General features: G+C 50.9%; 1 protein-coding gene across 1 annotated transcript; it reads right to left on the bottom strand.

Annotated features, from left to right (window-relative positions):
* Positions 1 to 22,765: 22,765 nt before the first annotated feature.
* LOC142474485 (alanine aminotransferase 2-like) lies at positions 22,766 to 111,985 on the bottom strand. Its single transcript, XM_075580870.1, has 9 exons — positions 111,888 to 111,985; positions 103,501 to 103,634; positions 101,950 to 102,039; positions 90,155 to 90,263; positions 71,842 to 71,975; positions 59,285 to 59,528; positions 56,419 to 56,498; positions 46,094 to 46,230; positions 22,766 to 23,033 (listed from the first exon to the last, which is right to left on the bottom strand). Exons 2-9 carry the CDS (start codon positions 103,621 to 103,623, stop codon positions 22,766 to 22,768), a joined length of 1,185 nt encoding a protein of 394 aa, XP_075436985.1. The 5' UTR covers positions 103,624 to 103,634; positions 111,888 to 111,985.
* Between the last annotated feature and the right edge of the window lie 31,753 nt (positions 111,986 to 143,738).

The raw sequence follows: 143,738 nt of genomic DNA, 5'->3' as shown, positions 1-143,738 counted from the left end.
GGATAGGGGCGCGGGAAGGCGAGATCTGCTAACGGTTAATATAGCGGGCGTGACAAGGCGTGTTATACACAGGGATAGGGGCGCGGGAAGGCGAGATCTGCTAACGGTTAATATAGCGGGCGTCACAAGGCGTGTTATACACAGGGATAGGGGCGCGGGAAGGCGAGATCTGCTAACGGTTAATATAGCGGGCGTCACAAGGCGTGTTATACACAGGGATAGGGGCGCGGGAAGGCGAGATCTGCTAACGGTTAATATAGCGGGCGTGACAAGGCGTGTTATACACAGGGATAGGGGCGCGGGAAGGCGAGATCTGCTAACGGTTAATATAGCGGGCGTGACAAGGCGTGTTATACACAGGGATAGGGGCGCGGGAAGGCGAGATCTGCTAACGGTTAATATAGCGGGCGTGACAAGGCGTGTTATACACAGGGATAGGGGCGCGGGAAGGCGAGATCTGCTAACGGTTAATATAGCGGGCGTCACAAGGCGTGTTATACACAGGGATAGGGGCGCGGGAAGGCGAGATCTGCTAACGGTTAATATAGCGGGCGTGACAAGGCGTGTTATACACAGGGATAGGGGCGCGGGAAGGCGAGATCTGCTAACGGTTAATATAGCGGGCGTGACAAGGCGTGTTATACACAGGGATAGGGGCGCGGGAAGGCGAGATCTGCTAACGGTTAATATAGCGGGCGTGACAAGGCGTGTTATACACAGGGATAGGGGCGCGGGAAGGCGAGATCTGCTAACGGTTAATATAGCGGGCGTCACAAGGCGTGTTATACACAGGGATAGGGGCGCGGGAAGGCGAGATCTGCTAACGGTTAATATAGCGGGCGTCACAAGGCGTGTTATACACAGGGATAGGGGCGCGGGAAGGCGAGATCTGCTAACGGTTAATATAGCGGGCGTCACAAGGCGTGTTATACACAGGGATAGGGGCGCGGGAAGGCGAGATCTGCTAACGGTTAATATAGCGGGCGTGACAAGGCGTGTTATACACAGGGATAGGGGCGCGGGAAGGCGAGATCTGCTAACGGTTAATATAGCGGGCGTGACAAGGCGTGTTATACACAGGGATAGGGGCGCGGGAAGGCGAGATCTGCTAACGGTTAATATAGCGGGCGTCACAAGGCGTGTTATACACAGGGATAGGGGCGCGGGAAGGCGAGATCTGCTAACGGTTAATATAGCGGGCGTCACAAGGCGTGTTATACACAGGGATAGGGGCGCGGGAAGGCGAGATCTGCTAACGGTTAATATAGCGGGCGTCACAAGGCGTGTTATACACAGGGATAGGGGCGCGGGAAGGCGAGATCTGCTAACGGTTAATATAGCGGGCGTGACAAGGCGTGTTATACACAGGGATAGGGGCGCGGGAAGGCGAGATCTGCTAACGGTTAATATAGCGGGCGTCACAAGGCGTGTTATACACAGGGATAGGGGCGCGGGAAGGCGAGATCTGCTAACGGTTAATATAGCGGGCGTCACAAGGCGTGTTATACACAGGGATAGGGGCGCGGGAAGGCGAGATCTGCTAACGGTTAATATAGCGGGCGTCACAAGGCGTGTTATACACAGGGATAGGGGCGCGGGAAGGCGAGATCTGCTAACGGTTAATATAGCGGGCGTGACAAGGCGTGTTATACACAGGGATAGGGGCGCGGGAAGGCGAGATCTGCTAACGGTTAATATAGCGGGCGTCACAAGGCGTGTTATACACAGGGATAGGGGCGCGGGAAGGCGAGATCTGCTAACGGTTAATATAGCGGGCGTGACAAGGCGTGTTATACACAGGGATAGGGGCGCGGGAAGGCGAGATCTGCTAACGGTTAATATAGCGGGCGTCACAAGGCGTGTTATACACAGGGATAGGGGCGCGGGAAGGCGAGATCTGCTAACGGTTAATATAGCGGGCGTCACAAGGCGTGTTATACACAGGGATAGGGGCGCGGGAAGGCGAGATCTGCTAACGGTTAATATAGCGGGCGTGACAAGGCGTGTTATACACAGGGATAGGGGCGCGGGAAGGCGAGATCTGCTAACGGTTAATATAGCGGGCGTCACAAGGCGTGTTATACACAGGGATAGGGGCGCGGGAAGGCGAGATCTGCTAACGGTTAATATAGCGGGCGTCACAAGGCGTGTTATACACAGGGATAGGGGCGCGGGAAGGCGAGATCTGCTAACGGTTAATATAGCGGGCGTGACAAGGCGTGTTATACACAGGGATAGGGGCGCGGGAAGGCGAGATCTGCTAACGGTTAATATAGCGGGCGTCACAAGGCGTGTTATACACAGGGATAGGGGCGCGGGAAGGCGAGATCTGCTAACGGTTAATATAGCGGGCGTCACAAGGCGTGTTATACACAGGGATAGGGGCGCGGGAAGGCGAGATCTGCTAACGGTTAATATAGCGGGCGTGACAAGGCGTGTTATACACAGGGATAGGGGCGCGGGAAGGCGAGATCTGCTAACGGTTAATATAGCGGGCGTCACAAGGCGTGTTATACACAGGGATAGGGGCGCGGAAGGCGAGATCTGCTAACGGTTAATATAGCGGGCGTCACAAGGCGTGTTATACACAGGGATAGGGGCGCGGGAAGGCGAGATCTGCTAACGGTTAATATAGCGGGCGTCACAAGGCGTGTTATACACAGGGATAGGGGCGCGGGAAGGCGAGATCTGCTAACGGTTAATATAGCGGGCGTCACAAGGCGTGTTATACACAGGGATAGGGGCGCGGGAAGGCGAGATCTGCTAACGGTTAATATAGCGGGCGTGACAAGGCGTGTTATACACAGGGATAGGGGCGCGGGAAGGCGAGATCTGCTAACGGTTAATATAGCGGGCGTGACAAGGCGTGTTATACACAGGGATAGGGGCGCGGGAAGGCGAGATCTGCTAACGGTTAATATAGCGGGCGTCACAAGGCGTGTTATACACAGGGATAGGGGCGCGGGAAGGCGAGATCTGCTAACGGTTAATATAGCGGGCGTCACAAGGCGTGTTATACACAGGGATAGGGGCGCGGGAAGGCGAGATCTGCTAACGGTTAATATAGCGGGCGTCACAAGGCGTGTTATACACAGGGATAGGGGCGCGGGAAGGCGAGATCTGCTAACGGTTAATATAGCGGGCGTGACAAGGCGTGTTATACACAGGGATAGGGGCGCGGGAAGGCGAGATCTGCTAACGGTTAATATAGCGGGCGTGACAAGGCGTGTTATACACAGGGATAGGGGCGCGGGAAGGCGAGATCTGCTAACGGTTAATATAGCGGGCGTGACAAGGCGTGTTATACACAGGGATAGGGGCGCGGGAAGGCGAGATCTGCTAACGGTTAATATAGCGGGCGTGACAAGGCGTGTTATACACAGGGATAGGGGCGCGGGAAGGCGAGATCTGCTAACGGTTAATATAGCGGGCGTGACAAGGCGTGTTATACACAGGGATAGGGGCGCGGGAAGGCGAGATCTGCTAACGGTTAATACAGCGGGCGTGACAAGGCGTGTTATACACAGGGATAGGGGCGCGGGAAGGCGAGATCTGCTAACGGTTAATATAGCGGGCGTCACAAGGCGTGTTATACACAGGGATAGGGGCGCGGGAAGGCGAGATCTGCTAACGGTTAATATAGCGGGCGTCACAAGGCGTGTTATACACAGGGATAGGGGCGCGGGAAGGCGAGATCTGCTAACGGTTAATATAGCGGGCGTGACAAGGCGTGTTATACACAGGGATAGGGGCGCGGGAAGGCGAGATCTGCTAACGGTTAATATAGCGGGCGTCACAAGGCGTGTTATACACAGGGATAGGGGCGCGGGAAGGCGAGATCTGCTAACGGTTAATATAGCGGGCGTGACAAGGCGTGTTATACACAGGGATAGGGGCGCGGGAAGGCGAGATCTGCTAACGGTTAATATAGCGGGCGTCACAAGGCGTGTTATACACAGGGATAGGGGCGCGGGAAGGCGAGATCTGCTAACGGTTAATATAGCGGGCGTCACAAGGCGTGTTATACACAGGGATAGGGGCGCGGGAAGGCGAGATCTGCTAACGGTTAATATAGCGGGCGTCACAAGGCGTGTTATACACAGGGATAGGGGCGCGGGAAGGCGAGATCTGCTAACGGTTAATATAGCGGGCGTCACAAGGCGTGTTATACACAGGGATAGGGGCGCGGGAAGGCGAGATCTGCTAACGGTTAATATAGCGGGCGTCACAAGGCGTGTTATACACAGGGATAGGGGCGCGGGAAGGCGAGATCTGCTAACGGTTAATATAGCGGGCGTCACAAGGCGTGTTATACACAGGGATAGGGGCGCGGGAAGGCGAGATCTGCTAACGGTTAATATAGCGGGCGTGACAAGGCGTGTTATACACAGGGATAGGGGCGCGGGAAGGCGAGATCTGCTAACGGTTAATATAGCGGGCGTCACAAGGCGTGTTATACACAGGGATAGGGGCGCGGGAAGGCGAGATCTGCTAACGGTTAATATAGCGGGCGTGACAAGGCGTGTTATACACAGGGATAGGGGCGCGGGAAGGCGAGATCTGCTAACGGTTAATATAGCGGGCGTCACAAGGCGTGTTATACACAGGGATAGGGGCGCGGGAAGGCGAGATCTGCTAACGGTTAATATAGCGGGCGTCACAAGGCGTGTTATACACAGGGATAGGGGCGCGGGAAGGCGAGATCTGCTAACGGTTAATATAGCGGGCGTGACAAGGCGTGTTATACACAGGGATAGGGGCGCGGGAAGGCGAGATCTGCTAACAGGTTAATATAGCGGGCGTGACAAGGCGTGTTATACACAGGGATAGGGGCGCGGGAAGGCGAGATCTGCTAACGGTTAATATAGCGGGCGTGACAAGGCGTGTTATACACAGGGATAGGGGCGCGGGAAGGCGAGATCTGCTAACGGTTAATATAGCGGGCGTCACAAGGCGTGTTATACACAGGGATAGGGGCGCGGGAAGGCGAGATCTGCTAACGGTTAATATAGCGGGCGTGACAAGGCGTGTTATACACAGGGATAGGGGCGCGGGAAGGCGAGATCTGCTAACGGTTAATATAGCGGGCGTGACAAGGCGTGTTATACACAGGGATAGGGGCGCGGGAAGGCGAGATCTGCTAACGGTTAATATAGCGGGCGTCACAAGGCGTGTTATACACAGGGATAGGGGCGCGGGAAGGCGAGATCTGCTAACGGTTAATATAGCGGGCGTGACAAGGCGTGTTATACACAGGGATAGGGGCGCGGGAAGGCGAGATCTGCTAACGGTTAATATAGCGGGCGTGACAAGGCGTGTTATACACAGGGATAGGGGCGCGGGAAGGCGAGATCTGCTAACGGTTAATATAGCGGGCGTGACAAGGCGTGTTATACACAGGGATAGGGGCGCGGGAAGGCGAGATCTGCTAACGGTTAATATAGCGGGCGTCACAAGGCGTGTTATACACAGGGATAGGGGCGCGGGAAGGCGAGATCTGCTAACGGTTAATATAGCGGGCGTCACAAGGCGTGTTATACACAGGGATAGGGGCGCGGGAAGGCGAGATCTGCTAACGGTTAATATAGCGGGCGTGACAAGGCGTGTTATACACAGGGATAGGGGCGCGGGAAGGCGAGATCTGCTAACGGTTAATATAGCGGGCGTCACAAGGCGTGTTATACACAGGGATAGGGGCGCGGGAAGGCGAGATCTGCTAACAGTTAATATAGCGGGCGTGACAAGGCGTGTTATACACAGGGATAGGGGCGCGGGAAGGCGAGATCTGCTAACGGTTAATATAGCGGGCGTGACAAGGCGTGTTATACACAGGGATAGGGGCGCGGGAAGGCGAGATCTGCTAACGGTTAATATAGCGGGCGTCACAAGGCGTGTTATACACAGGGATAGGGGCGCGGGAAGGCGAGATCTGCTAACGGTTAATATAGCGGGCGTGACAAGGCGTGTTATACACAGGGATAGGGGCGCGGGAAGGCGAGATCTGCTAACGGTTAATATAGCGGGCGTGACAAGGCGTGTTATACACAGGGATAGGGGCGCGGGAAGGCGAGATCTGCTAACGGTTAATATAGCGGGCGTGACAAGGCGTGTTATACACAGGGATAGGGGCGCGGGAAGGCGAGATCTGCTAACGGTTAATATAGCGGGCGTCACAAGGCGTGTTATACACAGGGATAGGGGCGCGGGAAGGCGAGATCTGCTAACGGTTAATATAGCGGGCGTCACAAGGCGTGTTATACACAGGGATAGGGGCGCGGGAAGGCGAGATCTGCTAACGGTTAATATAGCGGGCGTCACAAGGCGTGTTATACACAGGATAGGGGCGCGGGAAGGCGAGATCTGCTAACGGTTAATATAGCGGGCGTGACAAGGCGTGTTATACACAGGGATAGGGGCGCGGGAAGGCGAGATCTGCTAACGGTTAATATAGCGGGCGTGACAAGGCGTGTTATACACAGGGATAGGGGCGCGGGAAGGCGAGATCTGCTAACGGTTAATATAGCGGGCGTGACAAGGCGTGTTATACACAGGGATAGGGGCGCGGGAAGGCGAGATCTGCTAACGGTTAATATAGCGGGCGTCACACGGCGTGTTATACACAGGGATAGGGGCGCGGGAAGGCGAGATCTGCTAACGGTTAATATAGCGGGCGTCACAAGGCGTGTTATACACAGGGATAGGGGCGCGGGAAGGCGAGATCTGCTAACGGTTAATATAGCGGGCGTGACAAGGCGTGTTATACACAGGGATAGGGGCGCGGGAAGGCGAGATCTGCTAACGGTTAATATAGCGGGCGTCACAAGGCGTGTTATACACAGGGATAGGGGCGCGGGAAGGCGAGATCTGCTAACGGTTAATATAGCGGGCGTCACAAGGCGTGTTATACACAGGGATAGGGGCGCGGGAAGGCGAGATCTGCTAACGGTTAATATAGCGGGCGTGACAAGGCGTGTTATACACAGGGATAGGGGCGCGGGAAGGCGAGATCTGCTAACGGTTAATATAGCGGGCGTCACAAGGCGTGTTATACACAGGGATAGGGGCGCGGGAAGGCGAGGTCTGCTAACGGTTAATATAGCGGGCATTACAAGGCGTGTTATACACAGGGATAGGGGCGCGGGAAGGCGAGATCTGCTAACGGTTAATATAGCGGGCGTGACAAGGCGTGTTATACACAGGGATAGGGGCGCGGGAAGGCGAGATCTGCTAACGGTTAATATAGCGGGCGTGACAAGGCGTGTTATACACAGGGATAGGGGCGCGGGAAGGCGAGATCTGCTAACGGTTAATATAGCGGGCGTGACAAGGCGTGTTATACACAGGGATAGGGGCGCGGGAAGGCGAGATCTGCTAACGGTTAATATAGCGGGCGTCACAGGCGTGTTATACACAGGGATAGGGGCGCGGGAAGGCGAGATCTGCTAACGGTTAATATAGCGGGCGTCACAAGGCGTGTTATACACAGGGATAGGGGCGCGGGAAGGCGAGATCTGCTAACGGTTAATATAGCGGGCGTGACAAGGCGTGTTATACACAGGGATAGGGGCGCGGGAAGGCGAGATCTGCTAACGGTTAATATAGCGGGCGTCACAAGGCGTGTTATACACAGGGATAGGGGCGCGGGAAGGCGAGATCTGCTAACGGTTAATATAGCGGGCGTCACAAGGCGTGTTATACACAGGGATAGGGGCGCGGGAAGGCGAGATCTGCTAACGGTTAATATAGCGGGCGTCACAAGGCGTGTTATACACAGGGATAGGGGCGCGGGAAGGCGAGATCTGCTAACGGTTAATATAGCGGGCGTGACAAGGCGTGTTATACACAGGGATAGGGGCGCGGGAAGGCGAGATCTGCTAACGGTTAATATAGCGGGCGTGACAAGGCGTGTTATACACAGGGATAGGGGCGCGGGAAGGCGAGATCTGCTAACGGTTAATATAGCGGGCGTCACAAGGCGTGTTATACACAGGGATAGGGGCGCGGGAAGGCGAGATCTGCTAACGGTTAATATAGCGGGCGTCACAAGGCGTGTTATACACAGGGATAGGGGCGCGGGAAGGCGAGATCTGCTAACGGTTAATATAGCGGGCGTGACAAGGCGTGTTATACACAGGGATAGGGGCGCGGGAAGGCGAGATCTGCTAACGGTTAATATAGCGGGCGTGACAAGGCGTGTTATACACAGGGATAGGGGCGCGGGAAGGCGAGATCTGCTAACGGTTAATATAGCGGGCGTGACAAGGCGTGTTATACACAGGGATAGGGGCGCGGGAAGGCGAGATCTGCTAACGGTTAATATAGCGGGCGTCACAAGGCGTGTTATACACAGGGATAGGGGCGCGGGAAGGCGAGATCTGCTAACGGTTAATATAGCGGGCGTCACAAGGCGTGTTATACACAGGGATAGGGGCGCGGGAAGGCGAGATCTGCTAACGGTTAATATAGCGGGCGTCACAAGGCGTGTTATACACAGGGATAGGGGCGCGGGAAGGCGAGATCTGCTAACGGTTAATATAGCGGGCGTGACAAGGCGTGTTATACACAGGGATAGGGGCGCGGGAAGGCGAGATCTGCTAACGGTTAATATAGCGGGCGTCACAAGGCGTGTTATACACAGGGATAGGGGCGCGGGAAGGCGAGATCTGCTAACGGTTAATATAGCGGGCGTCACAAGGCGTGTTATACACAGGGATAGGGGCGCGGGAAGGCGAGATCTGCTAACGGTTAATATAGCGGGCGTCACAAGGCGTGTTATACACAGGGATAGGGGCGCGGGAAGGCGAGATCTGCTAACGGTTAATATAGCGGGCGTCACAAGGCGTGTTATACACAGGGATAGGGGCGCGGGAAGGCGAGATCTGCTAACGGTTAATATAGCGGGCGTGACAAGGCGTGTTATACACAGGGATAGGGGCGCGGGAAGGCGAGATCTGCTAACGGTTAATATAGCGGGCGTGACAAGGCGTGTTATACACAGGGATAGGGGCGCGGGAAGGCGAGATCTGCTAACGGTTAATATAGCGGGCGTGACAAGGCGTGTTATACACAGGGATAGGGGCGCGGGAAGGCGAGATCTGCTAACGGTTAATATAGCGGGCGTGACAAGGCGTGTTATACACAGGGATAGGGGCGCGGGAAGGCGAGATCTGCTAACGGTTAATATAGCGGGCGTGACAAGGCGTGTTATACACAGGGATAGGGGCGCGGGAAGGCGAGATCTGCTAACGGTTAATATAGCGGGCGTGACAAGGCGTGTTATACACAGGGATAGGGGCGCGGGAAGGCGAGATCTGCTAACGGTTAATATAGCGGGCGTGACAAGGCGTGTTATACACAGGGATAGGGGCGCGGGAAGGCGAGATCTGCTAACGGTTAATATAGCGGGCGTCACAAGGCGTGTTATACACAGGGATAGGGGCGCGGGAAGGCGAGATCTGCTAACGGTTAATATAGCGGGCGTCACAAGGCGTGTTATACACAGGGATAGGGGCGCGGGAAGGCGAGATCTGCTAACGGTTAATATAGCGGGCGTGACAAGGCTTGTTATACACAGGGATAGGGGCGCGGGAAGGCGAGATCTGCTAACGGTTAATATAGCGGGCGTGACAAGGCGTGTTATACACAGGGATAGGGGCGCGGGAAGGCGAGATCTGCTAACGGTTAATATAGCGGGCGTCACAAGGCGTGTTATACACAGGGATAGGGGCGCGGGAAGGCGAGATCTGCTAACGGTTAATATAGCGGGCGTGACAAGGCGTGTTATACACAGGGATAGGGGCGCGGGAAGGCGAGATCTGCTAACGGTTAATATAGCGGGCGTCACAAGGCGTGTTATACACAGGGATAGGGGCGCGGGAAGGCGAGATCTGCTAACGGTTAATATAGCGGGCGTCACAAGGCGTGTTATACACAGGGATAGGGGCGCGGGAAGGCGAGATCTGCTAACGGTTAATATAGCGGGCGTCACAAGGCGTGTTATACACAGGGATAGGGGCGCGGGAAGGCGAGATCTGCTAACGGTTAATATAGCGGGCGTCACAAGGCGTGTTATACACAGGGATAGGGGCGCGGGAAGGCGAGATCTGCTAACGGTTAATATAGCGGGCGTGACAAGGCGTGTTATACACAGGGATAGGGGCGCGGGAAGGCGAGATCTGCTAACGGTTAATATAGCGGGCGTGACAAGGCGTGTTATACACAGGGATAGGGGCGCGGAAGGCGAGATCTGCTAACGGTTAATATAGCGGGCGTGACAAGGCGTGTTATACACAGGGATAGGGGCGCGGGAAGGCGAGATCTGCTAACGGTTAATATAGCGGGCGTGACAAGGCGTGTTATACACAGGGATAGGGGCGCGGGAAGGCGAGATCTGCTAACGGTTAATATAGCGGGCGTGACAAGGCGTGTTATACACAGGGATAGGGGCGCGGGAAGGCGAGATCTGCTAACGGTTAATATAGCGGGCGTGACAAGGCGTGTTATACACAGGGATAGGGGCGCGGGAAGGCGAGATCTGCTAACGGTTAATATAGCGGGCGTCACAAGGCGTGTTATACACAGGGATAGGGGCGCGGGAAGGCGAGATCTGCTAACGGTTAATATAGCGGGCGTCACAAGGCGTGTTATACACAGGGATAGGGGCGCGGGAAGGCGAGATCTGCTAACGGTTAATATAGCGGGCGTGACAAGGCGTGTTATACACAGGGATAGGGGCGCGGGAAGGCGAGATCTGCTAACGGTTAATATAGCGGGCGTGACAAGGCGTGTTATACACAGGGATAGGGGCGCGGGAAGGCGAGATCTGCTAACGGTTAATATAGCGGGCGTCGACAAGGCGTGTTATACACAGGGATAGGGGCGCGGGAAGGCGAGATCTGCTAACGGTTAATATAGCGGGCGTCACAAGGCGTGTTATACACAGGGATAGGGGCGCGGGAAGGCGAGATCTGCTAACGGTTAATATAGCGGGCGTGACAAGGCGTGTTATACACAGGGATAGGGGCGCGGGAAGGCGAGATCTGCTAACGGTTAATATAGCGGGCGTGACAAGGCGTGTTATACACAGGGATAGGGGCGCGGGAAGGCGAGATCTGCTAACGGTTAATATAGCGGGCGTCACAAGGCGTGTTATACACAGGGATAGGGGCGCGGGAAGGCGAGATCTGCTAACGGTTAATATAGCGGGCGTGACAAGGCGTGTTATACACAGGGATAGGGGCGCGGGAAGGCGAGATCTGCTAACGGTTAATATAGCGGGCGTGACAAGGCGTGTTATACACAGGGATAGGGGCGCGGGAAGGCGAGATCTGCTAACGGTTAATATAGCGGGCGTGACAAGGCGTGTTATACACAGGGATAGGGGCGCGGGAAGGCGAGATCTGCTAACGGTTAATATAGCGGGCGTGACAAGGCGTGTTATACACAGGGATAGGGGCGCGGGAAGGCGAGATCTGCTAACGGTTAATATAGCGGGCGTGACAAGGCGTGTTATACACAGGGATAGGGGCGCGGGAAGGCGAGATCTGCTAACGGTTAATATAGCGGGCGTCACAAGGCGTGTTATACACAGGGATAGGGGCGCGGGAAGGCGAGATCTGCTAACGGTTAATATAGCGGGCGTGACAAGGCGTGTTATACACAGGGATAGGGGCGCGGGAAGGCGAGATCTGCTAACGGTTAATATAGCGGGCGTCACAAGGCGTGTTATACACAGGGATAGGGGCGCGGGAAGGCGAGATCTGCTAACGGTTAATATAGCGGGCGTGACAAGGCGTGTTATACACAGGGATAGGGGCGCGGGAAGGCGAGATCTGCTAACGGTTAATATAGCGGGCGTCACAAGGCGTGTTATACACAGGGATAGGGGCGCGGGAAGGCGAGATCTGCTAACGGTTAATATAGCGGGCGTCACAAGGCGTGTTATACACAGGGATAGGGGCGCGGGAAGGCGAGATCTGCTAACGGTTAATATAGCGGGCGTGACAAGGCGTGTTATACACAGGGATAGGGGCGCGGGAAGGCGAGATCTGCTAACGGTTAATATAGCGGGCGTGACAAGGCGTGTTATACACAGGGATAGGGGCGCGGGAAGGCGAGATCTGCTAACGGTTAATATAGCGGGCGTCACAAGGCGTGTTATACACAGGGATAGGGGCGCGGGAAGGCGAGATCTGCTAACGGTTAATATAGCGGGCGTGACAAGGCGTGTTATACACAGGGATAGGGGCGCGGGAAGGCGAGATCTGCTAACGGTTAATATAGCGGGCGTGACAAGGCGTGTTATACACAGGGATAGGGGCGCGGGAAGGCGAGATCTGCTAACGGTTAATATAGCGGGCGTGACAAGGCGTGTTATACACAGGGATAGGGGCGCGGGAAGGCGAGATCTGCTAACGGTTAATATAGCGGGCGTCACAAGGCGTGTTATACACAGGGATAGGGGCGCGGGAAGGCGAGATCTGCTAACGGTTAATATAGCGGGCGTCACAAGGCGTGTTATACACAGGGATAGGGGCGCGGGAAGGCGAGATCTGCTAACGGTTAATATAGCGGGCGTGACAAGGCGTGTTATACACAGGGATAGGGGCGCGGGAAGGCGAGATCTGCTAACGGTTAATATAGCGGGCGTCACAAGGCGTGTTATACACAGGGATAGGGGCGCGGGAAGGCGAGATCTGCTAACGGTTAATATAGCGGGCGTCACAAGGCGTGTTATACACAGGGATAGGGGCGCGGGAAGGCGAGATCTGCTAACGGTTAATATAGCGGGCGTCACAAGGCGTGTTATACACAGGGATAGGGGCGCGGGAAGGCGAGATCTGCTAACGGTTAATATAGCGGGCGTGACAAGGCGTGTTATACACAGGGATAGGGGCGCGGGAAGGCGAGATCTGCTAACGGTTAATATAGCGGGCGTGACAAGGCGTGTTATACACAGGGATAGGGGCGCGGAAGGCGAGATCTGCTAACGGTTAATATAGCGGGCGTCACAAGGCGTGTTATACACAGGGATAGGGGCGCGGGAAGGCGAGATCTGCTAACGGTTAATATAGCGGGCGTCACAAGGCGTGTTATACACAGGGATAGGGGCGCGGGAAGGCGAGATCTGCTAACGGTTAATATAGCGGGCGTCACAAGGCGTGTTATACACAGGGATAGGGGCGCGGGAAGGCGAGATCTGCTAACGGTTAATATAGCGGGCGTGACAAGGCGTGTTATACACAGGGATAGGGGCGCGGGAAGGCGAGATCTGCTAACGGTTAATATAGCGGGCGTCACAAGGCGTGTTATACACAGGGATAGGGGCGCGGGAAGGCGAGATCTGCTAACGGTTAATATAGCGGGCGTCACAAGGCGTGTTATACACAGGGATAGGGGCGCGGGAAGGCGAGATCTGCTAACGGTTAATATAGCGGGCGTCACAAGGCGTGTTATACACAGGGATAGGGGCGCGGGAAGGCGAGATCTGCTAACGGTTAATATAGCGGGCGTGACAAGGCGTGTTATACACAGGGATAGGGGCGCGGGAAGGCGAGATCTGCTAACGGTTAATATAGCGGGCGTGACAAGGCGTGTTATACACAGGGATAGGGGCGCGGGAAGGCGAGATCTGCTAACGGTTAATATAGCGGGCGTGACAAGGCGTGTTATACACAGGGATAGGGGCGCGGGAAGGCGAGATCTGCTAACGGTTAATATAGCGGGCGTCACAAGGCGTGTTATACACAGGGATAGGGGCGCGGGAAGGCGAGATCTGCTAACGGTTAATATAGCGGGCGTGACAAGGCGTGTTATACACAGGGATAGGGGCGCGGGAAGGCGAGATCTGCTAACGGTTAATATAGCGGGCGTCACAAGGCGTGTTATACACAGGGATAGGGGCGCGGGAAGGCGAGATCTGCTAACGGTTAATATAGCGGGCGTGACAAGGCGAGTTATACACAGGGATAGGGGCGCGGGAAGGCGAGATCTGCTAACGGTTAATATAGCGGGCGTCACAAGGCGTGTTATACACAGGTATAGGGGCGCGGGAAGGCGAGATCTGCTAACGGTTAATATAGCGGGCGTGACAAGGCGTGTTATACACAGGGATAGGGGCGCGGGAAGGCGAGATCTGCTAACGGTTAATATAGCGGGCGTCACAAGGCGTGTTATACACAGGGATAGGGGCGCGGGAAGGCGAGATCTGCTAACGGTTAATATAGCGGGCGTGACAAGGCGTGTTATACACAGGGATAGGGGCGCGGGAAGGCGAGATCTGCTAACGGTTAATATAGCGGGCGTCACAAGGCGTGTTATACACAGGGATAGGGGCGCGGGAAGGCGAGATCTGCTAACGGTTAATATAGCGGGCGTCACAAGGCGTGTTATACACAGGGATAGGGGCGCGGGAAGGCGAGATCTGCTAACGGTTAATACAGCGGGCGTGACAAGGCGTGTTATACACAGGGATAGGGGCGCGGGAAGGCGAGATCTGCTAACGGTTAATATAGCGGGCGTCACAAGGCGTGTTATACACAGGGATAGGGGCGTGGGAAGGCGAGATCTGCTAACGGTTAATATAGCGGGCGTCACAAGGCGTGTTATACACAGGGATAGGGGCGCGGGAAGGCGAGATCTGCTAACGGTTAATATAGCGGGCGTGACAAGGCGTGTTATACACAGGGATAGGGGCGCGGGAAGGCGAGATCTGCTAACGGTTAATATAGCGGGCGTCACAAGGCGTGTTATACACAGGGATAGGGGCGCGGGAAGGCGAGATCTGCTAACGGTTAATATAGCGGGCATCACAAGGCGTGTTATACACAGGGATAGGGGCGCGGGAAGGCGAGATCTGCTAACGGTTAATATAGCGGGCGTGACAAGGCGTGTTATACACAGGGATAGGGGCGCGGGAAGGCGAGATCTGCTAACGGTTAATATAGCGGGCGTGACAAGGCGTGTTATACACAGGGATAGGGGCGCGGGAAGGCGAGGTCTGCTAACGGTTAATATAGCGGGCGTGACAAGGCGTGTTATACACAGGGATAGGGGCGCGGGAAGGCGAGATCTGCTAACGGTTAATATAGCGGGCGTGACAAGGCGTGTTATACACAGGGATAGGGGCGTGGGAAGGCGAGATCTGCTAACGGTTAATATAGCGGGCGTCACAAGGCGTGTTATACACAGGGATAGGGGCGCAGGAAGGCGAGATCTGCTAACGGTTAATATAGCGGGCGTCACAAGGCGTGTTATACACAGGGATAGGGGCGCGGGAAGGCGAGATCTGCTAACGGTTAATATAGCGGGCGTGACAAGGCGTGTTATACACAGGGATAGGGGCGCGGGAAGGCGAGATCTGCTAACGGTTAATATAGCGGGCATCACAAGGCGTGTTATACACAGGGATAGGGGCGCGGGAAGGCGAGATCTGCTAACGGTTAATATAGCGGGCGTGACAAGGCGTGTTATACACAGGGATAGGGGCGCGGGAAGGCGAGATCTGCTAACGGTTAATATAGCGGGCGTGACAAGGCGTGTTATACACAGGGATAGGGGCGCGGGAAGGCGAGGTCTGCTAACGGTTAATATAGCGGGCGTGACAAGGCGTGTTATACACAGGGATAGGGGCGCGGGAAGGCGAGATCTGCTAACGGTTAATATAGCGGGCGTCACAAGGCGTGTTATACACAGGGATAGGGGCGCGGGAAGGCGAGATCTGCTAACGGTTAATATAGCGGGCGTGACAAGGCGTGTTATACACAGGGATAGGGGCGCGGGAAGGCGAGATCTGCTAACGGTTAATACAGCGGGCATCACAAGGCGTGTTATACACAGGGATAGGGGCGCGGGAAGGCGAGATCTGCTAACGGTTAATATAGCGGGCGTGACAAGGCGTGTTATACACAGGGATAGGGGCGCGGGAAGGCGAGATCTGCTAACGGTTAATATAGCGGGCGTGACAAGGCGTGTTATACACAGGGATAGGGGCGCGGGAAGGCGAGATCTGCTAACGGTTAATATAGCGGGCGTGACAAGGCGTGTTATACACAGGGATAGGGGCGCGGGAAGGCGAGATCTGCTAACGGTTAATATAGCGGGCGTCACAAGGCGTGTTATACACAGGGATAGGGGCGCGGGAAGGCGAGATCTGCTAACGGTTAATATAGCGGGCGTCACAAGGCGTGTTATACACAGGGATAGGGGCGCGGGAAGGCGAGATCTGCTAACGGTTAATATAACGGGCGTCACAAGGCGTGTTATACACAGGGATAGGGGCGCGGGAAGGCGAGATCTGCTAACGGTTAATATAGCGGGCGTCACAAGGCGTGTTATACACAGGGATAGGGGCGCGGGAAGGCGAGATCTGGTAACGGTTAATATAGCGGGCGTGACAAGGCGTGTTATACACAGGGATAGGGGCGCGGGAAGGCGAGATCTGCTAACGGTTAATATAGCGGGCGTGACAAGGCGTGTTATACACAGGGATAGGGGCGCGGGAAGGCGAGATCTGCTAACGGTTAATATAACGGGCGTCACAAGGCGTGTTATACACAGGGATAGGGCGCGGGAAGGCGAGATCTGCTAACGGTTAATATAGCGGGCGTGACAAGGCGTGTTATACACAGGGATAGGGGCGCGGGAAGGCGAGATCTGCTAACGGTTAATACAGCGGGCGTGACAAGGCGTGTTATACACAGGGATAGGGGCGCGGGAAGGCGAGATCTGCTAACGGATAATATAGCGGGCGTCACAAGGCGTGTTATACACAGGGATAGGGGCGCAGGAAGGCGAGATCTGCTAACGGTTAATATAGCGGGCGTGACAAGGCGTGTTATACACAGGGATAGGGGCGCGGGAAGGCGAGATCTGCTAACGGTTAATATAGCGGGCGTGACAAGGCGTGTTATACACAGGGATAGGGGCGCGGGAAGGCGAGATCTGCTAACGGTTAATACAGCGGGCGTGACAAGGCGTGTTATACACAGGGATAGGGGCGCGGGAAGGCGAGATCTGCTAACGGTTAATATAACGGGCGTCACAAGGCGTGTTATACACAGGGATAGGGGCGCGGGAAGGCGAGATCTGCTAACGGTTAATATAGCGGGCGTGACAAGGCGTGTTATACACAGGGATAGGGGCGCGGGAAGGCGAGATCTGCTAACGGTTAATACAGCGGGCGTGACAAGGCGTGTTATACACAGGGATAGGGGCGCGGGAAGGCGAGATCTGCTAACGGTTAATATAGCGGGCGTCACAAGGCGTGTTATACACAGGGATAGGGGCGCGGGAAGGCGAGATCTGCTAACGGTTAATATAGCGGGCGTCACAAGGTGTGTTATACACAGGGATACGGGCGCGGGAAGGCGAGATCTGCTAACGGTTAATATAGCGGGCGTGACAAGGCGTGTTATACACAGGGATACGGGCGCGGGAAGGCGAGATCTGCTAACGGTTAATATAGCGGGCGTGACAAGGCGTGTTATACACAGGGATAGGGGCGCGGGAAGGCGAGATCTGCTAACGGTTAATATAGCGGGCGTCACAAGGCGTGTTATACACAGGGAGAGCAGTGATGCGTTTACGAGAACGACGGATTTATAAATGAGTTGCGATATTGAAGCTCACACGTGTCCGCTCAAAAAAGCGTCAGCGCAGCTTTAAATAATCCTTAACTCGCACAAATCTGTGAATGTGGGGGGCAGCCAGTCTGCATAATAAAGGTGAACCCCGACGGGTTACCCCCTGAACACCGCGGGCCCCTGGCAGCTAAACGGCACCATAAGCCGGGGGCCCGGTACTGTAACCTGTAAAAGTTAAAGGGTCCCCCGCTTTTCCACTTCACATGTTCCCCTTGTCCCAGATCCATGAAACTTCAGGAGGGAAAGTCTTAGGGGGATATTTGGGTAGAAATGCAGTTATTTTGTTTGCAGGAATTCGGGGGGCAATGATACCGGTGGTCCCCTAATTCTCCCTGCCGGCGAGCACGCATTATTTGCCGGTACGCGGGGTGAATTACACCGGGGCTGCCCAGTGTCCCCCAGACCCCTGGTTTTTGAGCCCAGATATCCCCGTCCCATTTCCCTGACAGATGTGGGTCTCCCCCAGACATATTCTGTAATAAAACATATTTTATTGTGTTTGGTGCATTTTCTATAGATGTCTGTGCAGTCAGCCCGGGCATCCATACTGTATAGGTGCCGGGAGTCTGGATCGACATCGTAGTTCAAAGAGGAGACAGATGTTGAGGTGTCGGGGTGCTAGGTGGCCGGGGCAGGGCGGAGTACTGGGTCCGGAGGACAGAGACCCCCTGCGGGGAGGACACCCTGGTCTGGCAGACTCAGTGGCGCCTGCCCAGTAGGTGGCAATGGGTTGACTGGGGAAAGGGGCCGAATGTCGGCGTGTTTCCTGCCGGTCAATTCATATGTCCCACGGGGCATCCCCAGCTGATTTGGCGCGCGCCCTCCTCTGACGTCAGCCAAAGGACGAGCCCTATAGGCTGGCGGGGAGGAATTCCCACGCTCTGATTGGTCACTCTGTGGAGCGTGCCCAATAGGAGCCAATGGGTAGGTGCATTTCCCATTGGTCAATCCGTATGTCCCGCCCATGGGGCATCCCGAGCCGGCTTGGCACACCCCCTCCTCTGACATCAGCCAAGAGACGAGCCCCCGTTTCTATTGATTAGTGGCAGGGAATTCCCACGCTCTGATTGGTCGCTCCCCCTTCCTCCATGCTGAAGATAGAACAGCGGAGGGTATGTAAGGAAGACGCCGAATCAGAGAACCAGACCATCCTGTGGTTTGAGTCGGTTAAAACACGGGCGGCTTTTCAAAGTTGCTCTGTCGCGAATAGCAGAGCAGCCGGCTCCGTTTGGAAGCGAGGAAAGTCTGCCCGGCAGAGACTAAGTCAGGCGTCAGGGCCACGCTCTGCAAATCGAACGTAGAGGTCGCGGCTACGCGGTTTAGCCGAAAAGAGGACCAGGAAGCCCGGGTGTATATCCCGGTCAGGGTAAGCCTTCCCAAGCAGTCTAGTTGTCACCCCCAGTAAGAGTGTATTTCATCTGTATTTTGCATATTCATTGTGTGTCTGCGGATAAACGTCATTTTGTGCCACTACCTTGTTTTGCCTGGTGAATGACCCCGGTTAAAAGGTGTTAAAAGTCTGTGTCTCCCGTGGCATTGACGTGGGGTGCTACGGTACCTCTGGGTTGCCCCCTGAAGATACGGCCATCGTCATGGGAACATGTATATAGATGTATTATTGCTGTGAATGTAAGTCCCTGCCCTTTGTAGGGGTTTGTAGTGTATTGTTTGTGGGATTGGACCCATTCCCTAAGTGACCTGTTTGGGGTCATAACTACAGAACCGTTGGGGCTAGCAACTAGCTTCTGGTACCGCCACGCTTTGCTAGAAGGGGGGAAACTTTGTGGGGAAAACCCCAGAGTCTCGGGGAACTCCTTCCTGGTAACCGAAAAATGATTCTTCTGCTGGAACGAATCAGTGTGATGCCCCTTCCTCTGAAATGCCCCAATCTGCTAAGTGGCCCTAACTTTGGTCCTGGAGGTCCTAAAAACTCCCCACAAGGGTCCCTTGATACTTGACCCTGGGAGCCAGTAGGACAGCCAACCCCCACTAATTCTAATCCTTTAGGGGGTTCGGGGTTCACCCCAGTAACAAAGTGGACATTGGAAGTCTGATTCCTGCATTCCTAATGAGGGACCAAGTGGCCAGGTGACGACCCTTCCTTGCACCCTAATGCCTCTGCGTGCATACCCAATGAAGCCGGGGGGCGGGGGCTACTTCTCACACCTCCCAGCTTGTCAGCCCGGAAACGTATTGGGTGAATATAACACTTCAAGGGAATAGAGTGTCAGCAGTGCGCGCCTAACTCAGCCAGATCAAAAGAGGCCAGAGCAAACCCTTTGTTGCGGGCAGACATTCTGGCCTCTCTCTGAAGGTTGGGATATAACTGAAGGTCCAACAGTACTGTATGTATGTGTGTATGTGTGTCTTAGAACAGCTGAGGCTGTGTCAGTCTGTATCTGCACCCAGTTCCTGAGGGGACTGGATCTGTATACCACGGGGTAAGTACAGAGAACAATAGCGATAGACAGCACTCTAAAAAAAGGGTAATCAAAGACTTTGCAGGGTGCAAAAGAAACAAGGAGGACCCCAATTCCTCCTCAGACAATAACAAAACACAATATGATGTTCCAGCACTCGCTGATTCATAGAAAAATGTCAAACAAGGAATATGCCAAAATGACGAGAGATCTATAAACTTGGAACAATGTCGGACAAGCAGGTAATACAGAAATTGATCCTAAATATTGTGGTGTAGGGGAAACACAAGGGAAGGGGAAAAAACAACAAGGAAAACCACAATAGGAGTAGAGTGGGTGTGGGTGGGGAAAAAAAGGAGAGGAGGGTAATTAGGGGGGCAACGTTTCGAGGTGAAGACCCCTTCCTCAGGCCCATTCCCTCAGGTCCAGTTGGACCAAAGGTACTTCCCTAGACCCTGCGTCCCCAGCAAACTTTGCAAAACCCACAAAACAAGGTAATATAGAGATAAATGAAAAAGCTTAGGCTCAATCAATATAGTCCAGATCCAGCAAGAGGTAGTATGCTGCTTTGCAAAAAATAGGTCATCAAACCGTAAAGTCCTTCAGACTGTGCAGAAATAAACGACTTCCCCCCTCACCCTCTCCCAATCCAAGCTTATAGATATCTTGCCATTTTGGCATATTCCTTGTTTGACATTGTTCTATGAGAAGGGAGAAGGAGCGGCTCAGTGAGTAAAGACACTGACTGACACTGAGATTACTGCAGGGGAGCCTGGGAGAAGGAGCGGCTCAGTGAGTACAGACACTGACTGACACTGAGATTGCTGCAGGGGAGCCTGGGAGAAGGAGCGGCTCAGTGAGTAAAGACACTGACTGACACTGAGATTGTTGCAGGGGAGCCTGGGAGAAGGAGCGGCTCAGTGAGTACAGACACTGACTGACACTGAGATTGTTGCAGGGGAGCCTGGGAGAAGGAGCGGCTCAGTGAGTACAGACACTGACTGACACTGAGTGTGAGGCAGGGGAGCCTGGGAGAAGGAGCGGCTCAGTGAGTAAAGACCCTGACTGACACTGAGTGTGAGGCAGGGGAGCCTGGGAGAAGGAGCGGCTCAGTGAGTACAGACACTGACTGACACTGAGATTGTTGCAGGGGAACCTGGGAGAAGGAGCGGCTCAGTGAGTACAGACACTGACTGACACTGAGTGTGAGGCAGGGGAGCCTGGGAGAAGGAGCGGCTCAGTGAGTACAGACACTGACTGACACTGAGATTACTGCAGGGGAGCCTGGGAGAAGGAGCGGCTCAGTGAGTACAGACACTGACTGACACTGAGATTGTTGCAGGGGAGCCTGGGAGAAGGAGCGGCTCAGTGAGTACAGACACTGACTGACACTGAGATTGTTGGAGGGGAGTCTGGTTCAATTCCTGGAGTCGGCTCCTTGTGACCGGGCAAGTCACTTTATCTCCCTGTGCCTCAGGCACCAAAACAGATTGTAAGCTCCACGGGGCAGGGACCTGTGCCTGCAAAATGTCTCTGTAACACGCTACGTAAACTAGCAGCGCTATACAAGAACATGCTATTATTATTATGAGTCAGTGCGTGCTGGAACATTATACTGTGCTTTGTATACCATGGGGGGTGTACTGAGAGTCTTACGGGATACAACGTTCCTGTGTTCTGCTTTTAGCAGGACTCCGAGTGGACTCGCGGAACCAAACCCGTCTGTGTGAGGGGCCCGGTTCCATACACTCTAGTGCACCAAGAAACCAAGCAACCAAAGTCTTCTTGAAGAATATCTCCAGCTTCTGCCTGCCGCAGAGAGCTGAGACCTTTATCCTTCCACAGCTTGAGTGGAGGTCGGTCCCAGGACTAGTGGGGCAGCCTCTACCGGTAATTGCACCAAGTAAAAGAACTGTTTTTATCCGTTGTGCGCCCGCTCTCCAAGCGGCCCCCAGGACATTGCTGGCCCCATAACGGACTGTTTCCCCAACCCGGAAACAGGGGGACTATTGTGGCTACGCCTGGCACCACCTCCTGGTAACCGACTCTGTGGGGAGAAGTCCCGTCCTTTCCCAGGTGGGAGGCGGGTCACACAGGGGATAATTGTGGCTACGCCTGGCACCACCTCCTGGTAACCGACTCTGTGGGGAGAAGTCCCGTCCTTTCCCAGGTGGGAGGCGGGTCACACAGGGGATAATTGTGGCTACGCCTGGCACCACCTCCTGGTAACCGACTCTGCGGGGAGAAGTCCCACCCTTTCCCAGGTGGGAGGCGGGTCACACAGGGGATAATTGTGGCTACGCCTGGCACCACCTCCTGGTAACCGACTCTGCGGGGAGAAGTCCCGTCCTTTCCCAGGTGGGAGGCTGGTCACACAGGGGATAATTGTGGCTACGCCTGGCACCACCTCCTGGTAACTGACTCTGTGGGGAGAAGTCCCGTCCTTTCCCAGGTGGGAGGCGGGTCACACAGGGGATAATTGTGTGTTCCATTCTGTTGCTTGGGTTGGCGATCCAACGACTTGCTGGGTCTGCTCAGTACCGTTACATGACAGTTACTCAGAGCTGGCGGAGCGTGGGTGTGATCACACGTTTCTACTGTAGGGCTGAGGAATAGGTCTTTATGGCCGAAAATTATTTAACCATTTAATGTATTGGTAGCCGAAGGCATCAGTCTTCAGGAACAAATGGGTTAAATCCGCGGTTATAGAATAAGCCCCCGGGTCGTTTTGTCTCCATCTCCCCAAAACGTCGGTAATTCCCGTCTCTGTTCTGATGTCACCGCGCACATGACACTCACCTCTATGAAGGCGTCGTACGACGGCTCTCCCGGCTGTGGGGGATCCGTGATGATGTCCAGCGCAAGGGCGCCCATTACAGGGGCGGGGGTGAAGGAAGCCATCAAATCAATTCTACGAACCACCGCCGGCTCAATGTTCACAAACTCGAGGTACCCAGAGCGCAGGCCACACATGCATGGGAGAGAGATAGCATAGGTACTGTTACTATGTAGCACTGACACTGTATATAGAAGCACGGGAGAGAGAGAGCATAGGTACTGTTACTATGTAGCACTGACGCTGTATATAGAAGCACGGGAGAGATAGCATAGGTACTGTTATTATGTAGCACTGTATATAGAAGCACGGGAGAGAGATAGCATAGGTACTGTTACTATGTAGCACTGTATATAGAAGCACGGGAGAGAGAGAGCATAGGTACTGTTACTATGTAGCACTGACACTGTATATAGAAGCACGGGAGAGAGAGAGCATAGGTACTGTTACTATGTAGCACTGACACTGTATATAGAAGCACGGGAGAGAGAGAGCATAGGTACTGTTACTATGTAGCACTGACGCTGTATATAGAAGCATGGGAGAGAGATAGCATAGGTACTGTTACTATGTAGCACTGTATATAGAAGCACGGGAGAGAGATAGCATAGGTACTGTTATTATGTAGCACTGTATATAGAAGCACGGGAGAGAGATAGCATAGGTACTGTTACTATGTAGCACTGACACTGTATATAGAAGCACGGGAGAGAGATAGCATAGGTACTGTTACTATGTAGCACTGTATATAGAAGCACGGGAGAGAGATGGCATAGGTACTGTTACTATGTAGAACTGACTCAAGCTTCACGCGGGAGACATCGGAAGACAGGTAGGGAACACCTCCCCTCCAGTATAGTACATTGAGGGACTGCGGATCAGGTAAGATCCCAGGCAGGTTTGCTGTTTTAGAAATTGTGAAGAGGGGGCATCCTGACACTGGTTAATGGGTTCAGAATCATTCACATCTGGCTTTTTTTTTTGTTCGACACACACACACACACACACACACATACACACACACACACACACACACACACACAACAAGGACTAATGGTAGTAAAGTATAAGTGTAATACAATAATAAACTGTTAATGTAAAAAAAAATTAAATAAATAAATAATAATATAATTGTGTTTTTCATTTTCAAAATCTGGTCACCCTAACTATGTAGCACTGTATATAGAAGCACGGGAGAGAGATAGCATAGGTACTGTTATTATGTAGCACTGACACTGTATATAGAAGCACAGGAGAGAGATAGCATAGGTACTGTTACTATGTAGCACTGACGCTGTGTATAGAAGCACGGGACAGAGATAACGTAGGTACTGTTACTATGTAGCACTGACACTGTATATAGAAGCACGGGAGAGAGATAGCATAGGTACTGTTACTATGTAGCACTGACACTGTATATAGAAGCACGGGAGAGAGAGAGCATAGGTACTGTTACTATGTAGCACTGTATATAGAAGCACGGGAGAGGGAGATAGCGTAGGTACTGTTACTATGTAGCACTGTATATAGAAGCATGGGAGAGAGATAGCATAGGTACTGTTATTATGTAGCACTGACGCTGTATATAGAAGCACGGGAGAGAGATAGCATAGGTACTGTTACTATGTAACACTGTATATAGAAGCATGGGAGAGAGAGAGCATAGGTACTGTTACTATGTAGCACTGTATATAGAAGCATGGGAGAGAGAGCATAGGTACTATTACTATGTAACACTGACGCTGTATATAGAAGCACGGGAGAGAGATAGCGTAGGTACTGTTACTATGTAGCACTGTATATAGAAGCACGGGAGAGAGATAGCATAGGTACTGTTACTATGTAGCACTGACACTGTATATAGAAGCACGGGAGAGAGAGAGCATAGGTACTGTTACTATGTAGCACTGACACTGTATATAGAAGCACGGGAGAGATATAGCATAGGTACTGTTACTATGTAGCACTGTATATAGAAGCATGGGAGAGAGATAACATAGGTACTGTTATTATGTAGCACTGACACTGTATATAGAAGCACGGGAGGGAGAGAGCGTAGGTAATGTTATTATGTAGCACTAACGCTGTGTATAGAAGCACGGGAGAGAGATAGCATAGGTACTGTTACTATGTAGCACTGACACTGTATATAGAAGCACGGGAGAGAGATAGCATAGGTACTGTTACTATGTAGCACTGTATATAGAAGCACGGGAGAGAGATAGCATAGGTAATGTTATTATGTAGCACTGACGCTGTGTATAGAAGCACGGGAGAGAGATAGCATAGGTACTGTTACTATGTAGCACTGACACTGTATATAGAAGCACGGGAGAGAGATCTGACTCAAGCTTCACGCGGGAGACATCGGAAGACAGGTAGGGAACACCTCCCCTCCAGTATAGTACATTGAGGGACTGCGGATCAGGTAAGATCCCAGGCGGGATTGCTGTTTTAGAAATTGTGAAGAGGGGGCATCCTGACACTGGTTAATGGGTTCAGAATCATTCACATCTGGCTTTTTTTTTTGTTCGACACACACACACACACACACACACACACACGTAACAAGGACTAATGGTAGTAAAGTATAAGTGTAATACAATAAATAAACTGTTAATGTAAAAAAAAAATAATAATATAATTGTGTTTTTCTTTTTAAAAATCTGGTCACCCTAACTATGTAGCACTGTATATAGAAGCACGGGAGAGAGATAGCATAGGTACTGTTATTATGTAGCACTGTATATAGAAGCACGGGAGAGAGATAGCATAGGTACTGTTATTATGTAGCACTGACACTGTATATAGAAGCACGGGAGAGAGAGAGCATAGGTACTGTTATTATGTAGCACTGTATATAGAAGCACGGGAGAGAGATAGCATAGGTACTGTTACTATGTAGCACTGTATATAGAAGCACGGGAGACAGAGATAGCATAGGTACTGTTACTATGTAGCACTGACACTGTATATAGAAGCACGGGAGAGAGATAACATAGGTACTGTTACTATGTAGCACTGACACTGTATATAGAAGCATGGGAGAGAGATAGCATAGGTACTGTTACTATGTAGCACTGACACTGTATATAGAAGCACGGGAGAGAGATAGCATAGGTACTGTTACTATGTAGCACTGACACTGTATATAGAAGCATGGGAGAGAGATAGCATAGGTACTGTTACTATGTAGCACTGACACTGTATATAGAAGCACGGGAGAGAGATAGCATAGGTACTGTTACTATGTAGCACTGACACTGTATATAGAAGCACGGGAGAGATATAGCATAGGTACTGTTACTATGTAGCACGGACGCTGTATATAGAAGCGCGGGAGAGAGATAGCATAGGTACTGTTGTTACTGCTGCGGCCAAGTTTATTCGAGCATTTGCCCGTTCTTGGCCGCAGCAGTAGCCTGGCGCGCGCCCGAGTGTGACGGGCGCGCGCCGAAGCAGCGGAAGAGCGCCCTCCGATCGGGGCGCTCTCCCTACCGCTGCCGGGTCCGCCGGGTCCCCCGGAACCCCCTGCCGCTGTCCCGCGATCGCGGGACACCAGGGCTCCCTCGGGGAGCCCCTGGACGTGCGTGCAGGGGGCGCACGCTCCCGAAGACGCGTGACCGCGCGTCTATGACGCGCGGCACGCCGAGGGGCGGCCACTAGCAAGCCGGGAAAACGCGTAGGAGGAGGAGCAATAGGGTGTTTGCTTCCATACAGTGCAGTGGAGTAGAGCTGTCAACACCATTCGCTGGGCTCCAGCTGATCAAAACCCGTTTGCCTGGTCATCGGCAACCAGCAGGAGGAGGAGAGCTAACAGACGAAGCCCAGAGACTACCGGGAAGGGTCTGTGCGTCACAGCCGGAAGTGACATCAGACCCGGACACCCGGAGGGCTGTCTGCTATCGTGCGCCCTAGCGCTTCTGAGCAGCTTGCTACGGAGCAGATTTCGGGGCTAAAGAATACTACTGGACCCCAACGGACCAAAGTGGATCAAGGGTGAGCATATTGAGCATTGTCTCAACCCTGGGGTACCCTCGGCTTTCTACCTAAAACCTGCCCGGGCAGTGCACAGATTGCAAGACTTAGACTAACTATCGGGCGACTCCCGTTTTTAACTCCTTGAAGACCAACCAAGTGCAATTGCACAAACAGCTTCATCTGCACAGTTTTTAACATTACTATTAATGTATTGATTTTCATGTTGTTGTTGTCCTAGAGGTTTATCCCTGGGACAAGATATAATAAAGATATAGAGTTTGACACCAACCCTGTATTGACTGCGCTTCTAACTTACTTTTTCTTTGTTGCCACGCATTTATCAGGGACTAGGGGTTCCCTGTTTTAAGAAGCTGCATCATTCATTGGGTTGTGTCTGTCTCACTCATATATATATTCTTTTTAGCAATACCCTATACGCACCGGACTGGTTCATGTCACAAGTTTTTTGTTTTTATAATATTTTTTTTTTATATATATATACATTTTATTGTTAATCCTGCTCATTGCCCATATTCATAGTAACATCCCATTTGGAGCATTTTTTTGTTTTTTCTTGTAAAGACCAAATTTATTTGGTCCAATGGTGGGAGCAAATGTTAGTCCCTTGCTAATAACTTTATTTTGGCTTGTTGTAAGAACTTTACTGCTAATATTAAAAATGTTACTTTTTATTGAAATTTCCTTATTTTTCCGTGTTCCACCCCCTCGTCTCCCTCTGACATGCGTCTTTTGTTTCTTTGTTTTACGCTTGTGCTGGGAGTCGCCAGGGGGTGAAATGGGTTCCTGGTCTCCCATGAACTCATACACCCCCTGGTTGCTAAAAAAGGTTGCTGTTCCTTTTGGTGACCTGCTTTTAAATTTTCTTTGTCTGAGATCTTAAGAATGTCATTCACTTCCAAATGTTTTGTTTTTTCTTTCGCTTTCCCCCCTTTTTGCGGGACTTCTGCCTTTTTTGTTAGAACTTGGGGCAGAAATCCAGCATGATTTTTTGGATAATTATCCGTAAATCTTCCTCTACTGTATATGAGGTATCCATTTTAGAGGTGGGTGAGGAATTTGTTTGGGAGGGGTCAGGATTAGGGGATGATTTGTGCCCTTTCTTTCCCTTATTCCAGGTTCTCTCTATGCCTTGTGCATAGTCATCCTGATCCCTCCTAAATTTTCTTAGTTTGATTTCTATTACCTCTTTTTTAAATGTGTCTACATTTTTCTGAATTTTAGCATCTCGTTCAGTATAATCTTTAATGTTCTCAGGGGAACCTAGTTCCAACCTTAGATCTTCTATCTCTTTGTCCAGTGTTAATAGATGTTTCTCTTGTTGAGACATACTGCACCGACACACTTTATTCGAGCAAATACCCAGTTTGTACCTGGCAGATACCTGGAATGCGCCGCTCCTCACCTCTGACAAGCCCCGTTGCGTTTGCCTTCCCAGCCTGGGTTCATGCCTGGCTGACGGGCGGTTGATCTGTTAAATGATAATGATTAGGATTTAATAGGCTGCAATGCTTCGCGTGTCTACCAGATGGCATAAATTCATGAATTGTAATGCAGTATATATATATATATACTGTGCAGTATTGCAGCCAGCGGGAATAAAATGCTTCAATCCCTGCCTGGAAAATAACCCAATGCACTCGGGCAGAAAACAGTCACAAACCTCAATACACCCGGGTATACCCGAATTCGTGGGACTAGCCGAACTCAAATAAAGTGTGTCGCCAGTGTAATTAATTTTATCAAAGCAAAGGAGCATGCATCTTGGGCACTGTTCCAATTTGCAATGAAATCCTCATCACTGAGATCCATTGAAGGATTTTTTTGAACCCTTAGTCCTCTGGGTATTATTTTATATTCAACATATTTTTTTAAAAAGAGAAGGTCAAGCCACTTTTTTGTATCACGTAACAATGTACGTTCTAGTTTGATACATGTGGTATTGATCTTGTCTTGATCCTCTCTAAATGACAAATTGGCATCTTTAAAATATGTGTCAAGATTTAAATTTCTATTTGTCCTATTTTGGAAAACATTAGGGCTAGCCATAGTATACAGATAATACTAAGTGATATACAAATGCAATGGTGCAGCCTTGGAAAAATAAAGAGTGAATGGTGTATGTGGGGTGTTTAACCAAAAATGGGTTGTATATATACTGGCTACATATACTGGCTACACTGCTCACAACGTCACTCCTGAGGACGCCTAGAGAGGTGAAACGCATAGAGTGACGCTGTCTCTACCCACCGGAAGCCTCGGATGCTGATGACGTCACTTCCGGTCGCTGACACGCACCCGTGACACGCACAGCAGAGAAGGAGAAAGATCCGAGAGAGAGATTCCATCCGGTGGCAGCACAGAGCGAAATTTGCAGAGATCATTGAGATCTAAAATGCTGTTTTTTATCTTGCACCATGTGAGTAGATTGGAATATAACTACTTCATTTATTAAATTGTCATACAGTCTACGCTATGTCCAGTGTTTTCCTACCCTAAGGTCAGCTGAGAACCACACTCCTCTGGCAACAACACACTTGACAGACTGACACCAGTTCGTAAAGATACCTTTATGTGTCTGTATCCTACCTCACGTTTGTGAGTATTCTGTGTACACATTTTGGGCTAGACAATTTCTTTCAACATTGTTTGCACAATATTGCACCATAAGCATTTTTTATGTGTTTCCACATGGTATGCGCTTCCTGATGATCCACTTGCCACTGTTACTATGTAGCACTGTATATAGAAGCCCGGGAGAGAGATAGCATAGGTACTGTTACTATGTAGCACTGACGCTGTATATAGAAGCACGGGAGAGAGATAGCATAGGTACTATTACTATGTAGCACTGTATATAGAAGTACGATAGAGAGATAGCATAGGTACTGTTATTATGTAGCACTGTATATAGAAGCACGGGAGAGAGATAACATAGGTACTGTTACTATGTAGCACTGTATATAGAAGCCCGGGAGAGAGATAACATAGGTACTGTTACTATGTAGCACTGTATATAGAAGCCCGGGAGAGAGATAGCATAGGTACTGTTACTATGTAGCACTGACGCTGTATATAGAAGCACGGGAGAGAGATAGCATAGGTACTGTTACTATGTAGCACCCACGCTGTATATAGAAGCACGGGAGAGAGATAGCGTAGGTACTGTTATTATGTAGCACTGTATATAGAAGCACGGGAGAGAGATAGCATAGGTACTGTTACTATGTAGCACTGTATATAGAAGCACAGGAGAGAGATAGCGTAGGTACTGTTATTATGTAGCACTGTATATAGAAGTACGGGAGAGAGATAGCATAGGTACTGTTACTATGTAGCACTGACACTGTATATAGAAGCACGGGAGAGAGAGAGCATAGGTACTGTTATTATGTAGCACTGTATATAGAAGCACGGGAGAGAGATAGCATAGGTACTGTTACTATGTAGCACTGACACTGTATATAGAAGCATGGGAGTGAGATAGCATAGGTACTGTTATTATGTAGCACTGTATATAGAAGCACGGGAGAGAGAAAGCATAGGTACTGTTACTATGTAGCACTGACACTGTATATAGAAGCACAGGGGAGAGATAGCATAGGTACTGTTACTATGTAGCACTGACGCTGTATATAGAAGCACGGGAGAGAGATAGCATAGGTACTGTTACTATGTAGCACTGTATATAGAAGCCCGGGAGAGAGATAGCATAGGTACTGTTACTATGTAGCACTGACGCTGTATATAGAAGCACGGGAGAGAGATAGCATAGGTACTGTTACTATGTAGCACTGTATATAGAAGCCCGGGAGAGAGATAGCATAGGTACTGTTACTATGTAGCACTGACGCTGTATATAGAAGCACGGGAGAGAGATAGCATAGGTACTGTTACTATGTAGCACCCACGCTGTATATAGAAGCACGGGAGAGAGATAGCGTAGGTACTGTTATTATGTAGCACTGTATATAGAAGCACGGGAGAGAGATAGCATAGGTACTGTTACTATGTAGCACTGTATATAGAAGCACAGGAGAGAGATAGCGTAGGTACTGTTATTATGTAGCACTGTATATAGAAGTACGGGAGAGAGATAGCATAGGTACTGTTACTATGTAGCACTGACACTGTATATAGAAGCACGGGAGAGAGAGAGCATAGGTACTGTTATTATGTAGCACTGTATATAGAAGCACGGGAGAGAGATAGCATAGGTACTGTTACTATGTAGCACTGACACTGTATATAGAAGCATGGGAGTGAGATAGCATAGGTACTGTTATTATGTAGCACTGTATATAGAAGCACGGGAGAGAGAAAGCATAGGTACTGTTACTATGTAGCACTGACACTGTATATAGAAGCACAGGGGAGAGATAGCATAGGTACTGTTACTATGTAGCACTGTATATAGAAGCACGGGAGAGAGAGAGCATAGGTACTGTTACTATGTAGCACTGTATATAGAAGCACGGGAGAGAGATAGCATAGGTACTGTTATTATGTAGCACTGACGCTGTATATAGAAGCACGGGAGAGAGATAGCATAGGTACTGTTATTATGTAGCACTGTATATAGAAGCACGGGAGAGAGATAGCATAGGTACTATTACTACTGTATGTAACACTGACGCTGTATATAGAAGCACGGGAGAGAGATAGCATAGGTACTGTTACTATGTAGCACTGTATATAGAAGCACGGGAGAGAGAGAGCATAGATACTGTTACTATGTAGCACTGACACTGTATATAGAAGCACGGGAGAGAGATAGCATAGGTACTGTTACTATGTAGCACTGTATATAGAAGCACAGGAGAGAGATAGCATAGGTACTGTTACCATGTAGCACTGACACCGTGTATAGAAGCACGGGAGAGAGATGGCATAGGTACTGTTACTATGTAGCACTGACACTGTATATAGAAGCACGGGAGAGAGATAGCATAGGTACTGTTACTATGTAGCACTGACTCTGTATATAGAAGCACGGGAGAGAGATAGCATAGGTACTGTTACTATGTAGCACTGACACTGTATATAGAAGCACGGGAGAGAGAGCGTAGGTACTGTTATTATGTAGCACTGACGCTGTATATAGAAGCACGGGAGAGAGATAGCATAGGTACTGTTACTATGTAGCACTGACACTGTATATAGAAGCACGGGAGAGAGAGAGAGCATAGGTACTGTTATTATGTAGCACTGTATATAGAAGCACGGGAGAGAGATAGCATAGGTACTGTTACTATGTAGCACTGACACTGTATATAGAAGCACGGGAGAGAGAGCATAGGTACTGTTATTATGTAGCACTGTATATAGAAGCACGGTAGAGAGATAACATAGGTACTGTTACTATGTAGCACTGACACTGTATATAGAAGCACGGGAGTGAGATAGCATAGGTACTGTTACTATGTAGCACTGTATATAGAAGCACGGGAGAGAGATAGCATAGGTACTGTTACTATGTAGCACTGACACTGTATATACAGTAGAAGCACGGGAGTGAGATAGCATAGGTACTGTTATTATGTAGCACTGTATATAGAAGCACGGGAGAGAGAAAGCATAGGTACTGTTACTATGTAGCACTGACACTGTATATAGAAGCACAGGGGAGAGATAGCATAGGTACTGTTACTATGTAGCACTGTATATAGAAGCACGGGAGAGAGAGAGCATAGGTACTGTTACTATGTAGCACTGTATATAGAAGCACGGGAGAGAGATAGCATAGGTACTGTTATTATGTAGCACTGACGCTGTATATAGAAGCACGGGAGAGAGATAGCATAGGTACTGTTATTATGTAGCACTGTATATAGAAGCACGGGAGAGAGATAGCATAGGTACTATTACTACTGTATGTAACACTGACGCTGTATATAGAAGCACGGGAGAGAGATAGCATAGGTACTGTTACTATGTTGCACCAACGCTGTATATAGAAGCACGGGAGAGAGATAGCGTAGGTACTGTTATTATGTAGCACTGTATATAGAAGCACGGGAGAGAGATAGCATAGGTACTGTTACTATGTAGCACTGTATATAGAAGCACAGGAGAGAGATAGCGTAGGTACTGTTATTATGTAGCACTGTATATAGAAGTACGGGAGAGAGATAGCATAGGTACTGTTACTATGTAGCACTGACACTGTATATAGAAGCACGGGAGAGAGAGAGCATAGGTACTGTTATTATGTAGCACTGTATATAGAAGCATGGGAGAGAGATAGCATAGGTACTGTTACTATGTAGCACTGACACTGTATATAGAAGCATGGGAGTGAGATAGCATAGGTACTGTTACTATGTAGCACTGACACTGTATATAGAAGCACGGGAGAGAGAGAGCATAGGTACTGTTATTATGTAGCACTGTATATAGAAGCACGGGAGAGAGAAAGCATAGGTACTGTTACTATGTAGCACTGACACTGTATATAGAAGCACAGGGGAGAGATAGCATAGGTACTGTTACTATGTAGCACTGTATATAGAAGCACGGGAGAGAGAGAGCATAGGTACTGTTACTATGTAGCACTGTATATAGAAGCACGGGAGAGAGATAGCATAGGTACTGTTATTATGTAGCACTGACGCTGTATATAGAAGCACGGGAGAGAGATAGCATAGGTACTGTTATTATGTAGCACTGTATATAGAAGCACGGGAGAGAGATAGCATAGGTACTATTACTACTGTATGTAACACTGACGCTGTATATAGAAGCACGGGAGAGAGATAGCATAGGTACTGTTACTATGTAGCACTGTATATAGAAGCACGGGGGAGAGAGAGCATAGATACTGTTACTATGTAGCACTGACACTGTATATAGAAGCACGGGAGAGAGATAGCATAGGTACTGTTACTATGTAGCACTGTATATAGAAGCACAGGAGAGAGATAGCATAGGTACTGTTACCATGTAGCACTGACACCGTGTATAGAAGCACGGGAGAGAGATGGCATAGGTACTGTTACTATGTAGCACTGACACTGTATATAGAAGCACGGGAGAGAGATAGCATAGGTACTGTTACTATGTAGCACTGACTCTGTATATAGAAGCACGGGAGAGAGATAGCATAGGTACTGTTACTATGTAGCACTGACACTGTATATAGAAGCACGGGAGAGAGAGCGTAGGTACTGTTATTATGTAGCACTGACGCTGTATATAGAAGCACGGGAGAGAGATAGCATAGGTACTGTTACTATGTAGCACTGACACTGTATATAGAAGCACGGGAGAGAGAGAGAGCATAGGTACTGTTATTATGTAGCACTGTATATAGAAGCACGGGAGAGAGATAGCATAGGTACTGTTACTATGTAGCACTGACACTGTATATAGAAGCACGGGAGAGAGAGCATAGGTACTGTTATTATGTAGCACTGTATATAGAAGCACGGTAGAGAGATAACATAGGTACTGTTACTATGTAGCACTGACACTGTATATAGAAGCACGGGAGTGAGATAGCATAGGTACTGTTACTATGTAGCACTGTATATAGAAGCACGGGAGAGAGATAGCGTAGGTACTGTTACTATGTAGCACTGACACTGTATATAGAAGCACGGGAGAGAGAGAGCATAGGTACTGTTATTATGTAGCACTGTATATAGAAGCACGGGAGAGAGATAGCATAGGTACTGTTACTATGTAGCACTGACACTGTATATAGAAGCACGGGAGTGAGATAGCAAAGGTACTGTTACTATGTAGCACTGACGCTGTATATAGAGACACAGGTTAGAGATAGCATAGGTACTGTTACTATGTAGCACTGTATATAGAAGCACGGGAGAGAGAGAGCATAGGAACTGTTACTATGTAGCACTGACGCTGTATATAGAGACACAGGTTAGAGATAGCATAGGTACTGTTACTATGTAGCACTGTATATAGAAGCACGGGAGAGAGAGAGCATAGGTACTGTTACTATGTAGCACTGTATATAGAAGCACGGGAGAGAGATAGCATAGGTATTGTTATTATGTAGCACTGACGCTGTATATAGAAGCACGGGAAAGAGATAGCATAGGTACTGTTACTATGTAGCACTGTATATAGAAGCACGGGAGAGAGATAGCATAGGTACTGTTACTATGTAGCACTGACACTGTATATAGAAGCACGGGAGAGAGAGAGCATAGATACTGTTACTATTGTATGTAGCACTGACACTGTATATAGAAGCACGGGAGAGAGATAGCATAGGTACTGTTACTATGTAGCACTGACACCGTGTATAGAAGCACGGGAGAGAGATAGCATAGGTACTGTTACTATGTAGCACTGACACTGTATATAGAAGCACAGGAGAGAGATGGCATAGGTACTGTTACTATGTAGCACTGACACTGTATATAGAAGCACGGGAGAGAGATAGCATAGGTACTGTTACTATGTAGCACTGACTCTGTATATAGAAGCACGGGAGAGAGATAGCATAGGTACTGTTACTATGTAGCACTGACACTGTATATAGAAGCACGGGAGAGAGAGCGTAGGTACTGTTATTATGTAGCACTGACGCTGTATATAGAAGCACGGGAGAGAGATAGCATAGGTACTGTTACTATGTAGCACTGTATATAGAAGCACGGGAGAGAGAGGGCATAGGTACTGTTACTATGTAGCACTGACACTGTATATAGAAGCACGGGAGAGAGATAGCATAGGTACTGTTACTATGTAGCACTGACACTGAATATAGAAGCACGGGAGAGAGATAACATAGGTACTGTTACTATGTAGCACTGACGCTGTATATAGAAGCACGGGAGAGAGATAGCATAGGTACTGTTACTATGCAGCACTGACGCTGTATATAGAAGCACGGGAGAGAGAGAGCATAGGTACTGTTACTATGTAGCACTGTATATAGAAGCACGGGAGAGAGATAGCATAGGTACTGTTAATATGTAGCACTGACGCTGTATATAGAAGCACGGGAGAGAGATAGTATAGGTACTGTTACTATGTAGCACTGACACTGTATATAGAAGCACGGGAGAGAGATAGCATAGGTACTGTTACTATGTAGCACTGACGCTGTATATAGAAGCACGGGAGAGAGATAGCGTAGGTACTGTTACTATGTAGCACTGTATATAGAAGCACGGGAGAGAGAGAGCATAGATACTGTTACTATTGTATGTAGCACTGACACTGTATATAGAAGCACGGGAGAGAGAGAGCATAGGTACTGTTACTATGTAGCACTGTATATAGAAGCACGGGAGAGAGATAGCATAGGTACTGTTAATATGTAGCACTGACGCTGTATATAGAAGCACGGGAGAGAGATAGTATAGGTACTGTTACTATGTAGCACTGACACTGTATATAGAAGCACGGGAGAGAGATAGCATAGGTACTGTTACTATGTAGCACTGACGCTGTATATAGAAGCACGGGAGAGAGATAGCGTAGGTACTGTTACTATGTAGCACTGTATATAGAAGCACGGGAGAGAGAGAGCATAGATACTGTTACTATTGTATGTAGCACTGACACTGTATATAGAAGCACGGGAGAGAGATAGCATAGGTACTGTTACTATGTAGCACTGTATATAGAAGCACGGGAGAGAGAAAGCATAGGTACTGTTATTATGTAGCACTGACAGTGTATATAGAAGCACGGGAGAGAGATGGCATAGGTACTGTTACTATGTAGCACTGACACTGTATATAGAAGCACGGGAGAGAGATAGCATAGGTACTGTTACTATGTAGCACTGACTCTGTATATAGAAGCACGGGAGAGAGATAGCATAGGTACTGTTACTATGTAGCACTGACACTGTATATAGAAGCACGGGAGAGAGAGCGTAGGTACTGTTATTATGTAGCACTGACGCTGTATATAGAAGCACGGGAGAGAGATAGCATAGGTACTGTTACTATGTAGCACTGTATATAGAAGCACGGGAGAGAGAGGGCATAGGTACTGTTACTATGTAGCACTGACACTGTATATAGAAGCACGGGAGAGAGATAGCATAGGTACTGTTACTATGTAGCACTGACACTGAATATAGAAGCACGGGAGAGAGATAACATAGGTACTGTTACTATGCAGCACTGACGCTGTATATAGAAGCACGGGAGAGAGAGAGAGCATAGGTACTGTTACTATGTAGCACTGTATATAGAAGCACGGGAGAGAGATAGCATAGGTACTGTTAATATGTAGCACTGACGCTGTATATAGAAGCACGGGAGAGAGAGAGCATAGGTACTGTTACTATGTAGCACTGTATATAGAAGCACGGGAGAGAGATAGCATAGGTACTGTTAATATGTAGCACTGACGCTGTATATAGAAGCACGGGAGAGAGATAGTATAGGTACTGTTACTATGTAGCACTGACACTGTATATAGAAGCACGGGAGAGAGATAGCATAGGTACTGTTACTATGTAGCACTGACGCTGTATATAGAAGCACGGGAGAGAGATAGCGTAGGTACTGTTACTATGTAGCACTGTATATAGAAGCACGGGAGAGAGAGAGCATAGATACTGTTACTATTGTATGTAGCACTGACACTGTATATAGAAGCACGGGAGAGAGAGAGCATAGGTACTGTTACTATGTAGCACTGTATATAGAAGCACGGGAGAGAGATAGCATAGGTACTGTTAATATGTAGCACTGACGCTGTATATAGAAGCACGGGAGAGAGATAGTATAGGTACTGTTACTATGTAGCACTGACACTGTATATAGAAGCACGGGAGAGAGATAGCATAGGTACTGTTACTATGTAGCACTGACGCTGTATATAGAAGCACGGGAGAGAGATAGCGTAGGTACTGTTACTATGTAGCACTGTATATAGAAGCACGGGAGAGAGAGAGCATAGATACTGTTACTATTGTATGTAGCACTGACACTGTATATAGAAGCACGGGAGAGAGATAGCATAGGTACTGTTACTATGTAGCACTGTATATAGAAGCACGGGAGAGAGAAAGCATAGGTACTGTTATTATGTAGCACTGACAGTGTATATAGAAGCACGGGAGAGAGATGGCATAGGTACTGTTACTATGTAGCACTGACACTGTATATAGAAGCACGGGAGAGAGATAGCATAGGTACTGTTACTATGTAGCACTGACTCTGTATATAGAAGCACGGGAGAGAGATAGCATAGGTACTGTTACTATGTAGCACTGACACTGTATATAGAAGCACGGGAGAGAGAGCGTAGGTACTGTTATTATGTAGCACTGACGCTGTATATAGAAGCACGGGAGAGAGATAGCATAGGTACTGTTACTATGTAGCACTGTATATAGAAGCACGGGAGAGAGAGGGCATAGGTACTGTTACTATGTAGCACTGACACTGTATATAGAAGCACGGGAGAGAGATAGCATAGGTACTGTTACTATGTAGCACTGACACTGAATATAGAAGCACGGGAGAGAGATAACATAGGTACTGTTACTATGCAGCACTGACGCTGTATATAGAAGCACGGGAGAGAGAGAGAGCATAGGTACTGTTACTATGTAGCACTGTATATAGAAGCACGGGAGAGAGATAGCATAGGTACTGTTAATATGTAGCACTGACGCTGTATATAGAAGCACGGGAGAGAGATAGCATAGGTACTGTTACTATGTAGCACTGACACTGTATATAGAAGCATGGGAGAGAGATAGCATAGGTACTGTTACTATGTAGCACTGACGCTGTATATAGAAGCACGGGAGAGAGATAGCGTAGGTACTGTTACTATGTAGCACTGTATATAGAAGCACGGGAGAGAGATAGCATAGGTACTGTTACTATGTAGCACTGACACTGTATATAGAAGCACGGGAGAGAGATAGCATAGGTACTGTTACTATGTAGCACTGACACTGTATATAGAAGCACGGGAGTGAGATAGCATATTTACTGTTACTATGTAGCACTGACGCTGTGTATAGAAGCACGGGAGAGAGATAGCGTAGGTACTGTTACTATGTAGCACTGTATATAGAAGCACGGGAGAGAGATACCATAGGTACTGTTACTATGTAGCACTGTATATAGAAGCACGGGAGAGAGATAGCATAGGTAATGTTATTATGTAGCACTGACGCTGTGTATAGAAGCATGGGAGAGAGATAGCATAGGTACTGTTACTATGTAGCACTGACACTGTATATAGAAGCACGGGAGAGAGATAGCATAGGTACTGTTACCATGTAGTACTGTATATAGAAGCACGGGAGAGAGATTGCGTAGGTACTGTTACTATGTAGCACTGACACTGTATATAGAAGCACGGGAGAGAGATAGCATAGGTACTGTTATTATGTAGCACTGACACTGTATATAGAAGCACGGGAGAGAGATAGCATAGGTACTGTTACTATGTAGCACTGACTCTGTATATAGAAGCACGGGAGAGAGATAGCATAGGTACTGTTACTATGTAGCACTGACACTGAATATAGAAGCACGGGAGAGAGATAGCATAGGTACTGTTACTATATAGCACTGTATATAGAAGCACGGGAGAGAGATAGCATAGGTACTGTTACTATGCAGCACTGACGCTGTATATAGAAGCACGGGAGAGAGAGAGCATAGGTACTGTTACTATGTAGCACTGTATATAGAAGCACAGGAGAGAGATAGCATAGGTACTGTTAATATGTAGCACTGACGCTGTATATAGAAGCACGGGAGAGAGATAGCATAGGTACTGTTACTGTGTAGCACTGACACTGTATATAGAAGCACGGGAGAGAGATAGCATAGGTACTGTTACTATGTAGCACTGACGCTGTATATAGAAGCACGGGAGAGAGATAGCATAGGTACTGTTACTATGTAGCACTGTATATAGAAGCACGGGAGAGAGATAGCATAGGTACTGTTACTATGTAGCACTGTATATAGAAGCACGGGAGAGAGATAGCATAGGTACTGTTACTATGTAGCATTGACACTGTATATAGAAGCACGGGAGTGAGATAGCATATTTACTGTTACTATGTAGCACTGACGATGTGTATCGAAGCACGGGAGAGAGATAGCGTAGGTACTGTTACTATGTAGCACTGTATATAGAAGCACGGGAGAGAGATAGCATAGGTACTGTTACTATGTAGCACTGTATATAGAAGCACGGGTGGGAGATAGCATAGGTACTGTTACTATGTAGCACTGACACTGTATATAGAAGCACGGGAGTGAGATAGCATATTTACTGTTACTATGTAGCACTGACGCTGTGTATAGAAGCACGGGATAGAGATAGCATAGGTACTGTTACTATGTAGCACTGACACTGTATATAGAAGCACGGGAGAGAGATAGCATAGGTACTGTTACCATGTAGCACTGTATATAGAAGCACGGGAGAGAGATTGCGTAGGTACTGTTACTATGTAGCACTGACACTGTATATAGAAGCACGGGAGAGAGATAGCATAGGTACTGTTATTATGTAGCACTGACACTGTATATAGAAGCACGGGAGAGAGATAGCATAGGTACTGTTACTATATAGCACTGACGCTGTATATAGAAGCACGGGAGAGAGATAGCATAGGTACTGTTACTATGTAGCACTGTATATAGAAGCACGGGAGAGAGATAGCATAGGTACTGTTACTATGTAGCACTGACGCTGTATATAGAAGCACGGAAGAGAGGTAGCATAGGTACTGTTACTAAGTAGCACTGACACTGTATGTAGAAGCACAGGAGAGAGATAGCATAGGTACTGTTACTATGTAGCACTGACGCTGTATATAGAAGCACGGGAGAGAGATAGCATAGGTACTGTTACTATGTAGCACTGTATATAGAAGCAAGGGAGAGAGAGGGCATAGGTACTGTTACTATGTAGCACTGACACTGTATATAGAAGCACGGGAGAGAGAGCATAGGTACTGTCATTATGTAGCACTGACGCTGTATATAGAAGCACGGGAGAGAGATAGCATAGGTACTGTTACTATGTAGCACTGTATATAGAAGCACGGGAGAGAGAGGGCATAGGTACTGTTACTATGTAGCACTGACACTGTATATAGAAGCACGGGAGAGAGATAGCATAGGTACTGTTACTATGTAGCACTGACACTGAATATAGAAGCACGGGAGAGAGATAACATAGGTACTGTTACTATGCAGCACTGACGCTGTATATAGAAGCACGGGAGAGAGAGAGCATAGGTACTGTTACTATGTAGCACTGTATATAGAAGCACGGGAGAGAGATAGCATAGGTACTGTTACTATGTAGCACTGACGCTGTATATAGAAGCACGGGAGAGAGATAGCATAGGTACTGTTACTATGTAGCACTGACACTGTATATAGAAGCACGGGAGAGAGATAGCATAGGTACTGTTACTATGTAGCACTGACGCTGTATATAGAAGCACGGGAGAGAGATAGCGAAATGTACTGTTACTATGTAGCACTGTATATAGAAGCACGGGAGACAGAGATAGCATAGGTACTGTTACTATGTAGCACTGACACTGTATATAGAAGCACGGGAGAGAGATAGCATAGGTACTGTTACTATGTAGCACTGACACTGTATATAGAAGCACGGGAGTGAGATAGCATAGGTACTGTTACTATGTAGCACTGACGCTGTGTATAGAAGCACGGGAGAGAGATAGCGTAGGTACTGTTACTATGTAGCACTGTATATAGAAGCACGGGAGAGAGATACCATAGGTACTGTTACTATGTAGCACTGTATATAGAAGCACGGGAGAGAGATAGCATAGGTAATGTTATTATGTATCACTGACGCTGTGTATAGAAGCATGGGAGAGAGATAGCATAGGTACTGTTACTATGTAGCACTGACACTGTATATAGAAGCACGGGAGAGAGATACCATAGGTACTGTTACTATGTAGCACTGTATATAGAAGCACGGGAGTGAGATAGCATAGGTACTGTTACTATGTAGCACTGACGCTGTGTATAGAAGCACGGGAGAGAGATAGCGTAGGTACTGTTACTATGTAGCACTGTATATAGAAGCACGGGAGAGAGATACCATAGGTACTGTTACTATGTAGCACTGTATATAGAAGCACGGGAGAGAGATAGCATAGGTAATGTTATTATGTAGCACTGACGCTGTGTATAGAAGCACGGGAGAGAGATAGCATAGGTACTGTTACTATGTAGCACTGACACTGTATATAGAAGCACGGGAGAGAGATAGCATAGGTACTGTCACTATGTAGCACTGTATATAGAAGGACGGGAGAGAGATAGCGTAGGTACTGTTACTATGTAGCACTGACACTGTATATAGAAGCACGGGAGAGAGATAGCATAGGTACTGTTATTATGTAGCACTGACACTGTATATAGAAACACAGGAGAGAGATAGCATAGGTACTGTTACTATGTAGCACTGACGCTGTATATAGAAGCACGGGAGAGAGATAGCATAGGTACTGTTGCTATGTAGCACTGTATATAGAAGCACGGGAGAGAGAGGGCATAGGTACTGTTACTATGTAGTACTGTATATAGAAGCACGGGAGAGAGAGGGCATAGGTACTGTTACTATGTAGCACTGACACCGTGTATAGAAGCACGGGAGAGAGATGGCATAGGTACTGTTACTATGTAGCACTGACACTGTATATAGAAGCACGGGAGAGAGATAGCATAGGTACTGTTACTATGTAGCACTGACTCTGTATATAGAAGCACGGGAGAGAGATAGCATAGGTACTGTTACTACTATATGTAGCACTGACACTGTATATAGAAGCACAGGAGAGAGAGCGTAGGTACTGTTATTATGTAGCACTGACGCTGTATATAGAAGCACGGGAGAGAGATAGCATAGGTACTGTTACTATGTAGCACTGTATATAGAAGCACGGGAGAGAGAGGGCATAGGTACTGTTACTATGTAGCACTGACACTGTATATAGAAGCACGAGAGAGAGATAGCATAGGTACTGTTACTATGTAGCACTGACACTGTATATAGAAGCACGGGAGACAGATAGCATAGGTACTGTTACTATGTAGCACTGACACTGTATATAGAAGCACGGGAGAGAGATAACATAGGTACTGTTACTATGCAGCACTGACGCTGTATATAGAAGCACGGGAGAGAAAGAGAGCATAGGTACTGTTACTATGTAGCACTGACGCTGTATATAGAAGCACGGGAGAGAGATAGCTTAGGTACTGTTACTATGTAGCACTGTTTATAGAAGCACGGGAGAGAGATAGCATAGGTACTGTTACTATGTAGCACTGTATATAGAAGCACGGGAGAGAGATAGCATAGGTACTGTTACTATGTAGCACTGACACTGTATATAGAAGCATGGGAGAGAGATAGCATAGGTACTGTTACTATGTAGCACTGACGCTGTATATAGATGCACGGGAGAGAGATAGCATAGGTACTGTTACTGTTACTATGTAGCACTGTATATAGAAGCACGGGAGACACAGGGGTTCTCAACTCCAGTCCTCAAGAACACCCCAAACAGGTCAGATTTTCAGGTTATCCCTGCTTCAGCACAGGTGGTGCAGTCTTCAGCGGATTAAGCCGCCTGTGCTGAATAAAGAGTCCTGATTTAAAGAGACAGTGTGGAGACTGGAATCTAATCCCTGGGAGGGAAGTTCTGCTGTAGAGATTCCACCCCATAAGTATGGGGCCTGCAGGAGATGGAGGCGCTGCACCATTGAGAAGAACGGAGGCACAACCCCAGAAACCTGTCCTGTTGTCCCCAATGTTACCGCGGGAGACTCAGGCCCTCCTGTTGCCAGCAGGTACGCACCACACACGTAACGGGAGAGTTAGTTCCCCTAGAGCAGCGTTTCCCAAATGGTGGGTCGCGACCCGGCACCGGGCCACGGCACCAAAATTGCCGGGTCTCAGTGAGCCGCGCGATGTCTCCCGTCCCCCCTGCTCAATTAAAAAAAAAATGGCGGTGATTCCCCCCCACAGGGCCCACTCCCAACGTGGGACGGAGGAGGAAATACCAGCTCCTCTGCGGCCCGCACGTTACGTGGGACGGAGGGGGAAGTACAAGCTCCTACTGCGGCCTGCTTCCCCCTGCAGCCAGCTTCCCGAGCTCACCTCACGTGGCACCCCCTCCCGAGCCCCCAAGCCCACCTCCCATCCTGGGCAGCAGGGGATATCGGGTGCAGCAGGGGAAAGCGTCCGGCGGCAAGGTAAGTCACCCCACCCAGTCACTGCCTCCCACCCAAGTGCCCCTGTCCCCCCTCCCACCCACCCAAGTGCCCCTGGCCCCCCTCCCACCCACCCAAGTGCCCCTGGCCCCCTCCGTCCCTAAGTGGCCCTGGCCCCCTCCGTCCCTAAGTGGCCCTGGCCCCCTCCCTCCCTCCCACCCAAGAGCCCCTGGCCCCCTCCGTCCCTAAGTGCCCCTGGCCCCCTCCGTCCCTCCCTCCCTCCCACCCACCCAAGTGCCCCTGGCCCCCTCCGTCCCTCCCTCCCACCCACCCAAGTGCCCCTGGCCCCATCCGTCCCTCCCTCCCACCCACCCAAGTTCCCCTGGCCCCCTCCGTCCCTCCCTCCCACCCACCAAGTGCCCCTGACCCCCTCCGTCCCTCCCTCCCACCCAAGTGCCCCTGGCCCCCTCTGTCCCTCCCTCCCACCCAAGTGCCCCTGGCCCCCTCCGTCCCTCCCTCCCACCCAAGTGCCCCTGGCCCCCTCCGTTCCTCCCTCCCACCCAAGTGCCCCTGGCCCCCTCCGTCCCTCCCTCCCACCCAAGTGCCCCTGGCCCCCTCCGTCCCTCCCTCCCACCCAAGTGCCCCAGGCCCCCTCAGTCCCTCCCTCCCACCCAAGTGCCCCTGGCCCCCTCTCCAGTCACTCACATCCGTCGTTGCCTGTAATTCACTGTTTGTGTCTGTGTGCATATAGGGGAGAGCGAGTGTGTGTGTGTGTGTATCTGTATCAGTGTGTGTGTGTGTGTGTATCTGTATCAGTGTGTGTGTGTGTGTGTGTGTGTGTGTGTGTGTGTGTGTGTGTAGCAGAGTCTCTGTGTGGCTGTGTGTGTGTATCAGAGGCTGTGTGTATGTATCAGTGTGTGTGTCAGTGGCTGCGTGTGTCAGTGGCTGTGTGTGTGTATCAGTGGCTGTGTGTGTGTATCAGTGGCTGTGTGTGTGCCTGTGTGTGTATCAGTGACTGTGTGTGTGTGTGTGTGTGTGTGTGTGTGTGTGTGTGTGTGTGTGTATCAGTGGCTGTGTGTGTGTCTGTGCAGGCCCTATAGGCCAGTATAGGTGATAAAAATTTTAGTGGGTCACGAAGGAGAAGTTCAAAAATAACCGGGTCACGGAAAAAAAAAGTTTGGGAAACGCTGCCCTAGAGGACCCTATCTGAGGTTGGGGCGGGGGGAGGGGGAAGGCGTTACAACGTGCATGCAAGAGACGTGTGCAGAGGTACGCAATGGAGACAGTTTTTAAGGTGAAATTAAAATAAGGCTTTATTTATTTATTTATTTATAAAATATTTTACCAGGAAGTAAACCTCTCGTGTTCACGTATGTCCTGTTCCTTTAAATAGCACAGCACACAGAAATATACGAAAACAACAAACGCCTATCCCTGTGTACGGGTAACTTACTTCCCCAGTACCTATCTGCAGGGCTGGAGGGATTATCCCATTACCACCCTATTCCCCAAAGTCTCAAGAGATACCTTACAGCAGGTGGCCCTTCATGTCGGTCTCTGGTATGTTCCTGGGTCCAGGAATATAGGTCTCTGGGTGTCTTGATCTCAGCACAGCCTTTCTGCTCAAGACCTCTCTCCTCTTGTCAGCACCTTTGTGTACTGAGGAAAATCTCCCTCCTGTTTCTGGGAACAGGCTTTTTCTAACAGAGTCTTAATCAGCCAGGTGGAGTCTGACTAATTGCAGGTGTGCAATTAACCAGCACACTGCTGGATTAGAGGCCCGTTTCTTTATCAGGGATAAGTCCCTGTTACAGGGCACTTACTGTATATGGGGTCTCTCTCTTAGCTCCAGTTATGCCAAACGGAAATGTCTTATTTGAGAAAGAATTGTGCAAGTGTGGACCGAAGCTGGTAAGTTTTGTCAAATTGTGCAATTGTTTTGTACACCGCGGCATAAAGCCAGCAATGCACCACAGCGTCACTGGCAGGACAGGGGGACATTATACTCACTCTCCGATGACTCCCTTGGAGATGGAATAGACTGACACAAGTTGTACTCGCTCTGAGAACTGAGGTCCCATCTCAAACAGAACCTTCTTAAACGAGTGGAAAGTGCAGCCCGGAGCAAAGACATTGTCCTGGTAAACCTGGATGAGGGAAGGGAATAAAATGTCTGAGAGAGGCGTTACATGTCACAAAGCCATGTATAGGGCAGGGGTGGGCAACTCCCGTCCTCAAGGGCCACTAACAGGGCAGGTTTTCAGGATATCCCTGCTTCAGCACAGGAGGTGCAGTCTCCGAATGTGCCACCTGTGCTGAAGCAGGGATATCCTGAAAACCTGACCAGTTTGGGGGTTTTGACAACTGGAATTCCGGTATAGAGTAATCTCTCACTTTGTGTTTCACCCTGCTGAGATAGACACAGACTAAATAGGACAGAGATAGAAGAACGTATGGCTTGCCGTAGCATGACACAGAGATAGAAGAACGTATGGCTCGCCATAGGATGACACAGATAGAAGACCGTATGGCTCGCGGTAGAGTGAGACAGAGATAGAAGAACGTATGGCTCGCCGTAGAATGTCAGAGAAATAGAAGAACGTATGGCTCGCCGTAGAGTGACACAGAGATAGAAGAACGTATGGCTCGCCGTAGAGTGACACAGAGATAGAAGAACATATGGCTCGCCGTAGAGTGACACAGAGATAGAAGAACATATGGCTCACCATAGAGTGACAGAGATAGAAGAACGTATGTGTAAGGTTAAAACTGTCTTCTGCCAAGCTCTGGAATTGATAAGGTTAAACAGAATACGCTGGCCTTGCTATTTTCACGGGAGGCTATTGTAAATAGCTTTAGACCAACTGTTCAGTGCCTGTCAAAATGTTGTTAAAACAAGACTACAGAGGATAGGACTGCCTTATAAGTCACCATTGTATATGTCTCTTGCTCAGCAGTTAAATGTTTTAAGCTCTACAGAAAAGGCATTATGTGAAGGATACATGTAAATTTAGATGTGTACCCATATTTGTAACAGATGACAACTGTATTTTTGTCCCTGCCTTGTGTATAAAAACCTGCTTGTGAACCATTAAAATTTAGTTGTAAGAACTCAGCCAAGGCGCCTCTCTGAATTCTTACGGCTCCGAGCTCGTATGCTATACTATTTGAAAGCATCCCATATTCCGTTGCGTTCTAGTGCTCCCGGGAGAAGTTTTGTTTTGCTTGCCCTAGATAACCTGATCTGTAGAGATCTAACAGTTTTGGTGACAGAAGTGGAATTTCGCACAGGAAAAAGGGTGAGTAAAGATTCTTTTTATTTGTCTCTCACCTTTTCCTCTGCGAAACTAAGCAACCTAAATTTATAAGGGCAAAAGAACATAAGGTGAGAGTCCTTATTGTTTAATCGTGGGTAAGTCCCTTTAATAAAGGGTAAGTCCCCGATTTATGTAACAAAGGGTGAGAGTCCCTATTGTTTTATCGAGGGTAAGTCTCTGATTTATGTAACAAAGGGTGAGTCCCTATTGTTTAATCAAGTGTAAGTCCCTGATAAGTAAAACGGACGGTATATGATTTCAAATAGCATGGCAATATAAGTTAAGTTAAGTTAAAATTGTTTAAAGTTAAGTTAATAATTGTTTATTAATACGTGCGCATAAAGTGTTAAGATTTATTTCCTGTATAAACTCATTATGGGCACTAACATTTTGTCATCTAATGAACTTACCCTAACCTGTCAGCCCTCTCCCTCGCTGTCAGTGGCAAAATCAGCTGTCTCTCTCTCGCCTGTATGTATTGTAATAAGCAGCTGCAAGTAGCCCCCACCTTTTTTTCCTCCAGCTATTTTTACACAGGCATAGGAATGTACCAAAATCGTGAATGACAGCATGGCTCTTAGGAAAAACGAACATGCAAACTCAAATTATTTGTGCAACATTAACTGAGTATGAGTATATATTAAGTTTAAATTAATAATATTTTCCCGTCTGAATTGAAAAGTGGAAAACAAGAGTATAACAGGTATATGTTTCTTTTTCCCTCAGAATGTTTTATTTTTAAGTATGGATATGGTAAAAAAGAAAAAGGTTGATTGATTGAGTAATCCCTGTGTGTGTGCTTGTAAGAATCTGGGTGAATTCTATCTATGTGAAAGTGTTATTTGCATTGAATAATAAGAATACCGGTGTATTGTATGTATACAAAATGACTATTCAGAACTTGCAAATGATTCTAAAATAAGAATATAATTAATTGCTCATGATTGAAATTTAATTTTTAAAAGGTGTACACCACCACTATAATATAAACTAATTTACACTGAGCAGGGGAAAGTTTTGGGTATCTGTGGAGAAAAAGAATAAAGAAAGGATGAATTATTTTTGTAAACAGTCCAGTCACTGGAATAATAAGGATGTTTATCGTACTGGCCAGGCGATTTATTTCCTTAACCAGAATTATAATTATTTTCCTCTAAATCTCCACAGATAAAATCAGGTGAATAAGTTATATAGTTTAACAGGCAAAATATATTCTAGACACAAAGCTAACTAGAAGTTCAGCATTTTAAAAAATTAGTTTAAAAAAAAAAAAAAAAAGTTATGATATGAAGAAAAAAAAGGATATCTTTATTAATTTATTCTGCAGGATCAAACTGTTTTGTTTTCCTATTTATTAAAATAGGTGAGAAAATATGTGTCTGTTATTTTTTTGTAAAAACTGGTTGAATGTGTGAAAGAAGCGTAAAATTCTGTTTGTTTTGTATCTGCGCTCTGTGCTCTTTTTGTGTATAATCAGTAACTAAACTATCTAAAAGTATATGTTAAAGCCTACAATTTTCTGTTTAACAAAGATCCAGTTTTAATTTTTGAATACCAGAAACATTGTCGGGCTGTGTGAAGAGCTGCATATTTCAAGCTGTCCCAAATTGTATTGCAGTAACCAGTAATTAACCATTTTTTTCTGTTACAAGGTTTTGGCAGGAAGCCCAGAGAGTTATTTGAGCTTGTTATATGGCTTGAAATAGAAACAGGTGTAAATTGATTAATATAGAGTTCCAATAAACAGAGGACAGTAACCCAGAATGAGCACTCTAAACACCTGGTGGGTGGGTAACGAAGTGGTTAAAACTTAAATCTTTAATATCCGTGTAAAATAATGGGGATTAAAACAAATATTAAACGCTCAGATCCTATAGTATGAACACAATGTAATGTTCTGGATCACTGATGAACTGCATAGAATCACTAGTGTATTGCAGTGGGAACAGGTGGATAAAGTAACCACTAGTCCAATGTAATCAGCACAGAAACTCTAGTGCTGAGGTACGTATAAGTGTGCAGACCCCGAAATAGCAGTAAAGCAACGTACAAGGAAAACGGCCCCTGACCAGGTCTGCCAGTATACTAATAATAATAATAATAATAGCATGTTCTTCTATAGTGCTGCTAGTTGTACGCAGCGCTTTGCAGAGACATTTTTGCAGGCACAGGTCCCTGCCCCGTGGAGCTTACAATCTACGTTTTTGGTGCCTGAGGCACAGGGAGATAGAGTGACTTGCCCGGAGTCTCGGGGAGCCGACACTGGGAATTGAGCCAGGCTCCCCTGCTTCGAGCTCTCAGTACCAGTCGGTGTCGTTACTCACTGAGCAGCTCTGTCTCATATACTAGAGGGTTCTCTATGGAATTATTTTTCTGCAAAGTTGATCAAATATTTAATATTTTATCATTTTTAACCATCTTTTTCTCTCAAATGTGTCCCACCTTTAAATCTGTGTCTATGAGTTTTTATGCTACAGGTTGTTCTTTCAGCAAATCAGATGCTATTTTGTGTTCTAAAAGTTTCTGTCAGAAGACTATAGCAGATTATATTTATATTCAGTAGGGTTCTTTTGAGATTTTTTTATGAAAATGTTATACCCAAAGGTTTTAGGTTAGTTTTGCTATACATCAAGCAATTCCATTAAGGTTATGCTTTAAATGCTGTTATCCTTTATGTGATATTGTTCACATGTAATACAAGTGAACAAAAGGAGGGTGTTATTGCTGTTATTATTGCTGGCTGCCCCTGAAACCATATGGCAAGGGCTGAGAGTGTCAGCTCTTGGCTCTTGGGTATAATATTTTACCTTACTATGTTGCCTGTAATTTTTCCTTTTTATACCCCCACATGGGTATAAACTAGGAACTGTGTATGTAGGGTTAACTGTGTAAGCCCAGTGGGCTAGTTAATGCATTCTCTGTGTATTCCCTTTGCCTCATGGGCCTGCAGCTGTCTGTGCAAGCTTATAAGTGGATTGCCTTGTATGGGTGGCCCCTTATGAGAAATAGCTGCACAGAATATGCTTATGAGAACAGAGTCTCCTGGCACATGAGGGGAAAGGGAGGTGATATTTTGGCCTGTCTTGTCTGTCAGCAAGGTATTCTTAGCTGGTGTCTTAGAGAAGAGAAGGTTTTAGAACCCAACATGATAGGTGCAAATAGTGGAGTGCAAGCTCTTGTGTCTACATGTTGGTTTTATGTGTTCTAAGCCTGCAATGCATTGTGTTTGTCCTGTGATTTAAACCCAGGTTGGTGAATTGGCATGTGAATTAACATGTGAATAAGCATTCCAATGCCCCAGCTTAGATATGGAGTGCCTGAAAGTGAACTGACCCTGTTATTTTCTATGTCATATTCCCTTAGCGGAACTGTGAAACTTCTTGTGTGTCAGTTTTAGGAGGATATTTGGGTGGAAATATAATTATTTTGGTTGCACAGGAGTTGTGGGGCCAAACTGCTGGTAGTCACTTAATTTTCCCCAGCAAGCAGGCATGATTTGACGGAACGCAGTGTGAATTACACCAGGGCCTCCCTGTGCCCCCAGACTCCTGGATTTCGAGTCCAAATCTCCCCAAGTTATTTTCCTAATAAGTATAAGGTCCCCCAAAGTATATTCTCTGTTTCTTGTGTTTGTGAAGTTTTCAAGGTCTTATCCGAATGAACCACCGTTTATTTTTCTGCCTGTTTTGCCTTGTGATTGATCCCTTAAATATAAAGGTGTATTTGGACTAGCCTAATGTGACAATCAGATATAATTTTCTCTCATGGGAAGACCAATGGTCACCCTAGGTACCTTGTAGATTTAATGTTGTATGATTATGCTCTAAACAGACGATTTTAATCAGCATCTATTGTGTGAAACTAATGCAATTGTCTGAGTGTCTCATGTCCAGGTGCAGTCCTTCCAATTAGATGAAGATAAAGGTGACGCAAAAGCGCTTTTCATCTAAAGTGGAGAGGTCTATTCCAGATTCTACCCAGTCAGAGAATTTTTCCTGGATCCATGTTACACAAGGGCACCCACAGTCGCTTCAAAATTAAACCTCAACAAAGGAGGGATGGCCTAAAGACACAGCCGTTCTCAGTTGGTGTTTTGGTTCATAAGAAAACCCGGCACTAACCAAAAAAAAAGGAGAAAAGTTCATAGGAAGAAAATTCGGACCTCAACATATGAACTTTGAACTTTTTAATAACCTTTCTTTTTACAGGTTTTATTATTTTAATTACAATGTTTATTCTATTAGGTTTATATACTGTAAGTGGTGTCCACATAAAGACGATAGGGTAGTAACAAGAATATTTTGTTATATAATGGAATCCTGGTAAACAAAGCCCACATCTTAGTGCAATATATCCCAATGTACTATACATACCGAATAAATTGCACCCCAGGAACACGAGAGTTATATTTAACCCCTTGGAAAAAGACAAGATGCTATAAGATATTTGTAGAACTATATATATAAGAAATTGGTTATGAAGGGAGTAGAAATACAAGTTTACCCTAGGGAAATTATTGACTCTGTGATAGAAGGATAGATAAATTATTATCCTGCAACTAGACCAGGTTATGTTATTTGGGAAAGTGGTTCCAGTGTTTGAAGATAGAGATGAGGGTTGGGATTTGTTGGGACTTGGTGGTTAGATTATTTCGCTGGGAGCGAAGCTAGTGGATGTTTTTGTATGTGTGTCTGTCCTACTCATTACTCTCTGTGTTATGAACAGCAAAACTTTGGTCCTGAAGTGCATTGCAACCCCCCCACCGATGCTATGTCTCTTTTTGGTGATGAAGATGTCAGCAGTCCCCCAGAAGAAGAGACCGAAAAAAAAGAAATCAACTGGGCCGATACAATGGCCAGAAAGGAATCAAGTTATGCACCATGGGACTATTTTTTTGGTCCGGCAGGACAATGATATGGTTAACTGTTCTTTAAAAAGACTGTCTCTAAAGGAAGAGGGGGCTGAGAAGATTGGAAAAGAGGAAGGTGGGGAGGTCACCCAAGGGCGTGTGTCAACCACAAGGAAAGGATCACAAGTCAACCATTTTGCCTATGGCAGCCATTTTGTCTGTTCCGATATTCTGAGTAAATGTAGTATGTAAGATGTATGTGTTGGGCAGTCGCTCCTAGGAAATATTAACCCACACCAACCCCCACTTATGATCAGAAATAGAATTTAAATAATGTTCATCATACCTAAGCAAAGAATACGAAATTGAAAGGCATTAATTATTAAAAAATAGCTCAGTTAAGAGAATAGCGGGAGGTCTAATACCCTGTTAGGAATGTATGATTTATATGCAAAAGGGGATTTTTCAGTAGTCAATATAAATGTTGTTTTTCACGATACTAAAAGACGCTATTTTTAAGGTTCAGCAATAGATAAGGACAGTAGTTTTGCAAAATTGTATGGCATTGGGTTATCTGATGGTAGCACAAGGAGGGGTTTGTAAATTAGTGGGTAAAGAATGCCGTTCTTATATTAACACCCAATCAAAAAGTATCCACCATGATATGGTGAAGAAAAAATGTGAACTAGCGCTAAAGTGTAATACACAGTGTGATATTCAAAATCTTATAATAAAGGTTGGCTGCCCGGTGATACTGCCAGTACTAACAGAATAAACTAAAATAAAGAAAAACCTGGCGCCAGATAGTCAGTGGAATGTCCTGTACTCCTCAAGGGAACCGCACACTTGCTCGACAGACCATGCAAAGAAAAGAACACAAACAAACAAAAATCATAGCGCAACACTGTAGGGTAAGCAGTATAGAACTAATACACATAAACAGTTAAGAATCCTAGCGATAATTAAAACAATTTTTTATTATTAAAAAGAACTATGCCAAGACCGACTATGGCAAATACAAAGAACCGCAGGTCATCCGGAGCACAAAAATTGGAGCCCTACTTACATACAGCAAGATTAAGCTCGCATGGTAGGAACAAGTCCTAAGTAGAGATGATCTCCCTGGCGGGTGATGCCTCTGCTCCACTGCGGATCAGACACCAGTCAGTCCTTCGATGGTAACCGGAACAGCTCCGGCCGTGGGGGCTGGTGTGCGGGGTCCACAGCTCTGCACCGCGTGTAGACACACGCCTCACTTCCTCCTACGGAACAACAGGAAGTCTCTGCGCGCCCGCGCGCGATAGTGCCTGTTGTCTTAAAGGAACAGCTGGCTAGCTGAAGGGAAAGCTGGGCTCCAATGCCAAATGTCCTCAAACGTCCAAAGTCAGTCAGATAGTGGCTGACTGACTGACTTTGGACGTTTGAGGACATTTGGCATTGGAGCCCAGCTTTCCCTTCAGCTAGCCAGCTGTTCCTTTAAGACAACAGGCACTATCGCGCGCGGGCGCGCAGAGACTTCCTGTTGTTCCGTAGGAGGAAGTGAGGCGTGTGTCTACACGCGGTGCAGAGCTGTGGACCCCGCACACCAGCCCCCACGGCCGGAGCTGTTCCGGTTACCATCGAAGGACTGACTGGTGTCTGAGCCGCAGTGGAGCAGAGGCATCACCCGCCAGGGAGATCATCTCTACTTAGGACTTGTTCCTACCATGCGAGCTTAATCTTGCTGTATGTAAGTAGGGCTCCAATTTTTGTGCTCCGGATGACCTGCGGTTCTTTGTATTTGCCATAGTCGGTCTTGGCATAGTTCTTTTTAATAATAAAAAATTGTTTTAATTATCGCTAGGATTCTTAACTGTTTATGTGTATTAGTTCTATACTGCTTACCCTACAGTGTTGCGCTATGATTTTTGTTTGTTTGTGTTCTTTTCTTTGCATGGTCTGTCGAGCAAGTGTGCGGTTCCCTTGAGGAGTACAGGACATTCCACTGACTATCTGGCGCCAGGTTTTTCTTTATCCACCATGATATGGATACTCTAGCAGAAATTTAATCTAGAATGAGAGAGGAAACAAAAGAGTTTGATTTTACATTTGGCCTTGAAAATTGGCTCGGTGTATTGGGAATTAAATTCTTTATGTAATCGCAGGTTTATTACTCTGTGTGTATGAATTAATCTAGATGGCTAAAAGTGTAATCAGCTCTATTTTTGCCAAAGAAAGATGTTTCTGCTTCTAGCTCGACCATTATGTATATGCCTCCCACAAAGAGAGCGAGAAATACCAATAGTCTTGGTACTCGTCAACCACCCATATGTTCATCTCTGATTATCAAACGAGATACCTAAAAGAGATAGGTTTCTGCAGGCACATGGTCTCTTGGAGGTTTCTTCCTTGGAGTTTTTCCTCTCCTGAGTGGTTTGCAGAAGAATAAATGGGATTGGTCAATTGATTTGTTCTTTCAGAACAAAAGGAGTGATGTAAGGTTAAAACTGTCTTCTGCCAAGCTCTGGAATTGATAAGGTTAAACAGAATACGCTGGCCTTGCTATTTTCACGGGAGGCTATTGTAAATAGCTTTAGACCAACTGTTCAGTGCCTGTCAAAATGTTGTTAAAACAAGACTACAGAGGATAGGACTGCCTTATAAGTCACCATTGTATATGTCTCTTGCTCAGCAGTTAAATGTTTTAAGCTCTACAGAAAAGGCATTATGTGAAGGATACATGTAAATTTAGATGTGTACCCATATTTGTAACAGATGACAACTATATTTTTGTCCCTGCCTTGTGTATAAAAACCTGCTTGTGAACCATTAAAATTAGTTGTAAGAACTCAGCCAAGGCGCCTCTCTGAATTCTTACGGCTCCGAGCTCGTATGCTATACTATTTGAAAGCATCCCATATTCCGTTGCGTTCTAGTGCTCCCGGGAGAAGTTTTGTTTTGCTTGCCCTAGATGACCTGATCTGTAGAGATCTAACAGTATGGCTCGCCGTAGAGTGGCACAGAGATAGAAGAACATATGGCTCGCGGTAATGTGACACAGAGATAGAAGATTGTATGGCTCGCCTTAGAGTGACACAGGGATAGAAGAACGTATGGCTCGCCGTAGTGTGACACAGAGATAGAGGAATGTATTGTTCTCTGTAGAGTGGCACAGATATTAAAGAGCTGTGGTGGATTTGAGGAGTGAGACTGCCTTCCACTGGGGAACACTGTCCTGCGATGAGACAGTCTTCCAGTGAATGAGACTGCATTCCAATGAGTGAGACTCCCTCCAAGGGATTTAGACTATTTCTAGAGAGGGAGACTACCATCCAATCAGTGAGACTAACCCTAATGAGTGAGACTGCCATCCAATCAGTGGGACTAACCCTAATGAGTGAGACTACCATCCAATCAGTGAGACTAACCCTAATGAGTGAGACTGCCATCCAATCAGTGAGACTGCCATCCAATCATTGAGGCTGCCATCCAATCAGTGAGACTGCCATCCAATAAGTGAGACTGCCATCCAATCAGTGAGACTGCCATCCAATCCGTGAGACTAACCCTATTGAGTGAGACTGCCATCCAATGAGTGAGACTGCCCCTAATTAGTGAGACTGCCATCCAATCAGTGAGACTGCCATCCAATCAGTGAGACTACCCCTAATTAGTGAGACTGCCATCCAATCAGTGAGACTGCCCTAATTAGTGAGACTGCCATCCAATCAGTGAGACTGCCCCTAATTAGTGAGACTGCCATCCAATCAGTGAGACTGCCATCCAATCAGTGAGACTGCCCCTAATTAGTGCGACTGCCATCCAATGAGTGAGACTGCCATCCAATGAGTGAGACTGCCATCCAATGAGTGAGACTGCCATCCAATGAGTGAGACTGCCATCCAATGAGTGAGACTGCCATCCAATGAGTGAGACTGCCATCCAATGAGTGAGACTGCCCCTAATTAGTGAGACTGCCATCCAATCAGTGAGACTGCACCTAATTAGTGAGACTGCAATCTAATCAGTGAGACTAGCCCTAATGAGTGAGACTGCCATCCAATCAGTGAGACTGCCCTAATTCATGAGACTGCCATCCAATGAGTGAGGCTTGACAGACAGTTCCCCCATCACCAAGGTTCACTCCACTGAGTATAAGGTGCTAATATCAACAAGAATCGCCAGCCTACCTCATCAGCGAACAGGAGCAGGTTTTCTTCAGCAGCCAATCGGATCACGTCTTCTATACATTCCCTGCTCAGGACCTGGCCTGTAAAAGGTTAATGTGTAATCAGGTGCAGAACGCACCGGGAACCCCAGATTTGTGATAACAGATGTCAATGCGTCACCATCCTGCCCCTCAGAACATGAACGTGCTGGCGTATGGAGTGATACTGAGTATGACTGCCCCGCCGACCACTTCAAGCTTTTTTTATTGCTTTTAGCAGGAAAGATACTTTTGGATAAGCATCTAGTACCTCTATAGCATACAGCTGGCAATGTGTAGAGATACTCGGCATTGATGTATTTTCAGGTGGGCTAAAATGTCCTCTTTGAGCTGAACCTACAGCTTCCGCTTGTGGACGATGCTCATTCAGCTGCCCGGCAGCTTATGGCCCATTCAAGGTCAGCATTGACGTGGCAGCCTCACATCTCGCAGAGCGAGTAGCTGCCAGAACCAGCGCCCGCACATACCCTCCTGAATCGGGTCAGAGTTTACGAGTTCACTCGGTGGGCTGAGAGTGGGGAGAGTTGGTTGTACACACCCACATTGGCATTTATGGCTGTATTTATAAGGCACTTATACCACAGCACAATAGGAGATTCTGACTACATACAGTACCAGACGGTTGAGCACATTCATGAATATGTGCACAGGCATACCCAATGAGCCACACCGTTTCTTGGTATCTGGTATCAATAAGAGCATTAACTTCACCTTCTACTTCAGTGGCTGTACTGTTATCTTGTGGTATAGAGTATTATCCTTATAATGTTGTGGCACAGTACCTGACGGTTGAGCACATTCATGAATATGTGCATAGGCATTCACAATTAACCACACCGGTCTGGGTATCTGTTAGCCACATCACCTACTGCCAGCAAGTTAATGTATAAGCTCTGACCTCTGAGCCATACTTGTGTTTATATTAGGGAGGTGATAACACCATCTCCTCGTGTCTGTTCCCCCCCAGAACTCTCACTAAGGGAAATCTGTATACCAGCTCCCTTTTTTGAACAATTGATTTAATCCTTCTCAATTGTTCTTATCTATTTACAATCCGGAGTGTCACATACACTCTAATTTTTGGATTATATATGTGTGTACTGTTTGGAATTTAAATCTCATTATTTTAATCAGTTAAACATTAAAGATAAGAGTTTTTAATTAGTTTCATATTACATTTAGGGTATTGAGTTCTTTAGTTAGGGTTCTTGCCTCTTCGCTGTTCTACTGGCCCATTCAACAGAACAGGCAACATGGCTAAATGCCACTTACAAAATATGGACCCCTTCAGTGCCACAGGGTGCTGCCCCCTCCGTGGCCACAGACCTCCTGGCCACTGATTGACCACGTGACCACCCTTCGGAGCCATCATGTGACCTCTTCCGGGTTCAGGGCGCGGAAGTGGGGGGTGGGGGGGGGGGCGGTGAGTGTCCTTAAGTAATGGTGTAATTCCATAAGTGAATGTGTAGGTGGGGAGTGTCCTTAAGTAATGGTGCTATTCTATAAGTGAATGTGTAGGGAGGGGGGAGTGTCCTTAAGTAATGGTGCTATTCCATAAGTGAATGTGTAGGGGGGGAGTGTCCTTAAGTAATGGTGCTATTCCATAAGTGAATGTGTAAGTGGGGGAGTGTCCTTAAGTAATGGTGCTATTCCATAAGTGAATGTGTAGGGGGGGAGGAGGAGTGTCCTTAAGTAATGGTGCTATTCCATAAGTGAATGTGTAGGGGGGAGGAGTGTCCTTAAGAAATGGTGCTATTCCATAAGTGAATGTGTAGGGGGGAGGAGGAGTGTCCTTAAGTAATGGTGCTATTCCATACGTGAATGTGTAGGGGGGGAGGAGGAGTGTCCTTAAGTAATGGTGCTATTCCATAAGTGAATGTGTAGGGGGGAGTGTCCTTAAGTAATGGTGCTATTCCATAAGTGAATGTTTAGGGGGGTGTCCTTAAGTAATGGTGCTATTCCATAAGTGAATGTGTAGGGGGGAGTGTCCTTAAGTTATGGTGCTATTCCATAAGTGAATGTGTAAGTGGGGGAGTGTCCTTAAGTAATGGTGCTATTCCATAAGTGAATGTGTAAGTGGGGGAGTGTCCTTAAGTAATGGTGCTATTCCATAAGTGAATGTGTAAGGGGGGAGTGTCCTTAAGTAATGGTGCTATTCCATAAGTGAATGTTTAGGGGGTATGTCCTTAAGTAATGGTGCTATTCCATAAGTGAATGTGTAGGGGGGAGTGTCCTTAAGTAATGGCGCTATTCCATAAGTGAATGTGTAGGGGGGAGTGTCCTTAAGTAATGGTGCTATTCCATAAGTGAATGTGTAAGTGGGGGAGTGTCCTTAAGTAATGGTGCTATTCCATAAGTGAATGTGCAGGGGGGAGTGTCCTTAAGTAATGGCGCTATTCCATAAGTGAATGTGTAGGGGGGTGGGTGTCCTTAAGTAATGGTGCTATTCCATAAGTGAATGTGTAAGGGGGTGAGTGTCCTTAAGTAATGGTGCTATTCCATATGTGAATGTGTAAGGGGGGGGTGTCCTTAAGTAATGGTGCTATTCCATATGTGAATGTGTAAGGGGGGGGTGTCCTTAAGTAATGGTGCTATTCCATATGTGAATGTGTAAGGGGGGGGGGTGTCCTTAAGTAATTATGCTATTCCATAAGTGAATGTGTAGGGGGGAGTGTCCTTAAGTAATGGTGCTATTCCATAAGTAAATGTGTCTTTGCACTGGTGTTTTTTATTCTCTTTAGATTGTAAGCTCCTATGGGCGGGTGAATCCTTACCCCCCCCCCCCTTGTACCTACGCCATGTGTATAGCTAGATATTAATGACATTACCGGTTGGGTTCCCCGGGTTGGTGATGCACAGGACCTTGGGGTTGCAGTGTTCCCTGGCTGCGTACAGAGACTCCCGTACACTGTGCACATTCAGTGCCCATCTGCACTCCTCGTCCAGGCTGTATTCCACCTTCACTGAACCGGCCATCACAATGGCGCCCGCGTAGACCGGGCACTGCGGCACCGAGATCAGGATGCCTGTTCTCAACGGCTCCTCTTTATTGACCAATAAAGAAAGCACACACTGCGGAGAGAGCAGGAGAGCGACCGTTAGCTCACAGGATGCAGTGCACACACTGCAGAGAGAGCAGGGGAGTGACATGTGAGCTCACAGGATGCAGTGCACACACTGCGGAGAGAGCAGGGGAGCGACATGTGAGCTCACAGGATGCAGCGCACACACTGCGGAGAGAGCAGGGGAGTGACATGTGAGCTCACAGGATGCAGTGCACACACTGCGGAGAGTGCAGGGGAGCCACTGTTAGCTCACAGGATGCAGTGCACACACTGCGGAGAGAGAAGGGGAGCGACATGTGAGCTCACAGGATAAAGTGCACACACTGCGGAGAGAGCAGGGGAGCGACCGTTAGCTCACAGGATGCAGTGCACACACTGCAGAGAGAGCAGGGGAGCGATATGTGAGCTCACAGGATGCAGTGCACACTGCGGAGAGAGCAGGGGAGCGACCCGTGAGCTCACAGGATGCAGTGCACACTGCGGAGAGGGCAGGGGAGCGACCCGTGAGCTCACAGTATGCAGTGCAAACACTGCGGAGAGAGCAGGGGAGCGACCATTAGCTCACAGAATGCAGTGCACACTGTGGAGAGAGCAGGGGAGTGACCCGAGAGCTCACAGGATGCAGTGCACACACTGTGGAGAGAGCAGAGGAGCAACACGTGAGCTCACAGCATGCAGTGCACACTGCGGAGAGAGCAAGGGAGCAACCCGTGAGCTCACAGCATGCAGTGCACACAGCGGAGAGAGCAAGGGAGCAACCCGTGAGCTCACAGCATGCAGTGCACACACTGCGGAGAGAGCAAGGGAGCAACCTCTGAGCTCACAGGATGCAGTGCACACATTGCAGAGAGAGCAGGGGAGCGACCTGTGAGCTCACAGGATGCAGTGCACACACTGCGGAGAGAGCAGGTGAGCGACCTGTGAGCTCATAGGATGCAGTGCACACACTGCGGAGAGAGCAGGAGAGCGACCCATGAGCTCACAGCATGCAGTGCACACTGCGGAGAGAGAAGGGGAGCGACCCGTGAGTTCACAGCATGCAGTGCACACACTGCGGAGAGAGCAGGGGAGCGACCGTTAGCTCACAGGATGCAGTGCACACACTGCGGAGAGGGCAGGGGAGCGACTAGAGAGCTCACAGCATGCAGTGCACACACTGCGGAGAGAGCAGGGGATCGACCCGTGAGCTCACAGCATGCAGTGCACACTGGGGAGAGAGCAGGGGAGTGACCCGTGAGCTCACAGCATGCAGTGCCCACACTGCGGAGAGAGCAGGGGAGCAACAAGTGAGCTCACAGCATGCAGTGCACACACTGTGGAGAGAGCAGGGGAGCGACCCATGAGCTCACAGCATGCAGTGCACACACTGCGGAGAGAGCAGGGGAGCGACCCGTGAGCTCACAGCATGCAGTGCCCACACTGCGGAGAGAGCAGGGGAGCAACAAGTGAGCTCACAGGATGCAGTGCACACTGCGGAGAGAGCAGGGGAGAGACCTGTGAGCTCACAGCATGCAGTGCACACACTGCGGAGAGAGCAGGGGAGTGATTGTTAGCTCACAGGATGCAGTGCACACACAGTGGAGAGAGAAGGGGAGCGACCATTAGCTCACAGGATGCAGTGCACACACTGCGGAGAGAGCAGGGGAGCGACATGTGAGCTCACAGCATGCAGTGCACACACTGCGGAGAGAGCAGGGGAGCGACCAATAGCTCACAGGAAGCAGTGCACACACTGAGGAGAGAGCAGGGTAGCGACCGTTAGCTCACAGGATGCAGTGCACACACTGCGGAGAGGGCAGGGGAGCGACCCGAGAGCTCACAGGAGAGGGCAGGGAAGCGACCCGTGAGCTCACAGGATGCAGTGCACACACTGCGGAGAGAGCAGGGGAGCGACACGTGAGCTCACAGGATGCAGTGCACACACTGTGGAGAGGGCAGGGGAGCGACCCGTGAGCTCACAGGATGCAGTGCACACACTGCGGAGAGAGCAGGGGAGCGACCCGTGAGCTCACAGGATGCAGTGCACACACTGTGGAGAGAGCAGGGGAGCGACCCATGAGCTCACAGCATGCAGTGCACACACTGCGGAGAGAGCAGGGGAGCGACCCGTGAGCTCACAGCATGCAGTGCCCACACTGCGGAGAGAGCAGGGGAGCAACAAGTGAGCTCACAGGATGCAGTGCACACTGCGGAGAGAGCAGGGGAGAGACCTGTGAGCTCACAGCATGCAGTGCACACACTGCGGAGAGAGCAGGGGAGTGATTGTTAGCTCACAGGATGCAGTGCACACACAGTGGAGAGAGAAGGGGAGCGACCATTAGCTCACAGGATGCAGTGCACACACTGCGGAGAGAGCAGGGGAGCGACATGTGAGCTCACAGCATGCAGTGCACACACTGCGGAGAGAGCAGGGGAGCGACCAATAGCTCACAGGAAGCAGTGCACACACTGAGGAGAGAGCAGGGTAGCGACCGTTAGCTCACAGGATGCAGTGCACACACTGCGGAGAGGGCAGGGGAGCGACCCGAGAGCTCACAGGAGAGGGCAGGGAAGCGACCCGTGAGCTCACAGGATGCAGTGCACACACTGCGGAGAGAGCAGGGGAGCGACACGTGAGCTCACAGGATGCAGTGCACACACTGTGGAGAGGGCAGGGGAGCGACCCGTGAGCTCACAGGATGCAGTGCACACACTGCGGAGAGAGCAGGGGAGCGACCCGTGAGCTCACAGGATGCAGTGCACACACTGCGGAGAGAGCAGAGGAGCGACCCTTGAGCTCACAGCATGCAGTGTACACTGGGGAGAGAGCAGGGGAGCGACCCCAGAGCTCACGGGATGCAGTGCACACTGCAGAGGGCAGGGGAGCGACCGTGAGCTCACAGGATACAGTGCACACACTGCGGAGAGAGCAGGGGAGCGACCCGTGAGCTTACAGGATGCAGTGCACACTGCGGAGAGGGCAGGGGAGCGACCCATGAGCTCACAGCATGCAGTGCACACTGCATAGAGATCAGGGGAGCGACCCGTGAGTTCACAGCATGCAGTGCACACACAGCGGAGAGAGCAGGGGAGCGACCGTTAGCTCACAAGAAGCAGTGCACACACTGAGGAGAGAGCAGGGGAGCGACTATTAGCTCACAGGATGCAGTGCACACACTGCGGAGAGGGCAGGGGATGGACCATTAGCTCACAGGATGCAGTGCACACACTGCGGAGAGAGCAGGGGAGCGACATGTGAGCTCACAGCATGCAGTGCACACACTGCGGAGAGAGCAGGGGAGAGACCGTTAGCTCACAGGAAGCAGTGCACACACAGAGGAGAGAGCAGGGTAGCGACCGTTAGCTCACTGGATGCAGTGCACACACTGCGGAGAGGGCAGGGGATGGACCATTAGCTCACAGGATGCAGTGCACACACTGCGGAGAGAGCAGGGGAGAGACCGTTAGCTCACAGGAAGCAGTGCACACACAGAGGAGAGAGCAGGGTAGCGACCGTTAGCTCACTGGATGCAGTGCACACACTGCGGAGAGGGCAGGGGAGCGACCCGAGAGCTCACAGGAGAGGGCAGGGAAGCGACCCGTGAGCTCACAGGATGCAGTGCACACACTGCGGAGAGAGCAGGGGAGCGACCCGTGAGCTCACAGGATGCATTGCACACTGCGGAGAGGGCAGGGGAGCGACCCGTGAGCTCACAGGATGCAGTGCACACACTGCGGAGAGAGCAGGGAAGCGACCCGTGAGCTCACAGTATGCAGTGCACACATTGCGGAGAGAGCAGAGGAGCGACCCTTGAGCTCACAGCTCTCAGTGTAAACTGGGGAGAGAGCAGGGGAATAACCCAAGAGCTCACGGGATGCAGTGCACACTGCAGAGGGCAGGGGAGCGACCCGTGAGCTCACAGGATACAGTGCACACACTGCGGAGAGAGTAGGGGAGCGACCGTTAGCTCACAGGATGCAATGCACACACTGCGGAGAGAGCAGGGGAGCGACCCGTGAGCTCACAGGATGCAGTGCACACTGCGTAGAGGACAGGGGAGCGACCCGTGAGCTCACAGGATGCAGTGCACACTGCGGAGAGGGCAGGGGAGCAACCGTTAGCTCACAGGATGCAGTGCACACTGCGGAGAGGGCAGGGGAGTGACCGTTAGCTCACAGGATACAGTGCACACACTGCAGAGAGAGCAGGGGAGCGACATGTGATCTCACAGGATGCAGTGTACACACTGCGGAGAGAGCAGGGGAGCAACCCGTGAGCTCACAGCATGCAGTGCACACTGCAGAGAGAGCAGGGGAGTGAACCGTGAGCTCACAGGATGCAGTGTACACACTGCGGAGAGAGCAGGGGAGCAACCTGTGAGCTCACAGCATGCAGTGCACACTGCAGAGAGGGCAGGGGAGCGACCCGTGAGCTCACAGGATGCAGTGCACCCTGCGGAGACAGCAGGGGAGCGAACCGTGAGCTCACAGGATGCAGTGCACACACCGCGGAGAGAGCAGGGGAGCGACCCATGAGCTCACAGGATGCAGTGCACACTGCGGAGAGAGCAGGGAAGCGACCCGTGAGCTCACAGCATGCAGTGCACACTGGGGAGAGAGCAGGGGAGTGACCCGTGAGCTCACAGCATGCAGTGCCCACTGCGGAGAGAGCAGGGGAGCAACAAGTGAGCTCACAGCATGCAGTGCACACACTGCGGAGAGAGCAGGGGAGCGACCCATGAGCTCACAGCATGCACTGCACACACTGCGGAGAGAGCAGGGAAGCGAACTTTAGCTCACAGGATGCAGTGCACACTGCGGAGAGAGCAGGGGAGAGACCTGTGAGCTCACAGCATGCAGTGCACACACTGCGGAGAGAGCAGGGGAGTGATCGTTAGCTCACAGCATGCAGTGCACACACAGCGGAGAGAGCAGGGGAGCGACCATTAGCTCACAGGATGCAGTGCACACACTGCGGAGAGAGCAGGGGAGCGACATGTGAGCTCACAGCATGCAGTGCACACACTGCGGAGAGAGCAGGGGAGCGACCGTTAGCTCACAGGAAGCAGTGCACACACTGAGGAGAGAGCAGGGTAGCGACCGTTAGCTCACAGGATGCAGTGCACACACTGCGGAGAGGGCAGGGGAGCGACCCGAGAGCTCACAGGAGAGGGCAGGGAAGCGACCAGTGAGCTCACAGGATGCAGTGCACACACTGCGAAGGGAGCATGGGAGCGACCCGTGAGCTCACAGGATGCATTGCACACTGCAGAGAGGGCAGGGGAGCGACCCGTGAGCTCACAGGATGCAGTGCACACACTTCGGAGAGAGCAGGGGAGCGACCCGTGAGCTCATAGGATGCAGTGCACACATTACAGAGAGAGCAGAGGAGCGATCCTTGAGCTCACAGCATGCAGTGTAAACTGGGGAGAGAGCATGGGAACGACCCGAGAGCTCACGGGATGCAGTGCACACACTGCGGAGAGAGTAGGGGAGCGACCGTTAGCTCACAGGATGCAGTGCACACACTGCGGAGAGAGCAGGGGAGCGACCCGTGAGCTCACAGGATGCAGTGCACACTGCGGAGAGGGCAGGGGAGCGACCCATGAGCTCACAGGATGCAGTGCACACTGCGGAGAGGGCAGGGGAGCGACCCTTGAGCTCACAGGATGCAGTGCACACTGCGGAGAGAGCAGGGGAGTGATCGTTAGCTCACAGGATGCAGTGCACACACAGCGGAGAGAGCAGGGGAGCGACCATTAGCTCACAGGATGCAGTGCACACACTGCGGAGAGAGCAGGGGAGCGGCATGTGACCTCACAGCATGCAGTGCACACACTGCGGAGAGAGCAGGGGAGCGACATGTGACCTCACAGCATGCAGTGAACACACTGCGGATAGAGCAGGGGAGCGACCGTTAGCTCACAGGAAGCAGTGCACACACTGAGGAGAGAGCAGGGTAGCGACCGTTAGCTCACAGAATGCAGTGCACACACTGCGGTGAGGGCAGGGGAGCGACCCGAGAGCTCACAGGAGAGGGCAGGGAAGCGACCCGTGAGCTCACAGGATGCAGTGCACACACTGCGGAGAGAGCAGTGGAGCGACCCGTGAACTCACAGGATGCAGTGCACACTGCGGAGAGGGCAGGGGAGCGACCCGTGAGCTCACAGGATGCAGTGCACACACTGCGGAGAGAGCAGGGGAGCGACCCGTGAGCTTACAGGATGCAGTGCACACTGCGGAGAGGGCAAGGGAGCGACCCGTGAGCTTACAGGATGCAGTGCACACACTGCGGAGAGAGCAGAGGAGCAACCCTTGAGCTCACAGCATGCAGTGTACACTGGGGAGAGAGCAGGGGAGCGACCCGTGAGCTCACAGGATACAGTGCACACACTGCGGAGAGAGTAGGGGAGCGACCGTTAGCTCACAGGATGCAATGCACACACTGCGGAGAGAGCAGGGGAGCGACCCGTGAGCTCACAAGAAGCAGTGCACACACTGAGGAGAGAGCAGGGGAGCGACTATTAGCTCACAGCATGCAGTGCACACACTGCGGAGAGAGCAGGGGAGCGACCGTTAGCTCACAGGATGCAGTGCACACACTGCGGAGAGGGCAGGGGAGCGACCCGAGAGCTCACAGGAGAAGGCAGGGAAGTGACCAGTGAGCTCACAGGATGCAGTGCACACACTGCGGAAAGAGCAGGGGAGCGACCCGTGAGCTCACAGGATGCATTGCACACTGCGGAGAGGGCAGGGGAGCGACCCGTGAGCTCACAGGATGCAGTGCACACACTGCAGAGAGAGCAGGGGAGCGATCCTTGAGCTCACAGCATGCAGTGTAAACTGGGGAGAGAGCATGGGAACGACCCGAGAGCTCACGGGATGCAGTGCACACACTGCGGAGAGAGTAGGGGAGCGACCGTTAGCTCACAGGATGCAGTGCACACACTGCGGAGAGAGCAGGGGAGCGACCCGTGAGCTCACAGGATGCAGTGCACACTGCGGAGAGGGCAGGGGAGCGACCCATGAGCTCACAGGATGCAGTGCACACTGCGGAGAGGGCAGGGGAGCGACCCTTGAGCTCACAGGATGCAGTGCACACTGCGGAGAGAGCAGGGGAGTGATCGTTAGCTCACAGGATGCAGTGCACACACAGCGGAGAGAGCAGGGGAGCGACCATTAGCTCACAGGATGCAGTGCACACACTGCGGAGAGAGCAGGGGAGCGGCATGTGACCTCACAGCATGCAGTGCACACACTGCGGAGAGAGCAGGGGAGCGACATGTGACCTCACAGCATGCAGTGAACACACTGCGGATAGAGCAGGGGAGCGACCGTTAGCTCACAGGAAGCAGTGCACACACTGAGGAGAGAGCAGGGTAGCGACCGTTAGCTCACAGAATGCAGTGCACACACTGCGGTGAGGGCAGGGGAGCGACCCGAGAGCTCACAGGAGAGGGCAGGGAAGCGACCCGTGAGCTCACAGGATGCAGTGCACACACTGCGGAGAGAGCAGTGGAGCGACCCGTGAACTCACAGGATGCAGTGCACACTGCGGAGAGGGCAGGGGAGCGACCCGTGAGCTCACAGGATGCAGTGCACACACTGCGGAGAGAGCAGGGGAGCGACCCGTGAGCTTACAGGATGCAGTGCACACACTGCGGAGAGAGCAGAGGAGCAACCCTTGAGCTCACAGCATGCAGTGTACACTGGGGAGAGAGCAGGGGAGCGACCCGTGAGCTCACAGGATACAGTGCACACACTGCGGAGAGAGTAGGGGAGCGACCGTTAGCTCACAGGATGCAATGCACACACTGCGGAGAGAGCAGGGGAGCGACCCGTGAGCTCACAAGAAGCAGTGCACACACTGAGGAGAGAGCAGGGGAGCGACTATTAGCTCACAGCATGCAGTGCACACACTGCGGAGAGAGCAGGGGAGCGACCGTTAGCTCACAGGATGCAGTGCACACACTGCGGAGAGGGCAGGGGAGCGACCCGAGAGCTCACAGGAGAAGGCAGGGAAGTGACCAGTGAGCTCACAGGATGCAGTGCACACACTGCGGAAAGAGCAGGGGAGCGACCCGTGAGCTCACAGGATGCATTGCACACTGCGGAGAGGGCAGGGGAGCGACCCGTGAGCTCACAGGATGCAGTGCACACACTGCAGAGAGAGCAGGGGAGCGACCCGTGAGCTCACAGGATGCAGTGCACACATTGCGGAGAGAGCAGAGGAGCGACACTTGAGCTCACAGCATGCAGTGTAAACTGGGGAGAGTGCAGGGGAACGACCCGAGAGCTCACGGGATGCAGTGCACACTGCAGAGTGCAGGAGAGCGATCCGTGAGCTCACAGGATACAGCGCACACTGCGGAGAGAGTAGGGGAGCGACCGTTAGCTCACAGGATGCAGTGCACACACTGCGGAGAGAGCAGGGGAGTGACCGTTAGCTCACAGGAGGCAGTGCACACACTGTAGAGAGAGCAGGGGAGCAACCGTTAGCTCACAGGATGCAGTGCACACACTGTAGAGAGGGCAGGGGAGCAACCGTTAGCTCACAGGATGCAGTGCACACACTGCGGAGAGAGCAGGGGAGCGACCCGTGAGCTCACAGGATGCAGTGCACACTGCGGAGAGGGCAGGGGAGCGACCCGTGAGCTCACAGGATGCAGTGCACACTGCGGAGAGGGCAGGGGAGCAACCGTTAGCTCACAGGAGGCAGTGCACACACTGTAGAGAGAGCAGGGGAGCGACATGTGAGCTCACAGGATGCAGTGCACACTGCGGAGAGGGCAGGGGAGCGACCCGTGAGCTCACAGGATGCAGTGCACACTGCAGAGAGAGCAGGGGAGCGACCCGTGAGTTCACAGCATGCAGTGCACACACTGCGGAGAGAGCAGGGGAGCTACCGTTAGCTCAAAAGAAGCAGTGCACACACTGAGGAGAGAGCAGGGGAGCGACTATTAGCTCACAGCATGCAGTGCACACTGCAGAGAGAGCAGGGGAGTGAACCGTGAGCTCACAGGATGCAGTGTACACACTGCGGAGAGAGCAAGGGAGCAACCTGTGAGCTCACAGCATGCAGTGCACACTGCGTAGAGAGAAGGGGAGCAACCCGTGAGCTCACAGGATGCCGTGCACCCTGCGGAGAGAGCAGGGGAGCGAACCGTGAGCTCACAGGATGCAGTGCACACACCGCGGAGAGAGCAGGGGAGCGACCCATGAGCTCACAGGATGCAGTGCACACTGCGGAGAGAGCAGGGGAGCGACCCGTGAGCTCACAGGATGCAGTGCACACTGCGGAGAGGGCAAGGGAGCGACCAGAGAGCTTACAGGATGCAGTGCACACACTGCGGAGAGAACAGGGGAGCGACCCGTGAGCTCACAGGATGCAGTGCACACTGCGGAGAGAGCAGGGGAGTGATCGTTAGCTCACAAGAAGCAGTGCACACACTGAGGAGAGAGCAGGGGAGCGACTATTAGCTCACAGGATGCAGTGCACACACTGCGGAGAGGGCAGGGGAGCGACTAGAGAGCTCACAGCATGCAGTGCACACACTGCGGAGAGAGCAGGGGATCGACCCGTGAGCTCACAGCATGCAGTGCACACTGGGGAGAGAGCAGGGGGGTGACCCGTGAGCTCACAGCATGCAGTGCCCACACTGCGGAGAGAGCAGGGGAGCAACAAGTGAGCTCACAGCATGCAGTGCACACACTGCGGAGAGAGCAGGGGAGCGACCCATGAGCTCACAGCATGCAGTGCACACACTGCGGAGAGAGCAGGGGAGCGAACGTTAGCTCACAGGATGCAGTGCACACACTGCAGAGAGAGCAGGGGAGCGACATGTGAGCTCACAGGATGCAGTGCACACTGCGGAGAGAGTAGGGGAGCGACACGTGAGCTCACAGGATGCAGTGCACACACTGTGGAGAGAGCAGGGGAGCGACCCGTGAGCTCACAGGATGCAGTGCACACTGCGGAGATGGCAGGGGAGCGACCCGTGAGCTCACACCATGCAGTGCACACTGCGGAGAGAGCAGGGGAGCGACCCGTGAGCTCACAGGATGCAGTGCACACTGCGGAGAGGGCAAGGGAGCGACCCATGAGCTCACAGGATGCAGTGCACACTGCGGAGAGAGCAGGGGAGCGACCCGTGAGCTCACAGGATGCAGTGCACACACTGTAGAGAGGGCAGGGGAGCAACCGTTAGCTCACAGGATGCAGTGCACACACTGCGGAGAGAGCAGGGGAGCAACCCGTGAGCTCACAGGATGCAGTGCACACTGCGGAGAGGGCAGGGGAGCGACCCGTGAGCTCACAGGATGCAGTGCACACTGCGGAGAGGGCAGGGGAGCAACCGTTAGCTCACAGGAGGCAGTGCACACACTGTAGAGAGAGCAGGGGAGCGACATGTGAGCTCACAGGATGCAGTGCACACTGCGGAGAGGGCAGGGGAGCGACCCGTGAGCTCACAGGATGCAGTGCACACTGCAGAGAGAGCAGGGGAGCGACCCGTGAGTTCACAGCATGCAGTGCACACACTGCGGAGAGAGCAGGGGAGCTACCGTTAGCTCAAAAGAAGCAGTGCACACACTGAGGAGAGAGCAGGGGAGCGACTATTAGCTCACAGCATGCAGTGCACACTGCAGAGAGAGCAGGGGAGTGAACCGTGAGCTCACAGGATGCAGTGTACACACTGCGGAGAGAGCAAGGGAGCAACCTGTGAGCTCACAGCATGCAGTGCACACTGCGTAGAGAGAAGGGGAGCAACCCGTGAGCTCACAGGATGCCGTGCACCCTGCGGAGAGAGCAGGGGAGTGAACCGTGAGCTCACAGGATGCAGTGCACACACCGCGGAGAGAGCAGGGGAGCGACCCATGAGCTCACAGGATGCAGTGCACACTGCGGAGAGAGCAGGGGAGCGACCCGTGAGCTCACAGGATGCAGTGCACACTGCGGAGAGGGCAAGGGAGCGACCAGAGAGCTTACAGGATGCAGTGCACACACTGCGGAGAGAACAGGGGAGCGACCCGTGAGCTCACAGGATGCAGTGCACACTGCGGAGAGAGCAGGGGAGTGATCGTTAGCTCACAAGAAGCAGTGCACACACTGAGGAGAGAGCAGGGGAGCGACTATTAGCTCACAGGATGCAGTGCACACACTGCGAAGAGGGCAGGGGAGCGACTAGAGAGCTCACAGCATGCAGTGCACACACTGCGGAGAGAGCAGGGGATCGACCCGTGAGCTCACAGCATGCAGTGCACACTGGGGAGAGAGCAGGGGGGTGACCCGTGAGCTCACAGCATGCAGTGCCCACACTGCGGAGAGAGCAGGGGAGCAACAAGTGAGCTCACAGCATGCAGTGCACACACTGCGGAGAGAGCAGGGGAGCGACCCATGAGCTCACAGCATGCAGTGCACACACTGCGGAGAGAGCAGGGGAGCGAACGTTAGCTCACAGGATGCAGTGCACACACTGCAGAGAGAGCAGGGGAGCGACATGTGAGCTCACAGGATGCAGTGCACACTGCGGAGAGAGTAGGGGAGCGACACGTGAGCTCACAGGATGCAGTGCACACATTGTGGAGAGAGCAGGGGAGCGACCCGTGAGCTCACAGGATGCAGTGCACACTGCGGAGATGGCAGGGGAGCGACCCGTGAGCTCACACCATGCAGTGCACACTGCGGAGAGAGCAGGGGAGCGACCCGTGAGCTCACAGGATGCAGTGCACACTGCGGAGAGAGCAGGGGAGCGACCCGTGAGCTCACAGGATGCAGTGCACACTGCGGAGAGGGCAGGGGAGCGACCCGTGAGCTCACAGGATGCAGTGCACACTGCGGAGAGAGCAGGGGAGTGACCCGTGAGCTCACAGGATGCAGTGCACACTGCGGAGAGGGCAGGGGAGTGACCCGTGAGCTCACAGGATGCAGTGCACACAGCAGAGAGAGCAGGGGAGCGACCCGTGAGCTCACAGGATGCAGTGCACACTGCGGAGATGGCAGGGGAGCGACCCGTGAGCTCACAAGATGCAGTGCACACTGCGGAGAGAGCAGGGGAGCGACCCGTGAGCTCACAGGATGCAGTGCACACTGCGGAGAGAGCAGGGGAGCGACCCGTGAGCTCACAGGATGCAGTGCACACTGCGTAGAGAGCAGGGGAGCGACCCGTGAGCTCACAGGATGCAGTGCACACTGCGGAGAGAGCCGGGGAGCGACCCGTGAGCTCACAGAATGCAGTGCACACTGCGGAGAGAGCAGGGGAGCGACCCGTGAGCTCACAGGATGCAGTGCACACTGCGGAGAGAGCCGGCGAGCGACCCGTGACATTGCCCCTTTCACTCACCCCGATGGCCATGGCGGTTCCGCAGGACATGGTGATGTTTTGTGGGGTACATGGGACCCCCCCGTCTCTCCTCTCTATGAAGCGTGAAATCTTCTGTGGCATGGTCCATAACATGTACCCCTCATTGTAACTACCTGTGGGGGCACAAAGGACATCACCAAGAGGGAAGCTGCAGGAGCAGGGTTACCCCTGTACTGTACCTGCACTATACATACTGCCTAGAAGTGTATCACAGTGCATGGGTCCTGTGCGTGTGTGTGTGTGTGTGTGTGTGTGTGTGTGTGTGTGTGTGTGTGTGTGTGTGTGTGTGTGTGTGTGTGTGTGTGTGTGTGTGTGTTTATACCGCTGCGTATATCAGTATACTGTGCTTGTGAGCAGGTAATTATACCACTGTGTATAGCAGTATATCTGTCTACTGTACATGTGTGAGTGTTATATTATCACTGCATCAGTGTGTGTGTGTGTGTGTGTGTGTGTGTGTGTGTGTGTGTGTGTGTGTGTGTGTGTGTTATACAGTGATACAATTACACACATACACACTGATATATACAGCGATACAATTACACACATACACACTGATATATACAGTAATACAATTACACACTGATATATACAGCAATACAATTACACACATACACAGACATATATAGGGATACAATTACACACTGATATATACAGTGATACAATTACACACATACACAGACATATATAGGGATACAATTACACACTGATATATACAGTGATACAATTACACACATACACAGACATATATAGGGATACAATTACACACTGATATAAACAGTGATACAATTACACACATACACACTGATATATACAGCGATACAATTACACACACACTGATACATACAGTGATACAATATCAGTGTGTATTTGTATAATTGTATCACTGTAAATATCTGTGTGTGTGTATGTATGTAATTGTATCACTGAATATATCCGTGTGTGTGTGAGATTGTATCACTGTATATATCAGTGTGTGTGTGTGTGTGTGTGTGTGTGTGTGTGTGTGTGTGTGTGTGTGTGTGTGTGTGTGTGTGTGTGTGTGTGTGTGTGTGTGTGTGTGTGTGTGTGTGTATGTGTGTGTGTGTGTGTGTGTGTGTGTGTGTGTACGTGAGTGTGCATGTTTATCACTGTATATATCAGGAACCCCTTCCTCTGGCCCCTCAGCTAATATTATATTCCTGAATCCCTCAGTATAACCCCGCCCTTAGTATCACCCCCGCCCTCAGTATAACCCCGCCCTTAGTATAACCCCCGCCCTTAGTATAACCCCGCCCCCAGTATAACCCCGCCCCCAGTATAACCCCGCCCTTAGTATAACCCCCGCCCTTAGAATCACCCCCGCCCTCAGTATAACCCCGCCCTTAGTATAATCCCGCCCTCAGTATAACCCTGCCCTCAGTATAATCCCGCCCTCAGAATAACCCCGCCCTCAGTATAATCCCGCCCTCAGTATAATCCCGCCCTCAGTATAATCCCGCCCTCAGTATAATCCCGCCCTCAGTATAATCCCGCCCTCAGTATAATCCCGCCCTCAGTATAACCCCCGCCCTCAGTATAACCCCGCCCTTAGTATAATCCCGCCCTCAGTATAACCCTGCCCTCAGTATAATCCCGCCCTCAGAATAACCCCGCCCTCAGTATAATCCCGCCCTCAGTATAATCCCGCCCTCAGTATAATCCCGCCCTCAGTATAACCCCGCCCTTAGTATAACCCCCACCCTCAGTTTAAACCCGCCCTCAGTATAACCCCCGCCCTCAGTATAACCCCCGCCCTTAGTATAATCCCGCCCTTAGTATAATCCCACACTTAGTATAAACCCCGCCCTTAGTATAACCCCCGCCCTCAGTATAACCCCGCCCCCAGTATAACCCCGCCCTTAGTATAACCCCGCCCTCAGAATAACCCCGCCCTCAGTATAACCCCGCCCTCAGTATAACCCCGCCCTCAGTATAATCCCGCCCTCAGTATAACCCCCGCCCTCAGTATAACCCCCGCCCTCAGTATAACCCCGCCCTCAGTATAACCCCCGCCCTCAGTATAACCCCCGCCCTCAGTATAACCCCGCCCTCAGTATAACCCCCGCCCTCAGTATCACCCCGCCCTTAGTATAACCCCCGCCCTCAGTATAACCCCCGCCCTCAGTATAACCCCGCCCTCAGTATAACCCCCGCCCTCAGTATCACCCCGCCCTTTGTATAACCCCCGCCCTCAGTATAACCCCGCCCTTAGTATAACCCCGCCCCCAGTATAACCCCGCCCTTAGTATAACCCCCGCCCTTAGTATCACCCCCGCCCTCAGTATAACCCCCGCCCTCAGTATAATCCCGCCCTCAGAATAACCCCGCCCTCAGTATAATCCCGCCCTCAGAATAACCCCGCCCTCAGTATAATCCCGCCCTCAGTATAATCCCGCCCTCAGTATAACCCCGCCGTTAGTATAACCCCCGCCCTCAGTATAAACCCGCCCTCAGTATAACCCCCGCCGTCAGTATAACCCCGCCCTTAGTATAACCCCCGCCCTCAGTATAACCCCCGCCCTCAGTATAACCCCGCCCTCAGTATAACCCCCGCCCCCAGTATAACCCCGCCCTTAGTATAACCCCCGCCCTTAGTATCACCCCCGCCCTCAGTATAACCCCCGCCCTTAGTATAATCCCGCCCTCAGTATAACCCCGCCCTCAGTATAATCCCGCCCTCAGAATAACCCCGCCCTCAGTATAATCCCGCCCTCAGTATAATCCCGCCCTCAGTATAACCCCGCCGTTAGTATAACCCCCGCCCTCAGTATAAACCCGCCCTCAGTATAACCCCCGCCGTCAGTATAACCCCGCCCTTAGTATAACCCCGCCCTTAGTATAACCCCGCCCTTAGTATAATCCCGCCCTTAGTATAAACCCCGCCCTTAGTATAAACCCCGCCCTCAGTATAACCCCGCCCCCAGTAAACCCCCGCCCTTAGTATCACCCCCGCCCTCAGTATTACCCCGCCCTCAGTATAATCCTGCCCTCAGTATAACCCCGCATTTAGTATAACCCCCACCCTCAGTATAATCCCCGCCCTCAGTATAACCCCGCCCTCAGTATAACCCCGCCCTCAGTATAACCCCCGCCCTCAGTATAACCCCCGCCCTCAGTATAACCCCCGCCCTCAGTATAACCCCGCCCTCAGTATTACCCCGCCCTCAGTATAATCCCCGCCCTCAGTATAACCCCGCCCTCAGTATAACCCCCGCCCTCAGTATAACCCCCGCCCTCAGTATAACCCCCGCCCTCAGTATAACCCCGCCCTCAGTATTACCCCGCCCTCAGTATAATCCCCGCCCTCAGTATAACCCCGCCCTCAGTATAACCCCCGCCCTTAGTATCACCCCCGCCCTCAGTATAACACCTGCCCTCAGTATAACCCCCGCCCTCAGTGTAACCCCCGCCCTCAGTATAACCCCCGCCCTCAGTATAACCCCGCCCTCAGTATCACCGCGCCCTCAGTATCACCCCGCCCTTAGTATCACCCTGCCCTCAGTATAACCCCGCCCTCAGTATAAACCCCGCCCTCAGTATAACCCCACCGTCAGTATAACCCCGCCCTTAGTATAACCCCACCCTCAGTATAACCCCGCCCTCAGTATAACCCCGCCCTCAGTATAACCCCGCACTTAGTATAACCCCCGCCCTCAGTATAACCCCCGCCCTCAGTATAACCCCGCCCTCAGTATAACCCCCGCCCTTAGTATAACCCCGCCCTTAGTATAACCCCGCCCTCAGTATAACCCCCGCCCTCAGTTTAACCCCCGCCCTTAGTATAACCCCGTCCTTAGTATAACCCCCGCCCTCAGTATAACCCCCGCCGTCAGTATAACTCTGCCCTAAGTATAACCCCTGCCCTCAGTATAATCCCCGCCCTCAGTATAACCCCGCCCTCAGTATAACCCCCGCCCTCAGTATAACCCCGCCGATAGTATAACACCCGCCCTCAGTATAACCCCGCCCTCAGTATAACCCCCGCCGTTAGTATAACCCCGTCCTTAGTATAACCACGCCCTCAGTATAACCCCGCCCTTAGTATAACCCCGCCCTTAGTATAACCCCGCCCTCAGTATAACCCCCGCCCTCAGTATAACCCCGCCCTCAGTATCACCCCCGCCCTCAGTATAACCCCCGCCCTTAGTATAACCCCACCCTTAGTATAACCCCACCCTCAGTATAACCCCGCACTCAGTATAACCCCCGCCCTTAGAATAAACCCGCCTTCAGTATAACTCAGCCCTCAGTATAACCCCCGCCCTCAGTATAACCCCGCCCTAAGTATCACCCCGCCCTCAGTATAACTCTGCCCTCAGTATAACCCCAACCCTCAGTATAACCCCGCCCCCAGTATAACCCCCACCCTTAGAATCACCCCCGCCCTCAGTATTACCCCGCCCTCAGTATAATCCTGCCCTCAGTATAACCCCGCACTTAGTATAACCCCGCCCTCAGTATAACCCCGCACTTAGTATAACCCCCACCCTCAGTATAAACCCCGCCCTCAGTATAACCCCGCCCTCAGTATAACCCCCGCCGTTAGTATAACCCCGTCCTTGGTATAACCACGCCCTCAGTATAACCCCGCCCTTAGTATAACCCCGCCCTCAGTATAACCCCCGCCCTCAGTATAACCCCGCACTCAGTATCATCCCCCGCCCTCAGTATAACCCCCGCCCTTAGTATAACCCCACCCTTAGTATAACCCCACCCTCAGTATAACCCCGCCCTCAGTATAACCCCCGCCCTTAGTATAAACCCGCCTTCAGTATAACTCTGCCCTCAGTATAACCCCCGCCCTCAGTATAACCCCGCCCTTAGTATCACCCCGCCCTCAGTATAACTCTGCCCTCAGTATAACCCCCGCCCTCAGTATAACCCACGCCATCATGTATAACCCCGCCCTCAGTATAACCCCCGGCCTCAGTATAACCCCGCCCTTAGTATAACCCCCGCATTCAGTATAACCCCACCCTCAGTATGACCCCCGCCCTTAGTATAACCCCGCCCTCAGTATAACCCCGCCCTCAGTATAACCCCACCCTTAGTATAACCCCCGCCCTTAGTATACCTCAGTTTTACCCCTGCCCTCAGTATAACTCCCGCCCTTAGTATAACCCCGCCCTTAGTATAACCCCCGCCCTCAGTATAACCCCGCCCTCAGTATCACCCCCGCCCTCAGTATAACCCCCGCCCTTAGTATAACCCCACCCTTAGTATAACCCCACCCTCAGTATAACCCAGCCCTCAGTATAACCCCCGCCCTTAGTATAAACCCGCCTTCAGTATAACTCTGCCCTCAGTATAACCCCCGCCCTCAGTATAACCCCGCCCTTAGTATCACCCCGCCCTCAGTATAACTCTGCCCTCAGTATAACCCCCGCCCTCAGTATAACCCCCGCCATCATGTATAACCCAGCCCTCAGTATAACCCCCGGCCTCAGTATAACCCCGCCCTTAGTATAACCCCCGCATTCAGTATAACCCCACCCTCAGTATAACCCCCGCCCTTAGTATAACCCCGCCCTCAGTATAACCCCGCCCTCAGTATAACCCCACCCTTAGTATAACCCCCGCCCTTAGTATACCTCAGTTTTACCCCTGCCCTCAGTATAACTCCCGCCCTTAGTATAACCCCGCCCTTAGTATAACCCCCGCCCTCAGTATAACCCCGCCCTCAGTATCACCCCCGCCCTCAGTATAACCCCCGCCCTTAGTATAACCCCACCCTTAGTATAACCCCACCCTCAGTATAACCCCGCCCTCAGTATAACCCCCGCCCTTAGTATAAACCCGCCTTCAGTATAACTCTGCCCTCAGTATAGCCCCCGCCCTCAGTATAACCCCCGCCATCATGTATAACCCCGCCCTCTTATAACCCCCGCCCTCAGTATAACCCCGCCCTTAGTATAACCCCCGCATTCAGTATAACCCCACCCTCAGTATAACCCCCGCCCTTAGTATAACCCCGCCCTCAGTATAACCCCGCCCTCAGTATAACCCCACCCTTAGTATAACCCCCGCCCTTAGTATAACCCCCGCCCTCAGTATAACCCCCGCCCTTAGTATAACCCCACCCTTAGTTTAACCCCACCCTTAGTATAACCCTGCCCTCAGTATAACCCCCACCCTCAGTATAACCCCGCCCTCAGTATAACCCCCGCCCTCAGTATAACCCCGCCGTCAGTATAACCCCGCCCTTAGTATAACCCCGCCCTCAGTATAACCCCGCCCTTAGTATAACCCGCCCTTAGTATAACCCCCACCCTCAGTATAACCCCCGCCCTCAGTATAACCCCTGCCCTCAGTATAACCCCGCCCTTAGTATAACCCCCGCCCTCAGTATAACCCCCGCCGTCAGTATAACTCTGCCCTCAGTATAACCCCCGCCCTCAGTATAACCCCCGCCCTCAGTATAACCCAGCCCTCAGTATAACCCCCGCCCTCAGTATAACCCCGCCCTTAGTATAACCCCCGCCCTCAGTATAACCCCCGCCCTTAGTATAACCCCGCCCTTAATATAACCCCGCCCTCAGTATAACCCCGCCCTTAGTATAACCCTGCCCTCAGTATAACCCCCGCCCTCAGTATAACCCCGCCCTCAGTATCACCCCCGCCCTCAGTATAACCCCCACCTTCAGTATAACCCCGCCCTCAGTATAACCCCCGCCCTCAGAATAACCCCGCCCTCAGTATAACCCCCGTCCTCAGTATAACCCCACCCTTAGTATAACCCCCCCCCCTCAATATCACCCCGCCCTCAGTATAACCTCCGCCCTTAGTATAACACCGCCCTCAGTATAACCCTGCCCTCAGTATAACCCCACCCTCAGTATAACCCCCGCCCTTAGTATAACCCCGCCCTTAGTATAACCCCGCACTTAGTATAACCCCGCTCCCAGTATAACCCCCGCCCTTAGTATAGCCCCCGCCCTTAGTATAGCCCCCGCCCTTAGTATAACCCCCGCCCTTAGTATAACCCCGCTCCCAGTATAACCCCCGCCCTCAGTATAACCCCGCCCTTAGTATAACCCCACCCTTAGTATAACCCCGCCCTTAGTATAACCCCGCCCCCAGTATAACTCAGTATAACCCCGCCCTCAGTATAACCCCGCCCTCAGTATAACCTCGCCCTTAGTATAACACCGCCCTCAGTATAACCCTGCCCTCCGTATAACCCCGCACTTAGTATAACCCCCACCCTCAGTATAACCCCCGCCCTCAGTATAACCCCGCCCTCAGTATAACCCCCGCCCTCAGTATAACCCCCGCCCTCAGTATAACCCCGCCCTCAGTATAACCCCGCCCTTAGTATCACCCCCGCCCTCAGTATAACCCCTGCCCTCAGTATAACCCCCGCCCTCAGTATAACCCCCGCCCTCAGTATAACCCGCGCCCTTAGTATAACCCCGCTCCCAGTATAACCCCCGCCCTCAGTATAACCCGCGCCCTCAGTATAACCCTGCCCTCAGTATAACCCCCGCCCTCAGTATAACCCCGCCTTCAGTATAACCCCGCCCTTAGTATAACCCCACCCTTAGTATAACCCCGCCCTCAGTATAACCCGCCCTTAGTATAACCCCGCCCTCAGTATAACCCCACCCTTAGTATAACCCCGCCCTCAGTATAACCCCGCCCTTAGTATAACCCCCACCCTCAGTATAACCCCGCCCTTAGTATAACCCCGCCCTCAGTATAACTCAGTATAACCCCGCCCTCAGTATAACCCCGCCCTCAGTATAACCCCACACTTAGTATAACCCCGCCCTTAGTATAACCCCGCCCTCAGTATAACCCCGCCCTTAGTATAACCCCGCCCTCAGTATAACCCCGCCATCAGTATAACCCCGCCCTTAGTATAACCCCGCCCTTAGTATAACCCCACCCTCAGTATAACCCCCGCCCTCAGTATAACCCCGCCCTCAGTATAACCCCCACCCTCAGTATAACCCCGCCCTCAGTATAACCCCGCCCTCAGTATAACCCCGCCCTCAGTTTAACCCCCGCCCTTAGTATAACCCCCACCCTCAGTATAACCCCGCCCTCAGTATAACCCCCACCCTCAGTATAACCCCACCCTCAGTATAACCCCGCCCTCAGTATAACCCCGCCCCCAGTATAACCCCGCCCTATTTCCTGTCTGTCAGACTTACATCAGTCCTTGGCAGCAGGCCGCCATTGCTAGTGATCTCCCCTACTCTGCTCTCGCTGCGATATCTTTGCATCCCCAACGCTCCTATTCATTTCTATTTGTGTTTGTAATAAAGTTTATCAAAACGCCACGGAGGGCTCTATTTGCAAGAGGAAGGAGACGAGTTTACCTGTGTATCATCAGGGAGCCCGGGACAGAGCAATATCTGTGTATTGTACGTGTGGGTACGTTTATCACAGTGTACAGTGTCTGTGTGTGGTCTGTGTGTAGTGTGTGGTCTGTGTGTAGTGTGTAGTGTGTGGTCTGTGTGTAGTGTGTGGTCTGTGTGTAGTGTGTGGTCTGTGTGTAGTGTGTGGTCTGTGTGTAGTGTGTGGTGTGTGGTCTGTGTGTAGTGTGTGTGTGTGTGTGTGTGTAGTGTGTGGTCTGTGTGTAGTGTGTGGTCTGTGTGTAGTGTGTGGTCTGTGTGTAGTGTGTGGTCTGTGTGTAGTGTGTGGTCTGTGTGTAGTGTGTGGTCTGTGTGTAGTGTGTAGTGTGTGGTCAGTGTGTGGTCTGTGTGTGATCTGTGTGTAGTGTGTGGTCTGTGTGTAGTGTGTAGTGTGTGGTCTGTGTGTAGTGTGTGGTCTGTGTGTAGTGTGTGGTCTGTGTGTAGTGTGTGGTCTGTGTGGTCAGTGTGTGGTCTGTGTGTGGTCTGTGGTCAGTGTGTGGTCTGTGTGTGGTCTGTGTGTAGTGTGTGGTCTGTGTGGTCAGTGTGTGGTCTGTGTGTGGTGTGTGGTCTGTGTGTAGTGTGTGTGGTCTGTGTGTAATGTGTGGTCTGTGTGTAGTGTGTGGTCTGTGTGTAGTGTGTGTGGTCTGTGTGTAATGTGTGGTCTGTGTGTAGTGTGTGGTCTGTGTGTGGTGTGTGTGTAGTCTGTGTAGTGTGTGGTCTGTGTGTAGTGTGTGGTCTGTGTGTAGTGTGTGGTCTGTGTGTAGTGTGTGTAGAGTGTGGTATGTGTGTAGTGTGTGGTCTGTGTGTAGTGTGTGGTCAGTGTGGTCTGTGTGCTTGACCCACCAGACTGGGATGGAGCTCCCCCTTCCTCTATACCCAATAACACAAACCCCACATAAATAATACACAAATGAAGGCAAAACAAGATTTGGAGGTACGAGGCCGCTGCTTAAAAAACCCCATTAAATAACTTGGTAAGTGCTGCCCCTGCCACAGTGCTCGCTCATTGGGTAAAGGTCAAAGCGCCTTGACGCGATGACCCGTGACACCCAAGCTGGGCCCACTTGGCCCGGTTGCGGACGCCAGTGGGCTCCCAGAAGTCACGTTTAAATTAGCCCCACCCACTCCCCACACCTAGCTCCACCGGGCTTTACCAAGCACAGAGCCCCGTCTGGCAGGATAAGCACTCCCACCCCCCAACTTCCGCCACCTACGGAGCTATTTAATCCCCCTTAAACTAGCCCTGTACCGCCAGACTCCTCACGAGCCCGCCTTGCATGGCATTATTACATAAATCAGACCCGATGTTCGACAAGTGTACCCCATCACCCCTAAACAAACCACTAGTAACGGAAGTCAGGATGGTTTAGTACCCAATCCCCGAACCTTCGCATTACCCTATTTACTTCCCAACGCATGCGCACAACGTCCCACCAACCCCGGGCCTCACATCCCCTGTGAACAATGTCAGACCAGACGGTCTGTACCCTTTGCAAACCCACATGGATTTGAGTCACGATGACGCTGCAACCGGCTTTGCAGCTGTGCGACAGCTCCCCTATTCAGTACTTACCTGGACATTGGTTGGGTCCCTCAAGGGATATTCACCATTTCCCGAGACTTTGGGTTTCCAGCCTCACCATCGAGTCCGAGGTGTGAGAGGGACTTTTTGCACAAGACGTTGTACAACTCTTCTTCTTCAGGTCAGTTTTTAACTTGTCTATATTTGACAAAGTGCATTTATATTTTGTATTGATTGTGTCTCTCCATGCGCTCTCTTTGTGTGTGTTTGTTGTACTCCTGTTTGCCCCGGTGATCACGAGAGACATTCGAGAACCAGGATTGACAACAATTGGGATAATATTGGGCGTTCCTGAGATCAGCGCGCACCCTTTTCTTCTCCTTCCCAAATTCCAGCCAGACCGCCAAATCCTTGCGGATTTCTGCAGTGATCCGAATAAAGTGATTTGGGCGCCAACCCCCCGTCCTCGTCATCACTGCCAGTCATCTCAAAAACACCCATCCTACTGGCATAATCCTTGCTGCAAAGACCAAGTCATCCATTAGCAACTGAAAATGCCTCAACGTGTTCTTTAGTGACCTAAACTCTACTAGAGAATCTAGCAGCACAATCAGCTTTTCTCCCGGGAGCCTGTATTCCACGTGGACCAAGTCCATCCCGATCCTCAGAAAACTGAGGGCCGTCGTAGGACCCCAGTTTTCTCTTCCACCAATGGGAACCTGAATTTGTGCGCCATAGCCAAAAATCAGCCTTGTGGCGCAGAAATCCATGCCATCTGGTCCCACAAACAGGAAGTAGTCCCGCAGCCTGCACCCTCTTGCCCACCACCCACTCGAGAAAAGTGATAAATGTCTTGAATTAGTAACAAGAAAATGCACCACCCATAGGCAGGCTAAGGTCAACAAAATATTGCCCCGTCCGACATGCAGCCTAACAGGTGGAAGCACTGCAGGCGCACCGGCAATAACCCAAAGGCGGATTTTGGCCTTTGCCAGTAATGCCCCATGCCCCATCCTGCCGACCAATGCTACCATCTGATCAAAGTTCGCATAATTGCCTGAACATAGCTTATCTCAAACGGGTTCTGGAACCCCTTCAAGAACCTGGCGTGTAGCAACCGGGGCCGCCTTCCTATTGGGGTACTTAACCAGCCACAGCACCATCTTTCCTAAACTCACCAGAGAAGACACCCTTCTGACCAGCCTGCTCTCCTCCGAAAGCACCTGGATGCACGAGGCCAATTGACATTGGACTTCATTGAAGGACCAACGAGCTCCTTTTCTGCTACTGACTGGCGCACCGGTGCTAGCCCCACTGTCGGACTCCCCACGAAATGATGCTGGCCTCTATGTGGTGATTAACTCAATCCAGAGGTCCAAGTCCTTTGTGTCCCACCAGCCCAAGCCGCTGTGATTCATGTACGCAAAACCAATCATGTATTAGTATTTAAATAAAGCCAAGCATAAGTGGGGTGATTTCTCCCCGATCACACTGGCCAAGATCGAAAACGCTTGTTGCCAATTTGAAAAATTCACGTCCTCCTTTTAGGCTTCCCCCACCCTGGAAGACCTTCCAGCGCTTCTCTGTAACCCGGCTGCAGAGACAGGAACGCTACATATTCTTCTGCCCACATCTTTTGCCTCCACTAGCAGATGCGTCCCCAGAGGGCTGGCATGACATGTATGACATTCGCTACCTTGCTCGCATGTGCCGTTCCCACCACGACCAGCGGTGCGCTCCCTTATGCTGCCGCCGCCCCTGCTGGAGCCGGGCTGGCTACCACTAACTGAGTGGCCCTTGTGGGAACCAAGCTGATGTCCCCTGACTGGGTGACCCCTGTGCCCCATGCTTCCGCCGCCCCCAGTGTTGAACTCAGCCCGGCCGTATTGGGGAACGCTAGCTGCCCCCCCCCCCTTGCGCCTCGAGGGCTTGAAGCTCGCCCCATAAAATTGCAGCCAGACCCAAAGCCTGTGCCACCTCAATCTTTGCATGCCGCACCCCTTGCTGGGCCTGAGCAGACCCCCTTAGGTCCGCCACATCAAAGTTAACCTGAGGCTGACACCACAGCCTGCACCAACTGGCCCCTTGCTTGACCAGCACCAACCATGTCATGAGCCAGCCCTTCCACCCATACTTTGAATAGATGCAATCCAGGCCCCTATTACTGCTGTGATGCGCTATGTACATTAATTATTTATTTATTTATAAAATGTGTTACCAGGAAGTAATACATTGAGAGTTACCTCTCGTTTTCACGTATGTCCTGGGCACAGAGTAAGACAAATAATACATGGTTACAAATACAGTTACATAATGAGCAGGGTATACATTATATACAAGACATTGCGTGCACAGTTACAGATAATATATATTATGGGCGTATGAAACAGTTACAGACCAGATAAAAATGTGAGACAGCCTTAGATTTGAAAGAACTTAAACTGGTGGTGGATGTGAGAGTCTCCGGTAGGTTGTTCCAGTTTTGGGGTGCACGGTATGAGAAGGAGGCGCTATAATAAATAAAGACATACATACACATACTAATACATACATACATACTGTACACATGTACTCATACATACATACATACAAGTACTAAAACTACACAAATTCACCCAACCCGGAAGTGTGGAGGAATTTCACAAATCAGTTTCCATGTACTGTACGTGTGTGTGTGTGTGTGTGTGTACGTTTATCACTGTATTTATCAGTAGTGGTTGTGTTCTGTACATGTGTGTGCGTGTGTTTAGAAGTTTCCATGTACTGTACGTGTGTGTGTGTCTGTGTGTGTACATTTATCAGTGTCTGTACTGTACATGTGTGTGTGTGTACGTTTATCACTGTATTTATCAGTAGTGGTTGTGTTCTGTACATGTTTGTGCGTGTGTTTATCAGTGTCTGTACTGTACATGTCGACACTGTATCAGTGTGTCTGTGCATGTGTGTGTACATTTATCACTGTATATATCAGTATATCTGTGTACTGTGTGTGGGGTATATCACTCTGCTAATTATTATATTACATTACGTTATTACTGCTCTGCATGGTATTATATTGCTCTGCATGGTATTATTTCAGTGCAATTTATCGTATTACTCCACGTTATTACTACTCTCTATGCTCTTGTAACAATGCTCGTCTCAAGCAGGAAGCGGACCCGCAGGGCTGCGGTCGGAAGGTAAAAGAACCGACCTGAGCCGAGGTACAGAGTCCTTATAGAGTAGCGAGTCGTAAGCCGAATGTCAGGGCTGGCAGCAGAGCTGCGTAGTCGGTGTGGATGCAGAGGTGGAGGTAGGCTGAAAGTAAAGGTTAGTCGAGGTACGAAAGCAGGGTCTGGTAATGAGGAAGACAATAGGTAAGCGCATTGCATGTACTCAGCATGAACTAGAACTTTGCTCGGCAACTTCCTGCTAACTGGGCTGTCCTTTTAAAGGAAGTTGCCAGGAGCAAAAATGGACGATCCAGCCACAGAGGGTGAGCAAGAGCAAAATCCTGAACCGGAATATGAAAACCCAGAACGGATTTTTTTTGCCACCACCCCCCCACCAGAATATATCTCTGGACAATTTAACCCGGGCTTGTTGGGGAAATTCCGGTGGAAACCTCAGATCAAGGAGGAGGTGTGGACATCACTAGCCTTCACCCGAGAATTCTCCTCTGGACCATATTCCCTTCAACATACTGGAGACTGCCTCGAGATCCACTGGAATCCAGAATCCGACGAGCAAAATGTACTCCAATTGGCCATCTACCAGAACCAAGCCTGAGAGGGTGGGAGCAGAAAAGGAGTTGTTGCAGACCACCACCTTTAGGAGAGTCACATGGAAGACTGGAGAAATCTTTAGGGTATCTGGGTAGCTCCAATTTAAACGCGACCGGATTTACTTGTTGGGCAATCTTATAGGGACCTATAAACCTAGGCCTGAGCTTCAGGGAAGGAATCTTCAGACGGATGTTCTTAGTAGATAGCCATATGTGATCTCCAACCTGGAACTGCGGAGCTGGCCGCCAACGCTTATCCGTGTGATCCTTCTGCTGAAGGGTGGCCTTAGTTACGTAAGCATGAATCTTCCTCCAGAGAAACTGTAGCTCCTGGACCTTGCCACCCACCACAGGAACTCCAGATAGACAGACGTACAATGGAAGAGTAGAAGAAACTGCTGAAATAGTCTGAGACGGTGGAATTGCTCGTGGAAACAAGTTGATTGGACCATCAAATGCCCAATGCGGTGAAAACCCTTGGCTTGCTTCTTGCTGAAAACATCCCCAAAATCCTAGTATGCGAGGGGAAGACCATCGGGGAGACATACAGATGCCAGAGGCGAGTCAGAGGTGGGGCGAGGTGTAGACAAGCAATTTCCATGATATCGTTGGCCTCAGGTGGTCACTTACCCCGTTAACCAGTCAACTGTAGGGTTGTGGGCACGCAACCAAGGGAGATCTAACACTAAAGGTGCTGAAGGTGTGTTGATTACCATGAAAGGGAGTAGCTCCTTATGTAGAACTCCGATGTTCACTACCAGGCGAAGGGAGTCCTGGGTGATGGTACCAGGTCATAGGGGTCTTCCGTCGATCGCCGCAATCTCTAACGGAATCTCCAAAGAGCGAAAGGGAATTGCGTGCTGTTTGGCGAACAAAATATCGAGGAAGTTACTCGCTGCTCCGGAATTCACGATGGCCTGAGTAGAGACTGAGGCCAAACCTCATGAGAGGGAAACCAGTAGAAGAATCCGATAAGGCACTGAGGGAGGAAAGATGATAGTGATGTCCAGCGAATCCTCTTTCAATTTCACTGGACATGGGTGTTTTCCTGGCACCGCAATGATCGGGCAGTCATGGATCCGGTGGTCCTGGGACCCACAATGCAGCCACAAGCCCAAGGTACGCCTCCTACTTCTCTCCTGTTCTAACAGTCTGGCAGTACTCAACTGCATAGGCTCGTCATTTGGAGGGGGGGGGGGGAAACGAAGTTTGGGGCCAACCGAGTGGTCAAGCTCCTAACAGCATGCTGCCAAAGACAGAGGTAATTACACTCTGCTCATATTAATCGACCTCTCTGCAGCATTCGACACCGTGGACCACCCTCTTCTCCTTCACATTCTCCATACTCTTGGTATTCGGAATAAAGCTCTATCCTGGATCTCCTCTTACCTCTCCCATCGTACTTTCAGTGTCTCTTTTGCCAACACCTCCTCCTCCTCTATTGATCTCTCTGTGGGGGTACCCCAGGGCTCTGTCCGGGGACCCCTTCTCTTTTCTCTTTGCACACTCTCTCTAGGTGACCTAATCACATCTTTTGGGTTTAAATATCACCTCTATGCTGACGACACACAAATTTACCTTTCAACCCCTAACCTTACACCTGCTATACAGACCAAAGTTTCTGAATGCCTCTCTAGAATATCATCCTGGATGGCCATCCGCCGACTGAAACTTAACATGGCAAAAACAGAGCTCCTTATACTTCCTCCCAAACCTGGCCCTACTACCTCCTTCCACATTGCTATTGGAAAAAAAATCATTCACCCAGTAGCCCAAGCCCGCTGCCTAGGGGTCACACTAGACTACTCTCTCATATTCAAAACGTTTCTAAAACTTGTCGCTTTTTCCTCCGCAATATCACAAAGATACGCCCTTTCCTCTGTTACTCAACTGCTAAAACTCTGACTCAGGCCCTCATTCTCCCACGTCTCGATTACTGCAACCTCCTGCTGTCCGGCCTTCCTGCCTCTCACCTGTCTCCCCTACAATCTATCCTAAACACTGCTGCCAGAATCACTCTACTCTTTCCTAGATCTGTCTCAGCATCTCCCCTCCTGAAATCCCTCTCCTGGCTTCCGATCAAATCCCGCATCTCACTCTCCATTCTTCTCCTCACTTTTAAAGCTTTACACTCTTCTGCCCCTCCTTACATCTCAGCCCTAATTTCTCGCTATGCACCATCCCGACTCTTGCATTCTGCTCAAGGATGTCTTCTTTCTACCCCCTTTATATCTAAAGCCCTCTCCCGCCTTAAACTTTTCTCACTTTCTGCCCCACACCTCTGGAATGCCCTTCCCCTCAATACCCGACTAGCCCCCTCGCTATCCACCTTTAAGACCCAACATAAGACACATCTGCTTAAAGAAGCATATGAATTGCACTGGATAATCATGGACACATGATACATAAAGCTTGGCCCCCTGCAGACGCACTTACCAGAATTCCCTCCTACTGTCTCTGTACGTTCTCCCTACCTACCAATTAGACTGTAAGCTCCTCAGAGCAGGGACTCCTCTTCCTTAATGTTACTTTTACAGTATGTCTGAAGCACTTATTACCATGATCTGTTATTTATATTATTTGTTATTTATATGATATGTATTACTACTGTGAAGCGCTATGTACATTTATGGCGCTATATAAATAAAGACATACAATACAGCACGGCACTTCTCGGTCAGGCATTCCGGCATTCTGAGATCGATCCATACACCAAGAGAAACTAACTCCTCAAGGTCCTTAGGGAGGTCCCGGCCGGTCAACTCATCCTTTAAGTGCTTCGATAGTCACTGCTAAAAGGCCTCTACTTGAGCTTCATTATTCCAGCCGGTCTCAGCCGCGAGGGTGGGAAACTCAATGGCGTAATGGCCTACCGTGCGAGTTCCCTGGCGAATTCACAGGAGTGAAGCTGATGCTGAAGATACTCGTCCTGGAACGTCAAACACCAACATGAAGGCACGGAGGAAAGCAGGGGAATCACTGATCAGGGGCGCCTCCTTCTCCCAGAGTGGAGAGGCCCAGGCCAGTGCCTCGTCAGAGAGAAGAGAAACAATGTAGGCCACCCGGGCTCGGTGCGTGATGAACATGGACAGTTATAATTCATATTGGATAGAGCATTGATTAAGGAATCCTCTGCATGCAATAGGGTTCCCACCATACCGTAGAGGAGTCGGGATCCGAGGTTCTCTGATCACTGGAGATAACGGACGCGGTATTGGAACCGCATCTGCAGTCTTCAAGTCCGGCTGATGGGTGCCAATGTGGGTAACTAAGTCTTGCACCGCTTCACACATCTGTGCCAGTTGTTGGTAGTGTAGGGCGAGGCGGTGCTCAAGATCCCCCAGTTATTGTCCTTGTAGGGTAACGGCTCGTGATACCTCAGCGGGGTCCGTGTTTGGGCCGAGCAAAATGTAACGATGCTCGTCTCAAGCAGGAAGCGGACCCGCAGGGCTGAGGTAGGAAGGTGAAAGAACTGACCTGAGCCGAGGGACAGAGTCCTGATAGAGTAGTGAGTCGTAAGCCGAAGGTCAGCGCTGGCAGCAGAGATGCGTAGTCGGTGTGGATGCAGAGGTCGAGGTACGTGAGCCGGGTCTGGTAACTTGAAGACAATAGGAAAACGCGTTGCTTGTTCTCAGCATGAACTGGAACGTTGCAACATCCCGCTGCCAGGACCAAAAATGGAATATCCTGCCACAGAGGGCGAGCAAGAGCAAAATCCTGAACCAGAATATGAAAACCCGGAATGGATTTTGCCAAACCTCATGGTATTATATCGCTATGCATGTTATAATTAGGCTTTGCATGGTATTATATCGCTATGCATGTTATAATTAGGTTCTGCATGGTATTATATCGCTATGCATGTTATAATTAGGCTCTGCATGGTATTATATCGCTATGCATGTGTTAATTAGGCTCTGCATGGTATTATATCGCTATGCATATTATAATTAGGCTCTGCATGGTATTATATCGCTATGCATGTTATAATTAGGTTCTGCATGGTATTATATCACTATGCATGTGTTAATTAGGCTCTGCATGGTATTATATCGCTATGCATATTATAATTAGGTTCTGCGTGGTATTATATTGCTATGCATGTTATAATTAGACTCTGCGTGGTATTATATCGCTATGCATGTTATAATTAGGCTCTGCATGGTATTATATCGCTATGCATGTTATAATTAGGTTCTGCATGGTATTATATCGCTATGCATGTTATAATTAGGTTCTGCATGGTATTATATCACTATGCATGTTATAATTAGGTTCTGCATGGTATTATATCGCTATGCATGTTATAATTAGGTTCTGCATGGTATTATATCGCTATGCATGTTATAATTAGGCTCTGCATGGTATTATATCGCTATGCGTGTTATAATTAGGCTCTGCATGGTATTATATCGCTATGCATGTTATAATACATGATGGACCAGGTAGAAGGGCTGATGTAAAAGTTAAAAGTTTACAAACTATTTCCCCTGTGTTACGCCTCTGCAAGCTCAGGTTTATAGATGTAATATGCACTGTTGGAGAATCTGCCCTGTGTGGGGTCCACCCTTGCATGGTCCCCCGGGGTTTATAAGGTCGTGTCCTTCTGCATGGTCCAGGACTGACCAACTGAACCGTTTGCCAGCTCCTTCATGGCAGCTCGTGCTCGGCGCTTGGCATCATCTGGGAAACGGCTGCTGTCCAGTAGGGCAGGGTAAGTGCACAGGGCCACTACCTGAAGGGGCAAGAGAAGGGGCATTAGTGAGCAGAGGATGAAGGGAGGTGCAGGGCCTCAATCCCCCCTTCCTCACACTAATCTATATGCACACACCAAGCGGCAGCTACAGAGAACGAGGGAGCGAGATCCGTATTGGCAGAGGAAGAAGTGTAGGAGAATGGAGAGGAAGGACGGAGAGAGAGGGAGGGGAAGGACGGAGAGAGAGGGTGGGGAAGGACGGAGAGGTGGAGAGAGGGAACGGAGAGATGGAGAGAGGGAGGACGGAGAGATGGAGAGAGGGAGAGAGGGAGGACGGAGAGATGGAGAGAGGGAGAGAGGGAGGACGGAGAGATGGAGAGATGGAGAGAGGGAGGACGGAGAGATGGAGAGAGGGAGAGAGGGAGAATGGAGAGAAGGAGAGAGGATGGAGAGAGAGAGGATGTAGAGAGAGAGGATGTAGAGAGAGGGGATGGAGAGAGAGGGGATGGAGAGAGAGGGTGAAGAGATGGAGAGGGAGAGTGGATAATTGGAGGATTGAGAGAGGGAATGGAGAGAGGGAGAATGGAGAGGGAGAATGGAGAGAGGGAGAATGGAGAGAGGGAGAATGGAGAGAGGGAGAATGGAGAGAGAGAGAATTGGAGGATGGAGAGAGGGAGGATGGGGAGAGAGTGTGGAGAATTGGAGGATGGAGAGAGAGTATGGAAAGAGGGAGGATGGAGAGAGGGAGAATGGAGAGAGGGAGGATGGAGAGAGGGTATGGAGAGAGTGTATGGAGAGAGGGAGACGATATGGAGAGAGAGGATGAAGAGAGGGAGAAGAGAGTGAGAAGAGATAGGGAGAGGGAGGATGGAGAGAGAGTATGGAGAGAGGAAGAAGAGATAGAGAGAGGGAGGATGAAGAGAGGGGACGGAGAGAGGGGACGGAGAGAGGGAACAGAGAGAGGGAGAAGGAATGCAGAGAGGAGGATGGAGAGAGGGAGAAAGAGTATGGAGAGAGGGCGAAGAGATAGAGAGAGGGAGGATGGAGAGGGAGGATGGATGGAGAAAGGGAGAAGAGAGAGGGGATGGAGAGGGAGGATGGTTTCTTGAACTCCATGTCTTGGGTTGGTGATCCAACAAACGTGCTGGGTTAGCCCAGCGCCGTTACGTCACACCCCGATTTTGCCGCTGGGAGACTTTCGACCCAAAAGTCTCTGTACTTTCTGTTCTGTGAGATTTGCTGCTGGAAGCTATTATTATATTATTATATTATTATATTATTATATTATTATATTATTATATTATTATATTATTATATTATTATATTATTATATTATTATATTATTATATTATTATATTATTATATTATTATACAATGAAAGTACCTTTAGGCTCCGCCCCAGTGTCAGCTGCTGCACGCACGCCTGGCGGCGTGGCCAAGACATCAGGCGGCCGGCTCGCCCTCATTGGCTGAACCGTCGCCGTGGCCAGCGATCTGCTGCCACTATCTTGTCTTTAGAAAATGTTGTCACATCGCGATCTCTCCACGCGCGCGCAGCAGCTACTGGGCCCGGCACCATAGGGGCGGATCTCGTTCCCGCCACGCACGCCGCTGCGCGCAGCAGCTACTGGGCCCAGCACCATAGGGGCGGATCTCGTTCCCGCCACGCACGCCGCTGCGCGCAGCAGCTACTGGGCCCAGCACCATAGAGGGGCGGATCTCGTTCCCGCCGCGCACGCCGCTGCGCGCAGCAGCTACTGGGCCCAGCACCATAGGGGCGGATCTCGTTCCCGCCACGCACGCCGCTGCGCGCAGCAGCTACTGGGCCCGGCACCATAGAGGGGCGGATCTCGTTCCCGCCACGCACGCCGCTGCGCGCAGCAGCTACTGGGCCCGGCACCATAGAGGGGCGGATCTCGTTCCAACCACGCACACCGCTGCGCGCAGCAGCTACTGGGCCCGGCACCATAGAGGGGCGGATCTCGTTCCCGCCACGCACGCCGCTGCGCGCAGGCAGCTACTGGGCCCGGCACCATAGGGGCGGATCTCGTTCCCGCCACGCACGCCGCTGCGCGCAGGTAGCTACTGGGCCCGGCACCATAGGGGCGGATCTCGTTCCCGCCGCGCACACCGCTGCGCGCAGCAGCTACTGGGCCCGGCACCATAGGGGCGGATCTCGTTCCCGCCGCGCACGCCGCTGCGCGCAGCAGCTACTGGGCCCGGCACCATAGGGGCGGATCTCGTTCCCGCCGCGCACGCCGCTGCGCGCAGCAGCTACTGGGCCCGGCACCATATAGGGGCGGATCTCGTTCCCGCCGCACACACCGCTGCGCGCAGCAGCTACTGGGCCCGGCACCATAGGGGCGGATCTCGTTCCCGCCGCGCACACCGCTGCGCGCAGCAGCTACTGGGCCCGGCACCATAGAGGGGCGGATCTCGTTCCCGCCGCGCACACCGCTGCGCGCAGCAGCTACTGGGCCCGGCACCATAGGGGCGGATCTCGTTCCCGCCGCGCACACCGCTGCGCGCAGCAGCTACTGGGCCCGGCACCATAGAGGGGCGGATCTCGTTCCCGCCGCGCACACCGCTGCGCGCAGCAGCTACTGGGCCCGGCACCATAGAGGCGGATCTCGTTCCCGCCGCGCACACCGCTGCGCGCAGCAGCTACTGGGCCCGGCACCATAGAGGGGCGGATCTCGTTCCCGCCACGCACGCCGCTGCGCGCAGCAGCTACTGGGCCCGGCACCATAGAGGGGCGGATCTCGTTCCCGCCGCGCACACCGCTGCGCGCAGCAGCTACTGGGCCCGGCACCATAGAGGCGGATCTCGTTCCCGCCGCGCACACCGCTGCGCGCAGCAGCTACTGGGCCCGGCACCATAGAGGGGCGGATCTCGTTCCCGCCGCGCACACCGCTGCGCGCAGCAGCTACTGGGCCCGGCACCATAGAGGGGCGGATCTCGTTCCCGCCGCGCACGCCGCTGCGCGCAGCAGCTTCTGGGCCCGGCACCATAGGGGCGGATCTCGTTCCCGCCACGCACACCGCTGCGCGCAGCAGCTACTGGGCCCGGCACCATAGGGGCGGATCTCGTTCCCGCCGCGCACACCGCTGCGCGCAGCAGCTACTGGGCCCGGCACCATAGAGGGGCGGATCTCGTTCCCGCCGCGCACACCGCTGCGCGCAGCAGCTTCTGGGCCCGGCACCATAGGGGCGGATCTCGTTCCCGCCACGCACGCCGCTGCGCGCAGCAGCTACTGGGCCCGGCACCATAGAGGGGCGGATCTCGTTCCCGCCGCGCACACCGCTGCGCGCAGCAGCTACTGGGCCCGGCACCATAGGGGCGGATCTCGTTCCCGCCGCGCACACCGCTGCGCGCAGCAGCTACTGGGCCCGGCACCATAGGGGGGCGGATCTCGTTCCCGCCGCGCACGCCGCTGCGCGCAGCAGCTACTGGGCCCGGCACCATAGAGGGGCGGATCTCGTTCCCGCCACGCACGCCGCTGCGCGCAGCAGCTACTGGGCCCGGCACCATAGGGGCGGATCTCGTTCCCGCCGCGCACGCCGCTGCGCGCAGCAGCTACTGGGCCCGGCACCATAGAGGGGCGGATCTCGTTCCCGCCGCGCACACCGCTGCGCGCAGCAGCTACTGGGCCCGGCACCATAGGGGCGGATCTCGTTCCCGCCGCGCACGCCGCTGCGCGCAGCAGCTACTGGGCCCGGCACCATAGAGGGGCGGATCTCGTTCCCGCCGCGCACACCGCTGCGCGCAGCAGCTACTGGGCCCGGCACCATAGGGGGGCGGATCTCGTTCCCGCCGCGCACACCGCTGCGCGCAGCAGCTACTGGGCCCGGCACCATAGGGGGGCGGATCTCGTTCCAACCACGCACGCCGCTGCGCGCAGGCAGCTACTGGGCCCGGCACCATAGGGGCGGATCTCGTTCCCGCCGCGCACACCGCTGCGCGCAGCAGCTACTGGGCCCGGCACCATAGGGGCGGATCTCGTTCCCGCCGCGCACGCCGCTGCGCGCAGCAGCTACTGGGCCCGGCACCATAGGGGCGGATCTCGTTCCCGCCGCGCACGCCGCTGCGCGCAGCAGCTACTGGGCCCGGCACCATATAGGGGCGGATCTCGTTCCCGCCGCACACACCGCTGCGCGCAGCAGCTACTGGGCCCGGCACCATAGGGGCGGATCTCGTTCCCGCCGCGCACACCGCTGCGCGCAGCAGCTACTGGGCCCGGCACCATAGAGGGGCGGATCTCGATCCCGCCGCGCACACCGCTGCGCGCAGCAGCTACTGGGCCCGGCACCATAGAGGGGCGGATCTCGTTCCCGCCGCGCACACCGCTGCGCGCAGCAGCTACTGGGCCCGGCACCATAGGGGCGGATCTCGTTCCCGCCGCGCACGCCGCTGCGCGCAGCAGCTACTGGGCCCGGCACCATAGAGGGGCGGATCTCGTTCCCGCCACGCACGCCGCTGCGCGCAGCAGCTACTGGGCCCGGCACCATAGGGGCGGATCTCGTTCCCGCCGCGCACGCCGCTGCGCGCAGCAGCTACTGGGCCCGGCACCATAGAGGGGCGGATCTCGTTCCCGCCGCGCACACCGCTGCGTGCAGCAGCTACTGGGCCCGGCACCATAGGGGCGGATCTCGTTCCCGCCACGCACGCCGCTGCGCGCAGCAGCTACTGGGCCCGGCACCATAGAGGGGCGGATCTCGTTCCCGCCGCGCACACCGCTGCGCGCAGCAGCTACTGGGCCCGGCACCATAGGGGCGGATCTCGTTCCCGCCGCGCACGCCGCTGCGCGCAGCAGCTACTGGGCCCGGCACCATAGGGGCGGATCTCGTTCCCGCCGCGCACGCCGCTGCGCGCAGCAGCTACTGGGCCCGGCACCATATAGGGGCGGATCTCGTTCCCGCCGCGCACACCGCTGCGCGCAGCAGCTACTGGGCCCGGCACCATAGAGGGGCGGATCTCGTTCCCGCCGCGCACACCGCTGCGCGCAGCAGCTACTGGGCCCGGCACCATAGGGGCGGATCTCGTTCCCGCCGCGCACGCCGCTGCGCGCAGCAGCTACTGGGCCCGGCACCATAGAGGGGCGGATCTCGTTCCCGCCGCGCACACCGCTGCGCGCAGCAGCTACTGGGCCCGGCACCATAGAGGGGCGGATCTCGTTCCCGCCGCGCACACCGCTGCGCGCAGCAGCTACTGGGCCCGGCACCATAGAGGGGCGGATCTCGTTCCCGCCGCGCACGCCGCTGCGCGCAGCAGCTTCTGGGCCCGGCACCATAGGGGCGGATCTCGTTCCCGCCACGCACACCGCTGCGCGCAGCAGCTACTGGGCCCGGCACCATAGGGGCGGATCTCGTTCCCGCCGCGCACACCGCTGCGCGCAGCAGCTACTGGGCCCGGCACCATAGAGGGGCGGATCTCGTTCCCGCCGCGCACACCGCTGCGCGCAGCAGCTTCTGGGCCCGGCACCATAGGGGCGGATCTCGTTCCCGCCGCGCACGCCGCTGCGCGCAGCAGCTACTGGGCCCGGCACCATAGAGGGGCGGATCTCGTTCCCGCCGCGCACACCGCTGCGCGCAGCAGCTACTGGGCCCGGCACCATAGGGGCGGATCTCGTTCCCGCCGCGCACACCGCTGCGCGCAGCAGCTACTGGGCCCGGCACCATAGGGGGGCGGATCTCGTTCCCGCCGCGCACGCCGCTGCGCGCAGCAGCTACTGGGCCCGGCACCATAGAGGGGCGGATCTCGTTCCCGCCACGCACGCCGCTGCGCGCAGCAGCTACTGGGCCCGGCACCATAGGGGCGGATCTCGTTCCCGCCGCGCACACCGCTGCGCGCAGCAGCTACTGGGCCCGGCACCATAGGGGCGGATCTCGTTCCCGCCGCGCACGCCGCTGCGCGCAGCAGCTACTGGGCCCGGCACCATAGGGGCGGATCTCGTTCCCGCCGCGCACGCCGCTGCGCGCAGCAGCTACTGGGCCCGGCACCATATAGGGGCGGATCTCGTTCCCGCCGCACACACCGCTGCGCGCAGCAGCTACTGGGCCCGGCACCATAGGGGCGGATCTCGTTCCCGCCACGCACACCGCTGCGCGCAGCAGCTACTGGGCCCGGCACCATAGAGGGGCGGATCTCGATCCCGCCGCGCACACCGCTGCGCGCAGCAGCTACTGGGCCCGGCACCATAGAGGGGCGGATCTCATTCCCGCCACGCACGCCGCTGCGCGCAGCAGCTACTGGGCCCGGCACCATAGGGGGGCGGATCTCGTTCCCGCTGCGCACACCGCTGCGCGCAGCAGCTACTGGGCCCGGCACCATAGGGGCGGATCTCGTTCCCGCCGCGCACGCCGCTGCGCGCAGCAGCTACTGGGCCCGGCACCATAGGGGCGGATCTCGTTCCCGCCGCGCACGCCGCTGCGCGCAGCAGCTACTGGGCCCGGCACCATATAGGGGCGGATCTCGTTCCCGCCGCGCACACCGCTGCGCGCAGCAGCTACTGGGCCCGGCACCATAGAGGGGCGGATCTCGTTCCCGCCGCGCACACCGCTGCGCGCAGCAGCTACTGGGCCCGGCACCATAGGGGCGGATCTCGTTCCCGCCGCGCACACCGCTGCGCGCAGCAGCTACTGGGCCCGGCACCATAGAGGGGCGGATCTCGTTCCCGCCGCGCACACCGCTGCGCGCAGCAGCTACTGGGCCCGGCACCATAGAGGGGCGGATCTCGTTCCCGCCGCGCACACCGCTGCGCGCAGCAGCTACTGGGCCCGGCACCATAGGGGCGGATCTCGTTCCCGCCGCGCACACCGCTGCGCGCAGCAGCTACTGGGCCCGGCACCATAGGGGGGCGGATCTCGTTCCCGCCACGCACACCGCTGCGCGCAGCAGCTACTGGGCCCGGCACCATAGAGGGGCGGATCTCGTTCCCGCCACGCACGCCGCTGCGCGCATCAGCTACTGGGCCCGGCACCATAGGGGGGCGGATCTCGTTCCCGCCACGCACACCGCTGCGCGCAGCAGCTACTGGGCCCGGCACCATATAGGGGCGGATCTCGTTCCCGCCGCGCACACCGCTGCGCGCAGCAGCTACTGGGCCCGGCACCATAGAGGGGCGGATCTCGTTCCCGCCGCGCACACCGCTGCGCGCAGCAGCTACTGGGCCCGGCACCATAGAGGGGCGGATCTCGTTCCCGCCACGCACACCGCTGCGCGCAGCAGCTACTGGGCCCGGCACCATAGGGGGGCGGATCTCGTTCCCGCCACGCACGCCGCTGCGCGCAGCAGCTACTGGGCCCGGCACCATAGGGGCGGATCTCGTTCCCGCCGCGCACACCGCTGCGCGCAGCAGCTACTGGGCCCGGCACCATAGAGGGGCGGATCTCGTTCCCGCCGCGCACGCCGCTGCGCGCAGGCAGCTACTGGGCCCGGCACCATAGAGGGGCGGATCTCGTTCCCGCCGCGCACACCGCTGCGCGCAGCAGCTACTGGGCCCGGCACCATAGAGGGGCGGATCTCGTTCCCGCCGCGCACGCCGCTGCGCGCAGCAGCTACTGGGCCCGGCACCATAGGGGCGGATCTCGTTCCCGCCGCGCACGCCGCTGCGCGCAGCAGCTACTGGGCCCGGCACCATAGGGGGGCGGATCTCGTTCCCGCCGCGCACGCCGCTGCGCGCAGCAGCTACTGGGCCCGGCACCATAGGGGGGCGGATCTCGTTCCCGCCACGCACGCCGCTGCGCGCAGCAGCTACTGGGCCCGGCACCATAGGGGCGGATCTCGTTCCCGCCGCGCACACCGCTGCGCGCAGCAGCTACTGGGCCCGGCACCATAGGGGCGGATCTCGTTCCCGCCGCGCACACCGCTGCGCGCAGCAGCTACTGGGCCCGGCACCATAGGGGGGCGGATCTCGTTCCCGCCGCGCACACCGCTGCGCGCAGCAGCTACTGGGCCCGGCACCATAGGGGGGGATCTCGTTCCCGCCACGCACGCCGCTGCGCGCAGCAGCTACTGGGCCCGGCACCATAGGGGCGGATCTCGTTCCCGCCGCGCACACCGCTGCGCGCAGCAGCTACTGGGCCCGGCACCATAGGGGGGCGGATCTCGTTCCCGCCGCGCACACCGCTGCGCGCAGCAGCTACTGGGCCCGGCACCATAGGGGGGGATCTCGTTCCCGCCGCGCACACCGCTGCGCGCAGCAGCTACTGGGCCCGGCACCATAGGGGCGGATCTCGTTCCCGCCACGCACACCGCTGCGCGCAGCAGCTACTGGGCCCGGCACCATATAGGGGCGGATCTCGTTCCCGCCGCGCACACCGCTGCGCGCAGCAGCTACTGGGCCCGGCACCATAGAGGGGCAGATCTCGTTCCCGCCACGCACACCGCTGCGCGCAGCAGCTACTGGGCCCGGCACCATAGGGGCGGATCTCGTTCCCGCCGCGCACGCCGCTGCGCGCAGCAGCTACTGGGCCCGGCACCATAGAGGGGCAGATCTCGTTCCCGCCACGCACACCGCTGCGCGCAGCAGCTACTGGGCCCGGCACCATAGGGGCGGATCTCGTTCCCGCCGCGCACGCCGCTGCGCGCAGCAGCTACTGGGCCCGGCACCATAGAGGGGCAGATCTCGTTCCCGCCGCGCACACCGCTGCGCGCAGCAGCTACTGGGCCCGGCACCATAGAGGGGCGGATCTCGTTCCCGCCACGCACGCCGCTGCGCGCAGCAGCTACTGGGCCCGGCACCATAGAGGGGCGGATCTCGTTCCCGCCACGCACACCGCTGCGCGCAGCAGCTACTGGGCCCGGCACCATAGAGGGGCGGATCTCGTTCCCGCCGCGCACACCGCTGCGCGCAGCAGCTACTGGGCCCGGCACCATAGGGGCGGATCTCGTTCCCGCCACGCACACCGCTGCGCGCAGCAGCTACTGGGCCCGGCACCATAGGGGCGGATCTCGTTCCCGCCGCACACACCGCTGCGCGCAGCAGCTACTGGGCCCGGCACCATAGGGGCGGATCTCGTTCCCGCCGCGCACACCGCTGCGCGCAGCAGCTACTGGGCCCGGCACCATAGGGGCGGATCTCGTTCCCGCCGCGCACACCGCTGAGCGCAGCAGCTACTGGGCCCGGCACCATAGGGGCGGATCTCGTTCCCGCCACGCACGCCGCTGCGCGCAGCAGCTACTGGGCCCGGCACCATAGGGGCGGATCTCGTTCCCGCCGCGCACACCGCTGCGCGCAGCAGCTACTGGGCCCGGCACCATAGGGGCGGATCTCGTTCCCGCCGCGCACACCGCTGCGCGCAGCAGCTACTGGGCCCGGCACCATAGAGGGGCGGATCTCGTTCCCGCCACGCACACCGCTGCGCGCAGCAGCTACTGGGCCCGGCACCATAGGGGCGGATCTCGTTCCCGCCGCGCACACCGCTGCGCGCAGCAGCTACTGGGCCCGGCACCATAGAGGGGCGGATCTCGTTCCCGCCGCGCACACCGCTGCGCGCAGCAGCTACTGGGCCCGGCACCATAGGGGCGGATCTCGTTCCCGCCGCGCACGCCGCTGCGCGCAGCAGCTACTGGGCCCGGCACCATAGGGGCGGATCTCGTTCCCGCCGCGCACACCGCTGCGCGCAGCAGCTACTGGGCCCGGCACCATAGAGGGGCGGATCTCGTTCCCGCCACGCACGCCGCTGCGCGCAGCAGCTACTGGGCCCGGCACCATAGGGGCGGATCTCGTTCCCACCACGCACGCCGCTGCGCGCAGCAGCTACTGGGCCCGGCACCATAGGGGCGGATCTCGTCCCCGCCACGCACGCCGCTGCGCGCAGCAGCTACTGGGCCCGGCACCATAGGGGCGGATCTCGTTCCCGCCGCGCACACCGCTGCGCGCAGCAGCTACTGGGCCCGGCACCATAGGGGGGCGGATCTCGTTCCCGCCGCGCACGCCGCTGCGCGCAGCAGCTACTGGGCCCGGCACCATAGAGGGGCGGATCTCGTTCCCGCCACGCACGCCGCTGCGCGCAGCAGCTACTGGGCCCGGCACCATAGAGGGGCGGATCTCGTTCCCGCCGCGCACGCCGCTGCGCGCAGCAGCTACTGGGCCCGGCACCATAGGGGGGCGGATCTCGTTCCCGCCACGCACACCGCTGCGCGCAGCAGCTACTGGGCCCGGCACCATAGGGGCGGATCTCGTTCCCGCCGCGCACACCGCTGCGCGCAGCAGCTACTGGGCCCGGCACCATAGGGGGGCGGATCTCGTTCCCGCCGCGCACGCCGCTGCGCGCAGCAGCTACTGGGCCCGGCACCATAGAGGGGCGGATCTCGTTCCCGCCACGCACGCCGCTGCGCGCAGCAGCTACTGGGCCCGGCACCATAGAGGGGCGGATCTCGTTCCCGCCGCGCACGCCGCTGCGCGCAGCAGCTACTGGGCCCGGCACCATAGGGGGGCGGATCTCGTTCCCACCGCGCACGCCGCTGCGCGCAGCAGCTAACACTGGGCCGCAGCCTTTATGTGCGATCTTTCTGTTACAGGATTCTAAATCTACATCTGTGGCATCCACAACACTATCACTGCACCCCAAAACTATCACTGCTCCCCAAAACTATCACTGCACCCCAAAACTATCACTGCACCCCAAAACTATCACTGCACCCCAAAACTATCACTATACCCCAAAACTATCACTGCACCCCAAAACTATCACTGCACCCCAAAACTATCACTGCACCTCAAAACTATCCCTGCACCCCAAAACTATCACTGCACCCCAAAACTATCACTACACCACAAAACTATCACTGCTCCCCAAAACTATCACTGCACCCCAAAACTATCACTGCACCCCAAAACTATCACTGCTCCCCAAAACTATCACTGCACCCCAAAACTATCACTGCACCCCAAAACTATCACTGCTCCCCAAAACTATCACTGCTCCCCAAAACTATCCCTACACTCCAAAACTATCACTGCACCCCAAAACTATCACTACGCCCCAAAACTATCACTACACCACAAAACTATCACTACACCACAAAACTATCAATGCACCACAAAACTATCACTGCACCACAAAACTATCACTACACCCCAAAACTATCACTGCACCCCAAAACTACCACTGCACCCCAAAACTATCACTGCACCACAAAACTATCACTACACCCCAAAACTATCACTACACCCCAAAACTATCACTGCACCCCAAAACTACCACTGCACCCCAAAACTATCCCTACACCCCAAAACTATCACTGCACCCCAAAACTATCCCTACACCACAAAACTATCACTGCACCACAAAACTATCACTACACCCCAAAACTATCACTACGCCCCAAAACTATCACTGCACCCCAAAACTATCACTACACCACAAAATTATCACTGCACCCCAAAACTATCACTGCACCCCAAAACTATCACTGCACCCCAAAACTATCACTGCACCCCAAAACTATCACTGCACCACAAAACTATCACTGCACCACAAAACTATCACTGCACCACAAAACTATCACTGCACCACAAACATTGCAACAGAAACGGGCTAATCCAGTGACCACTTCCTACTTATCCCAAACTTGTTAGACAATGAGGCACTCGCCCAAACCTCCCTGAGGTCATTAACTGATGGTACCCCGTCTCCCATATTCTTATTGCCGTAGTGGTGTCTAAACCTTTAAAGGGGAGAATTGAGTTGTTTGTAGTGGGGAGGAGGTGGGAGGTCACCTGTCGTAGGAAGGTGCACGGCTTCTGTCCCGTGGCTTGGAGGTCTCCAATGTGACAAGCGGTCATCTCTCCGAAAGGTCGTCCCACTCCCTACAAGAGTATGGAAGGGGGAACAGAGCAAAGTGGTGGGTCAGTGTCATTGTCATTCCGCCATAATGAAAACCCACCCACATCAAAAGCAGAGTTGTTATTGCGGAGTTGGGTGCTGTAAGGTCTGAGTGCAGGGACTATGATTTCACGTCAGGCACATGGAGTGAAGTAGCTGACAACTGGATATCTTCCTACTATACCGGATGGTGTTTCAGTTACCTGCCTAACACCACCACCCCTCCTGCTCACACTGACTACCATCTTCCATCCAGCCACGGATAAGTATCCTCATATACTGCTTGTGTATATCTACAGCAATATCTGGCTTCCTACCCTCCTGCAGTCTCCGCTGGTTTACAGACTGTCTCCCTTGAATGCTTTTTCACTATTTGAAGTGAGTGCAATCCCTGGCGGCCACTTTCTGCTTTGTAATAAATTGTCAATTTTACAAACAATATTATGCCTTGGAGCTGGCGCTTCTTTTTGTCTTTGTTTTTTAGATTCTCCTGATCTGGCTAGATCAACCAAGGAGCAGCCTAGTCCACATTGTGACAATTAATCTCTATCTGGCCTTTTTTTCTCATCTGTTTCCATCATTTGGACTGGTTTGTTCTCTGATATTCACGTTATATGGTTTTATTATTCTAATTTTCTTATTGCTTTAATTTTTATTTAGTAATATTATATAAGCACTATTTGATTATTTAATGATTTAGCCCTATTTACCATCACATTAGAACTCACTTATCCCACTTATAGAGCTACTCTTTGATTTTGATATATATATATATATATATATATATATATATATATATATAGAGAGAGAGAGAGAGAGAGAGAGAGAGAGAGAGAGAGAGAGAGAGAGAGAGAGAGAGAGAGAGAGAGAGAGAGAGAGAGAGAGAGAGAGAGAGAGAGAGAGAGAGAGAGAGAGAGAGAGAGAGAGAGAGAGAGAGAGAGAGAGAGAGATTGTATATATGGCCCATATCTCCATATTTTCCCTCTCCCCTTTTCTGCCAAACTGTGCCTCCATCTGTCTTCTCTTTCACCCACCTCTTCTCTACACCCTCCATACTTTTCTCTTCTACTCTTCTTCCTCACGTCTTCTCTCTCTCGCCTTCTATTTAGTGTGTATGTGTATATAGTATATATACTAAGTAGTCTTCTGGCATAAGACACTTTGCGTCACTGCAAGATACAGTACATTACAGCCCATTCAAGTCAATAGACAATAAGTCGTTTTTCAGTGTTGGGAGGTGTCTAATCGCAGAAGACTTCTTAGTAAATAGAGGCCAAAGTGACTTGCCCAAGGTCACAATGAGAGATGACACCGAGATTACCATTACCAGTTTAAATCTGACTCAGCAACTCTTATTATGGGACACCATCCATAAAATAAGAACTGTCCAACCACAACAGGCACATCTGTCCACACCACCCGCAACACACCCGGCTGGCACTTACTTGGAGAATTTCCCGTTCTGTCTCCGAAGCTCTGATGCCCAGAGATCCCAGGAAGGACACCTTGATGTCCCTAACTCTGGGATTTATGTTGTCCAAGGTCAACACCTTCTTTGGGGTCGTCATCTCCTCTTCAGCTGCAAACATTTAGAGGGTATCACTTCTACTGGGGGCCAACATCCTCCTTACTTAACTCTTTCACTGCAAGAGGTGCCTGCAATGTATTGTAGGCCCCTCTACAGGCAGAAGGTTTAACCCCCGATGATTTGCAACATACGTTGTATTAAAATGGAGCATTGTTCCTTTTCCATAGTTTATGATCTGTTTAAACGTTCAGTCCCATTTTTGCCCTAAAGCAAACCAATGACATTGAAGAGTAAATGGGTTAGGGGCATAGATATACTAAACGGTGCTACTGTATTCTATAAAACACCTTTCCGGCACGAGGAGACACTTCTCAATGTGACTAGCCGTAGTGTAATGACAGTCAGATTTCTCCCTGGATCAACATCCTTCCTTTGTTTTACTTTGCTAGTTGCATACAGAAGTAGATGAGGTTGAAAAAAGATACATGTCCATCAAATTTAGACAGATACTTATCCTATATTTGTATTTCCAGTATATTAATCTAGAGCAGGGTTTCCCAAACTTTTTTTTCCGTGACCCGGTTATTTTTGAACTTCTCCTTCGTGACCCACTAAAAATTTTATCGCCTATACTGGCCTATAGGGCTTGCACAGACACACACACAGCCACTGATACACACACACACACACACACATAGCCACTGATACACACACACACAGCCACTGACAGACACGCAGACACTGACACACGCAGCCACTGACACACGCAGCCACTGACACACACACTGATACATACACACAGCCTCTGATACACACACACGCAGCCACTGACACACACACGCAGCCACTGACACACACACGCAGCCACTGACACACACGCAGCCACACAGATACACACACACACTGATACACACACACACACACTGATACAGATGCACACACACACACACACTCGCTCTCCCCTATACCCACACACACTCGCTCTCCCCTATACCCACACAGACACAAACAGTGAATTACAGGCAACGACGGATGTGAGTGACTGGAGAGGGGGCCAGGGGCACTTGGGTGGGAGGGAGGGAAGGGGCCAGGGGCACTTGGGTGGGAGGGAAGGGGCCAGGGGCACTTGGGTGGGAGGGAGGGGGCCAGGGGCACTTGGGTGGGAGGGAGGGGGCCAGGGGCACTTGGGTGGGAGGGAGGGGGCCAGGGGCACTTGGGTGGGAGGGAGGGAAGGGGCCAGGGGCACTTGGGTGGGTGGGAGGGGACCAGGGGCACTTGGGTGGGTGGGAGGGGATCAGGGGCACTTGGGTGGGTGGGAGGGGACCACGGGCACTTGGGTGGGTGGGTGGGAGTTAGGGGACCAGGGGCACTTGGGTGGGTGGGAGGGAGGGTACCAGGTGCACTTGGGTGGGTGGGAGGGGACCAGGGGCACTTGGGTGGGTGGGAGGGAGGGGACCAGGGGCACTTAGGGGACCAGGGGCACTTGGGTAGGTGGGAGGGAGGGGACCAGGGGCACTTGGGTGGGTGGGAGGAGGGAGGGGACCAGGGGCACTTGGGTGGGTGGGAGGGAGGGGACCAGGGGCACTTGGGTTCGGGGGCCAGGGGCACATTTAGAGGGGGCCAGGCGCACTTTAGGGGGCATGGGGCACTTGGGTGGGAGGGAGGGAGGGGGCCAGGGGCACTTGGGTGGGAGGGAGGGGGCCAGGGGCACTTGGGTGGGAGGGGGCCAGGGGCACTTGGGTGGGAGGGGGCCAGGGGCACTTGGGTGGGAGGGAGGGGGCCAGGGGCACTTGGGTGGGAGGGGGCCAGGGGCACTTGGGTGGGAGGGGGCCAGGGGCACTTGGGTGGGAGGGAGGGGGCCAGGGGCACTTGGGTGGGAGGCAGTGACTGGGTGGGGTGACTTACCATGCCGCCGGACGCTTTCCCCTGCTGCCCCCGATATCCCCTGCTGCCCGGGACGGGAGGTGGGCTTGGGGGGACGGGAGGTGGGCTTGGGGGGACGGGAGGTGGGCTCGGGAGGGGGTGCCACGGGAGGTTAGCTCGGGAAGCAGGCTGCGGGGGGAAGCGGGCCGCAATAGGAGCTGGTACTTCCTCCTCCGTCCCACGTTGGGAGCGGGGGGGAGGAGGGAGCGGGGGGGAGGAAGGGAGCAGGCCCTGCGCAAGCGCGCGGGACCGCAGGGGGAAATCGCCGCCATTTTTTAAAAATTGAGCAGGAGGACGGGAGACACCGCGCGGCCAGCCTCGCTGCGACCCAGCAATTTTGGTGCCGTGGCCCGGTGCCGGGTCGCGACCCACCGTTTGGGAAACGCTGATCTAGAGGAAGGCAAACAAAAAACCCCAGTGAAAAAAACAACGATGTTTCATAAGGGTAAAAATATATTCATTTGTGACTCCAGTAATGATCCCACACTGTCCTGCTGTCACGAGATGGTCCCTGTCACAGACAGAGCCAAAAATGACATCATAAGAGGTGACGGCAGAGAGACGCAGAACATGGCGGCACACAGAGGGAACTCTGAACATGGCGGCACACACGGAGGGAACACTAAACATGGCGGCACACAGAGGGAACGCTGAACACGGCGGCACACACAGAGGGAACGTTGAACATGGCGGCACACAGAGGGAACGCTGAACATGGCGGCACACAGAGGGAACACTGAACATGGCGGCACACAGAGGGAACGCTGAACATGGCGGCACACACAGAGGGAACACTGAACATGGCAGCACACAGAGGGAACACTGAACATGGCGGCACACACAGAGGGAACACTGAACATTGCGGCACACAGAGGGAACACTGAACATGGCGGCACACAGAGGGAACGCTGAACATGGCGGCACACACAGAGGGAACGCTAAACATGGCGGCACACACAGAGGGAACGCTAAACATGGCGGCACACACAGAGGGAACACTGAACATGGCGGAACACACAGAGGGAACGCTGAACATGGCGGCACACACAGAGGGAACGCTGAACATGGCGGCACACAGAGGGAACGCTGAGCATGGCGGCACACAGAGGGAACACTGAACATGGCGGCACACAGAGGGAACGCTGAACATGGCGGCACACAGAGGGAACACTGAACATGGCGGCACACACAGAGGGAACACTGAACATGGCGGCACACAGAGGGAACGCTGAACATGGCGGCACACAGAAGGAACGCTGAAGGACACTTCCACCTTAGCTGTACCAGTGTTAAGTGTCCGTGACAAGACACCATGCGGTGACCTGCGGCCTGTGATCTGGGGTCTGGGACCAGACCACCATCATACTGAGAGACTCTGAAAGGAGAGACCCTCCAGCTGGAGTTCACCCCATGCAGAGGCGGACGCCTTGGTTGGATCAGACAGATACTTGTGTCATTCGGTGGTAACCGGTTACTGGAGTACCCGGGAAGGTATCCTCATCTACGTGCACCAACGGACACACACTCCACAGGTAGCGCTACTCCACACACCTTGGGTGGGCTTGACTCTGTGGACACCGGGTGGTTATGTACCTCTGTACGTTGGGGGATTTCACCGAGGTGACGTTGTGGTGTGGGGATACTGTGCGGGGCCCGTATGGTATTGGGTACACGGCGAGTACTGCTACATTATTGTGTTATATGTTATCAGTAAAGATAAGGTGTTATACCACCGTGTGTGTATATTTATTCTTTCCTGTGTGTTCCTGGGAAGGGGTTATCCAACTGCGCTTGGATCCCTCCCAGGTGGAGGCGGTGTCATCCGAAAGACCACAACCACCCCAGGCTCCCTGCAGCGGAGGATCGGGCCTCCTGTGAGCCTCTCCTCAGGTAACGCACCACAGGTAGTTTCCCTAGACAAGGGGGAAAGGGGGCTACATTTGGAGGCGCTGCTGAGAGTATCAGGACAGGCTTTCAGCGACGCAAGGCTGGAGGTTATGAAGTACGCTTCTAGAGTGAGTGCTGAAGAAAGAGTGAAGACAGGTGTAGTGTCCAGGGGAATCCGGCATACCATAATGGAGGCCCACCTTCCCTGCCACGGAACTGCAGACTACACGGTGTTGCCTGAGTAGAACCAAAAACGTAAATAGGCTTGGATGATACCCCAAAGTCTCTGATTTGTAGGAAACAGTGGATTTACCACCATAAGAGGCCACACTATCCGCGGTCTCATCATCTTCTGACCCAAGGTCAAAGTCCCAATCCCGCCAGTCCTGGGAAGGCTTTGCGGTGTTCTTGAGGCTATGGACTAGCTTTTTAGCCTTCCTATAGAATGAGGGCCTCGTAAACACATGGGGAGTGGTACTAGGAGGGACTAGGGCTGTAAAGTCCTGTAAGTCTCAGACCCTACCCTGACTGGATGCCACATACGTACCCTTAATGTCCGGTTCCGCAACCATACAGTGTTTCCTGACCATCACATGGTCCCGGTATCTGGCCATATCCGCAGGAGAAAATGAGGCTGTACGCACCGGATCCACAGATTTCCTGCGACACAGGTGAGCCCGCACACGATCCATAAAATGGTCCACACAGGTGGTAGATAAAGCGGTACTCACCGGAGCGGGCATCGGCCGTTCCTCTTCCGCTCCGGAGGTCGCTTTCAAAATGACGTCATCTGGATCCAGTCTCGTGGGATCCGAATAGAGGTCGAGGTCCCACACTGGAAGTACATCGACATCCGGTCTCTGCTTAGGTGTGTCGTCGCCATCCATGTAGGAAAAGGTACCTCTTCATCGGAAGTCTCCATCGGGTCCTGCTGGAGGTTAGGAGGTGGGCTCTCACCGCTCCACTGACTCGTCGGAACCCTGGGACTCATCGGATGGGATGCTGGTTCACCAACCAGGCCGCTGGGGTCCACCACCGTCAGGACGCTCATTCGCCGCTCAGGCCGCACCATCGCTGTCATCGGGACCGGACTCCGTCTGTAGGGATATACGCCGGTTGGTGTATCTACAGGGCAAGCTGTGTTGAGACAGAGGGCTATTGCTGGGTCTAAGTCGCCCTGAGGACTGGTAGGTGTATGATGCCTAAAGGGGGTTGTCAGGTTAGCGTGTGGCAGGGGCCTCTGGAGAGGGTCTGCGATGCCAGTGCCGCAGCAGTGCGGCGTATGATGCTGCTAGGGAGTGTCTTAAGAGGAGTGCCTGTTCCGCAGGTGCGTATACCCCTCTGTGAACAAAAAGTGAGGAATAGGTGCGCAACTACAAACAATATAAACGTGAAATCGTGATATATATATATATATATAACGTGACCTGGTAAACTCGAAATGAAGCGTCTGCAGCTGTGACACCAGGGATGGCTCAAATACCCCCTAATATGAACAGAATACACAAAAAACACAGCGCACAACGCTCATAGTGCATTAAAAATTATATTGTAAACCCATAAATAAGGTAAGTATTAAGCGTACATTAAAACAAATATAAACAAGCATGTCAGGGGTTAGTGTTACCCATGCACCAATCGGGACGACAGTGAAAATGTCTTCAGTGTAAACACACACGGCTCCTCCCGTCACGGTCACTCGATCTCAGACTGTGTCCTGGATAATCTCCAGCACGATCGTATGCAGTCCAGCAAGGCTCGTGATACAGACAGTGTCCTCCAGTCAGGCAAACTCCGCAGCAGCAGAGCACACGCTGTTCAGCTCTCCGGTCCGGCGCTTCCGGGTTCGTGACGTCACTCAGGAGCGTCAGCGCGTCGCAGTCTTTCCAGGCACTGTGTGAGCCCGCACAGGGGTATTGCAGAGTCCAGAGTTCATAAAACAATCAGTTTTTTCTTCCAACGCGTTTTGAAACCTTAACGGTCTCTTCATCAGGGAATATATACCCCTCTGCTGGAAGAACTACCAGAGCACCACTAGCCGTCAAGACACAGTAGACCACAGAGCACTCACAATGGACTGTGATCGAGTGCAGCGTGCAGGTAAGAGCGATGCTAGCCTGGGGTACAATCTACTCTCGGTAGACAGCTAACCATGTTCTGTGGAGACCTAAGAAGAACGGATTCTCGTAGGAATCGTGTGGACCCCGTGGGTTCAACCTTTATTTCATCCAAGATGGTGGTTCCCTCACAAGGGAACGCACCGCATGGACATTACTACGTAAAACGGCGGTTCCCGCCGAGACGGGGAACCGTATGTGGGAATTGCAGGAAAGTTGCACGCTTCCTCTTTGCACGATTCTGCGCAAGTCGGAACCGCGCCCATCCACTGTGACTGGCCCAGGGAGGAGTCGAAGTCCCACCCTGTTCCAGGGTGCCCCTACTCTAGACTCCACCAGAGAGAGGGGACACTGTGGTAACCAATCAAGAGAGACTGCCAGGTGCAGACCCCAGTAAGTGTGTATATTCTCTGTGTGTTGTGTTTCTGTGTGTTTCCGAGGTCTTATCCAAATAAACCTCATTTTATTCAACTGCCTTGTTTTGCCTTGTGACCGATCCCTTAAATATAAATGTATTTAAAGACTTGGTCTACCGTGACACTTAGAATCTGTGAGAATCTCGCGAACAGATTGGCTGAGAGATTATGATAGTATTTCAGAGTACATTCATGAAATACTACAGCCAATTCGAGCGTGGGAATATTCCTACCAGCCAATCAGAGCGCTGCCAGTCTATCTAAACCGGGCAAGCTCGGATTCGGAATCTGACAAGAAGCGCCAACTTGGCACCTCTGCCACTTGTCATGCAGAAGCCACCCGCTGAGTAAGGCTCCTCACAGTCTGGGTTGGGGCAAATGGTAGTCCGATGACTTCCATTCATCCCAGGACGTGAGTACTTGAGGCTAACTCCGCTGCCCAAATGGCTTTCACACCTTGGCAACCTCTGAGGCTTTCATGTCCGGGACCCGAGCAGACTTGGTGGCACCAAGCTTGGTAGCCACATGGTCTCTCGGAACCGTGGACCTGGAAGTACCCAGCTCATATACTGTCCACAAGCATGTATACACTTTTATACACTTTAATAAAATACATTTTCACATATTTCTTCTAAGTCCTTGGGTTATGGGGAATAGAATGAAAGAGCGCAGGCTCATTGTCACATTCCCCACACACTGAAACCCGGACTTAGACTTTAAAAACCCTCACAACCTTATGTGTGGTTAGAGTACCCCCGGAAACCCTATACCAGGTTCTGGGTAACTGGGCATCCCCTCATAACCTGGCGACCCCTTGACAGTTCCAGAGATACCTTACACCCCTATGCCCCATTTACCTTTCTGGTCCGTGCTGAAGCAGGGAATCCTAGCGGTGAGTCGCGCATGCATTTTCAAGGGGAGATTTTGCCGGGGTAATGTGCCTCAATGTATCCGTGAATCCGACCTGATTCCTGGGTACATTTTTGGGGTATCCAGCAACTCTGGAACCGGGCTACCTAGACACATTCTGACCAGACTTTCTCCGTAAACCACCCCCCCCCCCTCCAAAACTCATAGCCCCGCGATCTCTGCTCGCTAGCACTCCTGGGAAGGTAAGAACACATTTATTATCGCACAATTATTCACAATGCAGGCACAATAAAAATGTTCAAGAGCTGACACTCTAAAATCCCAAATATGGGTCAGGGGTAACCAAATGGGCTTAATACCTTTATTGAGCCGGGTTACCCCATCACCGTCCCTCTCTACTGGTTTTGCACGTAGTGCTTCATCAGGGGCATCACGTGATAGAGTTTAAATACCCCAGCTGTTGCACAAGACCACAGCCCTCAGAGGTGAATCTAATTCTGCTAAATCAGCCTGTCAGCAGCTGCGACCACTAGAGGTCACATGAGGCTGCGTCTTGGATCTGTTGGAGTGAGAAAGAGACACATCTTGGGGGTGAGGGGGGGGGCAGAGGTTCCTTGTGGCGCGGGTGTATAGTGCTGGTCCGGACCACCTACATCTACTATCCCTGGCTGTGTGACCCAAGGCTTCCTGGGGCTGCCTCCCATTTTTGCGCAATTGTAAGTTAAACTTTTAATTTATGGTTATATTAGTTTGTTACTAGCACTGGAGTTCTGCGCCCCGCGGACATTTGAAGCTGTGCCCTGTGTGTTTCACATGATGTGTTTGTGTGCAGCCTCTGGGTTTGGGGCTGCTTTAAATAAAGACTATTTGTGTTTGCGCAGTGCGCTTTCTGCGCTTTCTGCCTGTTCTTCCTTTGTTTTGTGAGCTTCCCGGAAAGGAGATCACTTTCTTTTAGGGGGTGTGGAGTTCCTCCGGCAGGCGGCTGCAAGAGTTTTAACCCCATCAGTGCAACACTACTGTTAGGACAGCCCCAGCGCGGAGCGTTATCTGTTTATCTGTAGACACGTAGGTAGCGGCGTATGAAAACTCACCAGCTTCTGGAAACCTGACAGGGACAGAAGAGGCAGCGCGGGTCTGCTCGCAGCTCGTACAGTACAGGAAGTGAGGGATGAACAGGTCACAGGGCAGAGCTAAGGCCGGTCCAAGGTGCATCCCGATCTCTGTTATCCTCTAATCTAATGTTAATCCATCAGTGCCAGGGGGCGTAATCCAGCAGGCGGCAGGCACCCGGGATAAAGGTGAAGTCCCACCTAGGCATTTCTTTTCTGTTTGGTGCGGTTACCTCAGATCTTTACATTTATAATCCCTAAACTGAACAACGTTTAAAAAGAGATGTGGTCGCTGTCACAGGAGAGTAACTCCTTAATACCGGGATCATATCACCGGGAGCAATACCGGGATCACTGAGCAATACCGGGATCATATCACTGAGCAATACCGGGATCACTGAGCAATACCGGGATCACTGAACAATACCGGGGTCATATCACTGAGCAATACCGGGATCCTATCACTGAGCAATACCGGGATCATATCACTGAGCAATACCGGGATCATATCACTGAGCAATACCGGGATCACTGAGCAATACCGGGATCATATCACTGAGCAATACCGGGATCACTGAGCAATACCGGGATCATATCACTGAGCAATACCGGGATCCTATCACTGAGCAATACCGGGATCATATCACTGAGCAATACCGGGATCATATCACTGAGCAATACCGGGATCACTGAGCAATACCAGGATCCTATCACTGAGCAATACCGGGATCACTGAGCAATACCGGGATCATATCACTGAGCAATACCGGGATCCTATCACTGAGCAATACCGGGATCATATAACTGAGCAATACCGGGATCACTGAGCAATACCGGGATCACTGAGCAATACCGGGATCACTGAGCAATACCGGGATCATATCACTGAGTAATACCGGGGTCACTGAGCAATACCGGGATCACTGAGCAATACCAGGATCACTGAGCAATACCGGGATCATATCACTGAGCAATACCGGGATCACTGAGCAATACCGGGATCACTGAGCAATACCGGGATCACTGAGCAATACCGGGATCACTGAGCAATACCGGGATCACTGAGCAATACCGGGATCCTATCACTGAGCAATACCGGGATCATATCACTGAGCAATACCGGGGTCACTGAGCAATACCGGGATCATATCACTGAGCAATACCGGGGTCACTGAGCAATACCGGGATCATATCACTGAGCAATACCGGGGTCACTGAGCAATACCGGGATCACTGAGCAATACCAGGATTACTGAGCAATACTGGGATCCTATCACTGAGCAATACCGGGATCATATCACTGAGCAATACCAGGATCACTGAGCAATACCGGGATCATATCACTGAGCAATACCGGGATCACTGAGCAATACCGGGGTCACTGAGCAATACCGGGATCCTATCACTGAGCAATACCGGGATCCTATCACTGAGCAATACCGGGATCATATCGCCGGGAGCAATATCGGGATCACTGAGCAATACCGGGATCATATCACTGAGCAAAACCGGGTTCACTGAGCAATACCGAGATCACTGAGCAGTACCGGGGTCATATCACTGAGCAATACCGGGATCATATCGCCGGGAGCAATATCGGGATCACTGAGCAATACCGGGATCATATCACTGAGCAAAACCGGGATCACTGAGCAATACCGGGATCATATCACTGAGCAATACCGGGATCACTGACCAATACCGGGATCATATCACTGAGGAATACCGGGATCATATCACTGAGCAATACCGGCATCACTGAGCAATACCGGGATCATATCACTGAGCAATACCGGGATCATATCACTGAGCAATACCGGGGTCACTGAGCAATACCGGGATCATATCACTGAGCAATACCGGGATCATATCACTGAGCAATACCGGGATCATATCACTGAGCAATACCGGGATCCTATCACTGAGCAATACCGGGATCACTGAGTAATACCGGGATCACTGAGCAATACCGGGATCATATCACTGAGTAATACCGGGATCATATCACTGAGCAATACCGGGATCATATCACTGAGTAATACCGGGATCATATCACTGAGCAATACCGGGATCACTGAGCAATACCGGGATCATATCACTGAGTAATATCGGGATCATATCACTGAGCAATACCGGGATCATATCACTGAGCAATACCGGGATCATATCACTGAGCAATACCGGGATCATATCACTGAGCAATACCGGGATCACTGAGCAATACCGGGATCGTACAGTATCACTGAGCAATACCGGGATCACTGAGCAATACCGGGATCATATCACCGGGAGCAATACCGGGATCATATCACTGAGCAATACCGGGATCATATCGCCGGGAGCAATATCGGGATCACTGAGCAATACCGGGATCATACAGTATCACTGAGCAAAACCGGGATCACTGAGCAATACCGGGATCATATCACTGAGCAATACCGGGATCACTGAGCAATACCGGGATCATACAGTATCACTGAGCAATACCGGGATCACTGAGCAATACCGGGATCATATCACCGGGAGCAATACCGGGATCATATCACTGAGCAATACCGGGATCATATCGCCGGGAGCAATATCGGGATCACTGAGTAATACCAGGCTCATATCACTGAGCAATACCGGGATCATATCACTGAGCAATACCGGGATCATATCACTGAGCAATACCGGGAAAATATCACTGAGCAATACCGGGATCACTGAGCAATACCGGGATCATATCACTGAGCAATACCAGGATCATATCACTGAGCAATACCGGGATCATATCACTGAGCAATACCAGGATCATATCACTGAGCAATACCGGGATCATATCACTGAGCAATACCAGGATCATATCACTGAGCAATACCGGGATCATATCACTGAGCAATACCGGGATCCTATCACTGAGCAATACCGGGATCACTGAGTAATACCGGGATCACTGAGCAATACCGGGATCATATCACTGAGTAATACCGGGATCATATCACTGAGCAATACCGGGATCATATCACTGAGTAATACCGGGATCATATTACTGAGCAATCCCGGGATCACTGAGCAATACTGGGATCATATCACTGAGTAATACCCGGATCATATCACTGAGCAATACAGGGATCATATCACTGAGCAATACTGGGATCATATCACTGAGCAATACCGGGATCACTGAGCAATACCGGGATCATACAGTATCACTGAGCAATACCGGGATCACTGAGCAATACCGGGATCATATCACCGGGAGCAATACCGGGATCATATCACTGAGCAATACCGGGATCACTGACCAATACCGGGATCATATCACTGAGGAATACCGGGATCATATCACTGAGCAATACCGGGATAACTGAGCAATACCGGGATCATATCACTGAGCAATACCGGGATCCAATCACTGAGCAATACCGGGATCACTGAGCAATACCGGGATCATATCACTGAGCAATACCGGGATCCTATCACTGAGCAATACCGGGATCATATCACTGAGCAATACCGGGATCACTGAGCAATACCGGGATCATATCACTGAGCAATACCGGGATCACTGAGCAATACCAGGATCATATCACTGAGCAATACCGGGATCACATCACTGATCAATACCGGGGTCACTGAGCAATACCGGGATCATATCACTGAGCAATACCGGGATCACTGAGTAATACCGGGATCACTGAGCAATACCGGGGTCATATCACTGAGCAATACCGGGATCATATCACTGAGCAATACCGGGATCCTATCACTGAGCAATACCGGGATCACTGAGCAATACCGGGATCATATCACTGAGCAATACCGGGATCATATCACTGAGCAATACCGGGATCATATCACTGAGCAATACCGGGATCACTGAGCAAAACCGGGATCACTGAGCAATACCGGGATCACTGAGCAATACCGGGATCATATCACTGAGTAATACCGGGGTCACTGAGCAATACCGGGATCACTGAGCAATACAAGGATCACTGAGCAATACCGGGATCCTATCACTGAGCAATACCGGGATCATATCACTGAGCAATACCGGGCTCACTGAGCAATACCGGGATCACTGAGCAATACCGGGATCACTGAGCAATACCGGGATCACTGAGCAATACCGGGATCACTGAGCAATACCGGGATCCTCTCACTGAGCAATACCGGGATCATATCACTGAGTAATACCGGGGTCACTGAGCAATACCGGGATCATATCACTGAGCAATACCGGGGTCACTGAGCAATACCGGGATCACTGAGCAATACCAGGATCACTGAGCAATACCGGGATCCTATCACTGAGCAATACCGGGATCATATCACTGAGCAATACCAGGATCACTGAGCAATACCGGGATCATATCACTGAGCAATACCGGGATCACTGAGCAATACTGGGTTCACTGAGCAATACCGAGATCACTGAGCAGTACCGGGGTCATATCACTGAGCAATACCGGGATCATATCGCCGGGAGCAATATCGGGATCACTGAGCAATACCGGGATCATATTACTGAGCAAAACCGGGATCACTGAGCAATACCGGGATCATATCACTGAGCAATACCGGGATCACTGACCAATACCGGGATCATATCACTGAGCAATACCGGGATCATATCACTGAGCAATACCGGGGTCACTGAGCAATACCGGGATCATATCACTGAGCAATACCGGGATCATATCACTGAGCAATACCGGGATCATATCACTGAGCAATACCGGGATCCTATCACTGAGCAATATCCGGATCACTGAGTAATACCGGGATCACTGAGCAATACCGGAATCATATCACTGAGTAATACCGGGATCATATCACTGAGCAATACCGGGATCATATCACTGAGTAATACCGGGATCATATCACTGAGCAATACCGGGATCACTGAGCAATACCGGGATCATATCACTGAGTAATATCGGGATCATATCACTGAGCAATACCGGGATCATATCACTGAGCAATACCGGGATCATATCACTGAGCAATACCGGGATCACTGAGCAATACCGGGATCATATCACCGGGAGCAATACCGGGATCATATCACTGAGCAATACCGGGATCATATCGCCGGGAGCAATATCGGGATCACTGAGCAATACCGGGATCATACAGTATCACTGAGCAAAACCGGGATCACTGAGCAATACCGGGATCATATCACTGAGCAATACCGGGATCATACAGTATCACTGAGCAATACCGGGTTCACTGAGCAATACCGGGATCATATCACCGGGAGCAATACCGGGATCATATCACTGAGCAATACCGGGATCATATCGCCGGGAGCAATATCGGGATCACTGAGCAATACCGGGCTCATATCACTGAGCAAAACCGGGATCACTGAGCAATACCGGGATCATATCACTGAGCAATACCGGGATCACTGAGCAGTACCGGGATCATACAGTATCACTGAGCAATACCGGGATCACTGAGCAATACCGGGATCACTGAGCAATACCGGGATCATATCACTGAGCAATACCGTGATCATATCACTGAGCAATACCGGGAAAATATCACTGAGCAATACCGGGATCACTGAGCAATGCCGGGATCATATCACTGAGCAATACCAGGATCATATCACTGAGCAATACCGGGATCATATCACTGAGCAATACCGGGATCCTATCACTGAGCAATACCGGGATCACTGAGTAATACCGGGATCACTGAGCAATACCGGGATCATATCACTGAGTAATACCGGGATCATATCACTGAGCAATACCGGGATCATATCACTGAGTAATACCGGGATCATATTACTGAGCAATCCCGGGATCACTGAGCAATACTGGGATCATATCACTGAGTAATACCCGGATCATATCACTGAGCAATACAGGGATCATATCACTGAGCAATACTGGGATCATATCACTGAGCAATACCGGGATCACTGAGCAATACCGGGATCATACAGTATCACTGAGCAACACCGGGATCACTGAGCAATACCGGGATCATATCACCGGGAGCAATACCGGGATCATATCACCGGGTGCAATACCGGGATCATATCACTGAGCAATACCGGGATCACTGACCAATACCGGGATCATATCACTGAGGAATACCGGGATCATATCACTGAGCAATACCGGGATAACTGAGCAATACCGGGATCATATCACTGAGCAATACCGGCATCACTGAGCAATACCGGGATCATATCACTGAGCAATACCGGGATCACTGAGCAATACCGGGATCATATCACTGAGCAATACCGGGATCACATCACTGATCAATACCGGGGTCACTGAGCAATACCGGGATCATATCACTGAGCAATACCGGGATCACTGAGTAATACCGGGATCACTGAGCAATACCGGGATCATATCACTGAGTAATACCGGGATCATATCACTGAGCAATACCGGGATCACTGAGCAATACCGAGATCATATCACTGAGTAATATCGGGATCATATCACTGAGCAATACCGGGATCATATCACTGAGCAATACCGGGATCATATCACTGAGCAATACCGGGATCACTGAGCAATACCGGGATCATACAGTATCACTGAGCAATACCGGGATCACTGAGCAATACCGGGATCATATCACCGGGAGCAATACCGGGATCATATCACTGAGCAATACCGGGATCATATCGCCGGGAGCAATATCGGGATCACTGAGCAATACCGGGATCATATCACTGAGCAAAACCGGGATCACTGACAAATACCGGGATCATATCACTGAGGAATACCGGGATCATATCACTGAGCAATACCGGGATAACTGAGCAATACCGGGATCATATCACTGAGCAATACCGGCATCACTGAGCAATACCGGGATCATATCACTGAGCAATACCGGGATCACTGAGAAATACCGGGATTATATCACTGAGCAATACCGGGATCACATCACTGATCAATACAAGGGTCAATGAGCAATACCGGGATCATATCATTGAGCAATACCGGGATCATATCACTGAGCAATACCGGGATCATATCACTGAGCAATACCGGGATCATATCACTGAATAATACCGGGATCATATCACTGAGCAATACCGGGATCATATCACTGAGTAATACCGGGATCATATCACTGAGCAATACCGGGATCACTGAGCAATACCAGGATCATATCACTGAGTAATATCGGGATCATATCACTGAGCAATACTGGGATCATATCACTGAGCAATACCGGGATCATATCACTGAGCAATACCGGGATCATATCACTGAGCAATACCGGGATTATATCACTGAGCAATACCGGGATCATATCACTGAGCAATACCGGGATCATATCACTGAGCAATACCGGGATCCTATCACTGAGCAATACCGGGATCACTGAGTAATACCGGGATCACTGAGCAATACTGGGATCATATCACTGAGTAATACCAGGATCATATCACTGACCAATACCGGGATCATATCACTGAGTAATACCGGGATCATATCACTGAGCAATACCGGGATCCCTGAGCAATACCGGGATCATATCACTGAATAATATCGGGATCAAATCTCTGAGCAATACTGGGATCATATCACTGAGCAATACCGGGATCATATCACTGAGCAATACCGGGATCACTGAGCAATACCCGGATCATACAGTATCACTGAGCAATACCGGGATCACTGAGCAATACCGGGATCATATCACCGGGAGCAATACCGGGATCATATCACTGAACAATACCGGGATCCTATCGCCGGGAGCAATATCGGGATCACTGAGCAATACCGGGATCATACAGTATCACTGAGCAAAACCGGGATCACTGAGCAATACCAGGATCATATCACTGAGCAATACCGGGATCATATCACTGAGCAAAACCGTGATCACTGTGCAATACCGGGATCATATCACTGAGCAATACCGGAATCTCTGACCAATACCGGGATCATATCACTGAGGAATACCGGGATCATATCACTGAGCAATACCGGGATCACTGAGCAACACCGGGATCATATCACTGAGCAATACCGGGATCACTGAGCAATACCGGGATCATATCACTGAGCAATACCGGGATCATATCACTGATCCATACCGGGATCACTGAGCAATACCAGGATCATATCACTGAGTAATATCGGGATCATATCACTGAGCAATACCGGGATCATATCACTGAGCAATACCGGGATCATATCACTGAGCAATACCGGGATTATATCACTGAGCAATACCGGGATCATATCACTGAGCAATACCGGGATCATATCACTGAGCAATACCGGGATCCTATCACTGAGCAATACCGGGATCACTGAGTAATACCGGGATCACTGAGCAATACTGGGATCATATCACTGAGTAATACCAGGATCATATCACTGACCAATACCGGGATCATATCACTGAGTAATACCGGGATCATATCACTGAGCAATACCGGGATCACTGAGCAATACCGGGATCATATCACTGAGTAATATCGGGATCAAATCTCTGAGCAATACTGGGATCATATCACTGAGCAATACCGGGATCATATCACTGAGCAATACCGGGATCACTGAGCAATACCGGGATCATACAGTATCACTGAGCAATACCGGGATCACTGAGCAATACCGGGATCATATCACTGAACAATACCGGGATCATATCGCCGGGAGCAATATCGGGATCACTGAGCAATACCGGGATCATACAGTATCACTGAGCAAAACCGGGATCACTGAGCAATACCAGGATCATATCACTGAGCAATACCGGGATCACTGAGCAATACCGGGATCATACAGTATCACTGAGCAATACCGGGATCACTGAGCAATACCGGGATCATATCACTGAGCAATACCGGGATCATATCACTGAGCAATTCCGGGATCATATCGCCGGGAGCAATATCGGGATCACTGAGCAATACCGGGATCATATCACTTAGCAAAACCGTGATCACTGAGCAATACCGGGATCATATCACTGAGCAATACCGGGATCTCTGACCAATACCGGGATCATATCACTGAGGAATACCGGGATCACATCACTGAGCAATACCGGGATCACTGAGCAACACCGGGATCATATCACTGAGCAATACCGGGATCACTGAGCAATACCGGGATCATATCACTGAGCAATACCGGGATCATATCACTGATCCATACCGGGGTCACTGAGCAATACCGGGATCATATCACTGAGCAATACCGGGATCATATCACTGAGCAATACCGGGATCATATCACTGAGCAATACCGGGTTCATATCACTGAGCAATACCGGGATCATATCACTGAGCAATACCGGGATCATTTCACTGAGCAATACCGGGATTACTGAGCAATACCGGGATCATATCACTGAGCAATACCGGGATCATATCACTGAGCAATACCGGGATCATATCACTGAGCAATACCGGAATCCTATCACTGAGAAATACCGGGATCACTGAGTAATACCGGGATCCCTGAGCAATACCGGGATCATATCACTGAGTAATACCGGGATCATATCACTGAGCAATACCGGGATCATATCACTGAGCAATACCGGGATCACTGAGCAATACCAGGTCATATCACTGAGTAATACCGGGATCATATCACTGAGCAATACCGGGATCATATCACTGAGCAATACCGGGATCATATCACTGAGCAATACCGGGATCACTGAGCAATACCGGGATCATACAGTATCACTGAGCAATACCGGGATCACTGAGCAATACCGGGATCATATCACCGGGAGCAATACCGGGATCATATCACTGAGCAATACCGGGATCATATCGCCGGGAGCAATATCGGGATCACTGAGCAATACCGGGATCATATCACTGAGCAAAACCGGGATCACTGAGCAATACCGGGATCATATCACTGAGCAATACCGGGATCACTGACCAATACCGGGATCATATCACCGGGAGCAATACCGGGATCATATCACTGAGCAATACCGGGATCATACAGTATCACTGAGCAATACCGGGATCATTTCACCGGGAGCAATACTGGGATCACTGAGCAATACCGGGATCATGTCACTGAGCAATACCGGGATCACTGAGCAATACCGGGATCACTGAGCAATACCGGGATCATATCACTGAGCAATACCGTGATCCTATCACTGAGCAATACCGGGATCACTGAGCAATACCGGGATCATATCACTGAGCAATACTGGGATCCTATCACTGAGCAAAACCGGGATCATATCACTGAGCAATACCGGGATCATAACACTGAGCAATACCGGGATCCTATCACTGAGCAATACCGGGATCATAAAACTGAGCAATACCAGGATCATATCACTGAGCAATACCGGGATCACTGAGCAATACCAGGATCATATCACTGAGTAATACCGGGATCACTGAGCAATACCGGGATCATATCACTGAGCAATATCGGGATCACTGAGCAATACTGGGATCATATCACTGAGCAATACCGGGATCACTGAGCAATACCGGGATCATATCACTGAGCAATACCGGGATCACTGAGCAATACCGGGATCACTGAGCAATTCCGGGATCATATCACTGAGCAATACCGGGATCATATCACTGAGCAATACCGGGATCATATCACTGAGCAATACCGGGATCACTGAGCAATACCGGGATCACTGAGCAATACCGGGATCACTGAGCAATACCGGGATCATATCACTGAGCAGTACCGGGATCACTGAGCAATACCCGGATCATATCACTGAGCAATACCGGGATTACTGAGAAATACAGGGATCATATCACTGAGCAATACCGGGATCACTGAGCAATACCGGGATCATACAGTATCACTGAGCAATACCGGGATCACTGAGCAATACCGGGATCATATCACCGGGAGCAATACCGGGATCATATCACTGAACAATACCGGGATCATATCGCCGGGAGCAATATCAGGATCACTGAGCAATACCGGGATCATACAGTATCACTGAGCAAAACCGGGATCACTGAGCAATACCAGGATCATATCACTGAGCAATACCGGGATCACTGAGCAATACCGGGATCATACAGTATCACTGAGCAATACCGGGATCACTGAGCAATACCGGGATCATATCACTGAGCAATACCGGGATCATATCACTGAGCAATTCCGGGATCATATCGCCGGGAGCAATATCGGGATCACTGAGCAATACCGGGATCATATCACTTAGCAAAACCGTGATCACTGAGCAATACCGGGATCATATCACTGAGCAATACCGGGATCTCTGACCAATACCGGGATCATATCACTGAGGAATACCGGGATCACATCACTGAGCAATACCGGGATCACTGAGCAACACCGGGATCATATCACTGAGCAATACCGGGATCACTGAGCAATACCGGGATCATATCACTGAGCAATACCGGGATCATATCACTGATCCATACCGGGGTCACTGAGCAATACCGGGATCATATCACTGAGCAATACCGGGATCATATCACTGAGCAATACCGGGATCATATCACTGAGCAATACCGGGTTCATATCACTGAGCAATACCGGGATCATATCACTGAGCAATACCGGGATCATATCACTGAGCAATACCGGGATCACTGAGCAATACCGGGATCATATCACTGAGCAATACCGGGATCATATCACTGAGCAATACCGGGATCATATCACTGAGCAATACCGGAATCCTATCACTGAGCAATACCGGGATCACTGAGTAATACCGGGATCCCTGAGCAATACCGGGATCATATCACTGAGTAATACCGGGATCATATCACTGAGCAATACCGGGATCATATCACTGAGCAATACCGGGATCACTGAGCAATACCAGGTCATATCACTGAGTAATACCGGGATCATATCACTGAGCAATACCGGGATCATATCACTGAGCAATACCAGGATCATATCACTGAGCAATACCGGGATCACTGAGCAATACCGGGATCATACAGTATCACTGAGCAATACCGGGATCACTGAGCAATACCGGGATCATATCACCGGGAGCAATACCGGGATCATATCACTGAGCAATACCGGGATCATATCGCCGGGAGCAATATCGGGATCACTGAGCAATACCGGGATCATATCACTGAGCAAAACCGGGATCACTGAGCAATACCGGGATCATATCACTGAGCAATACCGGGATCACTGACCAATACCGGGATCATATCACCGGGAGCAATACCGGGATCATATCACTGAGCAATACCGGGATCATACAGTATCACTGAGCAATACCGGGATCATTTCACCGGGAGCAATACTGGGATCACTGAGCAATACCGGGATCATATCACTGAGCAATACCGGGATCACTGAGCAATACCGGGATCACTGAGCAATACCGGGATCATATCACTGAGCAATACCGGGATCCTATCACTGAGCAATACCGGGATCACTGAGCAATACCGGGATCATATCACTGAGCAATACTGGGATCCTATCACTGAGCAAAACCGGGATCATATCACTGAGCAATACCGGGATCATAACACTGAGCAATACCGGGATCCTATCACTGAGCAATACCGGGATCACTGAGCAATACCGGGATCATAAAACTGAGCAATACCAGGATCATATCACTGAGCAATACCGGGATCACTGAGCAATACCAGGATCATATCACTGAGTAATACCGGGATCACTGAGCAATACCGGGATCATATCACTGAGCAATATCGGGATCACTGAGCAATACTGGGATCATATCACTGAGCAATACCGGGATCACTGAGCAATACCGGGATCATATCACTGAGCAATACCGGGATCACTGAGCAATACCGGGATCACTGAGCAATACCGGGATCATATCACTGAGCAATACCGGGATCATATCACTGAGCAATACCGGGATCATATCACTGAGCAATACCGGGATCACTGAGCAATACCGGGATCACTGAGCAATACCGGGATCACTGAGCAATACCGGGATCATATCACTGAGCAGTACCGGGATCACTGAGCAATACCCGGATCATATCACTGAGCAATACCGGGATTACTGAGAAATACAGGGATCATATCACTGAGCAATACCGGGATCACGTAGCAATACCGGGATCACTGAGCAATACCGGGATCCTATCACTGAGCAATACCGGGATCACTGAGCAATACCAGGATCATATCATTGAGCAATACCGGGATCACTGAGCAATACCGGGATCATATCACTGAGCAATACCGGGATCACTGAGCAATACCGGGATCATATCACAGAGCAATACCGGGATCACTGAGCAATACCGGGATCATATCACTGAGCAATACCGGGATCACTGAGCAATACCGGGATCGTATCACTGAGCAATACTGGGATCACTGAGCAATACCGGGATCACTGAGCAATACCGGGATCCTATCACTGAGCAATACCGGGATCACTGAGCAATACCGGGATCACTGAGCAATACCGGGATCACTGAGCAATACCGAGGAGTAAAATAAATGGCGTTTATTCCTGGGAGACAGACGTACACCAGAGTCTAGGCAAATGGTTTCCGGATAGCCCCTATTCATGTCAGGACGCGAGTACTTGAGAGTAACTCCAGTACTCTGCCTGCCCTAACACCTTGGCATCTCTGAGGCTTTCAAGTCTGGGACCCGAACAGACACAGGGGCACCAAGCCTGGAGGCCATCTGGTCTCTCGGAACCACGGACCTGGAAATCCCACAGTTCTCACTAACCATATCCCGGCCAGACTCCAAAACCCGACTTTACACTTATACACAAAATAAACCTCGCAGCTTTATCTTATAGCTGGGGCACCCCCTGAACCCCTATACCACGTTCAGGGTGACTTGGGCATGAACTAGGCAACCGCCCTTATATTAGGGACGCCTGAACCATTCTGGGGATACCTTGATCCCCTATGCCTCTTTTACCTTTCTGGTCTGTGCTGAAGCAGGGACTCCTGGTGGTGAGTTGCAAGAACCTTTTCAGGGTAGGAGTTTGACCAGAGCAATGTGCTTCAATGCATCCGACAATCTGAACTGATTCCCGGCTACATTTTTGGGGTATCCTGTAATTCGGGAACCCCGCTACATAGCCACAATCTGTTATGACTTTCTCTGCAAAACCTCCCCTGAAACACCTAGCCCAGCGATCCCTGCTTGCTGGCACCCCCCTCACCCCCCGTCCCCCAGCGATCCCTGCTTGCTGGCACCCCACTCACCCCCCCCCCGCCCCTCCCCCAGCGATCCCTGCTTGCTGGCACCCCCTCCCCCCCCCCAGCTATCTCTGCTTGCTGGCACCCCTGGAAAAGCAAAATCATGAAAATTCTTTATTGTCGCATATTTTTATACAATGCACAGCAGCACACGGCAGCCAGGTCCAAGAGCTGACACTCTAGGACCCCACAATGTGACTCAGGGGCAACCAGGTGGGCTTGACCTTTATTTGTGAGCCTGGTTATTTCCTCGCCGTCACAGTCGTCCCCCCCTTCCACCCCCAGGATATCTTCCACCCACCCCCCTTCCGGGATTTCTTCCACCCCCCCACCCTCCAGGATTTTTTCCACTCCCCCTCGTCTCATGATGTCATCCACCCAACCACCATCCCCTCCCCCTAGGATGTCTTCCACCTCTCCCATCCCCTCCCAGGATTTCTTCATCCTCCCCCCTTCCTTCCCAGGGGGTGAGGGAAAGTGCACTACAATTGGAGGCGCTGCTGAGATGGCAGCAACAGGATAGGCTTTTAAGGGACTTTACAGCAGCATGCAGCAGCAGAGAAAGTAAAAGAGGCATATTGTATTCAGGACAGAACTTTGTTGGGGCGACCCTCTCCCCCCCCCCCCCCCCCCCGGATGGGATGTTACCGGGGGAGCGCTGTTATCCTTCATAGTAGCCAGACAGGACCAGGACAAGCCTCACCACGCACTGTGAAGAACCCTGGGCACCTGGGCATATAGGCTGTGCAAGTTGGGGGACCCCCCCAATGGGATGTTCCCAGGGTGCACTGACCCTCTTCAACCACTGGAAAATGGGCCAGGGCCCTTACAAGTACCGCGCGGACCATCGGGTACCAAGTACCAAGACTGCGTTTAAAGGGACGGGACCTTTGGGGCAACCCGTGCACCATTCACGACGTACTATAAAAGTTGGGGGCGCACCCGGTGGGAAATGTATCCCGGGAGCGTGAACCCCATACCTGTTCTACAAGGGACGGGCCCCTTACAGCGTACCGTAAGGGGCCTTGTGCACCTTTATTTTCTGTGCGGAACGGGCCATCACCAGGGACTATCTGCACCTTAAAGATTGTCCTGGACTGTGTTGTGGATTTTACATTGAAGTCTATGGCATGGACTGTGTTCTAAAATGGCGGCCACCGCGTGTTGCCTGTTCTTCAGTAGCCAAAATGGCGCTCCCGTCTGGAATTGAGTTGCAAAAACCAATTTGCAAGAATTCTGCTAAACGAGTTGCAAGCTTTCGGCGCCAAGCTCTGGCAACGCCCCTCAATGGGACTGGCTCAGCCGGAGCCAGGACACCCTTCAATTCGCACCGCCCTAATTCCACCTGGGGGAGGGGCCACCAACTACCAGCCACTCAGAACCTGTCTTGATCAGGGAGGAGTCCGCAGCCTGCTGCACCGATCTCTTTCACTAGGAGCTGAAACAGAGAGAGGAGCCACTGTACAAACTGCTGTGTACTACCTCAACTGCTGTCTGTGACAAGAATGGAGGACTTGGAGGTAACCAACAACCCTCTCAGGGGGTTATCTTGTTGTCCGCGTGAATGGCCAGACCCATCTGCGGTGCCTCTGCCCGCACTGCCGACTACCTTCTACCTGCGGCCTGTCAGCCCTGGATCAGTCGATCTGTTTATGCCCATTTCTCAGGCCTCAACACCACTCGGTATGGCCGCTCCAGTATCCTACCCTGTTATCACGGATCCTGGGGGCCTGTGGGCCCTGATGTCACCCCACCGCAGTATTTGTGGGCCGGTGCCTGAGCCTCAACTCGTGGGGATGCTGCAGACGGTCCCAGGACCGGTACCGACACCATCTGATGACCGGGAGGGTGAGTTGAATATCCCGGGGGTGTTGGGTGCACCTCCCCTGGTGGTGCGGGGGCTGCAAGCCCCGTGCCAATAGTTTCCAGGGAAGGTGAGGTGCTCTGACATCGCGGCCGGGTTGAGCGGTCCTCCCTCGCCCCAGAAGAAGATGACCTCTACTGTGCCGAACCTGTGGAGGGAAGACCCCCTACCTCTGTCCTGCATCAGCGTTCCAGCTCAGAGTCGTCCACACAGAAGGCCGTGGTGATGCCGGAGCCACGGAAGAGCCCCGCACCTGAGGAAGACGACATTGCTGGAAATGATCTGCCGATAGCGGAACCTGTGGGGTGAGAAACCATCACTTACCTTAGGATGGGTGAGACTCTTACCAATTACCTCCACCAGGGTCCTGTTGCAGCCTATCTGGAAGAGGAACTGGGCGGAACCCTGTTCGCTGTGTCGCAGAGTGATTTTCTTCTGGCACAGCCGGACGTGACGTCATCCGCGCCACCAGACCGGGGACTGTCTGGGGCTTTCGCGTGGCTGGCGCTTCCTGCTGATGTTACCAAGATGGCGTACATGGAGCATGCTGAACACTTGCTACCTTCCACGGTGGTGAGATCGGGACTGATTTCTGCCAAAGCCCCATGCTTTGTGGTTCAATGCAAGAGAAGAGGTCACCGTACCCCTGATGTCACTCCATCACCCCCTTTCCGAGGCAAGCCCATCCCAGTTGGACTGCCATGGACTAGGTTAGGCCCCAATCACCGGTCCTCCATCCCCCTGCCTCGTCCCATGCCACACCTATGCAGGATAATGCTCTATTCCCCATTTCTACCCCTGGTGTTGGTAGGGGTATTAATGTTGATCCCATCACCTCTAACTTTGTACTTTCCAGGTTCCCAGGTAGTAATGTGTCCCCAGGGTTATGCAACGACATGTGGGATTGGGATAGTAAATCTGATGAGTCAGATGGGCCACCTCCAGCACCTATTCTCAAATCTGGGAACAAGTCCCCAGGGTCATGTACATCCTTCAGGGGGTCATCTAGATCATCCCAGCGGTCTAACACCTCTTGTGTGTTGTCCCAAGTGCACACCAGGCCTAGGAGCCCGAGGCCTAAACCTTTGTCCGGGGAACCCCTTTAATGGTGAGACCCCATGTTCCGGGGATATGTCCCTAATATGAATAGGACAAGGTTTGTATTGGTTAACGGCCCTATAGTTGGGAGGAAAGCAAACTCTCTCCTGAGGATGAGGCAGAGGCCCTTCGAAAAAGGCAGGGAGAAATTAATTTCGGGGTAAGAATACCTAAAGGCCCCTCTATCTTATACCAAGAGGTGGACCAACAAACCAGAGTTTTGGGTACCACCTGGCCAAGGAGCTGGCTGGAAAATAATACGGCTGTGCCGAGCTGATAGAGCTATTAAGAATCGGTACCGTCTATCTCACAGCCACGAATTACCCAATGTCCTTGAACCGATCATGCAGGAAATAGACGACAACAAACATGACTGGCTGAGGTTGGTTGTCACGGAGTATCTCCATACCAAAACTAGCTACCAAGTGTTGTTACTGAGTCTCGTATCTGTGCCATTATGAGGGAATGGATCCCAGCGATAAGTATATTTACAGATAGGGTGGAGGTTCACCAAGACACGGGTGCCCCTAAGGTATACTATGTCTGGGTGAGGGACATGTGGGAATGTCAAAAATCCTGATCCCAAATACTACAAGTAGTACCCCATACTCTTTATGTTGAAAGAGTTAGTAAGTCAGTGGTTGATTTGGGTCCCTGATGTCTGTAATTGTATTCTGGTTATGTTGTACCATCATATATGTAAACTGTCGTTATTTTGCATGCTCCAGAGTGATGGATGGTGCATCAAATCTGTTCCAGTGAGGACATGGAATTTTCCACCCAGGGGAGAGTGTAGCCATAGCTGGTCCAGACTGCCTCTCTACCCCCTGTCACGTAAGCCCTTAGTAGTTACAGGCTGTGACAGGCTATCCTGTGGGCATTGACACCCCTCATTCTGACTCCCTGAGTGACAAAAGTGGTGGTGACATAGGAATCTGTGTGCAGCCTATCATGGTGCAGATCCTGTGCCCTCCCTTCTGAGCCTCAGGGGGGAAGTGACTAAATTAAAGAGCCCCTTAGAGAGAGGCGAGCCCTTGATTCCAGCTCCCACCCTCCTAGGGAGAGAAGGTGTGTGTTGCTCCTCCTGGCTGGGAGTGAGCCAGGCCAGTCAATCCCTCGTGGGCTGGCTGGTTAAGAGAGATTAAGGCCTCAAGACTCCCTGAGGGTCAAGCACCATCCAGAGGCCTGGGACCCTCTGATATCCATCTGCATCCGCTGTATAACAGCTGCAGTGACTGCAACAATAAAGCATCCCTTTTCATACACAGGCATACCCCGCATTAACGTACGCAATGGGTCCAGAGCATGAATGTAAAGCAAAAATGTACTTAAAGTGAAGCACTATCTTTTTTCCACTTATCGATGCATGTTCTGTACGACAATCGTCATATACGTGCATAACTGATGTAAATAACGCATGTGTAACAGGCTCTATAGTCTCCCCGCTTGCGCACAGCTTCGGTACAGGTAGGGAGCCGGTGTTGCTGTTCAGTACTTGCTGACAGGCGCATGCGTGAGCTGCTGTTTGCCTATTTGGCGATATGTCTTTATTCGCAATTGTACTTAAAGTGAGTGTCCTTAAAGCGGGGTATGCCTGTATCCCTGCCTGAGTTTGCAGTCTCTCGGGCAGGGGTGTGAAAGAAGTCTGTTTTGGTGGGTACTGTCTCTGAGAATACTGGAGACCACTGAAGCTGGAGGCGTTGACACCCTGAGCTGAACATCAAGATCACCAAAAGCCTGTCCTGTTCCCCACAACATCGCGGACCACTCAGCTCTCCTGGACCCTCACAGGTATGAACGCACCACAAACTCCTGTAGCAGCAGCAACATCTCGCAGAGGAAGGGGGGACAGGGACAGTGCTACGCTTGCATGATTTGTGTGTGTGTGTGTGTGTGTGTGTGTGTGTGTGTGTGTGTGTGTGTGTGTGTGTGTGTGTGTGTGTGTGTGTGTGTGTGTGTGTGTGTGTGTGTGTGTGTGTGTGTGTGTGTGTGTGTGTGCTTGCTTTGTGTGTATATTGTGATGTGCTCAAGCTGGTGTTTGAGGGGAGGACGATTGGGGCTGACAAACCTGCCTTCGTTGAACAGTGGTGCCAGGTCCTCAATAGGACTTCTCTGGCCCTTCTGATCCTGGTAAGAGAAGAGGTGGGGGAGCAGCTCAGCCAGACCGGGGGGGACATGGTGAAGATAGAAATCCTTATTGAACAGTCGAGTTCGGGTTCAGAGATTGTGCAGTCTCTGGAAAAAAAAAATTGGGGATAGGAAGTGATCAACTAGAATCCATAATGATATGTAAAGTAATCAGTGAAAAGCATAATGAGTGGGTGCAACTGTGACCTGAAAGTGAATCAGTAAAGTGGGGAGCACACCACATCGGGGGCTCTGAAAGAAAGTCACTTAAATGCACACCCCTTCCAATGTTAAAATGTACCTTTTAATCATTTTTACTTAAAACATATATTACCGATTGTGTTTATAACAGTAAATAAAAAGTATAATTAGTAGAAGGATATATGCATAGACTCCTTATTCCACTCAGTAATAATTACAAAGTGAACTTGATACAACATATAGTCAGCATAGCCACGTTAATAAGACCGTGGCTGTGAAACCACCCAAAGGGACATACCCAGGGGGCAAATGTAAATGTTGTGGTTTCATCTCTAAGCAGAAAACATTTTGTAACAGCAGAGGCACAACTGCAATACTAAGGGATTAATCTATGTCTCATCATGCACATGCATCTTCTCTATGTATCATCATGCCCATGCAACTTCACTATGTATCATCATGCCCATGCTATCTTCTCTATGTATTATCATGCCCATGCAACTTCACTATGTATCATCATGCCCATGCTATCTTCTCTATGTATTATCATGCACATGCAACTTCACTATGTATCATCATGCCCATGCAACTTCACTATGTATCATCATGCCCATGCATCTTCTCTATGTATTATCATGCCCATGCAACTTCACTATGTATCATCATGCCCATGCAACTTCACTATGTATCATCATGCCCATGCTATCTTCTCTATGTATTATCATGCCCATGCAACTTCTCTATGTATCATCATGCCCATGCCATCTTCTCTATGTATCATCATGCCCATGCATCTTCTCTATGTATTATCATGCCCATGCCATCTTCTCTATGTATTATCATGCCCATGCATCTTCTCTATGTATTATCATGCCCATGCATCTTCTCTATGTATTATATTGCCCATGCATCTTCTCTATGTATTATCATGCCCATGCATCTTCTCTATGTATTATCATGCCCATGCATCTTCTCTATGTATTATCATGCCCATGCCATCTTCTCTATGTATTATCATGCACATGCATCTCCTCTATGTATCATCATGCCCATGCATCTTCTCTATGTATCATCGTGCCCAGGCCATCTTCTCTATGTATTAGCATGCCCATGCATACTCTCTGTTTATCATCATGCCCATGCATCTTCTCTATGTATCATCATGCCCATGCATCTTCTCTATGTATCATCATGCCCATGCATCTTCTCTATGTATCATCATGCCAATGCCATCTTCTCTATGTATCATCATGCCCATGCCATCTTCTCTATGTATCATCATGCCCATGCATCTTCTCTATGTATCATCATGCCCATGCATCTTCTCTATGTATCATCATGCCCATGCATCTTCTCTGTATTATCATGCCCATGCCATCTTCTCTGTATTATCATGCCCATGCATCTTCTCTATGTATTATCATGCCCATGCATCTTCTCTGTATTATCATGCCCATGCATCTTCTCTATGTATTATCATGCCCATGCATCTTCTCTATGTATCATAATGCCCATGCATCTTCTCTATGTATTATCATGCCCATGCCATCTTCTCTATGTATCATCATGCCCATGCATCTTCTCTATGTATCATCATGCCCATGCCATCTTCTCTATGTATCATCATGCCCATGCCATCTTCTCTATGTATCATCATGCCCATGCCATCTTCTCTATGTATCATCGTGCCCAGGCCATCTTCTCTATGTATTAGCATGCCCATGCATCCTCTCTGTTTATCATCATGCCCATGCATCTTCTCTATGTATCATCATGCCCATGCATCTTCTCTATGTATCATCATGCCAATGCCATCTTCTCTATGTTTCATCATGCCCATGCCATCTTCTCTATGTATCATCATGCCCATGCCATCTTCTCTGTATTATCATGCCCATGCATCTTCTCTATGTATTATCATGCCCATGCATCTTCTCTATGTATTATCATGCCCAATGCCTTCTTATCTATTTATTATCATGCCAATGCATCTTCTCTATGTATCATCATGCCCATGCATCTTCTTTATGTATTATCATGCCCATGCCTTCTTCTCTATGTATCATCATGCCCATGCATCTTCTCTATGTATTATCATGCCCATGCATCTTCTCTATGTATTATCATGCCCATGCCTTCTTCTCTATGTATCATCATGCCCATGCATCTTCTCTATGTATTAGCATGCCCATGCATCTTCTCCATGTATCATCATGCCCATGCATCCTCTCTATGTATTATCATGCCCATGCATCTTCTCTATGTATTATCATGCCCATGCATCTTCTCTATGTATTATCATGCCCATGCCATCTTCTCTACTGTATGTATTATCATGCACATGCATCTCCTCTATGTATCATCATGCCCATGCATCTTCTCTATGTATCATCGTGCCCAGGCCATCTTCTCTATGTATTAGCATGCCCATGCATACACTCTGTTTATCATCATGCCCATGCATCTTCTCTATGTATCATCATGCCCATGCATCTTCTCTATGTATCATCATGCCCATGCATCTTCTCTATGTATCATCATGCCAATGCCATCTTCTCTATGTATCATCATGCCCATGCCATCTTCTCTATGTATCATCATGCCCATGCATCTTCTCTATGTATCATCATGCCCATGCATCTTCTCTATGTATCATCATGCCCATGCATCTTCTCTGTATTATCATGCCCATGCCATCTTCTCTGTATTATCATGCCCATGCATCTTCTCTATGTATTATCATGCCCATGCATCTTCTCTGTATTATCATGCCCATGCATCTTCTCTATGAATTATCATGCCCATGCATCTTCTCTATGTATCATAATGCCCATGCATCTTCTCTATGTATTATCATGCCCATGCCATCTTCTCTATGTATCATCATGCCCATGCATCTTCTCTATGTATCATCATGCCCATGCCATCTTCTCTATGTATCATCATGCCCATGCCATCTTCTCTATGTATCATCATGCCCATGCCATCTTCTCTATGTATCATCGTGCCCAGGCCATCTTCTCTATGTATTAGCATGCCCATGCATCCTCTCTGTTTATCATCATGCCCATGCATCTTCTCTATGTATCATCATGCCCATGCATCTTCTCTATGTATCATCATGCCAATGCCATCTTCTCTATATTTCATCATGCCCATGCCATCTTCTCTATGTATCATCATGCCCATGCCATCTTCTCTGTATTATCATGCCCATGCATCTTCTCTATGTATTATCATGCCCATGCATCTTCTCTATGTATTATCATGCCCATGCCTTCTTATCTATGTATTATCATGCCAATGCATCTTCTCTATGTATCATCATGCCCATGCATCTTCTTTATGTATTATCATGCCCATGCCTTCTTCTCTATGTATCATCATGCCCATGCATCTTCTCTATGTATTATCATGCCCATGCATCTTCTCTATGTATTATCATGCCCATGCCTTCTTCTCTATGTATCATCATGCCCATGCATCTCCTCTATGTATTAGCATGCCCATGCATCTTCTCCATGTATCATCATGCCCATGCATCCTCTCTATGTATTATCATGCCCATGCATCTTCTCTATGTATTATCATGCCCATGCCTTCTTCTCTATGTATCATCATGCCAGTGCCATCTTCTCTATATATTATCATGCCCATGCCATCTTCTTTATGTATCATCATGCCCATGCATCTTCTCTATGTATTATCATGCCCATGCATCTTCTCTATGTATCATCATGCCCATGCATCTTCTCTATGTATCATCATGCCCATGCCATCTTCTCTATGTATCATCATGCCCATGCCATCTTCTCTTTATTATCATGCCCATGCCTTCTTATCTATGTATTATCATGCCAATGCATCTTCTCTATGTATTATCATGCCCATGCATCTTCTCTATGTATTATCATGCCCATGCATCTTCTCTATGTATTATCATGCCCATGCCTTCTTCTCTATGTATCATCATGCCCATGCCATCTTCTCTATGTATTATCTTGCCCATGCCATCTTCTCTATGTATCATCATGCCCATGCCATCTTCTCTGTATTATCATTCCCATGCCATCTCCTCTATGTATTATCATGCCCATGCCATCTTCTCTGTATTATCATGCCCATGCCATCTTCTCTGTATTATCATGCCCATGCATCTTCTCTATGTATTATCAAGCCCATACCTTCTTATCTATGTATTATCATGCCCATGCATCTTCTCTATGTATTATCATGCCCATACCTTCTTATCTATGTATTATCATGCCCATGCCATCTTCTCTATGTTAACAGAGTTGATCCAAAGAGGATCAGAAATATTCCCTCTATTATTAGCACTCAATGCTGGGTATAAGTAGGCGGACTATAGTGGTCCAACAGATAATTACTGTTATTAGGTCTATTGACCCATTAGAAACCGGGAAGATCAAAAAACAAAAAAAGTTTTATTCAATTCAAATATTGGCTAAAAACACATACATACATTCATCCATTAAAAAGAACCCCATAATGGAGTGGCTGTGTATGCAACCATCACAGTTAGGTGTAACTTTCTATCGTAAATTCTGGCTGCTCTCACTAAGCATCTATTTCATATGTATAATACTGTTCAGGTCAGCAGGTATGTATTGTCATTAGCAGATAGGAAAATTCAGTGTATAATTTCTCTTCAAATAAGGACTGATTTAGTCCATCATCATAAAGGTACTCGTGGTTTTATATGCTCAAACAACAATCTGTGGTAAGATCTTAAGTGTATCTTGTTTGTATAGTGATAACTTAATTAATTATCACATTCATACATTATATACACAGAGATAGAAGCGATTGGATGTAAATTCCCAATGAATATATACATATGTCGCTCTCCTATATGACATCCACAAACGCGTCTATATACTCCGTATAGAGAAGTTACATCCTTAGTTGTGTATAGATCCCCACAATGTCATCTCAATAAATGGCATATATACGTCATTGCATGAATACACTGTGGAAATACACTTTCTACATCGGATACTTCTGCTGATCTACCTGCGATCAATGCTCGAGCACCCCAAAGGACGTGAGATTGTAACGGATACGGAACAGAGTTAGACCTCAGCTAGTCAAATTGAAAGGAAAGCGCAATCGATAATACAAGCCTGTCTGTTGCCACAATCTGTAGAGTCGCTTGTTTGCTGCCTGTTTGCTGCCTGAATCAGGAGATTAGGAGAACGATATATGCGTAGACTCCTTATTCCACTCAGATTAAATAATAATGTGTGCCGAGATAGGAGACAGATGTGTAATCCAGTGAAGATGGTAAAACCACCAGGGAGCCAGAGAGAGGAACAATACACCTAGTAATAATTACAAAGTGAACTTGATACAACATATAGTCAGCATAGCCACGTTAATAAGACGTGGCTGTGAAACCACCCAAAGGGACATACCCAGGGGGCAAATGCAAATGTTGTGGTTTTATTTCTAAGCAGAAAACATTTTGTAACAGCAGAGGCACAACTGCAATACTAAGGGATTAATCTATGTATCATCATGCACATGCATCTTCTCTGTGTATCATCATGCCCATGCCATCTTCTCTATGTATTATCATGCCCATGCATCTTCTCTATGTATTATCATGCCCATGCATCTTCTCTATGTATTATCATGCCCATGCATCTTCTCTATGTATCATCATGCCCATGCATCTTCTCTATGTATTATCATGCCCATACCATCTTCTCTATGTATCATCATGCCCATGCATCTTCTCTATGTATTATCATGCCCATACCATCTTCTCTATGTATTATCATGCCCATGCATATTCTCTATGTATTATCATGCCCATGCCATCTTCTCTATGCGTCATCATGCCCATGCTATCTTCTCTATGTATCATCATGCCCATGCCTTCTTCTCTATGTATTATCATGCCCATGCCTTCTTCTCTATGTATCATCATGCCCAGGCCATCTTCTCTATGCATCATCATGCCCATGCCATCTTCTCTATATATTAGCATGCCCATGCATCTTCTCTATGTATCATCATGCCCATGCCATCTTCTCTATGTATTATCATGCCCATGCATCTCTCTATGTATTATATTGCCCATGCCATCTTCTCTATGTATCATCATGCCCATGCATCTTCTCTATGTATCATCATGCTCATGCATCTTCTCTATGAATCATCATGCCCATGCCATCTTCACTATGTATAATCATGCCCATGTTTCTTCTCTATGTATTATTATGCCCATGCATCTTCTCTATGTATTATCATGCCCATGCCTTCTTCTCTATGTATCATCATGCCCATGCCATCTTCTCTATTTATTATCATGCCCATGCATATTCTCTATGTATCATCATGCCCATGCCATCTTCTCTATGTATCATCAAGCCCATGCATCTTCTCTATGTATTATCATGCCCATGCCTTCTTCTCTATGTATCATCATGCCCATGCCACCTTCTCTATGTATTATTATGCCCAAGCATCTTCTCTATGTATCATCATGCCCATGCCATCTTCTCTATGTATCATCATGCCCATGCCATCTTCTCTGTATTATCATGCCCATGCCTTCTTCTCTATGTATCATCATGCCCATGCCATCTTCTTTGTATTATCATGCCCATGCATCTTCTCTATGTATTAGCATGCCCATGCATCATCTCTATGTATTATCATGCCCATGCATCTTCTCTATGTATCATCATGCCCATGCCATCTTCTCTATGTATTATCATGCCCATGCCATCTTCTTTATGTATCATCATGCCCATACATCTTCTATGTGTATTATCATGCCCATGCATCTTCTCTATGTATTATCATGCCCATGCCATCTTCTCTATGTATCATCATGCCCATGCATCTTCTCTATGTATCATCATGCTCATGCCATCTTCTCTGTATCATCATGCCCATGCCTTCTTCTCTATGTATCATCATGCCCATGCCATCTTCTCTGTATCATCATGCCCATGCCATCTTCTATGTATCATCATGCCCATGCCTTCTTCTCTATGTATCATCATGCCCATGCCATCTTCTCTATGTATTATCATGCCCATGCCTTCTTCTCTATGTATTATCATGCCCATGCCATCTTCTCTATGAATCATCATGCCCATGCCTTCTTCTCTATGTATCATCATGCCCATGCCATCTTCTCTGTATCATCATGCCCATGCCATCTTCTCTATGTATCATCATGCCCATGCCATCTTCTCTGTATTATCATGTCCATGCATCTTCTCTATGTATTATCATGCCCATACCTTCTTATCTATGTATTATCATGCCCATGCCATCTTCTCTATGTTAACAGAGTTGATTCAAAGAGGATCAGAAATATTCCCTCTATTATTAGCACTCAATGCTGGGTAAAAGTAGGCGGACTATAGTGGTCCAACAGATAATTACTGTTATTAGGTCTATTGACCCATTAGAAACCGGGAAGATGAAAAAACAAAAAAGTTTTATTCAATTCAAATATTGGCTAAAAACACATCCATACATTCATCCATTAAAAAGAACCCCATAATGGAGTGGCTATGTATGCAACCATCACAGTTAGGTGTAACTTTCTATCGTAAATTCTGGCTGCTCTCACTAAGCATCCATTCCATAAGTATAATACTGTTCAGGTCAGCAGGTATATGTTGGCATTAGCAGATAGGAAATTTTGGTGTACACTTTCACTTCAAGTAAGGACTCATTTAGTCCATCATCATACTAGTACTCATGCTTTCATATGCTCAGACCACAATATGTGGTAAGATCTTAAGTGTATCTTGTTTGTATAGTGATAACTGAATTAATTATCACATTCATACACTATATACACAGAGATAGAAGCGATTGGATGTAAATTCCCAATGAATATATACATATGTCTCTCTCCTATATGACATCCACAAACGCGTCTATATACTCCGTATAGAGAAGTTACATCCTTAGTTGTGTATAGATCCCCACAATGTCATCTCAATAAATGGCATATATACGTCATTGCATGAATACACTGTGGAAATACACTTCCTACATCGGATACTTCTGCTGATCTAGCTGCGATCAATGCTCGAGCACCCCAAAGGACGTGAGATCGTAACGGATACGGAACAGAGTTAGACCTCAGCTAGTCAAATAGCAAGGAAAGCGCAATCGATAATACAAGCCTGTCTGTTGCCACAATCTGTAGAGTCGCTTGTTTGCTGCCTGTTTGCTGCCTGAATCAGGAGATTAGGAGAACGATATATGCGTAGACTCCTTATTCCACTCAGATTAAATAATAATGTGTGCCGAGATAGGAGACAGATGTGTAATCCAGTGAAGATGGTAAAACCATCAGGGAGCCAGAGAGAGGAACAATACACCTAGTAATAATTACAAAGTGAACTTGATACAACATATAGTCAGCATAGCCACGTTAATAAGACCGTGGCTGTGAAACCACCCAAAGGGACATACCCAGGGGGCAAATGCAAATGTTGTGGTTTCATCTCTAAGCAGAAAACATTTTGTAACAGCAGAGGCACAACTGCAATACTAAGGGATTAATCTATGTCTCATCATGCCCATGCATCTTCTCTATGTATTATCATGCCCATGCATCTTCTCTATGTATCATCATGCCCATGCATCTTCTCTGTGTATCATCATGCCCATGCCATCTTCTCTATGTATCATCAAGCCCATGCCATCTTCTCTATGTATCATCATGCCCATGCATCTTCTCTATGTATCATCATGCCCATGCATCTTCTCTATGTATCATCATGCCCATGCATCTTCTCTATGTATCATAATGCCCATGCATCTTCTCTATGTATCATCAAGCCCATGCATCTTCTCTATGTATTATCATGCCCATGCATCTTCTCTGTGTATCATCATGCCCATGCCATCTTCTCTATGTATCATCATGCCCATGCCATCTTCTCTATGTATTATCATGCCCATGCATCTTCTCTGTGTATCATCATGCCCATGCCATCTTCTCTATGTATCATCATGCCCATGCCATCTTCTCTATGTATCATCAAGCCCATGCATCTTCTCTATGTATTATCATGCCCATGCATCTTCTCTGTGTATCATCATGCCCATGCCATCTTCTCTATGTATCATCATGCCCATGCATCTTCTCTATGTATCATCATGCCCATGCATCTTCTCTATGTATCATCAAGCCCATGCATCTTCTCTATGTATCATCATGCCCATGCATCTTCTCTTTGTATTATCATGCCTATGCATCTTCTCTATGTATCATCATGCCCATGCATCTTCTCTATGTATTATCATGCCCATGCATCTTCTCTACAGTATGTATCATCATGCCCATGCATCTTCTCTATGTATCATCATGCCCATGCATCTTCTCTATGCATCATTATGCCCATGCATATTCTCTATGTATCATCATGCCCATGCATCTTCTCTATGTATCATCATGCCCATGCCATCTTCTCTATGCATCATTATGCCCATGCCATCTTCTCTATGTATCATCATGCATCTTCTCTATGTATCATCATGCCCATGCATCTTCTCTATGTATCATCATGCCCTTGCCATCTTCTCTATGTATCATCATGCCCAGGCCATCTTCTCTATGTATCATCATGCCCATGCATCTTCTCTATGTATTATCATGCCCATGCCTTCTTCTCTATGTATTATCATGACCATGCCTTCTTCTCTATGTATTATCATGACCATGCCTTCTTCTCTATGTATTATCATGACCATGCCATCTTCTCTATGTATCATCATGCCCAGGCCATCTTCTCTATGTATTATCATGCCCATGCCTTCTTCTTTATGTATCATCATGCCCATGCATCTTCTCTATGTATCATCATGCCCATGCATATTCTCTATGTAGGGAAGACCTCTAGAGAAGTAAAGGTGCGTGTTTTTATGAACACGCATGTAAAATACACAACGCTGGTAAGGATTTGATAAGAGCAAAAAAGCTTTCTAGCTTTGCTAGGGATTTTCTCCTTAAACATGTAGGTTCCACAAGGGGACTTTAGCTTGGGGGATATAGAGAGAGTCTCTTTAGGGAATAGAGGAAGTCATTTAGAAGCAGAATTGTAACGTCAGAGTGTAGATGGATAATTAACTTAGACTGCGTTGTTCCCAATGGTCTTAACGAGGATCTAAGCTTTTCACCAAATAATGTTGATACTAAGTATGTAGTAAAGCGTGATTTACTCACTATAAATGGGTATGATTACCCGCCTTCTCTGCTCTCTACCTCCGATGTTCACATGGTCCTGTTTTTGTTGCTCTATTTTATTTATTTATTTCTCTGCTACCGGACGAACATCTCCATCTTTTGTGCGTCTCCCACCCTGATGAACGCCTCCTACTTCCAGTGACGTCATTTATTCAGTGTATCAAGTCGATGGATTCGGGACGTCCAGACACACCCCTGACGGAACGCCGCATTGGGCGTCTTTGCAGAACGCCTCCTTCATTACCTTTACTCCAGCCGTCAGCTTCTTCCAGCCGTCAGCTTCTTCCAGCCGTCAGCAGCCGCTAGCAGTGAATTATCCCCGGGCTTAGTACCCAGCCCCGTCTCGGCCTGTAACTTCTCATGCACCGGGGATGATTTCGTGCTAAAGATAAGAATCACGTAACTCTCCGGTTCCACACGGCAGATTGTGGCACCTGTGGGAATTTATTCTGCTTCCGGGAGCCTGCAGCTTCTATATTTACCTGAATCACATGGACTTCACAGGCGTCTTCACGGAGCCAACATTGAGGTGTCTGTGCGTAATGGGATACACGAAGTGTACACAGTATTTGCCTACAGCTCAGTGGACATTTGCAGCATGTTAGACAGCTTTATATCACTTCTTACTGTACATGTCTCATAAGAATGGCGAAGGGGAGCGCAAAACCATGAAGGGTGCGCAGGAACAGATACAAATAATGCACCAATTAGTATTGTTGCTAGCAGTACCATTGTAGTAAAATCAGAAACAGATACACACACACACATCACAGTAATTACTGCTGAGTGATACACACACACACACACACACACCACAGTAATTACTGCTGAGTGATACACACACACCACAGTAATTACTGCTGAGTGATACACACACACCACAGTAATTACTGCTGAGTGATACACACACACCACAGTAATTACTGCTGAGTGATACACACACACAAACACACACACACAGCACAGTAATTACTGCTGAGTGATACACACACACACACACACACCACAGTAATTACTGCTACGTGATACACACACACACACACACACACACACACCACAGTAATTACTGCTACGTGACACACACACACACACACACACACACACACACACACACACACACACACACACACAGCACAGTAATTACTGCTGAGTGATACACACACACACACACACCACAGTAATTACTGTGGAGTGATACACACACACACACACACACACCACAGTAATTACTGCTGAGTGATATACACATACACTGTAAGGTCCGGGGGAACACCTCTCTCTAAGGGGGTTCCCCCCGCGACTTTACCTATCTCCGCTCCAGCTCTGCCTTCTCGCCGCCGCGGGCGGGATTTTCCGTCTCCTCTGCTTCCCGCGGCGGCTACTGAACCCGCGCATGCGCGCGTACGGCCGAGGACCTTTACGTCCTCCCTCAGGAGGAGTTCCCGCCCCCAGCTGAGGCCGTGCACGTCGCATACGCCTGATGCGCGTGCACCGCTCACAAGCTGCACATCCAGCACAGCTGTGGTAATTTTCTCCCTACCTATCCCTATCTTCCCTGGGGCCGCTCCCTCTTTACTCCCCCTCTCCCTATTGGTCCTTCCTCCTACTTATACCCTGCTCAGCCATTCATTCTTGGGCTGAGCATAGCTTTGTATGACCTGTGTTAACCACGGTCGTGCCTGCCTCAGTTCCTGTCTCTTTGTCTCCTTAGTGATACTTTGCGTACCGAACCGGCCTGGCTGTAGATCCGCTCTGGTCTTCTACCCTTGGTTTGTATCCTGACCTCCTGGACTCCCCGACCCCTTCACCTCGGTTTGCGGATTCCGACCTACCTCCCGGTTCTGGTCCCCAGGCTCTCGGTACCATCTATCTTCTGGAACCTCCCTTCTCATCTGGCGAGTATCTTACTTTATCTTATACTCCCAGACAGTTCCAGACGTCTATTTTCCACTTTCCAGGCGTGTCCACGTAGCTGTGGGTGCAGTTGTTACCCATCTCACCTCAGTTTCGGGGTCCCTCCTTGTCCGTGGTGAGCACAGCGTAACACACACACACACCACAGTAATTACTGCTGAGTGATACACACACACCACAGTAATTACTGCTGAGTGATAC

The sequence above is a fragment of the Ascaphus truei genome, chromosome 2 (genome assembly GCF_040206685.1).
Source record: "Ascaphus truei isolate aAscTru1 chromosome 2, aAscTru1.hap1, whole genome shotgun sequence".
Classification (NCBI taxonomy): domain Eukaryota; kingdom Metazoa; phylum Chordata; class Amphibia; order Anura; family Ascaphidae; genus Ascaphus; species Ascaphus truei.
This window is presented reverse-complemented; position numbering and strand designations above follow the sequence as displayed.

What these genes read in the sequence shown, in the direction of transcription:
- LOC142474485 (XM_075580870.1), bottom strand. Translation starts at nt 103,623, where the DNA reads ATGACGACCCCAAAGAAGGTGTTGACCTTGGACAACATAAATCCCAGA. An exon ending in CGTGCACCTTCCTACGACAG is followed by an intron (nt 90,264 to 101,949) that starts GTGACCTCCCAC and finishes TTGCCCCTTCAG; the next exon opens with GTAGTGGCCCTGTGCACTTA. An exon ending in TGCTCCTGTTCGCTGATGAG is followed by an intron (nt 46,231 to 56,418) that starts GTAGGCTGGCGA and finishes TCCCTCATCCAG; the next exon opens with GTTTACCAGGACAATGTCTT.